The 144,179-nt window shown below is 32.3% G+C and overlaps 14 protein-coding genes, 1 long non-coding RNA gene and 3 other non-coding genes across 30 annotated transcripts; 6 read left to right on the forward strand and 12 right to left on the reverse strand.

The window, feature by feature from the left end:
• Positions 1-952: 952 nt before the first annotated feature.
• TRNAY-GUA (transfer RNA tyrosine (anticodon GUA)) lies at positions 953-1,044 on the reverse strand. Its single transcript is given in 2 exon segments — positions 953-988; positions 1,008-1,044. It is a non-coding gene; the product is annotated as a tRNA-Tyr (tRNA).
• A 4,148-nt stretch (positions 1,045-5,192) lies between these two features.
• Positions 5,193-5,283, reverse strand: TRNAY-GUA (transfer RNA tyrosine (anticodon GUA)). The gene is given in 2 exon segments: positions 5,193-5,228; positions 5,247-5,283. It is a non-coding gene; the product is annotated as a tRNA-Tyr (tRNA).
• Positions 5,284-9,803: 4,520 nt separating this feature from the next.
• LOC108329446 (chaperone protein dnaJ A6, chloroplastic) lies at positions 9,804-14,488 on the forward strand. Of its 2 annotated transcripts, none has more exons than XM_017563646.2 (8): positions 9,804-10,020; positions 10,416-10,543; positions 10,801-10,942; positions 11,095-11,152; positions 12,663-12,705; positions 13,055-13,103; positions 13,188-13,268; positions 13,353-14,488. In XM_017563646.2, exons 2-8 carry the CDS (start codon positions 10,440-10,442, stop codon positions 14,196-14,198), a joined length of 1,323 nt encoding a protein of 440 aa, XP_017419135.1. In that variant the 5' UTR covers positions 9,804-10,020; positions 10,416-10,439; the 3' UTR covers positions 14,199-14,488. The 2 variants fall into 2 exon arrangements, with proteins under 2 accessions (XP_017419135.1, XP_017419136.1); XM_017563647.2 differs by having other exon boundaries at positions 9,804-10,006.
• Positions 14,489-15,018: 530 nt separating this feature from the next.
• On the reverse strand, positions 15,019-15,102 carry TRNAM-CAU (transfer RNA methionine (anticodon CAU)). Its single transcript is given in 2 exon segments — positions 15,019-15,054; positions 15,065-15,102. It is a non-coding gene; the product is annotated as a tRNA-Met (tRNA).
• A 1,520-nt stretch (positions 15,103-16,622) lies between these two features.
• LOC108328944 (uncharacterized) lies at positions 16,623-37,420 on the reverse strand. Of its 5 annotated transcripts, none has more exons than XM_052872370.1 (31): positions 37,245-37,420; positions 36,983-37,105; positions 36,548-36,705; positions 35,687-35,710; positions 35,474-35,552; positions 35,288-35,361; positions 33,962-34,068; positions 33,594-33,773; positions 33,059-33,262; positions 32,153-32,363; positions 31,994-32,065; positions 31,555-31,904; positions 30,342-30,534; positions 29,750-29,996; positions 29,332-29,671; positions 28,745-28,925; positions 28,488-28,628; positions 28,083-28,344; positions 27,506-27,958; positions 26,444-26,907; positions 25,320-25,456; positions 25,034-25,215; positions 24,545-24,925; positions 23,926-24,051; positions 23,251-23,316; positions 21,403-23,174; positions 21,034-21,307; positions 18,889-19,122; positions 17,859-18,386; positions 17,643-17,775; positions 16,623-17,110 (listed from the first exon to the last, which is right to left on the reverse strand). In XM_052872370.1, the coding sequence occupies exons 1-31, from the start codon at positions 37,311-37,313 to the stop codon at positions 16,776-16,778; spliced, it is 8,100 nt and encodes a 2,699-aa protein (XP_052728330.1). In that variant the 5' UTR covers positions 37,314-37,420; the 3' UTR covers positions 16,623-16,775. The 5 variants fall into 5 exon arrangements, with proteins under 5 accessions (XP_052728330.1, XP_017418350.1, XP_052728331.1 ...); XM_017562861.2 differs by having other exon boundaries at positions 30,348-30,534; positions 35,687-35,731; XM_052872371.1 differs by having other exon boundaries at positions 26,444-26,547; positions 35,687-35,731.
• Positions 37,421-41,263: 3,843 nt separating this feature from the next.
• Positions 41,264-42,024, forward strand: LOC128195489 (uncharacterized). The gene is made up of 2 exons (XR_008247105.1): positions 41,264-41,445; positions 41,535-42,024. It is a non-coding gene; the product is annotated as an uncharacterized LOC128195489 (long non-coding RNA).
• A 1,275-nt stretch (positions 42,025-43,299) lies between these two features.
• LOC108329157 (EPIDERMAL PATTERNING FACTOR-like protein 1) lies at positions 43,300-43,901 on the reverse strand. The gene is made up of 2 exons (XM_017563231.2): positions 43,761-43,901; positions 43,300-43,683 (listed from the first exon to the last, which is right to left on the reverse strand). The coding sequence occupies exons 1-2, from the start codon at positions 43,899-43,901 to the stop codon at positions 43,438-43,440; spliced, it is 387 nt and encodes a 128-aa protein (XP_017418720.1). The 3' UTR covers positions 43,300-43,437.
• On the reverse strand, positions 43,775-64,787 carry LOC108329156 (uncharacterized). Of its 8 annotated transcripts, none has more exons than XM_052872383.1 (14): positions 64,515-64,779; positions 64,369-64,438; positions 51,343-51,485; positions 50,949-51,050; positions 49,947-50,018; positions 49,769-49,860; positions 49,592-49,673; positions 49,384-49,476; positions 49,116-49,180; positions 48,728-48,740; positions 48,564-48,644; positions 47,683-47,791; positions 47,464-47,590; positions 43,775-43,907 (listed from the first exon to the last, which is right to left on the reverse strand). In XM_052872383.1, the coding sequence occupies exons 1-13, from the start codon at positions 64,698-64,700 to the stop codon at positions 47,490-47,492; spliced, it is 1,209 nt and encodes a 402-aa protein (XP_052728343.1). In that variant the 5' UTR covers positions 64,701-64,779; the 3' UTR covers positions 43,775-43,907; positions 47,464-47,489. The 8 variants fall into 8 exon arrangements, with proteins under 8 accessions (XP_052728343.1, XP_017418713.1, XP_052728342.1 ...); XM_017563224.2 differs by lacking the exon at positions 43,775-43,907 and adding an exon at positions 43,914-44,194; XM_052872382.1 differs by lacking the exon at positions 43,775-43,907 and having other exon boundaries at positions 47,200-47,590.
• A 4,235-nt stretch (positions 64,788-69,022) lies between these two features.
• LOC108329411 (ras-related protein Rab11A) lies at positions 69,023-72,901 on the forward strand. The gene is made up of 2 exons (XM_017563597.2): positions 69,023-69,369; positions 72,306-72,901. The coding sequence occupies exons 1-2, from the start codon at positions 69,137-69,139 to the stop codon at positions 72,742-72,744; spliced, it is 672 nt and encodes a 223-aa protein (XP_017419086.1). The 5' UTR covers positions 69,023-69,136; the 3' UTR covers positions 72,745-72,901.
• Positions 72,902-73,827: 926 nt separating this feature from the next.
• On the reverse strand, positions 73,828-80,481 carry LOC108329541 (uncharacterized). Its single transcript, XM_017563798.2, has 15 exons — positions 80,271-80,481; positions 80,091-80,179; positions 79,780-79,846; positions 79,560-79,675; positions 79,183-79,249; positions 78,992-79,040; positions 78,779-78,864; positions 78,408-78,655; positions 78,257-78,312; positions 77,739-77,824; positions 76,894-76,986; positions 76,110-76,440; positions 75,415-75,932; positions 74,487-74,721; positions 73,828-74,413 (listed from the first exon to the last, which is right to left on the reverse strand). Exons 1-15 carry the CDS (start codon positions 80,433-80,435, stop codon positions 74,157-74,159), a joined length of 2,463 nt encoding a protein of 820 aa, XP_017419287.1. The 5' UTR covers positions 80,436-80,481; the 3' UTR covers positions 73,828-74,156.
• A 2,558-nt stretch (positions 80,482-83,039) lies between these two features.
• Positions 83,040-86,317, reverse strand: LOC108328353 (lanC-like protein GCL1). The gene is made up of 5 exons (XM_017562212.2): positions 85,989-86,317; positions 85,711-85,889; positions 84,652-84,763; positions 83,896-84,366; positions 83,040-83,465 (listed from the first exon to the last, which is right to left on the reverse strand). Exons 1-5 carry the CDS (start codon positions 86,133-86,135, stop codon positions 83,145-83,147), a joined length of 1,230 nt encoding a protein of 409 aa, XP_017417701.1. The 5' UTR covers positions 86,136-86,317; the 3' UTR covers positions 83,040-83,144.
• A 1,771-nt stretch (positions 86,318-88,088) lies between these two features.
• On the reverse strand, positions 88,089-90,097 carry LOC108327662 (WEB family protein At4g27595, chloroplastic). Its single transcript, XM_017561345.1, has 2 exons — positions 89,558-90,097; positions 88,089-89,377 (listed from the first exon to the last, which is right to left on the reverse strand). The coding sequence occupies exons 1-2, from the start codon at positions 90,054-90,056 to the stop codon at positions 88,089-88,091; spliced, it is 1,788 nt and encodes a 595-aa protein (XP_017416834.1). The 5' UTR covers positions 90,057-90,097.
• A 2,158-nt stretch (positions 90,098-92,255) lies between these two features.
• LOC108328883 (histone H3.3) lies at positions 92,256-93,921 on the reverse strand. The gene is made up of 5 exons (XM_017562767.2): positions 93,769-93,921; positions 93,384-93,455; positions 93,211-93,287; positions 93,034-93,124; positions 92,256-92,740 (listed from the first exon to the last, which is right to left on the reverse strand). The coding sequence occupies exons 2-5, from the start codon at positions 93,453-93,455 to the stop codon at positions 92,570-92,572; spliced, it is 411 nt and encodes a 136-aa protein (XP_017418256.1). The 5' UTR covers positions 93,769-93,921; the 3' UTR covers positions 92,256-92,569.
• A 795-nt stretch (positions 93,922-94,716) lies between these two features.
• Positions 94,717-96,436, reverse strand: LOC108328884 (histone H3.3). The gene is made up of 5 exons (XM_017562768.2): positions 96,281-96,436; positions 95,719-95,790; positions 95,533-95,609; positions 95,357-95,447; positions 94,717-95,176 (listed from the first exon to the last, which is right to left on the reverse strand). The coding sequence occupies exons 2-5, from the start codon at positions 95,788-95,790 to the stop codon at positions 95,006-95,008; spliced, it is 411 nt and encodes a 136-aa protein (XP_017418257.1). The 5' UTR covers positions 96,281-96,436; the 3' UTR covers positions 94,717-95,005.
• Positions 96,437-100,661: 4,225 nt separating this feature from the next.
• LOC108328770 (uncharacterized) lies at positions 100,662-101,084 on the forward strand. Its single transcript, XM_017562656.2, has one exon. The coding sequence runs from the start codon at positions 100,662-100,664 to the stop codon at positions 101,082-101,084; it is 423 nt and encodes a 140-aa protein (XP_017418145.2).
• A 7,080-nt stretch (positions 101,085-108,164) lies between these two features.
• Positions 108,165-110,477, forward strand: LOC108329188 (adenosylhomocysteinase). The gene is made up of 2 exons (XM_017563278.2): positions 108,165-109,108; positions 109,598-110,477. Exons 1-2 carry the CDS (start codon positions 108,398-108,400, stop codon positions 110,342-110,344), a joined length of 1,458 nt encoding a protein of 485 aa, XP_017418767.1. The 5' UTR covers positions 108,165-108,397; the 3' UTR covers positions 110,345-110,477.
• A 6,516-nt stretch (positions 110,478-116,993) lies between these two features.
• Positions 116,994-117,413, forward strand: LOC108328678 (uncharacterized). Its single transcript, XM_017562570.2, has one exon. It carries the CDS (start codon positions 116,994-116,996, stop codon positions 117,411-117,413), a length of 420 nt encoding a protein of 139 aa, XP_017418059.2.
• A 21,255-nt stretch (positions 117,414-138,668) lies between these two features.
• LOC108329705 (homeobox-leucine zipper protein ATHB-6) lies at positions 138,669-140,927 on the reverse strand. Its single transcript, XM_017564050.2, has 3 exons — positions 140,348-140,927; positions 139,853-140,235; positions 138,669-139,389 (listed from the first exon to the last, which is right to left on the reverse strand). Exons 1-3 carry the CDS (start codon positions 140,409-140,411, stop codon positions 138,928-138,930), a joined length of 909 nt encoding a protein of 302 aa, XP_017419539.1. The 5' UTR covers positions 140,412-140,927; the 3' UTR covers positions 138,669-138,927.
• Positions 140,928-144,179: the final 3,252 nt, after the last annotated feature.

Consider the following 144,179-nt stretch of genomic DNA (forward strand, 5'->3'; position numbering starts at 1 on the left):
TCATGTTTGTCATTTCCCTTATACTTTGTATTTAAATATTAAAGAACTGTGATTAGGTTTTTCAAAGAGAAATATGAATAAGATTTGGTATCAATATGGAAGATATCAAAACACAAGAGACAATAGATTTATGATTAATTTTATGTTAAAAATTCAATATTGAATCTGAGTAAAAATGATAAAATTAAGTTTTATATATAAAAAAGAAAATCTATAAACTCACTGGTTTAAAGATTTTGAACTGAAGTGGTGTATTATCTCTTTAATAATTTTTTTTTTCAAAAAATAAAACTCATCATTTTACTTATATGTTGTTCATCTTATTTATTCTTTACTTTTTATTTTATTTTGAATTACTAATCCTATCAAACATAACTATTTTAATCATAACCATTCTCTTATAGTTTTATAATAAGAAATGTTTGTCCAAAATAAAAGAATTATAAATATAAATTATTATACTTAAAATTTAAAATTATAATGTTTTGTGGAAGATTAATATTAATTATTTAAAATTGAAACAGTAAAAAAGCATATCAAATTAATAAAAATCTAATGCAAAAATTCTAACCACTAGTTTTAATAAGTACACATGAAAGGGTTTAAAATAAATAAAAATAAATATTTTACTATTTTGAAGTTGTGTACATCATAAGATTAATTTGATGTTTATTTATCTAAAATTTTAATTCTCTAAAATTATTTCTTTTTAAAATTCTCAATTAGGTTTTCGAGTTGAAAAAAAATAAAAAAATACATTTTGATGTGGATATTTTGAAAAATCAAATGTTTAAGGATAAGGAAAGTTAACTAAATTTTTAATTTTAAGGTATATGTGAAAGAATTTATATGAAAGTGATTATCTTTCCATGTAAGGGTGTTGTTAGATAAAAAGAGTATAAAGATGAATTTATTTAGGAATAGCAATATTAAATGATAATATAAAATAATATCCGACCTGCCGGATTCGAACCAGCGACCTAAGGATTTCAGCAAGGAACAGCCCACTACAGTCCTCCGCTCTACCAACTGAGCTAAGGTCGGTTTATAGATAAAATGTCTTCAATAAAATAAATGTTCAATATATTTGAAACAATGAAATTGATGAAAAGAAAGTTTATAGTCGAACAATACCAGTATTCTATATTATTGCAACTAGGCGATATTGTAATTTGCTGTCTTTTGAAAACAATACCTAGATATTACATAATATATATATATATTTTGCTTTAATTAGATCTATATATTAATTGATACCTATTTTTGGCTGTGAAGTGAATACAAAAATAAAATATTTTTATCAAAAAGTGAAATATATATTATCATAGAGATAAAAATATATTATTTTTAAATAAACCATTACACTGCTCTTATCGAATTTGTGTTGAGGTGGACTATGAGGCTTTTTAAGTGTCGAGTTTATATTGAGATGATAAGTGTTGAGTTTTGAAGATAAACAAAAGCAAGATTCATTCTTAAGAATATTGTCTGATATTAAGAGTTTAATGAATTTGCATAAAATGTGAATCTAATAGCAAATGAGAGAAATTGAGAGAAAATTTTCTCAATGTATGTATAGATTTATCAGGTCTATGAATATAAACATGTTAAACAGATTTTGTTACTAAGAATTCTCCAAAAATAATGATATTAGATATTATCCAAATTTGTGATTGTTAAGCTGTATCTTTTTGGTTTTTAGCTTCATGATATATTAATTTAATGGTGTTTCTCATACTTGTTATGAAGGTTTTTTCTTTTAATAATTATTTTGGGATTGTGCAACTTTATCTCACAACTTTAATACATATTTTAAAATGTTCATGACACGTTTAGATGCATGCTTTCAGAACCAGTTGTAGCTTAGATATGATGTTTTAAGTGTTGTGTTTCATTGTCCTTTCTTCCTTTGCTCATTGTAGAAATAACTTGTTGGTTAATAACATTATAAGAAAATTTGTAAATAATGATTAATTTTAGTGATAAAAATATATTTAAAGATTAATTTTTAACTAAAATCTAATTTCTCTAATGACTATAACCTTAGTAAATGTTAATGATTAATTCAAATATTAATTTATGATAAAAATTATTTCACCAATTTAGAAACTATTATAACTTTTTATTTATAATTGAAATTATTTAGTTACCAATTTTTTAAATTATAAATTATTTAAATTAATTGTTAATTGTAACATCCCAAAAATACAGTATAAAACTATATAGTAGAATAATCACATGTTAATAATACTACATATCAGTCTTATAAAAGATAGGACCTACGCTTATGGCCAAACGGCCTTACAGAATAACGAGAAAGTTAAAACTGTACAAATAAGCAATCTAGACCGAACGATTTACAAAAAGCCTATACCGAACGGTCATACAAAAGAAAAAAGTAAAAAATGATCGAACAGTCATCATACAATTAAACTGACTATTGACCGAACGGTTCTACTGTTCGGTCTTAACTTCTACCTCGACCAAACTTTCTTCTTTTAGCGCTTCTTGCAGCAGCTCTTCTCCTTCTGCTCACATCCACACGGATGATCATTGCGACAAGACAATAACCGAACATACAAAACGAACAAGACAAGAAAATAGGGTAAGCTTATGTAATTTAATTCATGTATCAGCATATATTTCACACAATCAACTAAACAAGATAAATCATTAACTCTTTCATGCAAAGCCTAATACTAGACTCTGACTGTCCAGACTGTATGAATTCTGTGTAGCTACGACGTTCGTGCACTCGGGTGATGTAGTAACTGGGATACCCTCAATAGCTGCCACCCGAGGTTAGTCATATTTGTCCAAATTAACTATAAGGACTAGGACCTCTTGCCATTCCCACACATGACTTACCCTTCTCTACGTGAGAACGAGTAATCACGGAATATCAGGATGAACCGCCAGCTTAGCTTTATCCACATTCATACTTTACCAATTTCCAATATCCATTCATGAGATATTCCTCCCCGGAATACTCTTTCATAATCAAAGTCATTTCATCCATATCATATTCCATCATCTTTCATCATTAAAACTTCAACTTAACCAATTTGAATAAAGATCCCGTAGGATACCAAATACCGAACGTTAGTTTTTAACCCAAAACGAGACTGAAAACTTGGAGTGAGACCGAGATGACTCCAACTCAAAACTAATCAAATCGAGAAAGTTACTCACTTGTTGTGAAAGAGACCGAATACATTAATACTTCTCAGATACCAATAGAATCGAACGTTATTTTCCAAGTGAGCCAATTTAATGAACTGACTCTTGAGATTTCAAACCAAACACCGTAAAGCCTAGGCCGAGTACTAAGACTCTAGGCCGAAACCAATTAAGACAGATACTGTAGGACATCAAATAATAGCACTTGACGGAATCATATGAAGGAATCGAACACCAATAAATACTTAGCTTCTTAATGAGTTAAACATCAAGGAAACCGAATGCCAGTCGAAGACCGGACACTGTAGAGAGCAAACGCTATTGAGTTTGGACGAACGCTCTTATTATAAAGATATATTACGGAAATGAGAACTAGCGCCTAGTGTAAGACCAAGCACTTACTTAGTACGAGCGCTTGGTATAAGACCGAGTACTACTTAGTACGAGCGCTTGGTGTAAGACCGAACACTACTTAAATTATAGGATAAAGGCTTGATAAATATAAGATATCATTTAACGAATGTTCAAGAGCGAACAAAATATACAAATACATATAGGTATACTAAAGTTTATAATCAAATACCAAAGAACGAATATCCTTGGTTGAATGCTTAAGTACAAATATTACAAAACGAAATGAAGACACTAGTCTTCAACTAGAATTCTCTCCAAATGAAAGAATCCGGTTACAACCGAGTCCACAAGAAAACTGAACACTATATCGAACGAGCGCTGGTCTAATACGAAACACTTATTAAGAACGAACGCTACTGAGAACGAACGCTTGTATAATTGAATGGTCAATACTGACTCTCGATCACATCCCTACCCATTTCATGTCTTTCATTAATCATCAATACTTTTAAACAACATATCATATTTCATCATCAACCAAATCATCAAACACAATCTCATTCCAGTTTCTCATACAGTCAACAATGTAGTAACAACATTTTTCATATCCATTCAGCAATCAACGAACATGCATCCATTCAAAGTAAGAAACTAAATCAAATTATATAAGTTTTCCTTACCTCTTAACGGACCGAACGCTCACAGACATGGTTACTGGTTCACCTCTACAAATCATTATACCCTTAACGCTCGACAACTTCCGAAACAGCTCAGAATCGAAAACTGATAAGTTCAAACGAACGCCTTCTACGCCGGGAATGCTCAGGTGTGGTCTGTTTGAAGAAAAGAGTAAGATTTTGTAGAGAGAAGATTAAGAAATCTTAGAGAGAAGGAGGGGAAAATGGTTTCAGAGATTTGGAGAAAAAGGTAAGTATGCAGAGAAGTGACACAACATTTGAAAAATTGACACTAACTACTGTCGTTACAAAAAACGAACGTCCACTCTCCTTCAACCACCTGTTTTCACTTTCTGATTTTCAGCCCTCCTTCCTTGAGACATGTAATCCACTAAGATGGATTTCTATGGATTTTTAATGGTTCTGACTTTAATTACTTTTAATTACCAAAATTAGTCATGAGAAAGAAAAATCTTAGATAGAAATTAAAAGACTTTAAAAAGTAATATATAAAATATAACGTTTTTTAAAATAATAATCTTTTTTATAAAAAATATTTATACTAAATTATTTTAATATTAAAATAATTGAGTTTTTTATATTTAAATCACTGTCAATTTTTAAATATAATTTTATTTAAAAAATAAATAAAGTAGCATGACACAGGAACTATAGCACGCACATGTATGTACATATATTTTATATATTTATAAATTATTTAAATTTTAAAAACAGTAATTAAAATGGTAAAGTTAAAAAAACAAAAAAATATATATAGTTATATATATATATATATATATATATATATATATATCGATAGATAAAATAAATTTTAGATATTGAAACAAAAATATTATAAGTAATATTACATAAATAATTTTTTTATTATGATTAATTATTTAAAATTTGTAATTAAGAAAACAAAACCAAAGACTTTTCCGTTTCCTTAAAACCCAAAAGTTACTAACTGATAAAACAAATTCCGACCTGCCGGATTCGAACCAGCGACCTAAGGATTTCAGCTGGAATAACCCACTACAGTCCTCCGCTCTACCAACTGAGCTAAGGTCGGTTTATGACAAAAGAATTTCATAACGGAAATTAATATTGAATAAATCCTCTCTTCTACATTTCTCCAACTATTGTGAATTTGTAATTAGCTCCTTCTTCCATTTGGAAAACAATACCTACAAATACCATAATCTAATCTAACTTTGTTTGCTACAATTAGTTCTACTGTTTAATTAATAAATAAATATTTTATTACAAATAAGATATTTATCACAGTAATTAAAACATGTTATTTTACAATAAATCATTACATTGCACATTATTATTACTAACACTAGTTATAATATCATAATATTTTTTATGTTGTGATTATGATTAACACAATGTACATCATTACACATTATTTGTGTTTATACTATTTAAAAAAAACATTTAATGCAATGATGCTTTCACACCATTAATGAGTCCATAAATATATATTTTCTGTTGCAAATTGTAAGACCCTGGAAAATAACGTACGTTGGAGTACGCGTGGCAGCTGGAGAACGAGGCACCTCAACAGCGTACGTGGCAGCAGCAGGAAGGAGCATTCCAACCGCGGACGCCAGGTGTCACGCTGCATGGAGTCTGGAGTGGGGAAACGCAGTGCAGTTTGCGTGTCACTCGGAGAGCGCGACAGTTCACTAGCGAACGCCAGGTGTCACGGCGAGAGGAGTCTGGAAAGCGTTAGTGGAATGCACGTGGCTGACGAGGAGCGGACGTTCGTTCGGCACTGGAAACAAGGCATGCATTCTCAGAAAAACTCATCTCTCGCTCTACACGCACACTCCTTTCATAATTCTGGAAAATTCTTTCTCTCCTCTTTCTCTCTACGACTTCCCCACATTCTCTCTAAGATCACCACCGTCTCATCTCCTCCGATCACGATTCCGACACCATAGAAGGACTCCTGGTGACAAGGGCTTCAAGAAGAACCGTTCGGTTTCAGAAGCTGAAGCTGATTTGATTTGGAAGAGATAAGGAACCATTGAGGGTAGAAAAACGTTAGTTGGACGAAGCCACAAATCTTAAGATTAGGAGAAGTTGCAGTACGGATCCGGGTAAGGGAAGCTTATATGTTTAATTTATACTGGCATGTGTGTGATCTGATTTTCATGTATGATCAGTATGCTGTTTGAGCTGTTATGAATGATCTCTGATATTGTGTATGATTTCTGATTTGGTTGAACTGCATGCTGGTTTGATACGTATGAAAAATGGGTGATTTCTTGTACTGTATGAGTTGTTAATGTGATGAATTTTATAAAGTCTGTAAAGGTATATTGGTTATGAAGTTATGAAGTTTATAAATTTAAAATCATATGAATCATAAAGTATAAATTGAGATGTTGAAATCTGGAAATCTGTATGGTTGGAAAATCTGAAACGTAAATCATCCCCTGTGATAAATTACGCTCGTCACCGTACGGTCTTATACCGTTCGGTTTTCCCTGGAAATAACTTAGAATGAAATTCTTTCATTTGGAAAGAATTCTGTTCGAGAACGAGCGTCCCCATTCTAAATGTCTGAGCGTTCGGTTCAGCTCAGCTGTATATAAATAACTTAACTTTAAAATACGTAACGTTCGGTCTTATACCAAACGTTCGTCCTAAATAGCGTTCGGTTTTATATCAAGCGTTCGTCCTAAATAGCGTTCGGTTTTATACCAAGCGTTCGTCCTAAATAGCGTTCGGTCTTATATCAAGCGTTCGTCCTAAATAGCGTTCGGTTTTACACCAAGCGTTCGTCCTAAATAGCGTTCGGTTTTATACCAAGCGTTCGTCCTAAATAGCGTTCGGTCTTATACCAATGCGTTCGTCATAATTGATGCTCGGTCGTCTACCCAGCGTTCGTCATAAGTGGTGCTCGTTCGTATTATTAGATACTCACATTGACAAATAAGCGTTCGTTCAAAAGACTATAATATTCATCTTCTCTCACGTTCGTTCAATTATTGGCATCGGTCTTCTGTATACGAATTACTACAAAGATAATTCTAAATATTCTTGACTTTTCTTTTTACATTGGATCTGGTCTCAGGTCTTCATAACGAAATTTTCTTCAAGTACCACGGTACGTCCAAACGAGTCAGTTCATTTAACTGGTCGAATTCGATAGTAACGTTCGTTGTATACTTCCCTGATTATTCCGTACCTTCATCTAGACGTTCGTCCTAATTCTTCCAGAGGACTGAACGTTCGTCATTTTATGCTCTTAAATCTAAAGATGAAAATGATTATGAATTATGGTAACTTAAGGTGTGAACACTATATGGAGTGATATTATGATATTGGATTTTGGACGAGCGTTCCAGGGAGGAACGTCTCATATATGTTGAATATTGAATTGGTAAAGTATGACTGTGGGCATGCTAATGCTGGCTTGGTCCATCCTGATATTCCGTGATACTCATCTTCATGTAGAGGAGAGTAATTCATGTGTGGGAATGGCAGGAGGTCCTTAGTCCATAAGTTAACATGGGCGACGTAAGAACGGTCTGACCTCGAGTGGCAGCTGTTTGGTGTATCCCAGTTACTACACCACTCGGGTGCAAGGACGCCTGTAGCTACATAGTTCATACAGTCCGGACGGTCGGTCTTATATATATATATATATATATATATATATATATATATATATATATATATATATATATATATATTTCTATGTTACATTGTGTTAACTTGTATGTTGTATGTGTGAGTTGGAATGTTGAACGTATATGTTGAATGTATGAATTAAATATTATAAGCTTATCCTTTTCGTTTTCCTTGTGTTGTCGTATCGTCTATGTACGTTCGTCCTGTCTTGCAATGATCATCCGTGTGGATGTGAGCAGAAGGAGAAGCCACTCCAGAGGACGTGATCGAGGGAGAAGAAACTTAGTTGAAGTGGAAGTGAGAGCGGAGCAGTAGGACGTTCGTCTTTCATTTTTGTCTAGAGCGCTCGTAGATGTTTAGATTGTAAATAGTAACTCATGAGGATGTTCGGTTTTCTTTTCTTTTGTAAAAACCGTTCGTCTGATTTAATTCCTGTAACTATGTTGCGCTCGTTATTTTTGTACTGGAGCCGTTCGGCTTTTAAAATTTCTTTTAGGAATATAAAGACTGTTCACTTCACTGTTAATTGTAATTAATTCTGATTTATGGTAATTACTATAATTTTGGGATGTTACACAAATGAAGTTCATCCAATTCATGGAAGAAAAGTTAGGAGTTTAACCACAACACAATCCATATTAAAGAAAATATTAATGGTACAGATTCATAAAAAAAGAAATAATTACTTTTGTGAATTTAATATTCTGTATGTTTGAAACTTTTTAGTTAAAAACTTTAAAATCATGTAATAAAATAATTTTAATGAAAATTTAAAATCATTTCATTTTGGTTTAATCAATGATTTAGTTTTATTGGTTTAGTTGATTTTGGTTTTTTTATTAGTTTTTGATTAAATTTAATTTTTTAAAAGATTCAATTTTTTTTCTTTCCATTGAATTGATATGTATATGTCATCTGTCAATTAGTTGAATTTTTATTTTTATAAATTTAGAAAAAAAGAAACTGTAACATGTGAAGTTAAGTTCGTATCATATAACAATTTTGAAAAAAAATAAAATTCGGTAACATGTCAAGTTAACACCACATAAGATGTGACAGTGATCATGTTATATATATAATTATTGTTTTTCATTTAGTCTTTATATTTAAAATTTTAATTAATTTTTTTTTTAAAATAATTAATTTTTTTTTTTCTGATTCAAAATCAAATTGTAATTAAATTTAATTACAAATTTATATATGCTTATTAAAATATTTTTTTGAATTTATATATTTAATTATTTCAGCTTAATCTTAAATTATTTTATTTTTTATATTTTTTCACTTTAATTTTTTATACTTGAAATATTTTATACGGGTCAACTTAATAAAAATATCAAATTAAACTTTTTTTTTATTTTAAAAGACTAAATTCAACAAAAACAATAATAAAAGATCCTAATAAATCAAATCAACAAATTAGAATACTAAATATTTAACTAAATCTTTCAAAATTAACTAAATTTATTATTCATTTAAATATTAGTCTAAATTTAATATTCAATTTAAAATATATATATTTCGGTAAGACTTTGATCTCAAATATTTAACGACTATAAGGAGTATTCTGAACTAATCATTTCCTTACCTGCGGATTATTGGTTAACAGATAATTATATGAATTACAAAATAAGAAAAAAACATGACTATATAAAAAATTACATGTTAATTTAAAAAAAAAATGCAATTTTATAAAATAAACTTCAATATTAATTAAACAATCACAAACCCTGGACATTTCTTTAACTAAATGGTATATCATAAAAAATTAAATTACCAAGCCATATAAAAAATAACAAAATTTTTTAAAATTAAAATTCACCATACAAAAGTAAGCAGACAATTATTTAATCTGAGTGTAAGAAATATAGTTTTACATTTAAAAAAATGAACCCAACCCAATATAATGGTATTAGGGTTCTAGAAGGAGCCGAGTAAGAGGGGCCACCTTGTTGCTAAACCAAAATAAAAGGTGAAAGAAAACTCAACCACGGAGGGAGGTTTTGTGTAATCCTCTAAAGCAGAGGAAATACGAGTGTTCCATTTCCAACACTGTATCCACATCCTCCCACTCTTTCTCATACACACTATCCTCTTCTCTCCGCTAAAACCTTCCCCAGCTTACGATAGCAGCAGCCGTTAAGGTTAACCGGCTCAGGTTCCTCTTCCTTTTCCATTATTGTTTTGTCTTAGAATTGTGACATAAACATGTTTTTATTCATCCCTTCTGAGTATTATTGTCAGTTCTGCTTCTTGTTTTTATTCCTTAAAACAAACCAACCTGTTTTTTAAGCCACTAATTTCTTCTTATCTGTTTCTGTGCGTGAAATTTCAAGTGTTGTCTACAGTGTAGGCTTTTCTTAGTTCTTTTCTTGTATGCTGTATTGATTGTTGAATTCGACTTGCTTGTAATTCGTTACTAATTACCAGGTTCACTTAAGTATCAACTAATTGCTTCTTGCAGCTTCATTTTATTATTTGTCTATTTGTTTATTTGTTTGTTTATTTTATTGCTAGCTGAATTTGATCGAGAAATTTTGTATTTGTTCTCAGATTGTTTTGCTGAAAATATACTAGATGGCCATTTCTACTTTTGCCAGTACATCAGCTACTCAATGGGGAATTCGTCCTCAGATTTTTGCGGGATCGACAGTGGGGAGGATTGCATCATTCAAGAATAAGTTAGTCATATTATTTAGTATTTTTTTACTAATCTTGTTGGCCTGTCACTCCTGCATATCTAAAGGAGTTAAATTACTTTTAATGTAGTTTTTATCTATTTCATATCTAAAGGAGCACTATTTTTCCATTCTACCCGTCACTAGATAATGAATTTTTGGAAATGGCTTTCCCAATCGGTACACACACACACACACAATATTTTCCATCTTTGTTTTGAGTTGGAGATTGTAATTAAATTAAGTCATTTTTCTTGCAGTGTTTCAAGCAAGCTAAGCTTCATGGCTGCCCCAAATTCAAGCTTCTGTTCTCGAGATTCCTCGCGTGCTCTTTTTGACAAAGTTTCTTTGCAGAAATTACATGGTCGCAGGGGATCAAGGTTGATAGTTAGAGCAGATGCAGTAAGTTTCAAGTACTCATGCATTTCTAAGCAACTATGATTTCCTTTAGTTTCTCTATAACTTTACCTTTTAAAGACATGTCTCCTTAAATTATGGAACTCTCATGAACATTCAATATATTGACTCATTATGTATTGTTTGCCAATGTGCAGGATTACTATTCTATCCTTGGGGTCTCAAAAAATTCTAGTAAATCTGAAATTAAGAGTGGTATTTTTTCTGTGGTCCTTTCCTTTTTAGATTAACGTAACTCTAATGTCATTAATTGATATGTTTAAGTATATTGTTTTACTTTACTTCATGAATGGCGAATATTTAGTGTAGCAATGTAAAGGAAAATCAAATACCCCGATAGGATCAATAGATTGACTAATTAATGATTATCTCTTTCCATATAGATGTTGCTGCATACTCAAAATGGTTTTCCTACAATACTTGTGAAGCATACAGGATTTAGTACTGAAAATGAAATCTAAACTTAGGGATCCGTGTGTGGTGGTTGAATGTTGATTTTTATATGTAAATTTCAAAACAAAACATATTTGACTGAAATGCAGTAAAATAGTTTATAACTCTTTCAAAATATTTTTACATCAAATTTTAAAACATTAAACGATTTTTTATTCCATTTTAGTTTTAAAAAGCATCTTTGATAGCCACCGTGGTCATGATAAACTATACAGCCCATAACACAAAGCCCAAATGGATTACTAAGAGACCTGATCACTTGAAGGACTTTATTTAGCTGAAATGGAATGTATGAGCTGTCCCTTGATAGATTTGGTTGTAACTGCTATTCATGTTTATGCTCTTTTGTAGATTATAGATATTCTGTTCCTTCAAATGCAGTCAGCCAAGGATTGAATGATGCAAACAGTTTAAATACTGCCATCATGAATGAAAGTAGGCAGTGGAGAATCAATCATTTATTATTAGCATTAGCTATAAGGAGCTTGCCTTGGCCTTGAATGCAAGAAATATAACTGTACCCTAACAATCTTGTACCCTCCACCACAACTATCATTGCCTGACACTCCATTTCTAATTTCTACCGATGATGATATCTACCACCTTACATGCTTCTCATATCACTTGGAGTCATTGCTTCCACCACCAACCCCAGTTTCTCTGCTGCATACATGTATAAAGCATGGACAAATATTTTAGGGCCTATTAATTTGTCAATTGTTAGAGATCTGGATTAGTTCCATCAGAATTGTAATGACAACGTCCATCTAATTTGTCATTGAGCAGAATTATATAGCCTTTGTCGTATACCCTGTCACTTCCCAATGATATTTCTCAATTATTATAATTCCTTCGTTGTCTTGGACAATGATTTAACTGATTCTCAATGCCTTCCTCTGCATTCTGCTGACAATGATTTCTTATACTGACTTTAGACGGTAACATGGTTTGTAAAACTGGGAACTACAAACAACTAAAACTGGTTTTGGTGATAAAATATTTTAAAATCGAAAACCATCCTAAAAGGTAACTAAAACTCTCAAAGAAATCTGCCATACTTAGGTTGGGAGCTAGAGTAATTACACTACTAAAATTTGTAGGATTTATTTGTGTTTTGTGTAAAAGGAATTTATGCTTGTTGCTAGGACTTGAGCGCATGTTTTTGCGGCTGGCTGTGTATTGTGCTTTTTGGGAGTTGATTGTCTGTTTTAACATAACAATATCATATTTCTCTATACTTTGGACATTTCAGCTTATCGGAAGCTTGCCCGGAGTTATCATCCTGATGTTAACAAGTGAGTTCTTTTTACTTATTTCATATTGAACACCATTGACTTTCTGATACCCTGTGCTTGCTTTGTTCCTCACTCGTTCTTTTTTCTTTTAAAATTTTAAAGGCTTTTATTTCACTGTTGATATGAACTAAGTGGTTTGGGTGTCTTTAATATAAAGTCCGTGATTTGTTCTTTTAAAAGTTTATGTTTTTTTTTTTGCATATTTCCTGATTTGCTTATTGGATAATTTCTTTTGCCTAGAACCTCTTCGCATCACAAGTCAATTTTACTAGTTGCATAGTCTTGTTGTCTTCGTGATCATTTGGTTAATGTTTCTTCAACTGTTATGGATGTTTGCTTTCTACCGCAGAGAACCTGAAGCAGAAAAGAAATTTAAAGAAATTAGTAATGCATACGAGGTATAACTACAGCTTGTTGAACACAACTTACTCTTTTTCATGTCTTCTCATAATTGATCTCATGTAATTCAATTTTTTTTGCAGGTCTTGTCAGATGATGAGAAAAGATCCATATATGATACATATGGAGAGGCTGGTCTTAAAGGTTCAGGAATGGGCATGGGGGTAAGTTGTCTCCAAAAACAATTAAGACTTTTACTTTGTTACCATATATTCTTGTTTCTTGACTGGCCATCTTTGCAATTTCAGGATTTCAGCAATCCTTTTGACCTGTTTGAGACACTGTTTGAGGGTATGGGTGGCATGGGGGGCAGTAGAAGTTCTTGGAATGGAGCAGTTGAGGGTGAAGACGAGTATTACAGTCTTGTTTTGAACTTCAAAGAAGCTGTTTTTGGGGTGGAAAAGGAGATTGAGATTCGACGATTAGAGAACTGTGGAACTTGCAATGGTTCGGGAGCTAAACCAGGGACCAAATCATCTAAGTGTAACACTTGTGGTGGTCAGGGTCGGGTTGTTCAATCGACGAGGACTCCATTAGGCATCTTTCAGCAGTCTATGACTTGCTCTTCTTGCAATGGAGCTGGTGAAATTTCAACACCTTGCAATACATGTTCTGGGGAAGGACGGGTGAGGAAGACAAAGCGGATAAGTATCAAGGTTCCTGCTGGTGTGGATTCTGGAAGCCGGTTAAGGGTCCGCAATGAAGGTAATGCTGGAAGGCGTGGGGGTCCTCCTGGTGACCTCTTTGTTGTTCTTGAAGTTATCCCAGATCCGGTGCTTAAACGGGATGACACAAACATTTTATACACCTGTAAAATATCTTACATTGATGCAATCTTGGGGACTACTGTTAAGGTTCCTACTGTAGATGGCATGGTGGATTTAAAAATCCCAGCTGGGACTCAACCAAGCTCAACACTTGTTATGAGTAAGAAAGGTGTTCCCCTGCTGAACAAGAAGAATATGAGGGGTGATCAATTGGTCAGGGTGCAAGTTGAAATCCCCAAAAAACTGAGCAAAGATGAGAGAAAACTTATTGAGGAACTTGCTGATTTAAGCAAAGGCAAGACTGCTGCCACCAGTGGTAGGAGATAACTTGTTGAGGAGCCTATATCCATTTGTATTTCTAGTCCATTTCCTATTCTTGACCTTGACTCAACTCAGGGCAGCTATTAATTTAAAACTTGGGTATGGGTGAGCTTATGTGGTAGATATAGGTTACTAGTCATTTTATTTATATAGGCAGATATGAAGAGCAGAAGAAACTAGATATCTTTCTTTTTCTTTGGAACTTATATGCCTTTTGCAATTTTGTTGTTCTTTTACTGGGTGAGGGGGGTGAAGGACTATAGCTTAGATGCAATGCCATCTTTATTTTTCATGAATGTTGCTTTTAGACAAAAGTGAAAATACATATTATATTTATATTTGTTTACAAAGCTAAAAAAACTTATTGTTAACTTAATGTATGCTATTGTCGGTTGCTGTTCTAGCACTAGCATTGTTGATACAGATATAGAATATTGTTGATGCATGGGTTTACGGTGGAGATAGTGGTGGTGTTTACGCTATGGTTCATTTCATATCAAAATTTCGTCAGGTTTAATTATTAAATAAATCAGAACTTTTTTGAAAATTTATTTATTTAAAAATATTAGGTTTTACATCCTTAAAAGAGTTTCTTAAATTGAAAAAAAAAGAAGCTAAATAATAATAATATAAGTACTTATAATTACTATTTTTTATTGTATATACATTAACGTTTTAAAATTACATCGACAGGGTTGATTTAACAAAGTCAGAACACAGCTCTTAAGTTGCTATAGTTTAGAATTTTTGTAATTTCTGCAGTATTAGGCTTAAAAACCTAAAATTTAAGTCTTTTATATAAATAAAACACGATAGAAAAAAAATATGGGGTGAGAGAGGCTCGAACTCTCGACCTCAGGATAACTCGAAGCTATGAGACCTACGCGCTAGCCAACTGCGCCACCACCCCAGTTATAGTAATATAGTCGCGCAAAAGAATATAGATTGACAACCATAGGTACCTTCTTTGTTTCTCTCTCTTTTCTTTTCGTTCTTTTAAGTCATTATGCATCACAGTATTTTAAGTTTCACCCTCTTAATACTAAAGAGTGTTAAAATCAATATATTATATTGCATTTTTTATAAGGAGTTTAATTCAACCCAATTTAAACTGATCACGTCTCTCACATGTAAAATCTTTGTTTGTGTGAAGCTGACTCAATCCATGAGTAATCCTAACAATATGCAATATATTTAATAAAATATATTATTAAAGTGAACTCTGAATATGATTATCAAACATTACTTTCTAGATATTTAATGTATCTTTTCGTATTCAGTTTGATCCTTTAGTTTTTGTTCTTTAATTTTCTAAAATTACAAATTTTAATTATTAACTAACAGAAACCTTAGGAATATCTTGTCTTTTAATTGCTGTATTCTCATTAATATTACAAAGTAAACAAATAAGGTCTGCGCTCAGTGACTTCAGGTGCATCTAGTTGCAGGTGTAGCATCAGTGACACTTGTACCTGAGTTTTTCTGTCACTGAAAATATTGCAGTTACAAAATGTGGGAACAATGATCATCCTAGGTTTTGGTATTACACATATGATAGGCTCCTCTGATATTAATTTTTTTACGAAAATGGATACAGTTTTTTTAACAAAGATATAAAATATTAAAATAAGATTATTGTTATAATATTTATATGTATTTTTTAATAAACATTTTGCAAGATAGATCTACAAAACTGACATATGACTTGTAGGGAGCCAAGTCAACCCAACTCAATTTTTACGCACCAAATACTGAACAATATCTTCTCCAGAAAAAAAATTCAATATTGAAACAACTAGTCATAAACTGTTTGTAATGCAAAACAATATCTCAATTAACAATTATTTAAATGTTTGGTAATTGCACTATTTTCAGTGACAAAAGCTTAGCTACTATTACATGTTCATTAGAAGAATAAAGCTAGCTACCACTATAATCTTATTTATTTAATTTGAGCAACAAACTATAACACAAACCCTAATTCGTGAATTCGGAATCCCTTTTAACCTAGCCAATTACAAGGATTACTTTTTTGGAACAAAATTGTCCACATAAAAATTAATTCTCATCTCATCAATATGAATGCAATTTATTCAATCCATTTACATGATCAATAATTAATAGCAACTAAAAGAAACCAATAAATAGGAACCGAGGTAAACAGAAAATTCGTCTATACGGAGCTCAAAAATTCAATAATGAAAAGTGAGCAACTTATAATTTAGAAATAGAAAACGATAATAATAAAGGAATGTGATATGTAATTAATTAATGTGATGATTTTGAATATGTATTAATAATTCAATTATTTTTCACTCGAAGTGAATGGACTGGAGAATTTGAATATGTATTAATAATTCAATTTTTTTTCACTTGAAGTCAATAGACTGGAGAACCCCAATTAATAATACTATATTTCAGTTAATTAGATTAATTTAAATTTTTTAAAGAAACTGTTCATTATAACGAAGAAAGATTGTTCTCCATATATTTCTGTTCATCCTCGATGGCTAATCTACAAAATTTTGGATATACTCTACAAACAATTTCCAAAAATGGGCACCGCTAAGCTAATAATTCATTCTATAAATTCTTTCTCTTTTTGTTAGCATGATTCTCAGCAGAAACTCTCAACTTCCGTTTGGGATTACGCATCGGTTTGATACCTGCCCTGAACGATTCTTTTAATTTCATAATCTTTCTCTTTTTGTTAGCACGATTCTTAGCAGAAATTCTCAACCTCCGTTTGGCATTACGCATCGGATTGATAACTGCCATTTGCTTTTCTTCTTGTCTCCTCTTGTTTCTTTTCAACATAAGGTTCTTCCTGATATGGTTGTAAACTTGCACAAAGTTGTGAGTTCCCAAAATATTCTCTAGTTTTCTACAGGTGTCTTCCGCCAACTTCTTGACGCTCTCTGGTAAAAAATAAACATGCACATTAATATGTCAAACAGCATCAACAAATGGGAGAACAAAATCGATAAACAGAAAACATTAGAGGGCTGGGTAAAACAGAAAAATGGTAAACAGTAACAATTAACAAAATAATAGAACATTAGGCACCCTCACCCCATCACCAAAACAAGTATGGAATGAGAAAGATATAGGGAATACATAGGTAAAAAAAAGGTCTTGAAAAAATATGGACGGGTCAAAACAGGACCCACATTTAATTATGTTAGCTCCATTGATTTTGTTATGGTGCTTTTCTGTCCATAATAACATGACTCTCACAATGATAAAGTTGGAGGGTTCTGATCCAGAGAGGACAGCATAGCCGAATTAGAAATTTAAGAAATCAATTCTACACAACACTTCAGTAAGATGACTACCTATCACAAACTAAGATTTTATCTACTATGTACTGTACAGAAAATTAGGGAAACATAGGAGAGGAAACAGGCAAATTTATACTGATTTATACTTTTAAGAGTTGGAAAAACTAACCAATTACAACTTTTCCAGCAAATCCTTCACAAACTTTGTATAGAGGTAACAAGATCACGTGTGCATAGTATAGGCGGTCATCCTGACTAATCTGTGCCATAATATTCCCAAAACTGTTGAAGACTATTCCCGACTGCGTCCAGCAAGCAAAATATAATAAAATATTAATCACAGGCACATTGAACAAAAGACTATGCAAAGAGCTTGTGTACCAACCTGAATAGCATCCATTTGAAGGGCAATCTTCCCCATTTTCTTGAGCAATAATGAGACTAATGCACGTTGAGCATTGTCAACATTCAGCTGATTGCTGTGTTCATATATAGAAGCAGTAGATGAAGACATGAACATGCTTCTTCCTTTTCTTGAATCAAGTAAGTTAAATGCTTTAAGAAATTGATCCTTTTCTTGTTGCGACAGAGTAGACCAGAAAGCAGGGGGATCTATACATGCACTTTGCCCCATCAAAGAATGGACACCACAGATAGCAAAGATAAAAATCTGGGTCATCAGGCTGCTGTCAGAATCATTTATGAGCGGCATTTTTAGTTGGCAGCAAAGAGAAGTAGCTATTAGAAATAGTCTACTTGGACTCATAATAAAATAACTCCTTAAGGAGGTGCCATGATTTTCTCTGCTAGCATCTGTTACATGCGCAAAGTAGAGGGCTATGAGGCGAACTGATATGTTTCGTACCCGTGAATGTGGGTGCAACAGCATTTCACATATTGCTTCCCATATATCCTGAAATGTCAGTATAATATATTACAGGTCAGTGTGCTTGTTATGACATGTACTAAACAAGTGTATGAAGTTAAATGGTAAAGTTATGACTACTCCGACATCAGCGCTTGTAAGGTCAGAAAAAAACTGCCTAAACTATTTAGTACGGAGTTATGAACCACAGCAGAAACCATTTAAATATAAAATTTTCAAGTTAACTGATTCCTAATATTGCCAGCTCATCATAAAACTATTATTGAGCTTTCAGCCAGCAGTGAGTTTATTTGAGAGTTATTATAAGACATTCTCCATCAGTTATAGGACACCCGCATGCAACTATTCAACTTCCATACTAAGCTTATTGCACCACTTTCATGCTTTATGACAGTCCTCCATCCAGTAATTTCAGCCAGTCCACCCCTATCTATCGCATTGCATCATAAGCATCTAAAAATATTTAATAGACTAACATGTCGTAAGCAGCACATTTATACACATCAATATCTAATAGAGACAGATTTACCTCAAGATACTCTGCAAAGCATAAATCGCCGAATTGGTTGATCATTTTCTCTAACATAACAAGAGAATAGTAAGCCTCCTTCCAAAGAGGAATGACAGATTCATCTGAAAAGCCCTCTTTCCTGTTGGTAACTGCATCTATGGCAGACCTAAAGATGTGTTTAGTCACAGGCAAGATAGAATTTGTATGTTCACGAAATCCTTTCTTTTTCACTTCAATCAGCAGTCCCAGAACCTGTGTCAACAATTTCAGAGGTCAATAAAAATGATGCAGACAAATAAAAATGTTCTACACCAATTTTTCATGTTTAATGTCAAACAAATAAGGAGAATTAAATAAAACATAATAGGTTGGTTCCTGAATTTCCAGGTGATTACTAAAGCAAGCCGTTCTCCCAGTTTCTTACTTTGTGGAGAAAGATTTCTGACAAAAATGGATAACCAAAGCTATCTAAATCCTACTATCAAGTATTTCATTTAAACAGTAATTCTTAACACATGATTACTATGCATACACTACACAAAACTTTCTTCAATAAAGAGCATTAGGTGTGATTCTGCTAGTAAAGAGCAATCATTAACGTAATGCTCAGCAGCCATTGTCATTTAGAACTGGTAACTGCTAGGTGTCTCATCCGAATTAAGAGGCATTTCTTTCCATCAAAGATGATATAATGCTTGTATTTCCAAAAGTTCTTTCTATCCACGTTTATGCTACAATAAGAATTCTTTTGTTGCTTTGTGGTAAAGTTTCGCTGAACTGCTTCTTTTGTGTTTGTGCTTCTGCAAAAGTTCTTTTAACCATCTCCACTGTATTTTTTTCTTTAATAAATTTTCTTTTTCTATTAAAGAAAAAAACTTCATTTCAAAAGGTCATGTTTTAGATTAGTTTCAAGATGTTTGCAAATTGTAACATAATCTCAAGTCCTGGTTTTATACTAAACAAAAATCCAAAAATCTCATGTATGTTATTCTGCTCAAATTTTCTAAGTGGACCAGTTGCTTGGTGCACAATATATAAAAAATAATTGATTCTAAAAGACCTTTTAGCAGACTCAAAGTTTGGTAGAGTGAATTTAATGAGAAAAAGAACAAAAATAATGTGTCACGTTCTCACTTTCCTCTTTAACTTTAAGCATTCATTTTGCATAATTGCACCATCTCTGCAGGCGAGAATAGGCCAGGCCACCTAACAGGGACCTATGGCCAGATCCATTTAAAGTCTGATTTTGGGCTTGAGCTTTAAAAAAGCCTACTTATTTAAATAGATTAGGCTGCAGCTTATGAAAAACATTATTAATCTTGCCTCTTTATTTATTTAAATTTAAAAATAACAACAATTAATATAAATATTATAATTTAGTATTATCATAAATTAAAAATGCCGTCATAAATAAAATAAATATTTAAGATACAAAAACCGGATTATAACTTGTTAGGTTTAGCATTTTTTTACTAGAAAAGACTTCTTAACTTGAATATTTAAAATTTGATCTAATGGCCTATTTTTAATTTGCTTGTTAACTATTTACAGGTTGTAACGGAAAAAAGGCCTCTAAATAGGCTAGTAAGCAAGGCCGGACTTTATAAAAAGTCATTCAAGCTCAAAAACAAGCTTCTATTTGGTGAATAAGTCACACCAACTCTTAATTTTTCATAATCGGTCAGGCCAGGCCTATTCTAATGTAAAACCCATCCTAACCTGACATTCCCACCCCTAACCATCCCACTGATTTCCCCAAAATCAAGGGTAGTTGAAAAGTAAAAACATCACTCGTTAGTAATAAATGAACTAATTAATTGTGGTTATTGATTTCTTATAATAAAATATTTATATAATTTTTACATGTCCCCATTATGTTGAGGAACACTTCCTACTTGTAACCATTCCCTTTCCGATCTCATAATACTGCTGAAATAAAACACCTTTGGCAATAATACACACCACATCTAGGGAAGCAAGTATTGCCAAAAACCCTTGGACAAATAATAACATAAAAATTGAACTACAAAGGATGTCGCATAAGCATGATACATTAAGACCAAGTAAACCCAAAATAGATATCCATATACAGAGACAACATAACAGTTAAGTTTATGCTTTCTAATAAACTTACGATTCACGAGACATTTTAGAGAACATTACCTGGGCACCGCATAGTTGTTGCTTGCCTTCCAAATACCAAGAAAGACCACAATCAAGAATAGATTTAAATGAATTAGGACTGACAGAACTAACAAGCTTCTTTATAGCAGTTTCAGCCATAGAACGAACAATATTATCATCATCATTGGCTAAGCAAACTACCAAATGGAGAAATAATATATTAGATTGTTCATCCAAAGCACTTTTTGGAAATTTGACAATAATAGCATGAATCATTTCAAGAAGAGATTCCCGTCCAGTTGAATGCTCATAACTGCAAAGGATTAACATATCCCCAAGGTTAAAATCAATATTTAAAAGAAAAGGAAAATATAATTAATAACTAAAAATACTAGCTGAAACACTTGCCCCAAATTTAAGAGCAGGAAATCCAAATGTTGTTGCAAGCGTTTCTCTGAAAGTCTATAATCCAGCAGAAATTGCAAGAAAATTTTACTGCATTTTTTGCGAATTGCTTCAATTTGACTTGTCACCATCAATTCAGCAACCCTAGTAACAAGATCATATATTTCAGGTACCACAAGCTTGCGGCTGACAATACCCTTTAGAAGTGATAGGGCATCCAATGATGGATTTTTTTCAATATCAAGAAATATAGGAAGGTGAATTAATGAATTTATTTGATCTGAGGTGAGAGAAATTTTAGTGTTCCTCAAAAGCACAGACTGCAATTTTAAACATGACTGCATTAAAGGACTGCTAGAGCTGACTGAACCCTGGGCAATATCCAACAGAGAAGCCTTTAATCTCTCAGCATGTTGTTGAAGGGATGGTAAAGGCAACCTTACCAGTATAGCAAGGCATAGAAGGGAAATTGACAGGATATCTTCATACTTCGAGGACAAGCCATCACATAAAAGCTTGACAAAAGGGTCTAATAAGGATAAAGTATTTTCATCTTTTGCATCCTGTTTCAAACTCTTCATACGTTTATGAAATATTCTGAGACCAAACACTGTAATAAGGTGTGAACACAACAAACCCTTAGCAACAACAGGGCCTTTAGAAATTCTCTTTGTTTTAACATGGCTAACTTTATCTTCCAATTGCAACAACTTATTGTCATGCCAACTGATTTCGTCTTTTAATCCATCTTCAACAATGCCATAAATGAAGATAAATAGATCAGTCTGATCTACAGAGGGATTGCTTTCAATACCAGTAGCCATATGATGTAACATACTTTCCAATTTTCCTTTTACATTTGGTGTTATGTGCTTCTGCAAATGAGAAGTCACTGGTGCAAGGAGCTTCAGGGCATAGCTTTTGAATGTTATATTTTGGGCCACAAATTTCAAGCTTTCCAATGACTTTTTCTTCCGTGTTTCTTTCATTTTTGAAGCTATCTTTTCCACCTCTTTTTGATCGCCAACATCTCCAAGAATGTCATTCTCTATCACAGAAAGGAGATCCTCCAAACAGTAATCTATCTTTCCAACAACTGGAGTTGAAAGACACTTGGACAAAATAAAATTAAGTGTGTATCCTAAGACATGAAGTTCATATCCTCGCTTCAAGGTAGATTGCAAAACCTTGACAATGAACTGCAAGTATTCCAATCCAAGTTCTTTCAAACAACTGGCCAATGCAGACCTAGCTTCATCACGGATGCTTTCTAGATGGCTCTTCAAGAAGTTCGATATTCGGTGAACAATTGTTGGAAGATACAAGTCCATCACATCTCCAGGAAGTAATTTAAGAAGCTTCAGTGCAGCAAGACTGATATTTACGTTGACCTTTTCAGATTCAGAATCCAGTAACTTTTGTATCTTTGGAAGCACATTTTTACATAGGCATGTCTGTATCTCTTTGTTCACATCCGTATCCCTCATCTCTATGCCAGAAACCCCATCCAGAGGTTCCTTAGGTTCTTTATCATAAAAGTGAAATTTATCCAAAATACAGCAAATTAGGCGTATAAAGAGTTTCTGTTTATCTGAACTACTGGATGCACCTCGAAGACATCTGATCAATAATGTATTGTATGATTTCCATCCCATCTGACCAGCTACAGAAGCAATGGTCTCTATGCATGCATTTTTCATATGTTCTGCCTTTTCTTCTTTCTCATCAAACAACATGTTGAAGAAGAGTCGCAGGAACACTTTCTCAGTGATGAACTGCAAGTAAACAATAATGCAACTAAATTTCTATATTTAGAAAGAATGCTTCCATTTGAAAGGATAAAGCTACTACCTCTGAAAGCTTGTTCACACTGACAACATTTCGAAACCATGACAATGCCTTAACTCTCTTACGTATCTGCAACATAAAATGTACTCACTTGAGGCATTCTGCAAGCATCTAAATTACTACAGGAGAACTAGGAAACTATCAAATGAATAACAAGAATTCTTAGAGGTCTAACTAGAGAAACACAATGAGATGTTAAATTTAGAGAGAATGAAAAACCCACTTACAATGATGAGACTCATCTATATATAATCCTACAAAAGAGAACTAAGAGACTAACAATTGAAAGAGTATATATGAGAAAAAGAGCTTGAGAGATCTTAAGATCTCTCTACCAATTCAGATTCATATATAGGGATATAAGGATAAGTGGCTAACAACAGAAGCTTAAGAAAAAGAAATTTCCTTTTCCTCTACGACTCCAGGATATAGATAAATAATATAAATCTCATTGTATTACGAAGTGAACAAACAGACTAGCAAACGTCTAACTTTGAGACAGCTACAGATTACAACCATCTTACTAACAGAACCCAGAGCTCAGATTAAAACTCAACTCTTAAGAATTAAAGTTGATACTGTTTCTGATTACAATAAGCAAAGGCAGAAGAAAGTTGTTTAATTAGAAAATAATAATGGTAAAGATATAACCATAAAATGTTCAGAATAAAAACATACCACTGAGTCACTTATATTGTCAAAAAAAACTGCTTCACCATCTTCGTTGCACAAAACCATAAGTGATTTAAGGTTTGACACTTCTGGAAGCTTCAACACCATTTGATGTAACAATTTTATCCATCCCTGCAACAATATAAACCAGTGTGTTAACATAAAAGACTATACAACTACTTATTTAAAATTTAGGTCGTGTCACATCTAAAAGTTTACTATTCCCATTATCCTTCCTGAGATAAAAATTTGGAATGGCAACAAATTGCCTAGTAATGTGAGACAGACTACTGCCATAAAGGACATTGGAGAATCTGCAATACATCTACAGGCACATATATGCCTGAACTTCATATAACTATGATACCGCAGCTAACACTTAAAATTGATTTATGACGCCATGCTTAAAATTAGGAATGGCGACAAATTGCTCGCTTATATGAGAGATGGACTAGTGCCACAAAGGGAGACAGGGGATATACAATACAACTATATACACAGACTGGTTCCACAAAGGTAGACACAAAAGAAAGTGTGGTACAACTATATGAACGGGTATGCCTGAACTTCAAATAACTATGATATGGTAACTAAAAGGGATTTATGACAGAAGTTCAAGAAACACCTTTATAACTGAAAGTGATCCATCCATCGCATCTGCCATATGCTTCAAGAGAAATTTCTTGGCTACACGCTGGATGCAAGATTTTGTCCAACAATTATCAGTGTTTTTTGTCACAGACATATGTTCTTCACTGTTTTCTTCTTGGTGAAGGATGAGAGCAGAAAAATCAACAAAAGACAGCAATGAACTATGCGCACTACACATAAAAGTTGTTTCTTCTGATGACATGTCATGCACACAATGTGATAAAATAAGTAATGCTTGCTCCACTTGAACATTTCCAAAGAAATCAATATTAATGATTCCGTAAGCATCCAAAATGGCATCATGATCTAGCCAACCCAAAGTAGACGTTGTATTCAGCTGACGGAGAAGCTTTGCCTGCATCCCAATGAAATATCATAGAAAAGTTAACAAAAGACGGGATATTGTATGCATTGAGCAAAAGCATCATGCATGGATCAAGGGAGACAAAAGAACAGGGATTACCATTGGGAGTATAGATGCATTGGAAGCTACAAGAGCATCAAGAAGATCACAGATTCTCAAACGCATATCCAACTCAGCCGAAATATATAATGGAGAAACAGCCCTTAGAATTTTAGTGGTACTTTCATGTCCTAGTGTTGGTAAAATATTCTGAATGACTTGCAAAACTTCAACCCAGACATCTACAATATAACCATATATAAGTTTCAATAGTAGTGCAGATATTAAGTTGGAGAAAATGCAATGGATGAAAACAGAAAAGTGTGGATATACAATATTCTCTCACCAGAATTTTGAGTATTCTTTTCCATAAACAATAGCAAGATGTCCACAAATTGCTTTGCCAACTCTGCATCTCTGATGTACTTGGGTAAAAATTTGAAAATTCTTATCACTGTCTCCCCAGGAGATTTGATCAGCTTTCTGCCAAAGAATAAAAGAGACAAAAATATTAAGTATTGGAGTCCTCATTCTCCGATATGTGTTTTTCATAAATAAAAACATGTTTCCTTCATATGATAAAATTATCATTTTCACACATTTCCTAGATATGTTGTACTTAATCTTGTTATTAATCAATAATCTGATTGAGTTCACTAACTCTGCTGCTTTGACTTGTGCACTAAAAACTGCCAAATGTATTATGCAAAAGTATTCGTTCCACTTGGAATCCTAATCGTATTGATAAAGGATTATTTAGAAGAATTGACAAAGCATGTGTTCTTTATAAATAAAAACATGTTTCCCTTATATGATAAAATTATCATGCTCACATTTCCTAAATATTTCAGTACTTAATCTTATTATTTATCATATAATTTGATCGAGTTCATTCACTCTTCTGCTTTGCATCATGCAATAGAAATGCCAAATGCATTATGCAAAAAGTGTTTTTTCCATTCGGAATCTATATGTCAAGGATCAATTCTCCTAGCAGGCTTAAGTTGTTGGGTGAAGACACGTGATTGGTCTATATCTAACATAATATAAAGCCCTCTGCAAAAAAAAAAAAACAGCAAGCTTTGATAACAAAAAATTTAAAAACCTGCTTAACAAAACTAATGACTGGTTATTCAGTTCCACTAGTCCATATTTTCAAAATTGGTCTATATGGGAAAATAAATCGGACAAAGGCTCTTGACTATGTTGATCTTAGATACTTGGTCACATGTGACAACTATTTTTGTGGCTGTGCCCTTTGCGGTTTGTATTCATCATTGTCATGATCCCCTTCTCAACCAAACTAAAATTCTATTTTGCAGTGAGAACCACAGTATATCATTGTTAATACGATTACCATACCCAGTCCAGAAGTTGAGAATGAGTTAGCAGCAACAAGACCACTTACAAGGTTAAAATAATTAATACCGAAACAAATAGTGCGAGCTAAAGTAAATAGAACTAGTATACCTCTTGACTGCATTATCTCTTCCAAATAAACAGCACATGCTGTCCATCAGTACTTCTATGTTTGAAAGTAAAACTGTTTGAGCAGCGTTGTCTTCACCATTAAACTGATTGTCAAGGTTTAATAAGTTTTCAACAAACTTTAAAACACAATATACAACAGTTTCAGAAGCTGAATTGACAGAGATAATGGAAAATATATCCGGTACAAGACTTTCTTTCCAGGATAATAGTGCTACAAGTTTATTGTTTGCACTCATTGCCGTAAAGCAAGATAACAGTGAACTTGGTTTCTCACTACTAGCAGTCTCCTGTTTAAATTTCTCAATAAGAGGTTTTACTGCAGAAAAGAATTTGTCCCACCAATCAGAACAAAATTCATGATCTTCGTACTTATTGAGCACAAGAGAAATAATTTTCAGGCATAGAGATCTCATATCCTTCAGCTGATTCAAATTACCACTCATCTGCACAAACAAATTGAAAACAATAATATTGAATAAAACAGACCATTAAGATCATAAAACACACAATTATGATTCCATCCAGTAGCAATATGTGGCTTTCCATCAAGCAACAAGAAGGAAAACAAGTAACATGGGAAAGCAACAATAACTGGTACTGAAACATACACAAAGGTTGATAAACAAAGACATTTTTACAAAGTCGATTTAAGCATATAACTCAACCATACCAACTTAAAAGATGAGATTTACACTCACTTATATACTATAATTTAATCACATCTTTAGTTAATGTGAGATTTATAATAGACATTATAAAGTATAAAGTAAATATAAAAAAATAATTTTATTAAAACAAACCAATTGTCAGTGCTAATCATTATTTATGCCATCAGCCCTTAACATTAATTTCATTCACAAGTCAGACGTAGGATCTCCAACAAACATTAAAAAAACTATATATGTATGAAAAATATATTTTTAAAATGTGATAAATTGCCTGTGCTAATCATTACTTATGACAGCATCAGCCCTGAATCATTCATTTCATTGTCAAGTTCATTTAGATAGATCACTATACAAAACTGAATCAGCATATTACCTTGATTTGGTCTGTTGGAACACTGTCCTCCCCAATAGAGTTTTTAGGGCTACAATTATTCTGCTCTGAAGGAAGCCTGTTCAAATTTGCACTAAGACTTAAAGTGCAGCTCTCTAATAACCGGACAACACAGCCCACTAGAAGATCAAGAAATGGCCTAATATGCAATTCATCAAAAACTGCAACTATGTCTTCAATGACATGCAAAAAACCATATTTCTTTTTCCAGGATAGATTTGCTATATTGTCGAAAGTGAAATATTCCAACAAAGCAGCATCTTGAAATTCATTAATAGAACCTGTAGGTAAAGTCCAAAACAAATTAGCAGGCCCATCTGTTTTCTTCACTATTTGCAAGGGCTTTATCAGTAGCGCAAAGAAAAGAGGCAACTCAATGACATCAACTCCAGCTACAAAACTCAGAATAGCTTTCCGGTGACAAATGCTCGCTTTCTGAAAATAAGATGACAAAACATTACTCTACAAAGTTAAAGGCAAATGAAAAAATGTGAGGTGGACCAAAGAAATAGGATGACATAAATATAAAACAACCTCAAGATACTCAAATTAAGTATACCTTTCGAGATGCAAGTCCTTTCAACTTTCTTACTCTTGGCATCAAAAGACGGATAACTAATGGCACAAGATAAGCTCGGTGGCATTCTTCAATATATTCAGATTCTCTCGATAAACTCCATGTTGTCAGTTCCTCCCTTAAATTTTTGGAATTAATCAAGTTTCTTAAATGCTCAATATATGGTAAAACGTAATCATCCTTCCAGATTAACAAGCAATCCAAAACTCGCATCTGTATTTCAGGATCATTTTCTTCTAAAAGCCTGCCAAATGCCAAAAAAATAAAAATAAGTATACAAAAAAATAAGTATGTTAAAAATAAGACCCTCTAGATAAGTTTATCTAAGTAACTGATGAACAAAGCACTGCAGAATCTGAAAGATACATAATTGAATTGCTCATCAACCTATTCTGCAGAACCCCCTTAAGAAACTGGCCGCAGTAAAATGACTTGGGATTTTTCATTAGCTTCAACAAGTTTAACCATTCTTTCAAGACAGTCTTCCACTCTTTGCCTTCACAAGAAACAGAATCAAACAATCCCACGCTGCAATTTCATTTGCAAAGGAAAAAATAGTCAAGTACAGCAATTTAGGTTAAATTTGAGGTTCACAAAATTCAGTGCATTTTTCATGAAGGGGATAAAATACAGCAATTGCTTACCTTGCAAGATCAAGAGTGTTGTAGCCCAAAAATTTCAAAAATAAAGGAATGAATTGCCGAGAGTGAGGTTCGATAACAGCTGGAATTTTTTGCAAAGCTTGCAGTAATAGCACTAATATTGTTCCAGTCGGTGTGCTATCAGATGCATGGCAGACAAAAAATTTGAAACAATCAAGTAGACCTGAGAAGAAAAACCAACTTGATTACAAAGCCTGCAATATGACATATCATTAACATAATCTCAAAAAACTAGATTAAATGGTAACCTTTTTTTACATAACACCCACCCCAAAACAGAAACAACTAAAATTTTATTTTGATTTATATTGGTATTATTAAAGGTTATGAATTTAAACACAAATTACAAAGTTTAACATATATCCTTTCTTTATAAAGTATTACCAACTCAACTAAATGCAAACATATAATTTCACAGAATAGATTAAGCTCAAGTCAAATTCACCAACCAACTACCAATTATATATAAAATAGTGTCCAAGTTTCACACCTAGAACATCCTGTACACAAAAATAAATGGGAGAGCAATGAGAAACATTATGTACATTGTCAACAAAGTTCAAACATACCAGCTGGATGACCAAACAAAGCACCATTGTCACTAGCGTGCAAGTTACAAGGGGTAAGAAATATTGCTTGACACTTTTCTATATAATCCACAAGACTATCCCATACATGTGAAAGATGTACACTAATCAAGACAGCAATGCATTCTAATACAGGATTCCATAGGTGGCTAAATCGATTATTCAAGACGCCCAGCAATCCATTCAAAACCAGAGGCACATGAACATTAGGAATCCTTCCAGCAGATAGTTTCATCTGAATCTTGGAAATCAATAGCTGAATGCTTCTGCTTGTAGAAATTGAAATAGGAGTTGTTTCTAGGGATAGGAGCAACAGCAGAGCCTGCCATTTCATAGAAAAACACACTAACATACCAAAGCTTAAGTTAAAAAATTGCAACATTCTTTAAAAAGTACGTACATTATTTTCTGTGAAATCAGCATTGGAAGTTGGAGAAACTTCAGTTTTCTTTTTCATATCAGCTGCCTCGCCCACTGAAGAACTTTCCCAAACTAAAGGTTTACAGTGGCTTAGTATTTTTAGAGTTGAAATGCGAATCTCCTTGTCTGAGTGATTCAAATTATCAGAAAAAATTGCCACTGCATCTGCTGTCTTTTCTTCGAGCTCTGGATTATAAATTCTACACCCATTGTTTTCCAATGAAGAACTGTGATATGAAAATGAGAGAGTTACATATGTAAAGAACTATCACTAATAAACATACAGACAAAATTTGACCACTAAAGAATGGAAGAGAGCATAACACCAAATTATTTATCTATATTATGTGAAGTACTCATATTAGTCCCTGATGTTGCAAAAATATCATTTTAGAAACTGAAATTATCAAACAGCGTACATATAGTCCCTGAAAAAACTATAAACTAAAATGACTGATATTTGGTGATTTGAGGACTAAAGTGTCCCATGTTTTACTACGAAGATCAAATTTGGTCTATACTTGAGTGGAAAACAAGAAATGTATAAAAGCAATTAACACGTGTTCACCTACCCATACTTGAATTCCAAATAATCAGCAACAGCCAACAACACTGGTGGAGACAATTTATATCGTTTTGCAAGACTTAAAAACTTCTCAGTTTCATCAGCTCCACAGAAACTGTGATTGCACAATCTGTTGTAAGAACTTAATGCCGCACCTATAATGCTTTCCAAGGCCCTTTTAGACATATCTCCAATGTAACCTGTAGGCAAAACAGAGAAAGATTAATATATATGCAACATAACATATGCAAAATAGAAAATTAATATATATCATATTAACAAATACAATAATCCCAAGTGTAAACTTAACCAGATATTTTCATTCTTAATGCGTCCATTCCAGTTGTATCAGAAAATACACCCACACAACAGGCCCAAGAGAATTCTACTCTTCCAAAATAGTCCTCATTATGTTACAACAGCTGACTCCCTATGTGCTGTTTTATCAATTCTGTTATGCAGCCTGGGAATGTTGCAATACTCTGATAATGTTATTGCTCATAACTTCCCACTCTCCATCCATCTTTGAAAGCATCATATACTTTGATAAAGCTCATGATATTTGAAATGATCTGAAAGAGTGGATTTCTCAAGGAGATTTGCTCCGCATAGCAGAACTTCAGGAAGAGGTGTATAGCATGAAACAGGGAACTTTCACCGTGACAGACTACTATACAAATGTTACATCTATTTGGTAAGAATTAAACAACCATCACCCTATGACTTTGTGTACCCGCTCAGCAAAGATTCATCACAACCAGAATTTCATCATCCACTTCCTCAAAGTGCAGTGAGAAATTACAGTCATTCAATCTCAAGTGCTTCTAATGGATTCTTTGCCTCCAGTAAAGAGGGTTTTCATGATGATCCAACACAAATGACAGCAAGGATTGAATCAAGTCCCCATGAAAGACCCAACCAATTTCGGCACCGAGAAATAAACAACACTTCAGCAAAGGAAAAACAGCACACTGAAATCAGAGGAGCCAGTTTTTTTGTTAGAACAGGGACTATTTTGGGATAGTAGAATCCTCGTCTTGGGCCTGAGGTGTGGGCTTATATATTCATTCTTAATAAGGCCTGTTCCAGTTTAAAATATGAAAGAAAACTCAATCCCGTTGAAACACACGAATACCAGCTCTCATATATCCTAGACATGAGTTTTACACAATTATTCATCAGAAAATCATATTATAAACAATATAAGAATGAGGGAATACCAGCTTTAGCAGTCAGAAGATGATCTAGAGCATCCATGAGCTCCACCATCAAGGAAGGATTGCCACCTACAATACACATATGAGAATAGCAGTTCACAGCTCCCCACAAATGTGCCAACATTCCTTCATCAATTTCACATAATACATCAGCACGTGCAATATCAATTATTTTTTCCTTCCAACAGCTGATTATCTTTTGCAAACGACTGCAAACTCTAGCCAACGGTGCTTCTTCACTTGTTCCATCGACTAAGTCTGAGTTAAGTATGTCTAATTGCATTTTCTCACAGAAAGACTGTAACAAATGTATGACCTCTTCCTCTGAAATCTCCATCAAATCATTCATTGCACTAAAACCAAGTCACATAAGTCAAATATGTATGTATGTTGAGTGTGATACAATTTGATCATGCAAAGTCACGCTAAATTATGAGGTTACCTTATAACATTACTTCTGAAATGAAATAAACAAAGATCCTCGTGTAGCAGTTTTCTAATGAAAGACAGCAAACTGGAACCCAAGATCAAACATGTCAAGATGTATAGAAACAATCTAAAGAAAATGCCAATATTGCAATTCCACTGTTGCAGTAATTACCTCGACCTTCCTGATTTAAAAATTGGAGCCCACTGGAGGGCACACTCTGGTATCATTGAGGTATTGCAATTACAGAGTCCTTTGAGAATGGCCAACATTAATTTCAAAATTCTATCAACAACTAGATCCATATCTTCTGAATCAATAACTCCAGAAGCTTTGGTAAATGTCTGCACAAGCCGCAAAGCTAGTTTCAACACAGGCTTATAATCTGCCAAATGTAAATGCAATTACAATCAATGAAAAAAATATCAAACAACTCAAGCAACTTTCTAAAGTAAAGAAAATGTGCACTATCCCTATGACAAAAACATTACATTAAGGTAAAAAATTACTGGTAACACAATCCACTCTCCGATAAAAAAAAAATATCAAAGATTATCTAAAGCCACCTTAGAGCATAAGTGAACTCAACTCAACCAATTCCCCAACTCCCATTTATTACCAATTAATATAAGTACTCTTAAAAAGTGATAGAGATAAGCCAAAAAGCACACAAGCAGAAGCAATACATATAACCATATAGAAACAAAACAAGAAATTAAAATTGAAATGATACCAATAAGGAGTTGGACACTAATGGGAAAAACTGTAGTCTTTAAGGAAGAAAAGGTTCAGTCCAGATCCAGTAAGCCTACCATGTGGAAAGGGATTAACCATACATTTCCAGGACCTAAGAGATAGGCACATCTCCATCCCAACAGCACGAATAAATTAAATAAGAAAAAAAAAGTAAAAAATTATGGCAGATTCCCAGAACAAACTTAAAGTTTAATGTATTGATCAATCCAAGTTTATCATTAGCTTCCTATAAAACTACCATAGTTCATTATCACAGTCAAGTAGCTCCACTTAGCTGAACAGATAAAAAAGAAACGTTTGGTAGCATGAAGTATTTCAACTTACCAGACACTTTTTGCCCATTTTGCACCTTTATAGCTGACACAAGTACTGATAAAGTATATTGTAAGTGCCTGATATTTCCAGTATTAAGACATTCATCTGTTTCCTTATATAAACAATTCCATACCAAATTCAGCTCCTTAGACTCCATCTTCTCACATAGTTTCTTGAAGACAGATTTAACAATTTTCACAATGGCCATTGAATCTGAAAAAGCATGTAGGTATAAGAAACAATATAGTACAATGGACGACAAATCATTCACAAATTTATATCTACACATAGTCAAATGTCAATAGACCACTGTAAAGAAAACATCACTATCCTATACGAGAGAACAATCTGTCACAAGAATCCCACAAGTTGTAATAAAGATTATAGAGAAACTAGTGAGATATAACAATAAAATGCTTATTATCCCACTAGGTGATGACAAGGGATGTACAATGAGAAAAAGAAAAATGCATGCAACAGTCAATTACTGATTACCTTGACAAAGTTAAAAATGCAAGAGTATCTAACAAGAGAACAAGCTTACCTTGGCTAGCTTTATCACCAATAGGATAAATTGCTTCACTGGTCAATAATTGTAACACTCGCTCTGCTTTTGAATGGAACCTGGATGTGGAACCTTTCATAATATTAAAGAGCAATGCCTCAACACCTTCTCTACACAGAGATGGCTTCTTCACAGCATCGTCAATCAATCTCCTGATTCCTGACCCATGAAACATAATTGGAGTTTTGCAATCACAAAACATATCAACAGAAGTTTAATTACATAGAGAAAGATTTAACAAGAAAGCAATTTAATTAACAAGACCGAGAAAATCATGGGAATTAGTTAAAAATACAGAAGACAAGACAGAAAATAGAGAAATTGAAAGTAGTCAATGGCATGAATACCTCTTTCTAGCTGCTCGTCTGGGGCATTTCTCAAAACAAATGACATAGCTTCTGCCATGAACTGTCGGACATATTTGTTAGGATAATACCTTAGTTTTGACGTGACCCTTGAAGAATCCAAGCCAAGAAAAACAACTCCAGAGTTAGAAAAATCATATTTTTAATTCAGTTGTTGGTTTTAGGTTAAATGAACAATAAAAAAACATATATAATATTAAGTCATTTGTCCTACAAATCTATCTCACTAGTTAGGATAACTCTTTTCTAGTTCCAATAAATGATTTGAAAACCATAGATGGAACATCCATTTTCCCATTCCTATGCCATCGCAATGTTGCCCTAGTAACCTTAGAAATAACATGATCAAGTATCCTAAGTGCATCAAATTGAAAAATAAAAAGGTGATAAACAAGTTTCCCAACAATGGATGTAAGCAAGGTGGCCATAATTTCATGATTAAGGTAAAATGGCTGTCTTTCTTATTTGCACACATTTCCAGTCAATGGGAATGGGAATAATTGAGCCAATTAAAGTTATATGACCCAAAAAAAAAAAATGACACAACCAGTTGTGCTGCTTTTGTGCAAGAGGATCTATTGCCCAGTTTACAGAGGTTTAACATAAGTTTTATGCTTTAGCTGCTTGAAATGCTTTCGCTTCTTTTCAAACTGCATAACCCCTCTTCTAGAACCAAAACACACCATCAGCCCAGAAATAGTACTTTAAACTTCGACCAACACTTAATAATCTTAGTTAACAGTCCTATATGGATAATATACATGCACATCTTCTTCGAAGGTCAGCATCATGATAAAATCAATACTAGACCCAGCCTATTTTGTTTTACATTCAATATTCAGATTCTGTTGTAACTTTATGGCTACTGTAGTCTGTAGCTTAAATTAGGGGTCCTCCCATGTTTACACACCAGATCTCTTTGAACTACATTAAGAGTTTACTACTTTAGTCATACAAAAGCTTATATTGAAGTCTCACTTATTTAAATTATAGTTTCTAGGATTTATGTTACAACATGCTTTCTGCTTCAAAACAAAATTGCTCAATCAGAAATCTAAAAATTATATTACAATAATAAATTATAAAAATGCCCAACAAAGGAGAGGGAAGGTTATTCTCAAAACTCTCTGATCAATGAGATAAAATTAGTGTAAGTAGTCCATGTTCAAACTAGTGCAAATTAAATTAATCTTTCAGAGTTAACAAAGTGATGCAGGTCATCTTACACATTCCAGAGAATTTCAGAGTTACATAATAGTTAAGTTCAAAAACAACTAAAAAACTACATGAACAAACTCAATCACTTACCTGAGCACCTCTGATGGGTTCCGTACTAAATATTTTTGCAGATACATCATGATGTAAGACCATGACATGAATATCTGTATAAAAATAAACATTTTAAAAATTCACACTGAACTAAAGAAACTACCAAAAAAGAAAGAAAAAGCAAGATAACTCCATAACAATATTTTCTAAAATCAAAAAATATACCTGCTCAATGATATCTGGCTCCCTTTCACCACCATTCTCAAGAAGTGATACTAAAGATTCAACAATTCTTGGCAATAGCCTAGCAAATTCCATACCCATAATCAATAAAAAACCATGAGAGAATTATCATTAAAATATAATTGTGCAAGTGCTATGCAAAATTTGGCAATTGATACAGAAAACCCTAGAGAGTCAAAATGTTAAGCAACTTACGGAACAAATTCCTCAAGGAGATCCCTGGATAGAACAGCAATTAAACTGTAAAAACAAAATGATTGAAATTCATTGACAGCAGCTGTCAAACAATACAACACCAGAAAAAAGAACTGAAAAAAGAAACAACCAGCCATTTATTAAGCAAGTTCAAGGCTACCTGGTTGTTATCAGTCAGCTGTACGAATAAGTGTTAACAAAATCAACTAAAACTAGCCAATTGAACCAATTTGAACAGGAATCACAGATATAATAGTTTTGAGTTGGTTATTAGATTGGAGATGCCATAGAGAAACCATTGATATAAATTTTTCAAGTTGGTTGTAGGATAAGATATGTTATACAACTAGTGTGAACTGACTGGCTAGACGTGTCAGGGTAGAAAAAATTTTAAGTTAGCCAATATGTTGTGAATTTTCCCAGATTTTTAAGCTATGGGATTAGTATGAAATTTTATTTTATAATTTTAGAAGTATGAAATTTAAAAGTTAGGAAATTTTAATATATATTGGTTCATATATTTTGACCAATGATACATTAACCCATTGCTCTGACCAATCTATAATACTGGTATATAAATCAGAATACATAAAAAATAATATTATTTAATATTACTCCAGTATATTGTAATTATAACAGAAAAATTATAACTAGATTCTATTACTAAGAAAATCAACAATTTGCGCAACCAAATTTAACCACTCAAAAAGAATACCAAATAAACCAATAAATGGTGCTCAAACTAATAACAGGTTAATTCACATTAAAGTTCACTGACTTCAACATTTTCCAAAACAGTGATATGATTCATTCATAGTTGAAAAATGAAGTAATCCTTGAAAAAGACTGCCATTCACATACCTGAGAATTGCATCAACGGATAGCCTTGCTTTAATGTGCAACCTAGAAAGAAGCTTTAAAATTAAAGATTCCTTATGCAACAGCACAAGGGGCAATGTTTGTGTATAAGGCATAATTTCTTCATAAAATGAGATAAAATCCTCAGCAGTGTTCAACTCCTGTATTTTGACAAATTAAAGTAAATGATATATGTGAAGATTGAGCTAAGGGACTAGACAATCAAGTTAAAAACAAAAATCAACAAATTTTTCTCTTCATATTATTTTTATTCTACAAGAATCAATTCAGGCTAGCATACAACTACTTATCATCTGTCATTGCCTAAAGTCATTGGCTGCTCATAACAGCAGAGTAAAGTTCAGCAAAATCCAAATAAACAAAAGAAATGTTTGATGAGGAAAGAAAATCACATAGAATTCCATATCAAAAACATACCCTCCATTCTATAAGGCAGTCTCTAAAAAACGAAGAACCCTCAGATGGTTCGGCTTTGACCTTCTCGAGACTTCGATATACATTGATATCAATCTCATTTACTCTCTCCGAGAATGACTTGAACTGTGACATTCAGGACCATTGAGACACAAAGTTATATGAATATGAAAACAAAGTAAATTCTAACAACGGCGAGGTTTAGGGTTTTAGCAAAATAATAAACAGACTCATAAACGAACATAGAACGAGAGATGAAGCTTACGACAAAACGGCCTCGACCGGATGACTTGTTGAGAGACTTCACAGCTCGAGCATGTGAAGCCGTCGTCATGAGAGTTACACTTTACAGTTGCAGATATGCAGAGGAAGGGAGAGTAGGGTTTTTCCCTTCTTTTCTCTTATGAAAGAAACAATTGATGGAGGGAACCAAATATTTTTTTGTTTTAGTTTATTTCTACTTGCTGTTATACTAACTTACTTTTTAAAAACTATTTTATTTTCTTATATTATTTATAACTATATGTAAAGATTATTTTTGGTAATAGTTTTTTATGCAAAGATTTCATCATCAATTTTATTTTTATTAATTTAATTTTTTTATCAACTTTTTTATATTTTTTTATAAATTTAATAACATTTTTACTTTAACAATAGTTTCTTTTTTATTTTTTTAGAAACATAAACCATATGTTTTCACTACTTTCTTATTGTTTAAGTATCTCTTTTAATTAAATATGTATTCAAGTGATTAAACAATAATTTTGGTTAGGAAAAATAAATAAAAATAAATAACTTCTTTTTTAAATCATTTTAGTGAAATCAGTAATTGGAAATCAAAAAGTAATATTTTTTAAAATATAATTTTATTTAACTAAATATATATAGTATTTCCTATATATTTGAATCGATTCTTGTACTCCCAGGATTATATATTTCTTTTAGAATTTTTTTTAACTGAAATATTAAAACTGTTTTCTAATATGTTTTATTCTTTTCTTTTAAATAATAACAACAATTAAAACTAACTAAAAAGGCAGAGTTAAAAAATATTCCTGGGAATTTAGTTTTATTACTGCACTGTGATAATTATTTTTTGTTGACATATTATATTACTACCATATGATATGAGAAATTATAACAAAAGTGTATGAAAGAATAAATTTATTTATTTATTTATTATATCTCACTTATATTAAATATTTATTCATTTTTATTTAAGAAAAAAAATAGTCAGTAGAATTTCTCTTTTAAATGTATTTGAATTAAACCAATTTGCACATAATTAAATTGCACAAGAATTTGCACATAATTAAACCAATTTGCACAAAAAAAAAAAACTGATTTTTTTTAGCTTAGGTTACCTTTTAAAAATTATAACCAGATTGTTTTAAAATAAACATAACAAATAATTTTTAAACTTGAAAAATATGTTTTAAAATAAGATATTTTATTATTAGTCGAAATAGTCTATCGGATATGGCTAAAATTAGTTAATCACATTATTAGCCTAAATAGAACGAGAATAAAAGAAATTGAACAGTAATTAAGTTGTGCATGACAAAAAGTCTATGGAAAGTTACAAGTACAGCTTAAGTGTATGGTTTTTGGTACATTTAATATGTGTTTATTACAACATTACTGACATTGAATCTTGAACTAATTTTAACATGGTAATATTTTTAGCAAGTACCTACTGATTAGTTGATGAACATATTATCAGAACAAATTTTGGCACCTACTATGAAATCAAAAGATTGTTTTCTAAAATTCACATGGTGATCACAGGATATATGTCAAACAACTTTGTGTTGGAAGAAGTTCTGGATGATGGATGGAGATGATGTGGGGGATGCAAAGCCAAATGGATGATATGCAAAAGAAATATAAAGAGGAATTAAAGGCGTTGGGAGTTGAGAACGTCCCATCAAGTAGGAGAGGGATGGAAAGACCTAATGTCATCCACCCTAACCCTTTTAGGGCTTGTAAAGCAACTCAAGAAGATAGCAGCTTTGGGGATAGCAAGGAGGATGCCTTGTCCGCCATGACCATACACACAACAGGGCATTCCTATGTTGCAGGGATCATGGAAACTCTATTGCCCAATCATTGGAGGATGCCAGTATCTGAAAAATACAATGGATCCACTGATCCCAACGAACATACAAAGATGTACGAGAATCAGGTGTTTTTATGCACAACGAGCAACATTATTTGGTGTAGTACTTTCCCCACTTCGCTGAAAGGAGAATATTCGACCTGGTTTTTGTTATTGTCGGCCAACTCTATTGATTGCTTCACAACCCTCAAACAATATTCAAGGCCCAGTTCACAACCAACCAATATGTCACCTAATGTCGCTTGCCCCAATCAACATTAGACAAGAGAAAGACGAACTGTTAAGAGCCTTAATGGATTGGTTTAGGAAAACAACCCTTGCAATAATATGTCTAAGCCTATGAGTGGCCATGCACCATTTGATTACCGCATTGTGATCCAATTTGTTCGTAGATAACCTTTGCATGTAACCATCGAATAACATGAACGTGCTTCAACAGAGAGAAACTCAATTCATACAGGTAAAATAGACGAGGGACTTTTTGCAAGCAGATGCATGCAAAGTCCTTAAGAGACGAGAAAGGGACGAAGAATAAATTGTTTGGGAAATCAAATAAGCCTCGGGGTAAGGAATATCCCAAGGAGCCCTATTTCAGTAACTACACCCCCTCGATGTACCATAGGACAAGATCTTGTAAGAGGTCTTCAGTGTCGATATGTTTACTGCACAAAGGAAGAAGTCGACCCCTCTTAACGTAGATGGAAATAGACATTGTTTTTACCATGGTAACATCGACCACACCATCGAGGAATGCTCATCCTTGAAGGACAAGATTGAAGAACTCATCAAAGTTGACCACCTAAAGCAGTTTGTCAAGAAAGACTGAATAGATAAGAGTCCACCTCATCGGAGGAGTCTTGTACGTAAATTTAAGTGAGTGAAACAAGAGACTGGGTAGAGGAGAGGGTCAAAAAAGTAAAAACAAGTAGGAGTCAATATCACATCAACACCATACATGGATGATTCACCAAAGGTGGTTCCTCTTCCTTAACACGAAAGAGGTATATAAAGGCGCTTAAAATAGTGCACCCCAATCGAAAGAACAATGAGAAGTATGTCCTCAATCACCTTCACCGACGAAGTCTTCCAAACACTAGAGACGACCCATGGTCATCTTGATCGAGCTGACTGACTATGGGATCAAACACCTTATTTGTTGATTAGGGAAGTTCGGTCAACATTTTGTATTGGAAAGACCTTCGGGAAGAAGGACATCTCTGAAAACCTAATTATCCCCTACAACAAACAAATTGTAGGATTCTCAGGCGAACAAGTTGATGCAACTACTTGGACCTGAGGACGTGGATTGGCTTGGGAGAGAGAGTTTGGAGATTCGAGTGTGATGCGTGCTAGTGGAGGCCAACACCTTATACAACATGTTGGGTCGACCTTGATTCAAAACTACATAAATAGATGCATATATATATATATATATATCGATATTAATAAATTGTCCGTATGGTGGTTCAGTAATGGGTAAACAATACACCTAATAAGAGGTGACATAATAGATCGAACAAACAAAAAATCTCATTATAATGAACCTTAACAAATAACTCTAATATAATGTTATAAAGTGTATTTAAACCTAACTCAACATTACAAAATTAATTTCTAAGATATTTTGAGTGTCAAATTAATCAATAAATGTATAATGTTTATAGTAAATTAACGATACTATGGTGAAATATTTGATTTATCAAATCGTAAAAGAATTAGAACTGGATATATGGATATAAATGCAAAGATTATGGATGGATAAATTGGTTCTTACCTATCTACATCCCTCTTGAAAAGATCAATGATAAATAGTTTAAAAGTTTAATTTTTTTTAAAAGAAAATATTATTGTACAAAAATTGGTTCACAGGTTACGAATTTTATTTTTCAGTTCTTATAATTATACAAAACTCATATTCAAAAAACTGTGTAAGAATTGTTTGCATCTAAGACTTAAGAAATTTGACCCCTCTAAGTTGATGTGAAGGAATTCAATTTCCTAAATTTGCTGTGATTTATTCCTTATTTAACTACTGCGATTTATTTGTTTCTTATAAAAAAAATATAATCTGTTTGTTTCTTTTATTTATCTTAGTTTCATTCTTTTCTAACCAGGTTCTTCACCATAGATGAAAAATAATTTCCAATATATTTCTTTACGAGACAATGTTTTAAGGTGCATTTAAGTTACTTTTATTTTCAAAAATTAAAAGCCGGAACCCTACACCCCAAAACCCATTCCAATTCCCCCCACTGCACTCCCTCTCTTGCTCTCTGACGCCGACTCTGTCTCTCTTCTTCTCTCATCGCTGCATCTCTTTTATGTTTCAGTCGCGCTCTGCACTGAGGTTAGTGTTTTCTTTCTCTCTTCATTATTTCTATGTGCTTTTCCATTGATAATAAAAGAACAATCTCATTCTGACAAAATCATAACCAGCGTTGAAAATGCGATGCACCCTTAACCGGTGTTTGAACTGTGGTTAAGGTTCGTCGACGTTCGAACTGCGGTTAAAGCTGCTCGGCACTCGAATTTCGGTTAGACGTACTTCAAACTGCGGTTCGAATTTCAGTTAGCCGTACAGATGTTTCACTGTTCTAATCTGAAATATACTCTTAAACTTTGCTCGCTGTGATGAATAATCGATCCGACCACCCACAAGAACACACCAACACACACCAGGAGATCACAATTCTCCCAACACCAAACCACGGAAAAAAAATAAGAAACAGAATGAACGTGGTGGGGTGCAGCCAGAATCATTTAATGTAAAGGGCATGAGAAATTTGGAGGTGCAGCCAGACCTCAGGGAGAATTAGTCTTCATATGTGAATTTGTTTCAAAATACGTCTATAGATCATAGTTTATTGTGTATTGTGTATCAAATATAGTGTGAATTTATTATTAATGAAGTTTATTTTTTTAACAACTTTATTTATTTAAAATTTAGTTTTTGTTGTTATTTTTGTTTTATATATTTATTATAATTTTTTTAATAGACTTATACTAAACAATTAAAATTTATAAAATTATTAATTTTATTTATTTTAAAAAAGATATATTTATAAAAATTATTATTTTTATTAATTAAATTAAATAAAAATAAAATTATTAAAATTAAGATATTTTTATGTATTATAACTGAGGTAGAATTCTACATAACAGATATTTTTTATGCAAAAATATCATGCAATAAATTATCTCGTATTTTATATATGAAACTGTTTGATGTGATCCACTTTTTATACATCAAATAAGGAAGTAGCCAAGCCAACTCGTGTGATGGGTGCTTTAAGATATTGGTTGATAATTGAAAAAAGTTATTTTATTGTTATTTAATTGAATATTTTCTTTAAAATAGTCTGAATGTCTCATGATATTAATCAAGCATTATTTATCATTGTTGTATACAGTAATGCTATTTCAATTTTTTGTCTTCTGCGGAATTGAATACTTGTGGTAAATACAAGTGAATAAAATATATAATAAAAAAAGCTCAATGGACTGTAATATTTTAATAATGCATTTTAAACAAGGGTATTTTTCTGAGTTTTCAATAGAAGAATTTTTAGTTAGAACATTGACATTACACCTCTAACCTTTATAATACACACCTCTTATTTTTTATGAAATTATATTTGGGACCTATAAAACTTGAAAAATCAATTTCTGGTATAGAGTCAACCAATATTCCATTTTACAAATAAAGGTGGCAGGAGTCATATGCTTTACAGGGGATTAAAACTGCAATTCATTCTTCTTTGTTACAATTACAGGTTCCATTCAGTACAGGGGATTAAAACTGCTTCTATGGCATCTTACAAATACAAAGAGTATTCAATCACTAATCTAATAATATATTTGGATTTCAGTACCTACTTAGATATTTCTCCAACAACCTGTTAGATCATTATTATTATTATTATAGATACCAAAATTATAAAAAAATAGATTCAAAACACAATCATAAAGTCAGATTGCAGTTTTTAACAAATTCTGTCCAATTTCAAACTTCAATAAAAAATCTATAAATACTGCGCTCTGTGCAAAACTAAGCAATCTCATTGACCCTTCAACAAAAATATATAAGAAAAAAAAAATCTAAGATACAAATTTTGAAGTAAAATCGATCTTTCATGTTGATATTGTATATCATTATTTATTATAAAATAATTTCACCTGGCAGTGAGATGAACTTTCCTAATTAAAAAAGAACAACATAAACAGCTACAGAGGTTTACAGAAATTTTGTCGGTGGCTTATCAAATTGAAAACAAGAGGAACAATTTTTCATTCTACAGCTGTGAGAGTAATCTATCTCCATGAGAACATAATACAATTTTTAAGGGTTGAAAAAGTGGTCACCACAACTACATTTCCAACTCATTGGCTTGTAATTGGAATAGCTGTTACCTTGGAGAAGGAAACCTTGCATTTGAGAACTCGGAGAAATACCTGCTGGGTGGACTCGGTTGTGAGTAGGTAAGGATGGAACTTGCACTGCCATGCATGGATGACACTGGTTGCACTTGTTGTGGCAAGAAGGAGGCATTGAGCCTAATCTGTTTTTCTCCTCATACGAAGGGTCCTGCATAAAACAAAAACCCAACTGAGTATTTTTAAACAACAACAAACACAAAATTTATGACTTCTATTAAAGCCTACCTTTGGAGGAATTGCATGATGTGGGAGCATGAAACAAGAAACTGGACACAGCAGATGGTGCAGTAGAAATGTAATAATAATTGCAACAGGCAAGATGGTGGTTGTGGAGTTCTGAATTGGATTGAATGAAGCCATGATCATGAATGCCTATCATGTCATTTCTTGATGTCATTCCCAATCTATACCCAAACACTTATAATAAATTGAAATGTTAACTGAGCTGTGAGAGATGGTGATAATACTCTACAAGTTGGAGAGGGAAAAAATAAAATGGTTTTGGAACTTATTTTTAGGTTTGTGAGTGATGAGTGTTTTTTATTCCTGTGGCCTATGGAGGGAAGAAAGAGGATGTGCATCGATCAGAGGGTGCGCGTTGTGTTGGCAGAGTAGAGAGAGAGGGACAGCAGACAATGGACAGCGAGAGAGGGAGCAGACTGTGACAGAAAAAGTGAAAGGAACAGTTCAATAGAGATAAACAAAATGGGAGAATCCAAATCAGTATCAAGGACCCATTGCCCAGTGATCTATTAGTAGTTGTGACTGATTCTAAGTGGCAGGGTGGAAAGAGAAATTTTTCTTGTGTGTATAAGTGGGTAAAATTTAAAAACACACATTGGCAGGTGGCAGTTAAAATTGTCATTTATTAAGCTATCTAATTTTTGTAACAGTTCTTGGAGTGTCATGGTATTGAGCATTGAGTATCTTTGACTTGATTAACGTTTTACAATTGCGAGTTTTCAATCAGATTATGGCTACTCATGCAAGTAAAGGGGTGCTCTATGCTATGGAAACAAGAAAGTATCATTAACACGGAGAAGAAAATGAATCTATTTGACCTAAAAGACAAAAAGAACTCAACTCTGTACTGAACAAAGTTGTGTGAAAGAAGAAACTTATAATCTCTAATTAAGAAGTTACAATGATTTAGTGGTTTGGCATAATGATTTAGTTGTTTGACACCATAAATGGTACCAGTACATATTGAGGTTTCGTGTACCATGTTTAATACTTTATGAAAGGTGAATAACGGTGTGGAACTTCATGAAATTTTGGATCATAATAAAGAATAATCAAGTTCAGCTTCTCTACAATCTAAACATGTGCTAAAAATGCAAAATGTAATTTAATACAATAAATAGAAAAGTTGGTTATGAATTTTTATATTATCTATCAGCATGAATTTTAAAAAATCATTACTTTGTTTATGTAGTGATTAGTGACCTTAACCCTGTTTTCAAGAGTTAATTGAATAGTTACAACTAGGTAGATTTATTGTTCAAATTTGTACAGTCATATATCCCACAAGTCAGTGGTGACACTCTTAGGGTGTTATTAGACAACAGCATTGAAATTCTTTATCTGTTTTACTGTCTTTAGTGTAAAAGAGAAATAATAAAAGAAAAAAATGTCCACTTTTTCCTTTTATTTTTTTTTATAGATCATTTAATCCCATGTGTTCTGGCACATTTTGAGTGAAAAAATATAACATCAAATTTATTATACTAACCCTTAATTTTACACTAAGTATAAGTTAATTGTCATTATTATAAAATTTATAACATTTATATCTATGAAAATAAAAAATATATTTTTTAAAAATAAAAAATATATTTTTTAAAAATAAAAAATATATTTTTTAAAAATAAAAAACTAAAGTGATTAATGCTTATAATTTGAAAAATGTTTAGAGTTTACTCAAATGTAAAAGAATAGATAGACAGTTTATTTCACACAAATTAAAACAAAAATAAAGTTAAAGAGTACATGAGTATTTTGTTTTATCAGTTTTCTTTTTCAGGTTTGAAGATTCTTCACAGCTTGCAATTAGCCAAATCTGTCACCGAGAAACAGATAGGGAAAACGACAGCGAAGAATTAGACGTTGTAGATATCATTTTACATTGAGAAGATTAAAAAATATTTATTTACTAAAACAGTAAACTATTTTTGCTTTATTTTTCTGAATAGGATTTTTCTTAGTTTTTATAACCACTACAAAGAAAGTACAATAATATATTGTTTTCTATATTTTTTCTGAGATTTCCAATTTGGAATTCAATTAATTTCTCAGACAAAAATGTGATGCAAAAGACAAGGACAGTGAATTGTCTCTCTAATATGCACATGTACCTTCCTAAAAAAAAGTACAATAATATATTATTGTTTTCTATAATATTTCTGAGATTTCCAATTTGGAATTCAATTAATCTCTCAGACAAAAATGTAATGCAAAAAACAAGGACAGTGAATTGTCTCTCTAATATGTACATGTACCTCCGAGGAACCATGTTAGTTTTGTATTTTTATAGTATAAAAGTTATGCCATTTAGGAAATGTAATAAATAAAAATAAAGTATAAACAAAGTAACAATAATTATAACTATTTAATTAATATATACCAACAAAAAAATCATTGGCATAAATGCATGAATGGATTTGTTTTTCTAAAAATTGGGTACTGACTTTTAATAAAATTCAAATGTAAGTGCTATGTGCAATCATTGGAATTTAATTTTATAAATATTTATATATATGATTTTAGATTGATAAATCAATCATGAGTCTGAATTAATTTAGACTTAAAACTATTAAATTTTTTTTTTCATGAATTAAAAACTTTACAATAAGTTTTATCGTTAATTTATATAAATTAGTATTATTTTTTTTTTATAAATTAATGTTATTCTAAAATATTATGTTACTTCCGAATCAATTTTACACAGTCCATTTAATAGAATCAATTTCATTTAATATCATGTACTAGGTGGAAACATTATTTGATAAAAGATCTGATAGCATACATTTTAATTTTTTTTTTGTTATAACTTTAAATAATCTCTCCAGTCACTGAGTAACTTGATTAAATTATATGCATGGTCATGGTCATAAAGTGATAAGAAGTTCTTATAAACTTTGAAGAACTAAACTATAAGAAAAATTAAGTTTGCATTAAATCATCATCTATAAAAAATGAAACCTACTTCAATCTTTTTTCAAGTTAACCACATATATTTTATACAATCCATCATGTAACATTTTTTTTATATGTCATATAATCTTATTTTACACTTCTTCGTATCTTTCTTTAACAAAAAAAAAATACAATTTTATTGAACAATACATGTTTTTCTCTTTCCATTTGATTAAAACCAAAAGAATCCTTATATAGTTCACATTATCGATAAATGATAAAATCAGAATGGTTACACATGTATTTGGTTAGTCTTATTAGAACAATCGATGTTATGCCAAAGTTACATTTTTTTTAAATAAATTTTATCTTGAAAGAAAACTCTAGGTCAAACTTGCATTAATATTAGCTACAATGTTGTTGAACTAATTCTTCATATAAAAGCATTAATGATCAGTAAAATTACTTTTGATTTCTTTCCCCTTTATACATCAGAAGACAGAAGCATCTACCTTAAAAACCAGGAGAATAAAAATAAAAACAATATTTACTTTCCTTATGCGTCACCTTGAAATACCACTATCAATAACTCCAGCTAGAGAAAACACAGTTTGAAAAATAAACAGATAATCACCAACATAACTTTTTTAAGTTTATCTTTTTGCAAGTCCCATATTTCATGTGTCTCTTTTCTCTTTTAATTTCAACATATCAACTTGAACTCATCACTTGTGCTGGATCCTGGTTTCATTGGAAAGACATGAACGTGAAAGCATTATATTTGAAGGATTACCTGAAGGACACAGTTCAAGTTCATACTCATGAGATATCTGACTTCAACTTTAATCTATACAATTCTTCGTCCTGAATCAAGGTTGGAAAAGTCCAAGTGCCAAGCGGATGCTCTGATACCTTTCCACCTAAAAGAATTCAATTGCTAGTGAATAATGGGCGGGCATGGTTTTGTTATCTTATACCTATACTGCTAGAATGACTGACTCCAGCAAATTACCTTCTTTCGTGGCTTCTGCACATCTTTTCTGGTAGTTCAAAGAGAGATGTGGATCAAGTGATTTCAATAAACATTCATACTTGTCTTCAGCCTCACTAATGTGTTTTGCCTGGAATTCAGGATTTGACGTTATATCACAAAGGCATTAAGTATATGTTACATAGCTACTATGATTATGCCAATTTTAATTATCAGGCAGGAATAAAACAAACTCATTAATATAGGCAAATAACCAATACAGACCCTGTAAAGAAATATGACAGAATTATCAAAATTAGATTGATAGAGCTTCTCTTCTCTCAATATACGTGAGAAATGACAATGCTCTCTAAGGCTCTATCAAGAATATTATATTATTTCACTACACAATCAGCAAATGCTTTCTTGACAAGGTTTGACTCCAAACTCTAATTGCACCTCCTCTCCCTGTAAAAGTGGGCGGTAGAGTGGTCATAAATTCATTACTCCCTCATTCCATGTTTGCCACTTGAGGTTACGCATGACAACAAGAAATAACATGTCACATTAGTTTAGGTATTTAGTTCAACAATCCTGAAAGAAAACAAAACATAAGAATGCGAAATGCTTGACCACACTGTATCTATTTGACTGTAGATCAGCAAATTTTAAGAGAAATGCGAGAACATAAACGACACTCTATTTTCAGCACAGGTCTAAGGCTAGTCCTGCTAAATAACAAGGGCCTAGTAGTGTTTTGCTCAAGTATTTCTGATTTTAATAATAGGTGGATATTAATCTTGCTGCTGCATACATTATGAAGATGGTTCAGCCAACCAATAAACTTCAACAGATCATATGGACTTCCATTAGCAAATTATATAAACTAACAGCACTATTTGTAAATAGTTTGACATTCTCACCAGCATAGCAGGAGCAGCTAAAGGTCCATATATTCGGATAAACATGCGCAAAATATTGAAACTGTTCTCTAACACGTCATCCTGAACGACGGTTTTCAATCAAATCAGGACTCAGAAAACATTACAACAAATGGTGGTTAAAAGATTAGGAGAATTGAACACACCTCATAATCATACCTGCAACATCAGGACAGAAAAATTATGTATAATAAGATTATAAGTAGAAAAGTAACTAGAATAAGGCTGAAATCTACATATGCCAGTAATTACAGAAAGAAACAACAAAAAAATTAAGGATAAGTTTGGTATTATCTGAAAATGGAGATGGGAGTACATTTTTTGTCTTAGACTCTTTTTTGGGTAAAGAACTTTGCTACTTCTATTGTACAGACTGTGAATCCTTAAAATAATATAAAGAAGTTTGCTGATGAATTTACTTAATACCTACAAGTTGTGAATCCTTAAAATAATATAAATAATAACAACAAAATCCTGCTCAAGTATGGGATATTATGGTATGCAGCACCAACTGAAACAAAAGATAGTACTTACAGATCATCAGAAACTTCCACTAGGAACTCCGAAATTGAGAGAAACTCCATGTGCAATTCCTCTACCTTCCAAAAAGATTCAGAAGAACACAATTATCCTGAATTCATACATTTAGCTAAAAATATTTTGTTTTTTTATGTAGAAATTCATGCTGCTGACAATATTTTTGAAGAAAATTAATGACTACCTCAGAAAATGTGCGTGCACAGGTCAAAGGTGAGATGAATAATGCAATATCTACTAAATATCTTTTGCTAATCAGTTGTACCTTAGTCCCTTGCAGTTCGTAGAGAAGAAGATTTAGCACTCGATAATCAAAAGACTTTAAATGAACAGCCTTCATCACATCCTCAACAAGAATCTGAGTAGCAATAATTAATAATTGAATATATTACAAACAAGAAACTTTAAAAAGGATTTGAATCAACATATATACACTCTGAAGAAAACGAAAAGTGCATAGGAATTATGTATACCTCCGCCTTGTTTATTAGCGCAGAACAAAGTTTTCTTTCGAGAGCCCAGTACTCTTCTCCATGTCTAAGTTCTTCTCTTATCCTTGTCTCATCAAGGAAAAAGAACATTGAACCAAATTAAGCTAAACCTTAATTATTCCCTGGGAAATGTAAGGAAAAAGAGTGCAGAATAAAAACCTTTCTGTCAAAAGGCCTTTGTGTTCAAGAATAGTCACAAGTGGTCTAAGTGGGTCGTTTGAAAAGCAAGAAACAAATAATTCGGTTTCCCTCTACATTTAAAATTAAATTACATGAGAAAACTGAAAGTTAGTACCTAATCATCAACATTCAAATTGCCACTGAATAAATCAATCACCTTATCTTTTGCTCCAAATACATGCTTTTCATTGTTGGGTGTTTGTAGCAATTTCTCATTCATTTTATCAAGCTGCATGATAACAGGGACGGGTTCTTAGTAAAAATAATAGCTTTTTCAGATTTCGTACTTACTATTGGAATATATAACTAAGTCCCAAAGTAACACTTACAAATATGAAAAAAAAATGTCAAAACATATGCTTCCTAATAGGAAAAAAACGGTCCACTTCATCCTCATGCATTAGTTGAATGCAATATTGCATAAAAATTACACCTTCACAAACTCAAAGGCCAAGTAACCCACCGAAACATTTAGGTATGAGAATAGGAATTTGAGCATCTTAATGCAAGAAACGGCCATTGAAAGGCTGCACAGGGTAGTGAAATTTAAGCAACCAAATCTTGCTTTTGCTGAAATTTGAGGAGTGCGTAGTTTCTTAATAATAGTATTCATGTGTTAGAGTGCATTACTTCACCTTTGACTTTGCTGAGATGAGACACTTGAACAAAAATAAAATGCAAATAAAAGCGCTTGTGAACCTAGGTTAGACATCAAACCCAATAGAACACATGTTGGAAATGGGAAGTATCACATGTGCATTAGGACTGTTAATAGGAAGATAACTGATATCCTTTTGACAGATGAAATGATGATCCTTATATAGGCCAAGCCCAAAACAATAGAGTCATACAGGTCAATGTCAGTTATCACCATCGTTACTTCACACTCAAGAGATACGCCTTAACCAGTCACTCCATGATAGCACAAAATATCTGTCATTTCAATTGCTATAACGACATTAATCCTGAAACATGTGGAATGGCTCTGCGTTGCCTTTCATCTGGCTTGAGGAGATCTATCTATTTTCCCCTTTTGGGACCATTGATCAGCTCCACAGATGCAGTGGAACCACATTTATGAACCCTACAACTTCAAAACAATAATTGACTTGAATAATAAAAGAGTGACCGAATTTAATAACATCAATCAATCATGTACCTGATAAATATAGCTCTCTGTGAATGAAAGAATAGGTAAGTGTTTGAAGATATATTGTGGCTTGCTTACATCCAATCCATGAAACATTAAATAAGACCTGCACTGAAAAAGAAAAGTTCACATTAAGATACGAATCTCAAAGCAAGTTTTAAAAGCATGGAGTGTTAATTAAATGGTATCAAGCCTTCCACAAAATTACTCTCGTAAATTGTTTGTAGTGAAAAAAGCTTCAGTGCAGACCCGATGTATGCCACTTTATTCATCTAATAACGAATGTGGTAACTGATTGCATAAACATGATATTATAGGGATACCAATAAAGTTTTTCTGTTAAGAATACTCACATTTTCTACCTAATCAAGCATTATAACAAAATATCAAAATATACACTTACAAAATCCTCAAGGGTAGAATTTGCCATTTCCATGGAGTCCAACCCAACCACGGGCATGTTATCATTACAACTTTGCAATAAACTGTATTCTTCGTTCTGATTGCAACTAAGCAAAGCATCTCCTACAAGACTTTGTTGAAAACCTAAGGTAGAACTCAAAAATATCACAAAAGTAGAATTAAAGAATGAAAAAAAAAATATGATCAACAAGTTTAAAAAGTATTGTATCAAATGAACATCAGCACAAGTCATGGTAATGCAGCAGTGGAAGGCATTTAATGCACCACCCCCCGCAACCATTGATAGTTAATATCGCTATCCAAGAGGGTATGAGTATCAAAAGACGCGTAGGATAATTATGTGTGAAGCAAATGAAAGACTAGTGCTTCATAGTTAGTTGCAAACTTTGTAGTATAAAACCAATTTCAGCTAGTGTCCTTTCCATCTCAAAGAAATCACGAAACGAGATAGAAAAATCGTACTACTACTATCTCTAAGCAAAATAAATGATAATGCCACCTGTAAGGTAGAATATCTGAAGTCGAGCGGTTGTCAACAATAAACCAAACGACCGACTGAACGATCGTCAACCTCCTAGACGAAACGATCGCGATATCGTAAAAGATAATGCCAGCGAGACAATCGTCATGCCATACGCTCGTCAATACCGCCCCTAGTATCGATCGTCTTAATAGCGATCGTCCATTACTTAAACCATCGATCGTCTTAATAGCGATCGTCCGTTACTTAAACCAAACAACCAGCATGGGTCAAATTAACCCAGTCAAGCTAAGAGTCAAGAGACGCTCGGTCAGCTTTATTCAGACTGGGTCAATTGACCCAGATAAACTAAGGAAGAAGCGGTTACAAATGTATAACCATGAAAGCGCAAGTTACGGAACTAACCAACCAAATATCAAACACGAGGATCACGATCAGGTGACTGGATTATCCAACTAATCGGATTTCTAGGTAAACGGTTCATCTTACTTCTAGGTTAAATACGAAAAACCTAAAGGAAACAGGTACGTTTTGATTAAGGAGAGAAAAGATTAATTTTAATTATTGAACCAAAAGGTTCGGTGATTCCCTTTTTCTGACTTGAGCGTCGGAGTGCCTTTGCAGGTACCCACTCCATTCTCCCCGAAGAACCCTGTGCCACTAGAAGATATAAGGATAACTGCATTGTAAGAAGATGAAGACGTCGTTGATCAGGTTCGCGTCTCGGTCCCAACAACTATACTGAAACATTTTGGCGCCCACCGTGGGGCCCGAGATTTAGCGTACCCAAGGAAGACCACAGGAGCCATGGAAGAGAATAACACTCGAGACTTGATCAAGCAGCTTCAGGCACAGATAGAAGCCCAGGCGAAGACTATACGAGAGTGTTAGATGTTAAGTTGTGTGTTTCTGTTAATTGGGCTTAGCCCATTCTGTATTTAGGGTTTAACCCTTATCTTACATTATAAATAAACTACCCTATGTGTATGCTAAACACATAAGGGAGATTTCTCCTAATCTTCTTCACTATATTTAACATGGTATCTAGAGCACAGGAATAGTTCCCGTCAACTCCACGGTCTCCGGCACCCATCACTGCCGCTGTTGTCGCAGTCGCCACCGCCGTCGCCGCCGTCGCCGGAGTTCCAGAATCGACTAGTGACCACACCATCGGAAGCGTCTCGGCCGGGCGACCACCGTCGTACGAAGATCGCGGCGAACGGACCTCTCACGCGCCTCCACGCACCGCCGCAAGAGTCGTCGCTGCCGCCGCGCATGCCGGCGCGTCGCCGATCAGCACCGCCGTGATCGCCTCCTCGCCCTTTTTTTGGATCTGTGGTCGTTGCGTCAATTGGAGCATTTTGAATTTTTAGGGTTTCTCCCTCTCCATGGCTGCCCAACTTGATGATCGGAGTCGGTCTCGCCAACCCGGTAACGGACGTCCAAAATGTGACCACTGTGGCAAGCTAGGCCACAAAATTGATAGATGTTATGCACTTCATGGACGTCCTCTTCGACCTATAGCAATGGCTAATTCTGATCCACCTCCCCGATCACCGTCAGCAGACCATCCTACTTTATCAAATACCATAAATAACCCTTTACTCTTTCAGGAATTTCTCAGATGGTATGAGGACCGTCAGCACTCTAGTTCCACTACATCTGCTTCTGTTACACGCACAGGTACTCCTTTTGTCGGTCTGACTCACTCTCTCGGATCTTGGGTCCTTGACTCAGGTGCCACCGATCATATCACTGGTAACAAGTCCTTGTTTTCTTCCTTGTCATGTCCGGTTAATTTACCCTCGGTAACGATGGCTGATGGGTCTCGAGTCTCATCTCATGGTATTGGTACTGTTCATATTTTTCCGTCCATATCCATTTATAATGTACTTTATGTCCCTGGATCTCCTTTTAACTTATTGTCCGTAAGTCGTCTAACTCGTTCCCTTAATTGTGTTATTTCATTTACCAAAGATTCTGTTTGGTTGCAGGACCGGAGTTCGAAACACATGATTGGCACAGGATGTGAGTCTCATGGCCTATATCATCTCAGCCCTTCTCCACATGCTGGCGTAATCATGGAGTCACCATCCCTTCTTCATGCTCAGTTAGGTCATCCCAGTCTTGCCAAACTGCAGCAACTTGTTCCGAGTCTGTCCAAATTATCAAGTTTGTCGTGTGAGTCTTGTTAGTTAGGTAAACATACTCGTAGTTCCTTTCCTCGTAGTGTTTCACAACGAGCGTCATCCCCCTTTTCATTGGTTCATTCTGATATTTGGGGACCTAGTCGTGTTAAGTCAACTTTAGGATTTCAGTATTTTGTTACCTTTATTGATGACTATTCCAGATGTACTTGGTTGTTTCTCATGAAGAATCGTTCTGAGTTGTTTTCTATTTTTCAAACTTTTTTCAATGAAATAAAAACTCAGTTTGGGGTTTCTATTCGCACTTTACGTAGTGATAATGGCCGTGAATACCTTTCTCAACAGTTTAAACATTTTATGGCTTCTCATGGCATTCTTCACCAAACCTCATGTGCTTATACCCCTCAACAAAATGGGGTGGCTGAGCGCAAGAATAGACACCTTATTGAAACAACTCGTACCCTTCTCATTCATGGTCAAGTACCCTCACGTTTTTGGGGTGATGCTGTTCTCACGGCATGTTATCTTATCAACCGCATGCCATCTTCCGTCCTAGCAAACAAAATCCCTCATTCTATATTATTTCCTCAAGACCCTCTACATCCATTACCTCTTAGAGTTTTTGGGTCTACATGTTTTGTTCATGATTTTAGTCCTGGTCTTGATAAGTTATCTCCTAGGTCTCACAAATGTGTCTTCTTAGGATTTCCACGGTCACAAAAGGGCTATAAGTGTTTTTCCCCTTCCCTCAATCGTCATTTTATCTCTGCTGATGTCACTTTTGATGAATCTTCTTTTTACTTTACACATTTATCTTCTAGTTCTGTACCTCTCCCTGTTACTGTTGATATTCCTCTTATCTGTGATCCTCCTGGTGATGCTCCACCCATTTTGTCTCCTTCTTTAGACTCTCATTCACCACAGGATCGTCCTTCACCACCACCCCTTCAGGTTTATAGTCGCCGCAATTGTCTCCCTCATGACTCACTTCCAGTGCCGCCTCTTGTGTCTCCTCCGGCTCCAGCAACTGAGTCTGACTTGCCTATTGCCCTCCGTAAAGGTATACGCTCTACCCGTAACCCTTCCCCCCATTATACTGTTCTTAGTTACCACAGATTATCTCCATCTTTTTACACTTGTCTCTCATCCATTTCTTCTGTGTCAATTCCTAAATCTGTGGGTGATGCCTTAAGTCATCCTGGCTGGCGTCAAGCTATGCTGGATGAATTAAGTGCTTTACAGAAAAGTGGAACTTGGGAGCTTGTCCAATTACCATCTGGAAAGTCTGTTGTTGGTTGCAGGTGGGTGTATGCTATCAAGGTTGGCCCTGATGGCACAATTGATCGTCTGAAAGCTCGACTGGTTGCCAAAGGCTACACACAGATTTTTGGTTTGGATTATGGTGATACTTTTTCTCCAGTGGCAAAAATGACCTCTGTTCGCCTATTCATTGCCATGGCCGCTCTTCGACAATGGCCTCTTTACCAACTTGATGTCAAAAATGCTTTCCTAAATGGTGATTTGCATGAAGAAATTTATATGGAGCAACCGCCTGGCTTTGTTGCTCAGGGGGAGTCATCTGGATTGGTATGTCGTCTTCGCAAATCCTTATATGGCCTAAAACAATCTCCTCGAGCCTGGTTTGGTAAATTCAGCTGTGTTGTTCAACAATTTGGTATGTCTCGCAGTGAAGCGGATCATTCAGTGTTCTATCGCCACTCAAGTGCTGGATGTATTTACTTAATAGTGTATGTTGATGATATTGTTCTCACAGGAAGTGACTATCTCGGCATCTCTCAGATGAAACAACACCTTTGTCATCATTTTCAAACCAAAGATCTTGGCAAACTCCGGTACTTTTTGGGTATTGAAGTAGCACAATCCAATGATGGTATTGTCATATCTCAGAGGAAGTATGCGTTAGACATCTTGGAGGAAACAGGGTTAATGAACTGTAAATCTGTTGAGACACCTATGGACCCTAACATCAAACTCTTACCAAATCAGGGGGAGCCTTTCTCAGATCCTGAACGGTACAGAAGATTAGTTGGTAAATTAAACTATCTTACTGTTACGCGTCCTGACATTTCCTTCGCAGTTAGTGTGGTGAGTCAATTTCTAAACTCCCCATGTGAAGACCATTGGGATGCAGTTGTTCGCATACTGAAGTATATTAAAAGATCACCTGGAAAAGGTTTGCTATATGGCCCTAACAACGATACAAAAATCGTTTGCTATTCAGATGCTGATTGGGCTGGTTCCCCTTCTGATAGGAGGTCTACTTCTGGATATTGTGTCTCTATTGGTGGCAACCTGATATCTTGGAAAAGTAAGAAGCAAAGTGTTGTGGCAAGGTCCAGCGCAGAAGCAGAATATAGAGCTATGGCATCTGCTACTTGCGAGCTTGTGTGGCTTAAACAATTACTTAATGAATTGAAATTTGGAGATGCCACTCACATGACACTTATATGTGATAATCAAGCTGCTCTTCATATTAGCTCTAACCCTGTCTTCCATGAGAGAACCAAGCACATTGAAGTTGATTGTCATTTTATTAGAGAAAAAATCATATCCGGAGATATCAAGACTGAGTTCGTTAACTCAAGCAACCAGTTGGCAGACATATTCACCAAGTCCTTACGAGGACCTAGAATTGATTATCTTTGTAACAAGCTTGGAACATATGATTTATATGCTCCAGCTTGAGGGGGAGTGTTAGATGTTAAGTTGTGTGTTTCTGTTAATTGGGCTTAGCCCATTCTGTATTTAGGGTTTAACCCTTATCTTACATTATAAATAAACTACCCTATGTGTATGCTAAACGCATAAGGGAGATTTCTCCTAATCTTCTTCACTATATTTAACAGAGAGCAACAGGAAATTCAGCGTAAACAAACAGAAGAACTTGCGGCGCTGAGAGCGCAACACCCTCCGCCGGAGATATCGGCCTCCAACAGACAGGACGATAATGAAGGAAGCCACCATGGAGGACCATCCGAACCTGTCGGAGGAGGAAGGAAGGGGCCCACTTCTCTGCAGCTTACCAACCTACTTCCATTTACGGAAGCCATCATGCAAGCTAATATGCCAGAAAAACCCCCTCCAACGTTAGAAAGATACGATGGCTCAGCAGACCCAGACAACCATCTTCGCAACTTTATAGATGCCATGGCGTTTTACACAGATAATGATTCAGTCATTTGCTGAGCTTTTTCGTTATCCCTGAAAGATGAGGCACTAGAGTGGTATCACACCCTCCCTCAAAATTCAGTGGATTGCTTCGCTACCGTAGAAACTCTCTTTCGAAAACAATATGCTACAAGCAGAAGACCGGAGATGACTCCGGCTGAGCTCGTAAACACTAAACAGGAGAAAGATGAAACCCTGAAAGCTTTCATGCAGAGATACAATGAGACGGCCAGACGCGTAAAAGACGTGAACCACACGTTTATAATAAACAATCTACCTTCGTGTTTAAGGCCAGAGTATTTCGCTGAACAGTTGTATGCAGATCCTCCAAAGTATATGGAAGAACTCCAGGCAACGATCGCGAAATTCATACGCATTGAGGACCTCAGAAACTCTAGAAAAAGGCAACAACAAGAAAATCCTAACAGTGGTTCCAAGAAAGACACGAAGCGGTCGTCCAACGACTATAAAGCTGATAGACCTCCTCGAAAAGAATCGGGGTGGACACCCAAATACGATCGTTATACTTCCTTAAACGCACCCAGAGCAAAGGTGCTCAAAGAGGCGCTGCACGCAGAACTCCTCACCGTTCGGCGGAAGGCCACTCCAAAGAATGCTGATGGCAGTAAGGCATGTCGTCTTCATCTAAACCTTGGCCATGATACTGAAGAGTGTAACATAGTAAAAGATGAGATAGAAAGACTCATCCGTGCGAGATATCTCCAAAAATACATAAAGGAGAGAACATCCACCAGAGCAGCAACTCCCAGCAGGAAGGAAACCTCCCGGCGAAGTCCCGAACGATCGCCTCACAGGGACGACCAACGAAGACGACGATCCCGAAGCCAACCCCAACACCCAGAAAGAGAGAGGTCGGTCCGAAGACGAATCGACACCATATCCGGAGGCTTCGCAGGAGGAGGAGCATCAGCCTCCGCCCGGAAACGACACTTGAGAAAAATAAAAGCGGTGCACATGATAGATCGACAACCTCGATCCATGCCCAACATCACTTTTACGGATGCAGACTTCCACGCTCCTGACTTTGATCACGATGATCCCATGGTCATCCCTGCCGAGATAGCCCGTTAAGATGTCAGGAAAGTGCTCATCGATCAAGGCAGCTCAGTAAATATCTTGTACTGGACCACATTCCAGAAAATGGACTTATCCGAAGACCTGATAACCCCTTTCAACAAGCAGATTGTAGGCTTCGCAGGGGAAAGAGTCGACACTCGGGATACCTCGACCTAAGAACTCGACTCGGAACAGGCAGGGAGGCAAGAGAGCTCAGAGTCAGGTTCTTACTGGTAGAGGCAAATACTTCATATAACGCCTTACTAGGACGACCCTGCTTGAACGCTTTCGGAGCCATCGTATCCACCCCTCATCTAGCTATGAAGTTCCCAACAGAAAGAGGCACCGTGTGTACAGTAAGGGCCGATCAGCGAACGACTCGACAGTGTTACGTTGCCGGTTTAAAGGTCACCCCTTTCATGCCGCCAAGAAGAGCCAGAGGAGCCGAAACAGCTGCGATTGACTTGGATCCCAAAACCAATATGGACGAACGTCTCCATCCACAAGGTGACATCAAAACATTCCAACTGGGAGCAGACGCACCGAAAACCACGACCATCGGTGGAAGCTTGTAGCCGCACGATGAACATGATCTGACGAAGATACTAAAAACCAACGCCGACCTATTTGCGTGGGTGGCCGCAGATATGCCGGGGATCCATCCGGGAGTAATGACACATAAGCTGTCAATCTTCAAGGAAGCATGTCCGGTTGCACAAAAGAAACGGCGATTCGGAGAAGAAAAACGAGAGGCCATACAAACAGAAGTAAACAAATTGATGAACGCCCGGTTTATCAGAGAAGTAACTTAAACGACGTGGTTATCGAACGTGGTCATGGTCAAAAAGCCGAACGGCCAATGGAGAATGTGCGTGGACTTCACCGACCTTAACAAAGCATGCCCTAAAGATTCATATCCCCTTCCGAGCATTGATCGGTTGGTAGATGGGGCTTCAGGACATACTGTACTAAGCTTCCTTGATGCGTATTCGGGATACAACCAAATCCCCATGTACGAACCCGATCAGAATAAAACAACCTTCATTACCGAACGCGCAAATTACTGTTATGAAGTAATGTCGTTCGGTCTGAAGAATGCAGGAGCCACCTACCAACGCCTTATGGACAAAGTCTTCTACCATCAAATCGGCAAATGCATGGACGTCTATGTAGATGTCATGGTCATCAGAAGTCAATCTGTGGAACAACATCTCAAAGATTTGGCGGAAGTTTTCCTCCAGATACGACGATATAACATGAGACTTAACCCATCTAAATGTACCTTTGGTGTCCCGGCTGGGAAGTTTTTGGGTTTTATGCTAACATGCAGGGGAATCGAGGCCAACCCGGACAAATGTAGGGCCATACTGGAAATGCAGAGCCCACAAAACCTGAAAGAGGTACAACGTCTAGTTGGCCGAATGACAGCGTTATCACGCTTCATTCCGAAGTTGGCCGAACACATCAGACCTATTCTGAAGAACATGAAGAAGGGCATCACCCGGCATTGGGATGAGGAGTGCGAAAAAGCCTTCGGTGCTGTTAAACACATTCTCACCAGCCCTCCGATCATGGCACGACCGGTAGCAGGATCCGACTTGCAGCTGTACATCGCAGCATCCCATCATACTGTAAGTGCCGCTTTGATACAGGAGACCCCATCCTTAAGCTGATATATTTTGTCAGCAGAACGTTACAGGGGGCGGAGGAGCGGTACTCCCAAATCGAAAAGGTAGCCTTGGCCCTGCTCACGGCATCACGTTGACTTCGACCATATTTCCAGAGTCATCAAGTGATCGTCCGAACTAATCACCCAGTCACCAAGATCCTCAGAAAACCTGACCTGGCAGGAAGGATGGTGTCATGGTCAGTGGAACTTTCTGAATTCGGACTACGTTTTGAACCTCGGGGATCCATCAAAGGACAGCACCTGACAGACTTTGCAGTCGAACTAACACTCATACCCGACAGCTCAAAGCCAATATGGCTCCTTAACGTGGACGGATCCTCGGACAAAAGAGGGGGGGAGTTGGTATTGTGCTAGAAGGACCAAATGGCCTAATCATAGAGCAGGCCATCACATTCCGATTTCAAGCCAGCAACAATCAAGCAGAATATGAAGCCTTGATTGCTGGTTTAATCCTAGCCAAAGAATTGACAGTCGCTTGATTAGAATGCAGGATGGATTCGCAATTGGTGGTCGGGCATATGAACGGAACCTACCAGATTAAAGACAATCAATTACTGCGCTACTTTCACAAAGCAAACACCCTCCTCAAAGATTTTGTCGATGTTAGCATCATTCATGTGCCTAGGGAACAAAATGCAAGAGCAGATCTCCTGTCCAAGTTAACTCACTCAAGAGAGAAAACACAATTATCTTCCGTCATCAAGATGACACTTGACCACCCAGTCGTGGAAACTTTCGCCACTGATGTCTCAACACACGAAGCTGATTAGAGACAAAGTATACAGGACTTGATGATGAAGCAGGAGCGAGGAGAAAAAATCACTGCAAGTGACTCAAAACGCATCGCGCGTTTTCTACACATAGGTGACGACCTATACAGGCGTGGCCACACCACACCCTTGTTGAAGTGTATATCGACAGACGAAATAGATTACGTTCTGCGTGAACTCCATACCGGGATCTGCGGTTTCCACTCAGGAAAACGCATGCTCAGATCACACGTACTACGCGCATGATATTACTGGCCAACGATCGACCAAGATTGTGAGACATTCGTCAAGAAATGTCTCTCATGTCAAGCGCATGGTCATGACTTCCGCGTCCCTCCTGAAGAATTGCACGGCATCATATCCCCATGGCCGTTCGCCCAATGGGGAATAGACATAGTTGGACCGTTACCGATCGCAAAAGCTCAGAACAAATTCCTCCTGGTGGCGGTCGACTACTTCACTAAATGGATAGAAGCCGAACCACTGTCCATAATCAGCGTCCAACGAGTACAGAAATTCATCTGGCACCTGATATGCCGGTTCGGTCTGCCACAAAAAATCATCACATACAACGACAGGCAATTCATTGAGAAAAGGTTAGAAGATTTCCTCAAAAACCTGGGGATTAAGCATGTGACCAGCTTAGTCGAACATCCACAAACTAATGGACAAGCAGAAGCCGCAAACAAAGCTCTGCTCACAGAATTGAAAAAACGACTTGGCGAAGCTAAAGGTTTATGGGTGGAAGAACTACCAGAAGTCCTATGGGCGTACAGATGCACCCCACATGGATCCACAGGGGACACTCCATTTAATTTGACATACGGCACGGACGCCATGCTTCCAGTCGAGGTCGGGGAGCCATCACTTAGACGAAGCATCACCGACATGACCCTTAACGATGAGCAACTGCAGATGAACCTCGACACGCTACCTGAGCGACGAGAAGTCGCCACAGTTCGTGCAGCAGCTCAAAAAAGAATGCTTTCCCGCAGATACAACACTAAAGTCAAGCCTAGAGCTTTCAAAAATGGCGATCTTGTATGGCGGAAACGAGGAGAAGCAAGAAAGAATCGAGCGCATGGAAAACTCGCAGTCAACTGGGAAGGACCGTTCCGCATAGCAGAGGACTTGATGAATGGGGCATATCGCCTCGAACTTCTCAATGGGCAAACCATCCCCAACACTTGGAACGCCACTCACCTTAAACATTATTTCAGTTGAAATTTATCATCTCCATGTTTATCAAACATTTTTCTCTGCCTACAATAATAAATGTTTGTTCATTCCTCATCTACTTTATTCTCAACAAACAGACCAACAGGTCCCTCCTACGACACCACATAATCACACACAAGTTTCAAATCCCAGGGACAACCGCTACGAAACCGATCGACCTGGTAGATGTTCCCCCTAGAACACCCAGATCATGGCGCATAGGGATACACGATGTTCTTCCTTGAACACCCATGTGCATTAATCAAAAGGACACACTCCCACTGGTAGATGTTCGCCCTAGAACACCCAGAATATTCAATCTGCAAGATCATCCACAGGTCTAGGTTAAATTCACTCAGAACGTCTACCATTTACGAAAAATAACAAACAACAGCGAATACTCAAGTCATGCGCGACAAAGGTGTTTGCCACAAGCGTCAAAATTAACCAAATCCTACGCATATAAAGTTTGTTCCTAACAAATAAATAAATACAAGGAGTTCATGGCCACGCCAACACATTACAGCCTAATCTATTACAACATCTGGTGACCCAACAGGCCCTCCGGTAGCTTCGGCATTAGGTCCCTCAGCAGCAGCTACTCCAGCATCAACACCTTCTTCAGGTTCCATGAATGCGTCATCCGGGATCTCATCTAAAGGCACCAATTGACCTTCGTATACATCCTTCCTCAGATCAAATTCCACTCCCTCAATGGACACTTGAAGGAGATGCGCGACCCTTCTTGAACCCTCTAGTATGTTCCACAACTATTGCTTCGCTCATCTCCTCTCTTATTTCTTGCTCCTCGGCAGCAGCAAGAAGTAGACCATCCCTTTCTTTAGTTAAAGCAGCCACGGTTTTCGTTGACTGTTCTAACTCAGTTGCCAACTGGTCCCGTTCTCTCTGCAACTGATCCCGTTCTCTTTTCATCGCAAATCCGGCTGTCTGAACATTATTCAACAGCGCTTGAGCCTCACTCAACAACTGCTCAGATTGCTTTTGCCTCTGTTCGCAGTTAGAGTGGACGTCCGCCAGTTCCTTTAGCTGGGTCTGCGCCTTCTGCAACTCGACCCTCAGAACGCCCCTATCGGATGCGTACGCCATGTGCCAAGCGGCCATAGCTGCTCGACTCGCTAGTTCCAGCATCGCATCGGCCATTTGTTGTTCAGTCATGCTTTCCACAACCTTCTTCTCAGAGTCGTCCAGGTTAAAATCAATCTTATGGCTAAGATTGAAAGATGGATCCCACATGCCATTAGGAAGAGGACGATTCGTCCCCTCGTCGACTTCCTTCATTCTCTTTGGACCAGCGCCCGTTTTGTCAACAGCCTTACCCCTCCGTTTCCTTATGAGCGGCTGTTCCTCGACGATTGCCACTTCATCGGGGGAGGACGACCGCACATTTGGAGGAGGTAGGGGAGGTTGAGTGGTCCCTGAAGATTGGCCTGGACGCCCGATGCCCGCTTTACCATTGTCAATGGCTTTGAACCAATTACGGACTGGTCCCTTTTTCCCCATGATCTCTGCAAATATAGGTTCATCCCACACGGTCAGCAATAATCAAGTAGTATACAAAAACACCAATAAGAGAAACATACCGAACACCCTTGAGTTGAAGTCATCGTGTTCAAGCCAATTTATGATTTGATGGGAAGAAAAGGGGCGAGACAGTGTCGTCAACACACTCAAAGCTTCCAGTTCTCCAACAGTCATCTTATCCTCTGGCCACGAGGTAAATTTTAGTGGATTTTGTGTCCAATACAGGGGAAATTTCGGGATCCTATCTTCATGAAAAAAGAACGTCCGCCCTGAATCGAGAATCGACACTCTAAAGAATTTATCTTTAAAACCCCTGTACGACTACGAATATAGCTCCAGTAGGGCGTTACCAGGCTCAGATATTAGGCTCAGATATTAACGACACCCAACTCCTTTTGGCGACAGGACGACATCTAAATAAATGCAGAAACAATGGCGTAGTAGGCCTAATGGCCAAGGCCTGACACATAACAGCAAATGCCTGAATATACCCCAGCTATTGGGATGTAGTTGGGTGGGAGCAACATTTAGGGTTCTTAATACTTCCATCTGAAAAACACTCAGAGGCAACCTAATGTACATATTATAGAATAGCGAAGAATAGAAGTAGAAAAAGTCTTGGGTGGCACTCTCTCTTCCATGAAAAACTCTTTCATTTTCACGGCAAGCTACCAACTTTATACAGGATTTGTAACCTAGGGTTTTCATAATACAGCTATTAACCACCCAATCTTCCAGCACTACTCTATTCTTATAAGTTTTTAACAGGAGCCAGATAAAGAACGATCCTGGATACAGAACATTCTATCCGATACATGTAGAAAAAAAAACAGTAAAACTAATAAAAAAACACACACATGAACACGATAAAATAGGCATGGCAGTGCATTACCAGAACTTTGTTCACTGGTGGTGGTGAAATGATGGTGTTGATACGCGTCCTCGAGGAACGAAGATGAGAGCTCCAAGAGGGAAACGAAGCAGTTTCAAATTTCACTTCGAATCATGGAAATGAAAAAAGCAAAGAGTGGAACTTACAGTGGGAATAAAAAGGGAAAGTACGGAGCACTTGTCGTTGATGGCAAGATCTCCGCAGGGTTGGATCATGAAGATAATGAAATTAGCGAGGAAGCGATTAGAGTGATGATTGGAGTTTGAAACTCCTCGTGATTCCATGAACTCCAGCATCCTCTGTACCTTTTCTAGTTTTCGTAATTCTTCCATTTCCCCTCCCCGCCCAGAGCAAAGTTTTGTCACTCAAGGAAATCAATCTCCAACGTTTTCTGTGAATGAGAAAATTAGGTAAAATTAATCTTTTCATTCCCAGACATTTTTATAAATGGTATACCTATTTTTCTGGAGATTTTATTTTTTCTACAGAAAATAATTTTTCTTTTACCAAACATATTATTTTATGAGAATATTTTTACTTTCCAGTAAAAAATATTTTTTTAAAATATAAATTATAGTATTTCTAAGTTATTTAAACTTTCCATTTGTTATTTTTTGTATTCTTGTTTGCGGTGGTGTCTCATTCTTTCCCTGCTTCTGTCCTCTAAAATTAGTTATTGAAAATGTTTTGACATAATAAATTTTAGAAATAAAAATACAAAATGAAGCAGCGTTCCCAAGAAATAACATGGAAATGTTTGACATATTATCAAAATATAATGTGGAAGTTTATTGAATAATTAAACTATCGACACAATTTTTAAATTATTTATTTTTTAAATAGACTAATGAAATTTTATGGAGAATGCTGCATAAATCTAGTTAAGAATTTACAAATTTTTTGAATGTAGGGTCTTCTTGCAGTTGTATTGATATTTTTAAAAATGTGTAAATCTTATAATATTCAATAAAAATCTTTTAAATGGTATATAATATAGTGTAAAATTAAACTAAAATAAAATAAAGAACTGAAATTTTATTGAATTCGATTAATTTTTTATAATTTATATAAAAATGTTAGTATTCGAGTTTAGATATATTATATTTATAAATAATATGTGACCTTTTAATAAAAAGTTACTAAAATTCTTTAAGAGATTTTAAACCTTTTATCTCGTTAGTTATTGAACTTTTGTTTCTCTCATCTCATATAATTTTTCTTTCTTTTTATTGAAAGGAATGTCAACATCTAATATAAAACTAAAATAACAAACTGCTAGGAAATATACCAAAATACTCGTATTTAAATTATTTACACTTGTCTCAAACGTTGGTCATTTCGTCTTTTCAAAATTTCAGTTTTCTTTTAATCTTTGAGTTTGAGATTTTATTTGGTTAATTTATTTTATGGTTTTAATTATTATTATCCAGTTTAATTGACATATTATTGACAAATATAAAATAGTTGGTGTTATTTTTCTATATTCTTTTATGTGTGAGAAGACACTAAGATCATACATTACTTTATTATTGGTAAGATCCTACTCTTTCAATAATTTTATTTTGTTTATAGAAAGCAGATGTTTAAAATAATCAAGTGTAAGATCATAACACTTAACCATGTCAAGGTTTTCTTTTGTTTTATTTGTTTGCACTAGAGAGAAACTCTTATCCTAACAAGTGTAACTTGTCATGGTTTTTTACATTTTGTAACATCTTTTGTTCATTCATATTATTTAGGTGATGCTTAAAATTGTGATGTGAGAAACTTATTATTCGAACATAAAGGCAAGCGAATCGTGTTCTTTAATGATAAATATGAATATATATCTTTCAATATTGTACAAAATGATTACTATTATTTAAGGATATAATAAAATGGTTATTATTTATATGTATTTGTTTCCAAGACGACACTCTTGAGACATATAATCATGAGTTAGAATTGCGAGTTAACTCACAATTCTATTTTTCTTATACGCTTCAGTAGTATTGTCTATATAAACGAACACACTTTTAAATTTATTTTTTTAAATCTTTAAAATATTTTTGTTTCTTGGACTCTTTTGTACCCACATAATGTAATTAAAATTGGGAAAAAGAGTTTTAATCACTTTCTCTAAAGTATTTGCATTTGAAATCTTTTCACAACTTTTCATAAGATGTGTAAGGTTGATCATCCTTTTAAAATAATGTTACCTTCTCATTATCTTTTTTACGTTGAACTCGTGTAGTGAAATCTTCATTTTCTTCACCTTTAATGCACTTTCATTACACTTTTCTAATATTTTCTCATTCCTCCTCTGTAATGGTTGCAAGTGCTATTATGTCAAAGTAGATTATGTCCACACGCGAAATAAAAACAAAATTTAACCGTTCTTTTCTCTATGTAAGTAAGAAGCCTCCAAACTCGTGTTAACAATCAAACTTCATAATATCTAACACGCTTTGAAATATAAACAACACCCTAATCTGCACACACTACCCATCTTAATTATTTATGTAACAATTTCACAAAAAAAAATCTGTTTGACCCAATTATCATTAAAATATGCAAAACATTGAATAATCACTAATATATGTATGATTAATCATATACAATTAATTATAATTGGAGATTTACCTTAACTAAAAATAAAATAAATTTATAATATATAACTGAATGTAAATATGTTATAAGATTATTAATAAAATTAATTTAAACTTGAAATTTATATTTTAAAATAATACTAAAATAATTTGAAATTTATCATAATAAAATTTATTATTTATTAAATCTATATCATGATTCATTAATATTCAATTTCATGTTCAAAATATAAATATTTAAACATAAATAATATTTTAAAGATTACACGTTAACTACAAATATATAAACATATTTATATTATATAAATAAATATAATTCTTAGCTTACAAAGCCATTAACTTAACAAGTCTATCGATTTAAATTACTTTGGTAAACATATTAATCCCACTTAATTTATTGTACCAAAAATATTCCCAAATAGACTCCTTGTCCTTGTGAAAATCGTAGAAAAGTTTCGTATATATACCGTATCTATACACATAAAAAGATGACTTGCCATGTGGATGTGTGCATATAATAGAGAAAAAGCATAGTAATCATAAAACATTGAATCTACGTCATTACGTGAGAATGATTGGGAGTTTTTTTTTTTATTTATTTATTTAAAAAAGATAAATAATAGTATAATTTGATACCGAAGAGGAATTTGAGAACCGAGTAAAAGAGTAAAAACAGACTAAAGAAAAGGAAGAACACATAAATATAAAGAATTAGAGAAATCGAAACCATAATCTTTTACAATGATAATTAAACTAGTTACTTAATTATAAAAAATAATGCATTTAAAAATAATTTTTTAGAATTAAAAAACTAATTTTAATTGAATTGAACATGTTTTTTTAGTAATTTTATCCTCATTAATTTTTATTATAGTTCATATATATTTTAGCTATGGTTATATAATTTACTTATCTGTTCAATCATCACTTAATTATTTAAGAGTTACAAACATGTGATCAATAAGACCACAAAAATAAATAAAGAAATTGTATACAAAATAAAACATAAAAAGATCCATATAAAAAATAAACTAGCAAACTATAACTTAAATAGTAAAATTTAATAAAGAGGTTTTCAAAAGTGCAATTTCTCATTTATTTTATTTTAAACTTTATTTTTTTTATTACTTAAATAATAAATCAACATTTTTCACAAACTAAAGTAATAATAAAATTTATATTTACATGTATCAACGTGAGGTTGTTATTCATTATTTATATTTACCCATAACATAATTATACTGAATTTTCTAAAATTAACAAGATAATGTTAAGAAAACACTTACTGAAACATCATTACCGTTGTATTTCACTTTGTATTCTTATTATTATTAGGATAAATATAATAAAATTAATATTAATATATTTAATTTTTAATATAACAAGGAAAAAGATATTTTTAATATAATTTTTTTTAGTTTTATTAATATTAGTTGAATTGAGTTAACACTCAAGCCTTTCGTGTTCATTAAAAATAAATTTAATATTAATATACATGCCTCAATCATTTGTTTTTCTATTTTTGTAAATTTAAAATAGTTACACACTAATTTAATTTAACAAATATATATGTGTATATATTCAAAACTAAACGCATACTTAATTATTAAAAATAAAACACAGTTAAACAAATTAAAATTATTATATTACAGCTATAGTTGTTTTTCTAATTATATTAACAATAAAATATGTGAAATACTTTTTTATTTAAATAATTATTCAGGCTTATTATTATTATATATATATTTTTTAAAAGATTAGAGAATACCTTTCCCATGTGTGTACGTTGAAAAAATAATATAAAAAAGGAATTGCCGTCAAGACGATCAACGAGATAACTCCACCCAATGCAAAGACATTCGCTGGCCACACTTTTTGACAACTGTTATCACTGTAATAAAGCTGTTTTCAACCATTCTTCCCTCCCTTTCACTACACAAATTTATTTTATTTTATTCTCAATAAAATCAATGAAGCTTATAGGGACCAGCGCCCAATACCATACCGCCACGTGTCATATGAATCCCACTACACTACTCTGTTCCACACTTAATAATCCTCCAAATTAATCCAAGCATTAAACAGTTGCTTAATCAATCGCCGACCAAGCTCAATTTGAAATAGAAAGAGCCACAAATTTGGGAGTGAGAAAGAAGGAGAAAGTGCATTTTACCTGAATAATGGCTAGTGCAGGAGGCTACGGAGACGCGAACCAAAAGGTAGATTACGTGTTCAAGGTGGTGCTTATAGGCGATTCGGCGGTGGGGAAGTCGCAGATACTTGCGCGATTCGCGAGAAATGAGTTCAGCTTGGATTCGAAGGCCACAATCGGTGTCGAGTTCCAAACCCGCACTTTGGTGATTCAGCACAAGAGCGTCAAGGCTCAGATCTGGGACACTGCGGGACAAGAACGGTTCTCTATCTCTCCGTCTTCTACTTCTCTTCAACTATACTATACTCTGTTATTTTCTACTTGTTTCGTTTCGTTGTTTTTGTTCGAAGTAAAACCTAGAGGATTTTAGTGGAAGATTTTGTAGATCTTTTTTGTCTTGTTAGGTTTTCGCTACGTATTGTATCTGTTGATTGATATGCCTTTGAAACAATAGCTACTGATCAGTGCTTACCTTCTGTATGCTCTGATCGCGGCGAATTATTACGCAGTTTAACTCTGAGTTAGATACTTAGATGTTAGATTTGTTTGCTGAGTTGATCTACTCGTCTGGTCGTGGCCGGCGGAAGACTTGATCCTCGGTTCAGTTTTTTTAGTGGTTCAGCTTCGTGTTTTCCGCCAACTTAGTCTGTAGTAGTGAGTCAAACCGAGTTTGACTTTGAATGTTTTGCGTGTCGCGGAAGGATATTGAACTTTGGAGTTTAATTTTTTGTGCTATCATTGATTGCATGTTGACGTATCCTTGAAATAGTTTGACGAATGACCACAACAGAGGTCAGAAATTAAAACCTAACTTCATCTTGTCACCAACCTTTTGCACTTGTTTGGGACAAACTCATGGGTAGGGATCGTGTACCTCGATGTCTTGTTGGACGTGGCAAGAACTCTACGATTGTAGTCGGTGGATGTTTGAGTACGGACTTGAGGGACATATAGATAGCCTATCTCATATGAGTTTATATGAGGTATTAGTCTGTTTGAAATTATTTTTTAGTGATAAGTGAATTATCTCCACCTTATCTTTAAAGGATTAGAAGATTATCTATTGATTATCCATCCTTACATATAAGAGAATTACTGTTGTTATCGATTGGACATGTGTGGTGAGAGGGGTGACCTAATTGGGCCATTTGGAACCGGACTGGGGAGAAATTATTAGGACTCGAACTATTTAGATTTCCATGTCTTTGGTTCCCGTCAATGTTTATGCAATACATTCAAATTTTATAATTACAAAAACGAATTAATAATGCTTAACCATGTCTCATATATAAAGACTAATAGCGATCACAATTGTCTCAGATCACCTGCCAATTTCGTTTGGACGAAGGTCAGAACAACATCCCTTTTCTCAAGTTGTTTTGGGTTTTGTCAAGGTTTTCTTGCGACAATTTGAGTATTGATGTTGACTGTGTTGAACTCAAAGCTTGTTGGAAGATCCATATCAACTAGAGATAAGACAATTTCATAGTATATAAGTGAGTGAAAACCTCATCTTATAAACCGATTTTGTGGGATTGAGTAAGACTTAAAGTTCACTTCAGTCATTATTAAAGCCTATCTTAGCGAGATTCATTGTTTGTTGGATATATTGTTCAACCACCTATCGGATCACCTATTAATGTTTACTACCATGCACGAGATATATATATCTATATAAGTAGGTGCAAATATCATTTACAAGACGGGTTTTGTGGGTTTGACTTAAATTTAAAATCCACTTCTTAACAAAGCCAAGTAAAATTATGAAATTTACTTGAGAAAGAAGTAAATTCTATAGAATAATTTTCACAAGTAAAGATGTATGTGTCACCTGACTGCCCTCTCAGAGTTTATACACCCTTTCATGGGACATATTAGAACCTCACTTGGAAGTGACATATCTGTTAGAATATTCCTAGTTCATATGTAGTGTGCTATTAGGACTTCGAGACTATAGTAATCAGATTGAATTGTCTACATATCCCAATAAAATCCTTAGAAATAATTTCTACAAATTTCTGTTCGGTGTTTGAATCTGTGTTGCACTGTTAATGCAAGTGTATTTGGAAGGAGAATACCTGTGTAATGGACCTGAAGGTTAAGAGTTACCTATACAAACTTGTGTTAAACCTACCCTTTGAAGGAATTCTGGTTGTACACGGAGTGAGAATAAACTCGTTGCTAGTAGGTAGGCCTATGATTATATTTTGTACTATTCTAAAAACCGTTTCTTCAATTTCTGGTATCTTTTGTGAAGTAATTGTTGTTAATGCCTATAGATGCAAAATTTCATGTGCTAATTTGTTTAGTAGTATAAACTTATTTCATTCTGTACAAGAGAGAGGAATGAAATTTGGAATGAAATTTATAAAGCAATTAGGAGTACATTGAATTTTTTTCTACGTTTATAAAGAGAAATGAAATTTATAAAGCAATTAGGAGTACGTTGAATTTTTTCTACGTTTATAATTAGCTGTCATCATTGCTCAATTTCCATGGGATTGTTCTTTTAAAATAATTATTTCCCAGCTTTGTAGTATAACAGAATCGTTGGGTGTAAAACTCACGTACGTTGAGATCTCAACACAAACAGAAGCATCTGTGACCGAATTGACCATCCACATAAGTAGTATGTATAGATTATGAATATATGCAAAAAATTTGCGCTTGAAGGGGGCTTGTGCGTGTTGCTAAAAGTTTAACCCACAAATTTAAATTAAAAAATTATCAATTTCTTACTTCTTTGGCCCACTCTATAATATCCTCTTTAGTATACAATTTTACTAGAGCATGTTGGATGCGATCTTATTTGTAGAGTACTTTAGTTTTTTTTTTTTACTAAATCGGAAACGTGAGAGCTTATCACTCAATGAGTTTAACTCTTTAGAGGAGGGTTATGAATAAAATATTTGGCAATTATGGTTGAGTATATTTCTGTATGGGTAATCATTGGAATTCATCGGTATATTGTGAAGTTTAAAAAGTTAAAGCAGTATGTATATTTTCAGCCTAGTTATTTTAATTTGCTGGATGTTGTGATCTTTTTGTACGGTGTATATTTTTAGGTTGTATGTGCTTTTTCAAACTTTACACTGTTGTCAAGTTTATCTCTGATCATTTCATGGTATCCAATACCCATGGTTAACTTACCATTACTCCGAATACTGATTGCAGTTATAAATGATTTTATTCTACAGATATAGAGCAGTCACAAGTGCATACTACAGGGGTGCTGTCGGGGCAATGCTGGTTTATGACATCACAAAACGTCAAAGCTTCGATCACATACCTCGCTGGTTAGAAGAACTGCGTAACCATGCTGATAAGAATATAGTCATTATTCTTATAGGAAACAAAAGTGATCTGGAGAACCAGCGTCAAGTACCCACAGACGATGCAAAAGAATTTGCCGAGAAAGAAGGCTTATTTTTCTTGGAGACTTCAGCGCTGGAATCGACTAACGTTGAAACAGCCTTCATGACGGTTTTGACAGAAATATTCAACATTGTTAACAAGAAGAACCTAGCGGCTGGTGATAGTCAGGGAAATGGCAACTCAGCATCTCTGTCTGGTAAGAAGATTATTGTTCCTGGTCCTGCTCAAGAAATCCCCAAGGGGAACATGTGTTGTCAGTAATCCTGACTTTATTTATAATTTGTTTAAATTTTCTAGATTTTCATGGTTGTGTTCCTATCACCAATTTTTATTAGTCTGGTGCATTTTATTTTGTATATTATTACATTATTTAAAATTTATTTTGCATGAGTTGCTCATTAAGATCAAGAAAGGGAAGTAATTAAATGTTTTTATCTGTTAGTAGGAATAGAATACATGTAGGGCGGACTGAAAATCATCATCCTGACAGTGCTGGTCTTCCTTGACTTTAAGCGTGCTGTTTTAGATATGTTTATTGTTATTTTTCAATTAAATTAAAGTTTCATCTCATTAATCAGTGCTGACCTTTGTTGTGCTGGATTTAAAAAAAATATTTTATTCAGAAAATAAAACAAAATAGTGGTAATAATTTAAGCTTAAATCTTTGGTAGGTAACTTTGTTAGACTCGAAATGGAGTTGATTGTAAAATGCCATGCTCGAAGCCTGATATAGCTTGATGCCTTGTGAGTCTATTGCAAGTCCGAGTTTGCACAAATAGTTCTTTAAAGTTCAAGAATCAATTTAATCAACATTGTTGAAAGGCTTGTAAGTTTGTATAACAAAGGTTCCGGGTCTTGATAAATCTGAAATAATAAATCTTGTGGGATTGATACCAAAGTCCTTGGTCTTGGATGACATTTCCAGATAAAGTTTTAATACCGCATTACAATAATAAAATTATAATATTTTAAACACAGTAAAATTTGCTAAACTTCAAAATAAAACAAGAACATAATAATACATAAAATTTAATTTAAACTTAAAAAGTAGTAATTATTATAATCTAAAGCAAAAATAGCTTCTCTTTTAAATTGAAAGCCGATAATGCATTTGTACTAATAGTACTTTAACTATTACAAATTTGCAAGATTTTAAATAAATTAATTTCAATTTTGTACGCTATGCGTGAACAGACATTGACAGAACGAGAAAAATGAAAGTTTAACTGCAAAATACCCAATTTGTTAACAGACATTGGTTAACCTTTTTTCACAAAAACCAGTGATCTTGCGGTTCCCTAACATCCAACTAGAGCAACTTTCCAATACTCAAAGTCGTGCTGGTTAAGTAAAATGGACGCTTCTGTCAAGTAAAATTCTGGTAAAGTCACTAAAAGCTATTGATACAAATTTGAGCAAAGTCTGTGTGCTAACTTGGCTATAAATAACACGACGAAAAAAAAAAACGGATAGAAAATAAATTCATAACATACATGGGTGGACCACGGCCCTAATTTCTGCAAAATGCTTTTTTGTAAGAGGGATGAGACTTAAGTTAGGTGGGAAACATGACTAAAAGGATAGGAGCTGTGAATAAATTAGTAAAAACCTAGATTGACTACTCCAAGTAATCAGTGAAAAATATTAAATATCCGTAAATTATTCACCTTTTTCTAACACCCAGTAACTCCCGCTTCTTCATTTTTACCGTTTGCCACTTGTGCTTCATCTCCCTTGGTACCAGACGGTTGGTCCTCATGCATGGAGGAGTCCTTTTCTGTTTGTGTATCTAGACGCATTAAAAGCCGTTGGAGCAGTTCTTGGCATTCCAATGCACCAACCATGACAGTCAAACTTGCTCTACCCTTCCAGCATCCAATGGCTACAGTTGACTCATCCACTTGGAGGGTCCCTGCAGCAGCTCTGCTACCTGCGAAGAAAGGAGAAGGTCAAAATAGAGTCAGGCTAATTGGCATTTACTCTTTGATCATGCCGGTGCATACCTTCACCCAGAACTATCACGCAACAGCCGGGCATTAGGTTTGCAGCACTTTCTCCGAACTTGGCATCCACAAAATCTGCAAATTTTACAGCTCTATACTGCAGAAGATGCTTGAAATCTATTACAGATGCACTTAGAATCTGTTTGGAGATGTGAGGGAGAATAAGGGGCAATCCTTCAGAAGTGATCCGGAAAGAACATTGTGCAGACCTTCCTTCACATGAAGTTTGTCTTTCCTGTACGATGATGACATCGGCAAGCATTTTCACTTATTCACAAGTACAAGAGTTAATCAAATAACTCATTTGTCACTGACAGTTAAGGGCAGGCCACTGATTGTTTACAAGTAATTAGGTTTTTATAAAAATTCAAACAAACTATCAAGGCTTTTATATCACAGCAGTCCAATATCAATTATCACGACAAAAAGAAATCTCACACCCCAGTTGTTTACCATGATTCATATCCCACAAAATATTCTAAACTGAGTCAGGAAAAACAGTAATAGGAATCGTTAACACTAACTAGTCATGCTACTACTTTAATATCTGTGTTTTCATACACTATAATTTTGTCAATATAACTCAGTTTGACTTAATTTATTTATATAAATAGATGGTAACCTTTACCCACACAAGTTTAAACCTGATCTGTGTCCTCAAATGTCACTGTTTTCACTACTGCATAGAGAATTATTTAAAAGGATTTTGCTTCTCTGAAAAGAGAAAGTAAAGGTGTATCCATCTTTTATTTGAAATAAATTATCTACACTTTATATCAACGGCAAATAAATTACTACTTTCCCACTTTATACATGTTCTCACTTTGAGTAAAATTTTATTGAAAATAAGGAGCATATGTTATAAATAAATCAACAATAAAAATTACAATAACAAAAACACTTGTAATTGAGAAGATAATATACTTACAAAAACCTTCAGACCAACAGAAGTTATTTTAAGTTGCTGCCCCACTGAGAAGTTCAACTCCAGAACATCTTTGACTGACTTGGATATATAGTAAATTCTTTTCACGTGACTTGTATCACTGTTTCTTGTTACAAGGTGACCATTAAATGGAAATTGATCATCAATGCCATAAAATGCCTTTATGCTGTTAATAATTCCTTCATCTTTGAAGAAGACAACAGGGTCAATGCCTCTCCATTTTCCTTGAAACTGCAGTTTCCTTTTGCCTGGAGTATTCTTTGTTATGATTTCTATACTGCAGGGTTCTTGGGCTTCCTTGAAATCCGTTTCTTCACATGCAACAGAATTAACCTTCAAATCTGTTTCATTAGGTTCATTTTCATTTACATTAGCCTCTGAATTTCCTTCAGATATATTTTCCAATAATGGATTAGCATGCAGTTCGTGTGCATCCTCATTGCCTTGGTTTGCTGTGTCAACCTGTTTCCCAACTGCTTTTCTAGGTTTTACCTGGATTGCTGCAAAGGGACAACAATCACAAACCTATTATGGCAAGAAAAGGCATGGGCACATAAAATATGTTTGTATTTAAAAGCGGCTGCTGAAGGAGTTATTCCCAATATCCACTAGAATTCCCTGACTCTGTTAGTCAGGATTTGAGAGAGAAAAACAACTGAAATCATAAAAGAAATTACCAGGAAGAGCAGAAACTTTCTGCAGAACAGCAATAAAGAAGGCTCCAGTATTCTGATCATGAGGCACAAACCTCATGCACCGCTCTAGTGGGAAATCAGAATCTTCCTCAGTAAATTCGAGCATAGCAGGATTCTCCATTGCTTGGGTATTATCTTCGATATGTCCCTTAGCATCATCAGTATTAATATCACCTTCCATGATGATATTACAATTACTATCACCAACATCCTGATAGCTTCTGCCATTTGGAAACATGCTGGGAAGAACTACATTTCTACGAAACTTGGGAACATCTTTGCTGGAGATGAACCACTTGCCTTTGTCACATACCTGCACATCCAAACTATCTTCAGATACATTTCAATGCACACTGCATAACCTTAGATCCTTCTATTCTAGAGTACTGCATTCAATTAACTACACAATAATCAAACATCTTCTGCTAGAAATTCAAGTTCATTTGGGTAAACATAATATTTTTCTATTCAAGTTTGAAATTCAATGTTTTACCAGGAATGTGAACATGGGTACAAGTTGAAGGACATCCCAGTAATCAATTACAAAGAATTAACAACTAAAACACAACTAAAAAATAAGCCAACCAAAAGAATAACAGGCCATGACACAATAAAATTGAAATAGTTAATTCATTATCACAAACAATGAAGACATTTTCTCCTTCTAAGCCCCAGAAAGAAGAGTTATGCATGCTTTTGTAGACATTACACGTTTTATCTTCAAACTCTAAGGCACAAGGCAATAAATAGTCACAGAAAAACAAACCTTCCATCTCTTAAGACCTGGTCGACGAGTGAGTTGGGGAAGTTCACTAGAGACATCTACAAGTTCGATGGATCCTCCACACCTTCGCAAAACCTGCAATTGGTAGGTAAGGGAAAATACTTTAAGTGCTACAAACAATGTTAGTGTATTCTAGTAGATGCCAATACCAAAGCATTGAACATAATTTTTTTTTAATAAGGAAAAACTCCAACTATTTTTTCAAATAAAAAGAAAAACTATTAATGTTTGAATAAATAAAAGCAAATTTTTATGTTATGGACGAATTATTATAAAGTGGGGACATCTCAGATTGAGTTTTTCCGTCATAACCGCAAGCTATAATAGCAACCACAGAAAGATTTGTAGCAATACCAAAGAGTAGACATCAATTAGAAAACAAGAGGAATGAAGCACGTGCCAACAGAAGATAAGTGAGATGCGATTGAACTATTGATAGTTAGCTCTAGTTAGCTTCCATTGATTAAATTACACGTTGCTATCAAATACTTTTTCGAAATCAAGGGTATATTTGTATTTAAAAAAATATCCATTGAATATATAAGAAAACAACCAATTGATCCATTGATTAAATTACACGTTGCTATCAAATACTTTTTCGAAATCAAGGGTATGTTTATATTTTTAAAAAAATATCCATTAAATATCTAAGAAAACAACCAATTGATCCATGATAGAGGGGTAAGGGCCGCATCAATGAAGGAACAAATTATACATATAAAAACATGAAATGAAAATAGAACACTTCAATAGAAAGCCCATAACTGGACAAGCTAGATAGCATAGCTGGCAAGAAATATAATTTCAGAGTTTTCAGGGCTGATTACCTCTGCAACAACCGCTTCATTCTCAATAGGATTCATTGAGCATGTTGAATAAATCATCCTTCCACCAACTTTAAGTAAAGATGCACCTAAGAACGTCAATAGAATGATTGAGTTTGCCAACATTGTCTTGGTAGCGAAGTCTAGTTCACCCTATACTCATCTATGTCTATATCTATAATAATAATAGCAGTAGCTTGATCCAAGTACCATACGGGGAAAAAATTTGAACCAGAGGAAGAAGAGACCGTCAGTTTAAATTAAAACTAAAAAAGTACAAAAATAAATTGTTTGGGGAAAGAAAAAGAGTGCTTGTCATCTACAATAGTCAATACAACTTCTCTACTAAATCAACCTTGAATGTAACTTCAATTTAACTATAGAGATTGTGATTGAGAAAACAAATATATTTTTATTTAAGTAATATTATCTGGAACGTTCCCAGCCGAATAAACTAAAACAGGGTTATAATTTACCCACCTCATTTTCCCTTAAAAAGGTAGAAATAATAAAAAATGTACCTCGCATTGCAATTAGAACTTGTAGGTTATGAAGGCCATTTCCAGTCCCTGTGTTCCTTTATACAAAAAAATCAGTCTTAAGCCAAGAAATAGCATATGGTGGTTAAAGATAAAGGGAGAAGAATGCATCCAGGAAAGGAACGAAAATTACCATTTCCTCCACAGATCAGGGGCCTTACGAAGGGTGCCATCTCCACTGCATGGGACATCACACAGAACACGATCAAATAATAACTGGGCTTCTTGATCTAGCTCCATTTTATCATAATGTTTTTCTAAGAGACATCCTGGGAAGTGTTGAGCTTCATGATTGGTGACAATCAGGTTGGCTGTGCACATCCGTTTGGTTTGGTGAATGAGAAGATTGCATCTTTGGATATCTAGATCATTTGCTATAACCTGATTAATTAAGCATAGAGTAATTAATAAAGTTTGCACATGAAGCCTGATGAGGACAGACCTTATTTGCTAGAATGTTTTGTCTAGGAAACAAATAGAATAAAATTATGCACAGACACAAACCATTCCATCGGGCAGAGATCCTACTTTAGTTGAATGATGTAAAATCTCAAGCAATTGAAATGTTTTTGAACCTGGCGCTGCACACACTGAATAAAAGCAATCAAATAGAAAAAATAGTTAAAAGTACTAAAATATGCATGGCAAACAAACAAAATAGCACAAAAAATTGGTAAAAGTGACAAAATCCACTTCAGTACAGCACAAGTTACTTACTATCAAGTACAAAATGATTTGAATGTACATCCAAAAACAGGGGAGGTACCTGTGTAGCAAAGAAACATTTGTAGTTAAATTTTTGAATCATAAAGTAAAATACATGCACTCAGTCATCCAGCTATCTAGAACAAGAGCTAGTCCTTTTTTACGATCATGAATAATGATAGACAAAATGTAAACTGGCCCACCATGCTGACAGCTTCCTGTCTTGTAATATTTCCAATTTCATTTTCTATCTTTAAGAATTCATGAAACCTGAGAGATTCACATAATAGGGAGCAGGAATTGACATATTAGTCATAAGCACCAACTTACGCATAATTTATTTTAATTAACTAAACAATACATTCTGATACAATAAATCACAACTAAATGCAACCAACCAGCATGTGAAAGTCATAAATAAGAATGGTCGTCATAGTTAGGTAATTAACTAAACATCAAGTCATAATCATAATATATCAATATGAACTTTTGGCTGTTGCGCTGTTAATTAGAACTACATATCTAGTTCCAAACTAACATCGGTTCAATCCACACCACTCATGTACCAAACCTTACTAACCTCCCGAGTGTTTGGTTCTTCCTGAGCTGCTTTCGCGAAAAATTCGAATGCCAAGCAAGATTATCAGGATACCATGGCAAAGGTAAAATAGCCTCTGTATCATCCCCTTCCACAACCTATATATAACAATTCAAGACCACAAGAAAAAGATCCAAAGACTTTAAACATGAAAAATCAACAGTACCAGCATAATTAAACAAAATTGCTGCCGGTGACTTACCTCAGCCTGAAGAGAGTGCACAAAATCATTCTCTAGTTGAGACCGAATATCCTCACAGAACCGGCTACTGGAATCACCGAATAAAAAGACACAATAAACTTAAGCAAGCATCAAGTAACTCGGAACTAAAATGAACGAGTCTAGATTCAAACTGAAATGGATTTGACTATCTTTACTACGCACGTGCAATTATTCTATACTTTGAAATTCTGTTACAGATAGATGATTATTTTCAAAATCAGCTGAGTTCAGTCACTCGACAGAAGGTGAAAATCCAAAAGAAGTTTAAATACAAATAAATAAATGAATACGTGGAATTGATCCTGAAAGCTGCGGGCAAAGGAGTTCGGAGAAGTTGCACGAATGCATCCCATTCTTGCGATGACACGATTCCTTGATCCTGCAAAAGAACGAACAGAATCAAAGAAATGAGATAATGAGAGAGGAGTTACGGTATGTGACTTAGCGAAGCTTTGGTTAGGTTGGTTTACCTTGTAATAGTGATCGAAAGCGAGGTTCTGAGTAGCGAAGGGGTTGGAGAAAGGAATAGGATCTGAATCTGATCTAGGACGTTTGGAGTTCCATACATTTTCTCTGCTCTCTTGGAAATGCTTTCTTTGAGTGCGACTCTTCTTCCCTCCTTTTTCTCTCCCCATAGCGTTGCACTTGCAGTTTCAGTTTGGAGGCACACGGTAGTCCAATATTCATCCGGGTCAATTAGCGGTTAAACGCATTGGGCTTGGGCCTTTGTACTTCAAACTCTTCGCAAATTCTTCCGTATTTTCATCAAACATTTACATGAATATTAAATTTTTCATTTTATCCTTTATGAATTATGTAATTTAGATCTATGAATTACATATTCTAGAACATAATGTTTAAAAAATTATTCATAGATTTCACAATTCAAAAATAAAAAATGGTTTTCGATTTATATAATTCAGAAATAAAAAATAAAAAATATTTTTACTTTCAAATTTTATAATCTAAAATATATTTTTTACTTAAATATAAAAAGCTTAATATTCGAGAGTGCATGACTAAAAAAATGGGGTTGCGGGAAGAATTTGCCCAATTTTTTTAGCTTTGGAAAACCACTTCCATAATTATTATTTGAGTGTTTCATCCTACACCTCCAAGATCTCATCCTGCATCTCCAAAAATTTCATTTTTAACCTTCTGACATCTCATCCTATACCTTCAACTTTTTCAAAACTTTATTTTTAATTTTAATAAATATTTTTCTATTCTCTTTTCTTTTTTATTAAAAACAATCTTCATTATCTTAATAATAATTTAATTTAATTTAATTTAAAATTTAAATATTATTTAAAATAATTTTGTATTTTAATAATTATTAAAATATAATTTATATTATAATAATAGTTATATTAAAAACATAAAAATAAAATAAAAATAAAAATAATAATAATAATAATAAATAATAATAAAAAATAATAATAAATTTGATTTAATATATTCAAATATATTAAATTATAATAAAATATTAAAATAAATTAAATAATTATTAAATTTTAAATAAAAATGAAAATTTTAAAAAACTTATTTATATATTAAAATCTATAAAATATGTTAATACTTTTGCTTTTTATTTAAAATTTAATAAATATTAAACTTAAATAAAAATTTATAATATTACTTATTATATTTTATATTTTAATAATTAATAAAATATAATTTATATTTTTAAAATAATTCGAAAATTGAAAAATAATAACTAAAATAAAATAAAAATGAAAATAAAAATAATACTTAAAATTATATTTAAATATATTAAATTATATTAAAATATTAAATTAAATTTAATAATTATTAAAATTTAAAAAAAAAAAATTGAAAAATTTGTTAATCGGATATAGATATCCGATGAGTTATGAATCGGATATCCATATCCGATAAAGAATGATTTTTAAAATTTTATTTTATATATAAATTTTATTAATTATTTAATTTAATTTAATATAATTTAATATATTTGAATATATTAAATATTTTATTTAATATAATTTTACTTTTTTTTTATTATTTTTATTTTAATTATTTTATTTTTATATTTTTAATATAACTATTATTATAATATAAATTATATTTTAATAATTATTAAAATATAAAATTATATTAAATAATATTAGAATTTTAAATTTAATTATTATTAAGATGGTGTAGAGTCATTTTAACAAGAAAAAGAAAATAAAATAAAAATATATTTATTAAAATTAAAAATAAATTTTTTTATAAAGTTAAAGGTGTAGGATAATGATGAGATGTCAGAAGGTTAAAAGTGGAATTTTTGGAGGTGTAGGATGAGATCTTGGAGGTGTAGGATGAAACACTCTTATTATTTAGAACCTTTAGAGCTTTCTTGCTATAAAACTTGAAATAAAAAGGGTACATGATAATCTAAACTAGTTTTTCAATATTTTTATATTGGTAGAGATATTATTATGTATCATATTATCTTTTTAATTTTTATAAATATTTTTCATCAATATGAATGAAAAATGATTATATAAAATCATCTTTTTAAGATTATGAGTGTGTAACTGGTGTAGTGTTTATTATTTCTTATTAACGGCTATTTAACCCTTGTTTGAGTGAAATGATGGAAATGAAAGAGTAGAAAATAAATTAGAAGGTTAAATTATTATGATTAAATAAAATAAATGAGAAATGGATGTAAAATTTGTAATTGTACAGATTGATTTAGAAAAGAAAAAAAAACAATGTCAGTTGGTTTTAATGCTTTTTGAAAAATGTTCTTTCATGATCTTTATGTTAAAGTCTTCCTTCCTTATGCATGAAGTCTAATTCTCTTTGTATAAAGTAACGAAAATTTATATAATTTTATTGTATTTTTAATTAAACGAGTAAACTGTCACAAATTTACAACAAAAATAACTATTCATATTTATATAATAAGAAATCAGGATGTTACAATAAAAAAATAGTAAGAAACAGTGATATTTATAATAAAAATTCTTAAAATTGAAAATCACTCGTGGATGAAAATTAAAAACAATCCTAATGAAAATTGATCAGGACTAGACATTGAAACTACTTAAACGAAACAAATTCAAAATTCAGTGGACATTATATCTCTAGTGTCACATATTTCACAAATGAACTTATAATAATTACAAATAGCCTTTTCTAGAACTTCAGAACAATCTGGTTTCAGTTTTCGTAGATAAAGAGAGAGGGTTAAAGTATGTTTATTCATTAGTTAAATCGCATAATTCTGAGTCGACAAACACTGTATTATTATTGTTATTGTTATTTTAATTCTGTCTTCTACTATCATATCAGTCATATTTTTACATGAAACTTGTTCTATCTGCATCAATCTACAATTCATAACCTGGGAAGCTAGAGTTTTGTGGTTGAAGCAGATCAAACCAGAGGCATGCTGTCCCAGCAAGACCTTGGAAGAGTGAATAGCCATTGGCAGGAGCAAGAGATTTTGCATTGTCATACAAGAAGGAAGCGAATGATTTTGCTCTCTCTTCGTAAATACTCTCTTTAGTGAGTCGGTACAGGGAAAGGAAGGCATAGGCATTTCCAGATATCCCATCTGCTAGTCCCACCTTCTTCACCAGTCCACTTTTCCACACAACTTCCCCTGCTTCTATTGCTGCATCTCGAAGTTCTCTGTCACTAGGAAACACCTGCAAATACATATTGTAAAATAAGAATTTATTGAAAAAAAAGTTAGTTTTTTTGCCAAAATATAACCGGTCCTTAAGAACAGTGAAGAACAGTGATCTACGTTCGCAGATAAGTCCTTAAGAAGAACAGTGATCTACGTTCGCAGATAAGTCCTTAAAAAGAACAGTGATCTTAAGAAGAGTGATCTACATTGGCAGATAAGTCCTTGAGAACATGTAAGTTAAGTTCTTAAGAAGAGATAAATTCACATATAAGAGTCCTTAAGAACATATAAGTCAAGTTCTTAAGAGTGATCTATATTCGCACAGTGATCTATATTCATTATATTCGCAGATAAATTCGCCAGTGATCTACAACATTGATCTACATGTTTCAGAATCAGATATGTAAATCTCTAATGAAATTTGAAAAGGAAGGTTTCCGTCTTACTTGTGCTGCTTTGCACAAAGTGATGGCCATGCCAGTTGCACCATGACTCCATTGCACTAACTTATCTCTTGGATTTCCTTCACTGGAGGGGTAGTTTCCACTGCGAGGGAACCGCTTACTCATGAGGTACCTCAAAGTTCCCTTGACATCTTCAGCATCCTCACTGGAAAGTGGAAAATGAAGCAGCACATGAAGGATACCAGCAAGGCCATTTGCTGCACCAAGGTACCTTGTTCCGTGCCATCTATACATCAATGGACAGTCTTTAATGTCAGACGCTCCTGCTCTACCACCAGCCAACACTGCATCAATGATCGGTACAAGAATGTCCTTTGGCACTGCTTCTTCTCCTAAGTTCTTGTTTAGGAATAGTGCACCCCATAAGAATCCAGCACGTCCGTACATAAGATCATATGACATTCCAAAACCACCTTCCTCTGGTCCTACTGGTAGGGCTTTCTCTTTTGCCACCTATTCATTAATCCCATCAAAATATAAAAAAATATATATAAAATCATAGTAGATCTTCTTCAACATATATTTGTCCGATACAAAGATTCCAACAGATATGAAAGCACTTATTTTAACAATGTAGCTTTTATAAATGAAGAATATGAACCACGAATCACTTCATGAAGTGTACAAACAAATTCGTCAAACAAAAAAATATTACGTGGTTTGGCAACGTTGTCCTTAAAAAACAGAGACAAAATAATGCAGACAGACATAAATGAATTTCATTTTCATGATTTCTACCTCAATGAACAGAGCCAAAAACAAGTCACGCTTTCTGAGGTCCCCCATGTAATTGGCAACGACAGCACCAAGCGCGTAAACACCTCCACTACCGCATAAAAAAGTCACGTGTCTGTAACAAACAAGTAGTATCTCTTACTTTAGAAAAGTATACCGAAAATGTCACATAAGACTACTGTACCGAAAATGTCTCTTTTAAGAAAATTAAGAAAAAAAAAATTAGAACCGACTGAAATTTGACAAGAAATCCCATTATCAATTTGATATATTTTGATTTCAAAATTTCTAGTACGTTAGCATTTGAGTTGCATTTTAATTAAATTACTGGAGAGGGTGTTCATGTACTTAAAACATATTAAAAAGGGTAGTTGTAATCTCCAGTGTGGCATTCGGCCATCCATGTATATTCTCATATCTTATTAAATTACCATAATCGAATCTCCCCAAATTGCCTGAAACTAACGCCAAACTCGACGTCTTTATAATATCAAATCAAAAGATGAAACAACAACCATCCATGGCCTACCCACGTCGAAAAAAGAATCAAACTTTCCACCCAACCAAAATTCCATGCATTATTTCACATCTTCATTTTTGCTATAAATTAACTACATATTCATACTTTATTTTGCCAACTTGTATTCTAATTCTAAAATCTAAGATTTGTTATTTTGATTAAAAGTTACACGCCCTAAGCATTATTTTCCAAGCATATAATGCTTAATTTGTTGGAAATATTCCTAAAAAATGACGAGGGAAATGCTAATGCTTTTTTTTTATTGATTAGTCATATTATCATAAAAGAAAACAGTACGGGTAACCATAAAAAGAATTCAACAAAATTTTAAATGAATTAGTATTAAAAATAGTGGAGTTACAATTAATTAGTCAGTCATGAATTAGTTTTTTCAATTAATGCCATTAAAAAAACACATTTTAAAATACTTCTTAAAAAAAATACATATTGAAAAATTAAGGAAAATTTGCATAACGTATATATTTTTTTAGAATACCAGTATACATAAACATCTACTTCTTTGGTAGACGTATGGAAGATACCTGAGCGAGGCACGTGCAGCGGTGACACACGTGTCAACGATATCTCTGCATAACAGCAAGTCGTTCCGGCAACCGGTAACCTGGTACGACCGCAAACAAGTGAAGGCAGTGCCCAACAGTCCCGAATACACCGTCGGATCAACCACCTGGTCTCTCCGGTTCCAAGTTTCCTCCACAACCTGTTCGTACCCATATTTTCACTTCTTTTAAAGCTCAGCTCCACTCTAACAAGTTCTAGATCATTCTATATAAGCACAAAGAGAAAAATATAAAAGAACCTTGTCCTTGAGGGAAGATGCTGCTCTCAAGAACGTTTCACAGGGAAGTAGAAGGTTTTCAGCCGTCAGATTCATGCTTTCGGTACTCAAATCAGAGGGCTCGCGTTTGGCCTTTTCGCTTCCACCTTCGACTACGGATGACGTCATTGTCTAAAAACTGAACTCAAAAATGAAAGAGTGGTGCTAAGTGTTAGCAAGTTACACAGTGGACGCAGAAAAACACGATCCTATTTATTATCGCTTGTTGCTTCTGTTCAAACATATTCCTCAGCTAAAGGAAGGTGCATAACGTGTCCAGCAGAAGTTCAATGCGGTGGCGGTGTATGGAGATACGGTACACCCGCTGGCCACGTTTGCAACTTTTGTCGTTATGGATTTAGCTAGAAATGTAAAGAACATGCGAATCACATGCTGTTCTGGATAAGATATTTTTCCTCCAAAATATTGTTGTGGGCCTCAAAATGTTCAAAAACCATGTCCGTGTCCCGTTGATATGTTTAATTTGTAATTGAATATTACAATTTGAAACCCTAATTCGTAAGAAAACCAATTTGGTCCGTTTTCCCATGGTATATTGTATTCTATGTCCGTTTATAAATGCGGTGGAAGATGAAAGTCTCAACGTGATTAATACCGGTTTAATGTCTAATCAAGGTATAAATCATCACAAGTTTGAATAAACACGAGGAATTAGACATGATGAAAAGCTGACTAATATAACTTATACCGTGTTTCAAAATGTTTTAATTAAAATATTCCCGCCGTTTAATCTTACAATAATAATATTCTCTCAACACAATTTTCCTGCCTAATCTTATTAATGCCGGATTAAATATAAGAAAACTATATTTTTTTCTTAATTTCACTTTACTTTTATTTGAAACGAGTCTCATACAAGATGATGAAAATTTTGCGAGAATAATCAAGTATATGCCTATAATCTATTTTCAGTCCGTTTTTTTCTCATGTTTATGTAGTGATAACATTCTTATATGAGTTGTTATATTTTTATAAGATATATCTTCATTATTTATTATATTCGTGATAATTTTATGGCTGATTTTTATAGTTTGCGAATGTTATCTAAATAATTGTAGTTATAAATATAACAGCAGCGGGATTGAGGATACAGTATTTAACATGTTTCTATTAATTTTATAATTTCAAAAGAAAATATTAAAAAGTATGTTGCTAGTTTCTATCAATTTTATATTGTATATCATTTATAATAATTTTGTCAAACTTTATGAAATCTAGTGGTACAACTTAAAAAAAAATTAATTGATGATTTAAGTTCCATAAGCTAATTATATATAAAAAAAATGAATTCTTAAAAAACAAACTTTTTTAATTTCAACAAATAAATAAAGCAGTGTTTAATTCAGTAAATCAGGTGAATTTAATAAAAAAAACATGAAGTTTGTTTTACTATTTGTAATGCTTAAAATTTTAAAATATGATTGAGCCCATCAAAATATTTTTTTTTTCACCAAAGCAAACATCGAAGGTTTTCATTCAACTGCAGAGAAAATGCGAAGAACTTATTATAATAAATTTAATAAAGTTCGTTTCTGTAAGGTAACATTTCATATAGAATTTTTTATTTAATTAAAAAATATATTTTGAAAAACATTTCTCTTGAATATTATTTTACAAGATTTATAAAATATATAATATACTTTATTCATTACTATTTTGAATGACTTCTTTTAGAGTAGTGAAATAACTTTAAACAACTCTAAGAATCTTTTATTGTTTTTCTAAACTACTTTAAAAAGTAAATTCCTGCCTGCTAGAATCACACATTTATCCTTTCTTCAAACATCAAGAAAGAACCACGAAACATAAATTTTTATATTAACCCTTGTATCTAAACTATATGAAACTTTTATATTTTACATTATGTAACATTTCATATACAATCATTCTTTACATAAAAAGAAAAAAAAAAAGAAACATCTTCACACAAAAGATTAAACAAAAATTTTATCTAAAAATACTTGAACTTACAGAAATCATCTAGAAAAAAAATTCAAATGAAAACATTGTTAACATTACAATCTAATTAATACATGAATTAATACTTACAAAGAATGAATGTTACGTCTGTAAATGTTCTTCATTGGATGAATCCTTCCGATGATTATGATAACTTCTTCTTCGTATAAGGTCACCGAATCTCTTTATCAAAGCTCTTCGTTTTCTCGAGTTCCTATCACCCTCGGTATCATCAAAATGAGATTCATCAAGATGATCAAAATCATCAGGAATGTCCATATCTTGTCGCGATTCTGAATCTGACGAATCCACTTCATCAAATATCGAACCCTTTAATGTGTCGTCATCAGCATCCTTAGTATCTTTAATGTCCTTATTGACCTCTTCGTTTCCGGATTTGTTCTGTTGTTGCTTATGGCTATGATGTGGTATTATCATTTCCTTCAAATTAAGGCTAAATGTTTTATTCAAAGTCTTAGGTTCTTTATGTTCCCTTTGATCCATTGAGAAATTGCCATGTGTCCTTGCTCTTCTTCCTGTCTCCTTAACATTACTATTGTCTTCTTTGCCACTTTCTTTTACCGGTGGTTTCTCACTGTCCTCGTTTTTTAACTCCTTTATCGATGATTCTGATAGCATGCGTTTCAACTCTTTGATATTCTCAAACGACGCCACTTCATGGATTTTCAACATCTCATTCTCATGGACAAGTAGGTTAATACTGTCTTGCAATCTAGCATTTTCAGCCTTTGCAATCTCTGCACATTCTTTTGCAACATTAGCTTCATTCAAGGCTTGTTTAAGTATATCACGTAACTTTTGATTTTCTTCCTTTGAAACTTTTACCTTACTCTCTGCCTCTTTCAAACCCTCAATGGCATCATTGCACTCTTGCTTTGCATGTAATCTTTCCTCTTCAGCTCTTCTAATGCAATTCACAAGCTCAATTTCTTTCTCATTCCATGCCAAAAGGGACTCTTCAGCTTCTGATCTTAACCTTTCAACTGTGTTTTTGTTCTTATCAGCTTCTTTCTTTGTTGCTTCAAGAATCTCCTTGTACCTTTCTTCTGAGGTTCTTAACATTGCTTTCCAACGCTCAACTTCCTCTTTTGCATGCTCTAGTTCTAGTTGGCTTAAGGTTAGTTTTGCTTTCACCTGGTTGGCTTCTGTTGCCACTTCTTTCAATGCAAATGCCAAATCATCCATGGCCTTCTTACTGTTCTCTTCTGCTTCAGTTGCTAACTTCAGTTCAGATTTAAGTATGCTTAGTTCTTCAAGCATGGTTTTAACCTTCTCAGAAAGTTCTTCACCATTGCACATCTCGTCTTTTGGTTTGATCTCAATTTCCTTGCCCTCTTCACTTTTCTTTGATGGAATATAATTTTCTATGTCTACAAAACAAAACCAAAAAGATTCAATAACAAAAATAATCAATACAAAAAGATGAAGTTTCTTGAATATTTTTGGTACCAATCTTCACCAAAATTAAAAACTTTATCTCGTAAGTTACGATGAATGTTCATCAAAATCTTCATTCAATTTTAAAATTTTCTTTTATCACAATTCATTACCATGATTTTTAAAGGGTTGATCTGACAACCATTTTTCTTCAAGAGAAGCTATCTCAAGCTTTGACTCTTCAAGGAGAATCTTGTTCTGTTCCAATTGTTTTGTTTGCATTACTAATGTGTCAAACAAATTGGCTTCTGACTCCTTTGTCTTGTCTAGTTCAATCTCCAGCTCCTGAATTCTCCTTTTATAATTAGATAGTAAGGTCGTGGCATTATTCTCAGATGATCTAAGATTATCCATCTCATTCCTCATGTTGTCCAATAACACATCTTTCTCTGACAATTTCTTGTTTGATGATTCTTTAACACTTAATTGGTCTGAATTTGATGTCTTGTTGGCTAATGTTTCATCAACCATCACCTTAGTTTCCTCGGCAATCCTTTTCATTTGTCTTTGCTCATTGAATGCTTGAGCTCTCTCTTGTTCAATTGTTCTCATTTGCTCCCCTATTTGCTTCATTTTCTTATCATATTCCTTCATGTAATCTTGTTCTATCATCTTCCCTTGTCAATTTATTGATCACCAACTATCCTTTTCAAAAACAATTAACATATTTAGAACAATCATCAACTTGAATAAAATAACAAACAAGAAAAAAGAAACAAGTATAAATAGTTATAGACATAATTATAATTTGAAGACTGACTTTCATTGATGTTGTTCCCAACTCCAAAATGAATTTAGTGCATGAAACAAAGTTTGAGAGGCTTGGAAAAGATCTTTTATCAACAATGCACGGAAAATGGTGAATGTAAATAGGAAGTGTAGGATTTCACAAGTGAATGTTTGATTTTAGATAATTGTGCATTAAGAAAGGTTCTATTATTAGATAGTGAAAAAATAATACGGAAAGATAGTAAGAAAAGAACGTAAAAAGGGGCTTGCCATGAACCTTAAAATTGATAAATAATAATGTGTTTCTTGTTGTATGGTACAAATGAAAATGAGATGGAGCATTGGAATTGAATAAGGTCTTAACGTAATTTTCGTTTAACTAGTCAATCTCTTCGTAGTTAAGAATGGTAAGAACTCAAAATTAAGTAACTTTGTTATTTTTTTCAATTAACTGAAATATTTAACTGGATGACATAATTTAAACTATTTAAATAATAATATTGTATTGTGTGTAAACAAATTATATATATTTATATATATTTTTTAATTTGTTTCTTACAAAACATATACTTTTGTAGTTACTCCAACATTAGTCATCATATATAAAAGAGTACTTTTGGTAATATGATGTAGTTTTGAACTTATTATAAGAACTTAAAAAAAATGATTGCATGTAATAAATTGAGTGATATATAAAATAATAAAAAATAAATAAAAGTTGACAACTAAAATTATGTTTTAAAAACTGAATATGTACATGTAATGTCTTATGAGAGAATGAAGTCGAGGGTGTGAAAATGAGTGGATTTGAGAAGAAAGGTAAAAATATTGTAATGCTATTTTTGGGTAGGGCCAAGATAGCATCATTTTGTAATGTTTTAGGCCATGAAAATAATGAATTATTTGGATGTTTATAACCCAGGTTGTCTCAAGTTCGGTATGAATAACGTGTACAATTTATGAAGTTGGCTCGAGGGATTGGACTTAAAACATGTTAAATATAGGATGCTACTATACCTCATTGTTTAAATATGAAAAGAGAGATTCATAAATACAATAAAAATTGTTTAGAATATGGATTTGGAAAAGTTGATGTTGAGATTGTTACGCCACTAATGTGGATTTCCATGAAAAATATGATTTTTCCATCAACCATAAAAAAGTTGACAAACAATTGTGTGTGGCCTTTTTGGGATGAAATTTTTGTAAAGCCAGTGCAGTGAAATCAAATTTAAACTATATATTAGATTGTTTCTGATTTAAATGTTCTCTTATTCTCAATCTACCTTACCCCCGCCTTGAATCAAATTATATTCAAATTCAATTACTTGTTTTGAAATACTTTTATGAAACCAACCTTTAATCAAATTTTAATTAGACTCAATAATTTAGAAGTACTTCCATAAAAGTTGTAATTTCCATTTTGTTTTTATTTTTTAAAAATATACTATCTTAAATAATATTGAAATACTTTAAAATTATACATCGGCGAGTTATAATGAAATAGTTTAAATTAAACCTAATTTCATAGGAAAAACAATATTTCAATTAAATTGTTTTAAATTTGATATAATTTTAAAACTCATCCCATTATAACGCAATTTGATGAAAACCCTAGTAAAAGTACATTTCAGCAAATACAATCAGGAAGCAGTAAAACTAATCATAGAGGGCTATTGAATATTTCTACTGAGAGCGTGGCGAAGACAAATAAGGCAAGCTTTTGAGAGACTTCAGGGCGTTCATTGATCATTGCACGAAAACATGTAGCTTTTACCAAATATTCCCTTGATTACTTATGCTATATAATACTCACAGTGAATAAATTCATTTATCAGTATGACAACGTAAAACATCACTTATTTTCTGAAGCAAGGATCAGGCCTCACTAGCCTCGTAAGATTGACTTATGTTTATTTATGACTTCATTCATCATCCTACGAACAAATATATAAGAAACTGACTTTGTTGCTAGAAAATCAATCCATTCTAACAGTTTTTAAGTCTCAATTTGCATCTGCGACATTCCCAAGGTGATTAAGGATGATAATAAGCAGAAGACATGGATAAACATACCAAACAGAATCCAACAAACACAGAACACTAAATTTAAACCAGATTAGAAGGCAACTGAAGGTTGTCCAATACAATTACCACATGGCTGCACAATCCCGTGAATACAAAACATTGACACCAATATGTCCAAAATTCAATTACAAGCCAATTCCATAAAGACAGCAGTCACCACCTTTAGATGTATTTGCCTATTTCACAATTAATGCCACTACGAGTAAACACCTACCCCTAACAACCTACCCTCAGGAAAAAAAAAACGAAATTTGAATAACAAGACACCATCCGCAGCCACTCCTTTTCACAACTACAAACCCACCACATCAGGCACGCTCGCCACGAATTCTTCTTGCGAGCTGAATGTCTTTGGGCATAATAGTTACACGCTTAGCATGAATGGCACAAAGATTAGTGTCCTCGAAGAGTCCAACAAGGTATGCCTCAGCCGCTTCTTGCAATGCAAGCACCGCGTGGCTCTGGAAACGCAGATCCGTCTGCAAACACAGCGCAGTTCTTTGTAAAACGACAACATTTAGACTCAAATTAAGGACTTGTAAAGATGATAAAAGTATTCAAAAACTCAATTCCGGAAAATAAAAGAACTAAAAATCCCATGTGTGTGTGTGACAGAGAAAAGAGAGAAAGAATAAATACTTCCCATACAAGAAGGCTACTCAAGGTAAATTACGAATATTCTTTCCATTGTTGCACATTTCTTCTAATGAAAGTACTCTCAGAAAAATTTCATCTACACAGAACATAAATAACCAGTACAACACATCAATACCTTGAAGTCCTGAGCAATTTCACGAACCAACCTCTGGAAGGGGAGTTTCCTGATCAGAAGCTCGGTACTCTTCTGGTATTTCCTAATCTCACTGTTTCGAGAAGCAATCATTATCAGAGATCGAGGTCAGACATAAAGAAGTAACAAGAAAACGAATTAAAGCCCCTAAACACTCACCGAAGAGCGACAGTACCAGGACGATAACGATGAGGTTTCTTCACACCACCGGTGGTTGGTGCAGACTTACGTGCAGCCTAGGGATAAAATTTGGGACCAAACATCTATGCTATCAGATAAAGTTCAAACCATAAGATCAAATCAAGAACAGTTATTGAGATTTTCCAACGAACCTTAGTTGCAAGCTGCTTCCGAGGAGCCTTCCCTCCCGTTGACTTACGAGCAGTTTGCTTCGTACGGGCCATCTGTGTATACAAATCCAAACAAAGTTTCAGAAAAGAACACAATTGGACCTTTCTTGTCCCTCGTTAAGGGTAAGATAACATTCAAAACATTGTCCGAGTTTAATTAAGTAACAAAGAAGTAAAAGAATTAAAATTAACAGTCTAAATATGTCTCCAGAGATGAACGAAACCCTAGGAAAGAATGAAACCAGAAAAATAACCAAATTGAATCCACGGACAAAAGCGATTTCAAACGAAACCAGGCGTGCTCAAATGAAAGAGGTTGACAAGGAAAGATAAATATTCAAGCCCCAAATTGAAGAAGAAAACTAACCTCGACGGACTCTGTTGTTCTCCAAAAGAGAGGATAAATCAGGGGAAGAAGAATCTAAAATTCTCCCTAAGAAGGAGGTGGAGGTCTATATATAGCATACTACTGGAGGGGTTTGTCAGTGATCGAACGGATACGATTCATTATCCGTGTGTTTTTTGTTTCGAATCGTACGGTTTATCAGGTGTCAAACTGTGTTTTCTCAAATTAAATAAACGGCTACGATGCCCTTCGAACACCAAATACGGATCGTCAAGTCTAATTGTCCAATTCCCATTGGTTAGCTGTTGTTGTTGCCTTTCCCACCTCTTCCTGCTTTATAAAACAAAAAACTTTAAAGAGAGATTACATTTATGCGAGATATAGAACTGATCTCCTTCTCACGCGCATCCCATGACGAACTAAATATCTATTTGTCTATATTTTGTGTTACTTCTTTCCACAGTACAATTACCAATTTGCAATCCTCCTAACAAGGGTTTGTCGTCAGAATTCATCTCTTTAAAAATACTCTGACTACAGCGTAAAAACTTCATTCACTCATTTATTTAATAATTAATTTAAGTTACCGGTAATAAATTATTACAGAAAATATACTCATCATTAAATTTTACCTTCAATTAGAGACTATGAATTTCAGTTAATTACATTATAACGTGATCAAAAACAGCATTTTAACTTAAATGTAAACATCCTTCAATACACAAGTGAAATATCAAAATAACAATTTAAAACATGACAGCGGTGCCATCTTTAACTTTGATTTCGGTCTAAGTATAAAAATGCGAACACAAGAAAAAACCAACAACCACGTTCGCACTACTAATCAAATTAACGAGTTCCACCATTCGTAGCCAAATCCACCACTACAATTTTAAGACATCCGTTCATACACATCACCTACACCAATAGGCAAGCATGAACATAAAATAAACAGATATTCGAAACAAGTAATATAAATATAACTAGATTTTAGAATGCGTTAAATAGCATCAGAATGTTGTCCAATACAATTCCAAAGTATGGAACCAAACGGTAAAATAAATAACAAAGAAAAATCAATTACATGCCCAACTTCCAACAATTAGCCTTTGACAAACCATAGAACTAATTTTTCCTATCACAATTAACACAATAAGCCAGAAAAAGCTATTCTCCCTAACAAACTACATGTTTCAATCAATCTGAGTAACAACTTTATCTGCACCTACGAATCCTTCCTTTCACCAAACATATAATCTCAAGCACGTTCACCACGAATCCTTCTTGCCAGCTGGATATCCTTGGGCATGATAGTCACACGCTTAGCATGAATGGCACACAAATTAGTGTCTTCAAAGAGCCCAACAAGATATGCCTCAGCAGCCTCTTGCAAAGCTAGAACAGCATGGCTCTGGAAACGAAGATCCGTCTGAAAACATACCAAAATTATAAATTAGATATTGTTAACCCCAAATAAATTAATCAATCAAACAGTGACTATAACAACAAATACAACAAGATCGGTCTGAGTACTTAGCAACATTATAAATTACATACTGTTAGCCCCAAATTAATTAATCAAACAGTGACTATAACAACAAAATAATACCTTGAAATCCTGAGCAATTTCACGAACCAACCTCTGGAAGGGGAGTTTCCTAATCAGAAGCTCGGTACTCTTCTGGTATTTCCTGATCTCACTGTTTCAAAAGAAAATTATTATTGGAAATCAGCACACACGAAAAAAATGGCATGAAGAAATCAATTAATATCCTATACACTCACCGAAGAGCAACAGTACCGGGACGATAACGATGTGGCTTCTTTACACCACCAGTGGTGGGCGCAGACTTACGAGCAGCCTAGACAAACGGCGAAAGCATCAAAATTTTAGACAATCAATCAAAAACAAAAGGACGAAGTTGAAGAGCAACTAATAGATGTTTTAGAAAAAGACGATTCGAATAATACCTTGGTAGCAAGCTGCTTCCTGGGTGCTTTTCCTCCAGTTGATTTACGAGCAGTTTGCTTTGTACGGGCCATCTGCACCAATGCCAACGATGACGTCAGAAAACTGCTAAATGTGTCTTAAAGAGGAATATAAATGTCGGATGATTGAAGATCAGTATATGACACGGAATACTCTGAAAATAATATTTATCAGATATTTAAAGGGTTTCAGTACCCTTTTGAAACAGCACCATCTATATAACTAACTCGTTATGAGAACAAATCAAAAGACACACACATCACATATCCGAATTAAAAGCTAAATTATTCAAACGAGGGCTACAGAGTTTGAATAGCGGAAGACTAGGCCACTGACTACATTAACAATCCATCACAACAGACGGACGGAGTGGATGATCAGATCGATACAACCATTCTACAAACCCTAAAACTGACTCAAATTCCGAATCAATTTGATACGATAAACCTAAGTAATGTTCGAAATAATATGAGAAATAAGAAACATTACCAAATTCCAGAACCAAAACAAACTAATCGTAGTTTACATAGGGGAAAGGCTAACCTGGAAGAACTTCGAATTTCTGTTCAAAAAGCTCTTGCCGAAACCTGGATAGAAGAATGCAAAGGTTCTACAAGCAGCGCATGATCGGACTATATATAGCGTAAAGATGTGGAAGTTGCAAAATAATCGGACGGGTAGAAATCACCTTCCTTGTGTTTTTTGCCGTTAATGATCCGACGGCTGGTGATGCTTGGAACTGTGTTTTCTTAATTTGAATTAGCATATGAGATGTGATTTGGGAGGGAAGACACGGATCGTGAAGTCTAATTGCTAGCTTTTTATTGGTTGCCTCCTCTGACTAGCTCCAGTGATAGCCACGTTGACTAAGTTTAATTTGGAAGCCTATTCATTACATTTTTCCAGCATCCTTTATTTGGGTCTAGGCCCATACCGTTCTGGAACACAATTTTACTCTTTGTACCTTTTCGTAGCTTTCAGATTCTCAGATTTTTCAAAACATTCACAATGATAATCAAATTATTGAAATTGTCACTTTAAACATTAATTGAGTTAGCTATGATACAAATATGTATCATAATTTTAATTTAAAAATATCAAGCCATCCTGTTACACACACAAATATATATATATATATATATATATATATATATATATATATATATATATATATATATATATATATATATATATATATATATATATATATATGGGTTTCTTACACCTCGTTTTCAGTTGGTACATTTTAGTAATGTGTATCGGGTTTTAGTAGACAAAAATATCATTATATATCATAGATTCTAAGTTTTAAGGTTAATGATATTTTAATAATTTTGATTCTCAAAACTAAGAAAAAAGAACTAGTAAAAAAACACCTTTTTAACTCGTGATATATGTCGCGGTTTTGTAAAAACCGAAGCATTTAAAGACGCAGTGGCAGTTTAGAAATTAAGATGAAGTTATATGCTTCGGGTATACAAAGAACTGAGGCATAAAATGTTTACGACACCGGTTGATGAAGAACTGAGGCATAAGGATCTGATACTGCTTCGGTTGATGCAGGACCGAGGCACAAGAACCTGCATGTTTTCCAGTAAAGCAGTGTTAATAACAGAAAGAGCTACGGCCTCGGTTAATAACAGAACCGAGGCGTAACGTGTTGCACCTTTTCAGTGAGCCAAGCTTTCCATTCAAACCCTTCCATTATTCTTACTTCTACTCTAAATGTTTCATTTCCCATTTCCCATTTCACGTTTCACTTTCCCTCATCCCCTCCATCCTCTCCTGCAACCCCTCCCATTCTCCAGTCCCCTCTCCCTCAACTCCATCATTCTCTCACCATATGACTTCTCCCTCTACATCCCCAGGACGGTGCGGCGACGAGGACAGATCTCGCGACGGTGCGACGAGGCGAGACAGTGCGAGACAGTGCGGCCAGGCGAGACGGCTCGCGATGGTGCGGTGAGGCGAGAGAGCTCTGACGACGCGGCGAGGCGAGAGAGATCTCGACGGCACGGCGAGGGAGCTCGCGACGGTGCGGCGAGAGCCCGCGACGGTGCGGCGAGACAGCCCGCGACGGCGGCTGCAATGGCGGAAACCCTTTTCTGCGTTTTTTGGTTTTTGGTTTTTGGTTTTTGGTTTTTGGTTCTGTTTCTTTGCAGGTGGATGACAAAATGGATCTCTGATTATAAAATTTATTAAAAATTTATTAAAAATAATTATAAAATAAGATCATTTATATAATCTTTTATTATAAATAAATAATTTGAATTTTTTAAAAATAATACTAAAACAATAAAAAGCATAAATAATTTAATTTATATTAACGATAATTTAAAAGGTAAAAACAAAAAGATAGTTAGTTTGGTTTAAAATAATGATTATTTAAAAATTTATATTGAAAAAAAAAGTTCATCATAAAACACAAATCCTCTTTATATATAAGTAAAATAAAAATAGTTAAATTTAAAAAAAATCATTTAAATGAAAATTTTGATAAAATAATTATTTTAATTTAAAAATAGTTATTTAAAGAGTAAAAATGAATAATAATGTACACATAGTATAAAATCATTTCATATAATAATATAGATTATATATATATATATATATATATATATATATATATATATATATATATATATATATATATATATATATCACAAATATTATAAATAAATGTTTAAGTGATGGTAATTCAAGTAATTATTTGTTTTGACTGAGTATTCTCAATTCCTGAATAATTTATCTTTGTGTTTATATCACTTGTTTGTTTAGTTTTTAAAGTTTTTTCCCTTAATCTAAAATGATATTTATTGAATGTATCATGATATTTAAGTTATATAATCTATGAGTGATGCATGCGTCTACACAACCATATTTAAAACATTTATTTATAATAATTGTTATGGATTTTTACTTTTTTTTTTATCTAATCATAATCCAGTTATATCTTAATCAATATTAATTTGTTAATTCATTATTATTATTAACTAAATTTTAATTTGACTTTTTATTCTACAAAAGTGATCAATATGCTTGTTAGTCTTTGTGATCGACTCAATGATACTAATGGTCTATGAGTTGATTGAAGTAATCTATTCAAGGTGATCGATTAAGATGATCAATCAAAGAATTATAGATCAAAATGATTGACCAAGTGATCAACCTAAAAAAGTATGTACAATATTTATTTAATATTATGCAAAATACATATGTTTTTATACGGAATAAGTTGTCACATTTCACAATTTATGCTCCTAATACATTAAAATACATTGGTGATCAAGTCAAGGATACTAATGGTATATCAATTGGTCGAAGTAATCCGTTCAAGGTGATCGATTAAGATGATCAATCAAAGAATTATAGATCAAAATGATTGGCCAAGTGATTAATAAAAAAATATGTACAATATATTATTAAATATTATGGAAAATACATGTGTTTTTATACAGAATAAGTTCTCACGTTTCACAACTCCTAATACATTAAAATAAAATATATAAAAATCTCAAATACAATATGAATTTTGTTAGCACTACTCTTTGACCAGAATTGCAATTTTGTTTAAATGAACTTTATCAGTTAATACTACTTAATAAAAATCTATTGGAACAAATATATTTATTATTCTTCACTTTTCCCTTCGATCAATTATGTTATCACCAAGATATATATTATCATCACCAATTCATCGTAACCATGTAATTACTAGGAACAAGGTCAGTTCGTGATGGTTTTGAAAAAATATTTGTTTATGCAATCGTCTGCGGACATTCGATATACCAACTGATTGTAAACAGGTTTATAAGAACCTGTGTGGGGGTAAGTATGTGACATATGCCACATTTCAGGAAGTTTGAATAATGACCTCGTCAAAAAAGGAGAAAAAAAATTATTTTGTTTATTTCGTAACGGTACGTAGTACGTGAAATTTGGTCAATTTCTTCAAGCGATTAATTTTAAGAATTTATGGTTTGAATTAATAATCAGATAATAATCGGTATACTTTACTTACTCAAGACTAGAGTAAAAAAAAAACTCAAATAAAAAATAATTAACAAAAGTTAATTTGAACGATATTATTCGAATTTATCCCGATGAACTGAATATATATTATTATATTCGAGAAGATTAATCAGTGTTGTTATCGTTCAACTTACACAGTTGAAAACTTATAGAAGTTTATTTTGTTATATACATACTATCATTTTCCACTCTCTAAGAATTTTATGGTTTCATGGATATATATCACACATCTGAGATTGAGAAAATAACAAGTTTAACTCTAAAATTTTGCAGTTGAAAATAAACAAGTGACAGTAACCAAAATAATTGTGATAATAAGATTTGAAAAATGAATTACTTGTCAGTTCTATAAACATTTAACATTTTGTCTTTTATAATAATATTTCAAAGTGCTAAATATTGTATAATTGAAAAGATAAACTTTTATAATAATATCTTATTTCAGTAATAGAAATCAAATTATATTTTCTGTTTGCACGTCCTTTTCAGTTACCCATTTGACCAATATATTAGCTCTTAATAGACACGTCGAGAAGATGGATTACATTGAACACAGTCAAACACAGCAATCTCATCCTCACACATACAATTTTTAATATCAACAGCTTAATTTTTTCAATAGGGACGACAATAATTTTCGTTTGACCTTATTGGTTTACAAAAACAAAAATGTTAACATATTTTCTTGCTAAGAATAATATTTAAGAAAACCAACCTTAGAAAACAGGAACTTTCGTCGTCGTACACGACTACGAATTCGTGCACGTGTTGTGTATTAGGTATACATTGCATCTTTGACCACCGAATTCCCTTATAAATAATGCCACGCAGATGCACGTAAGGCAGGATTCCACAAATTGGAAGGGAGAGGAAAATGATGAATCGTTGCGAAATGGTGTTTGAAACAAGAAGAGGAGGGTGCAAGGAGCACCCACACGATATGCAATCACCTGGTGTCTGTTCCTCTTGTTTGAGGGAAAAACTCTCGCAGTTGTACAGCACCAACCCTATTATTGACCCTCTTTGTTTTTCTCCACAATCGCCTGCTTCTCCTCATAAATCTTTTTCTTCGATCAGTCGGGGTGGCGGCCACCGTAAGCCACGGTTCCGGCGAAACGCTTCGCTGGTGGCGGCGGAATCTGGTTCGAGCGTGCAGGGTTTGAACTTGAAGAAGAGCAAGTCGCTTGCGTTTGCGTCGAAGAGTAGAGGGAGAGAGAGGGATGTGGGTGGAAGGAAGAAAGATGGGTTTTGGTCAAAGGTGCTCAAACTCAAGAAAAGAGACACACGAGACTCCATCGTCCCTTCTACGACCTGAAGATAAAGGAAACAGATCGAAACTATATCGGTGGTGACGATCATCGTGGTTCTTGCTATTATTGATTATTTTTTGTAAATTTAAGAGTTTGAATATATGTCTTGTAAGATTTGGTTTAGTATCAGTAATGATGCATCATCTTATTGTTTGCTCAATATATATATATATATATATATATATATATATATATATATATATATATATATATATATATATATATATATATATATATATATATATATATATATATATATATATATATATAATTTAAATTAAAAATATTATCTATAGAGTGTGACTATTACTGTAGGACCAAAATTAGGATACTAATAATGAAATTCAACTAATTGAAGAAGCTCAGATATACTTTTAGAGACAACTCAAACGAGGAGAAAATAACATTAAAAAATCTAACAAAAGAAATTGAAAAGGTAATAAAAGTTAACTGTAATAATATATATTAAGTTATATATTTATAGTAAATTTAATTTTAGATTTGTTTTATGGAGGACAAAATCACGAGGTCACTGAAGCTTTTTATTTATAAGCTTAAAAACCATAGCTTGCATAGGAAAGTAATGTCCTAGGTAAATCTATTGTACTCAGTCTATATAAAAGTGAGTAATATGGAAAATATAAACATACTCATGATTATTCTTTTGACATTTGAACATTTTCATGGTTTTTTTGGTCATTTCCATTGATCTGTGATGTATACACTTTTTTTTTTATAGTTTATTCCCGTTAACCTTTCGTTTTCCTTGTCCATTACATAAGTTTATTTCTAATTTTAATTGTAATATGGTATATGTTTTCATAAAAAAAATAAAAAAATGTAAGAATATTTTTCATTTTGTAGTTTTGGCCGTATAATATTTTGTATACAATTATTATTTTGTACGCAAAATTGCTATGTAGAGTAAGAAGAGGATACATCAAAACAATACATATTTAGTTACTAAATTCAATAATTATATCAAATCTTAATGAGAAATAACTAATCATGTCAATAATCTATAGCGGTGGAAGAATAGGGAGAGCCAAATAGGATTGGTTTGAAAAAAAAGATTGTATCTAAATTAGACAAAAATATTAACTGAAAAAATTGCATATAAACCAGACAAAATATTAAATAAAAAAATTGCACATAAAGTAGGAAAATCTTTAAAATTGGAGGATATTTCGTCAACTTGTTGTATCGCTAATAATGAAACGCAACTAATTGAGGAAGCTCATATAGACAATTTAAACTATAGGAGGAAATAACGTGAAGAAGTCCAACAAAAGGTAATAGAAGTTAATTGTAATGATAACGAAGCTTTTTACTTGTCAACTTTAAAATCATACTTTGTAAAGGAAAAGAATGTCCTACATAAATTTATTCTACCTAGTTTACTATAAAAGTTAGTATTACGGAAAATAGAAGCATACTCATGTTATTTTTTTTACACTTAGACATTTTGATGTTATTTTCGTCATTTTCATTGATCTATGATATATAATTTTTTTTTATGGTTTATATGTGTTTATTATCATTGATTTCTTGCCTTCATCATTAATTACATAAGTTTATTTCTAATTTTAATTAATATGGTGTTTGTTTTCATACATAAAACAAATAAATGTAATAAATATTATATTTTGTAATTTTGGCCCTATAATATTTTGTATAAAATTATTATTTTGTTTACGAAACTGTATTCTATTAAACTAGCTTTTGAAGATGATAACTTTCCCGGTTCAAAATTCAAAAGCGCAAAATATTTTTTATGTAAAATAAGAGATGATATAACAAAACAATACATATTTAGTTATAAAATTAAACAATTATATCAAATCTTACCTAACATTATTTCTTGTATACCTACTACTATCAGATTTTGCTTTGAAGTTTATATTCACGTAAATTATTTGAGAGGGAGAATATATCATATTAAATGCTCTAGGAATTTATATCTATTCATTAGCACTGTTGTTTCATACTTTTAATGTGATCCTGGCAGAACACATTAATGCATTTACTTTTTTCTTTCCTAATCTCCTTTGAGTATCTATGGTAGGATATTTTGATATGATACAATTTATTTATGCCGCAAGACAACATATGAAAAACTTAAACTTGTGAATTTGATTTTCCATTTTTGTAATCCTTGTCATATTTAGACGATTTATTAAATTTGTTGGATTTTTCCAAATGATATATATTTGAGCGACATTGTTGATTATGCAAAGTCTGTGAGGTTTGCCATGTCCTCGTTTTTCTCTGAGCACACTTTGTAATAAAAGGATTCTAATTTGCTCACAATTTTGGGTAGTCAGAAATCTGGGCCCAACGTAGGTCCAATGGGCTGGAGCCCATTAAGTTATGACCACATAACAGAACAAGAGGACAAATGCCTACAGAGGCCCGAATCGTGTACTTTGGCGACACTTTCATTTCAAGTGGAGAGAATAAGAGAATAATACAGGTTTTATTACACTCTACTCTTCTTCAGTCCCTAAATATAAGATATTGTTTTAATTTTTTTTTATAATTTTTTTTTAATTATTTTTGTTATCAAAATAAAGTTAATTATTTTGATACTATGAATTAACTCTTTTCTCTCTACTGTGAATAGTGAAGAAAAGAGTATAGTTTTAAAAAAATTAAACCTTCGCTACCTCTCTACTTATACATTAAGGACAATTTCTAAACGTATTAAAATTATAAAAGATGAAATATTTATAAATAAATTAATTTTTTTTCTTAATAAATATGAATTCATTTTTAATATACTGTATTAAGAGACAGATTAAATTATCAATAAAAAATAGGACTTATATGGGATGCAAAGTTGGAAGTCTAGCACCAACTTACAAATTAGCAATGTTTTTCTTGATTCAACGTCTACACAAAACATTCTTTTTCGATTGTCTGTCGTGAATCAAATCAGTCAATAAATTATTTCTTATAAAAAAATTACTATACATTTTTAAAATAAAGACTCAGACATTTATGTAAAAATAAATAAATGATTTAGTTTTCAACACGTAGTACAACTTTAATAATAAAAAAATAAGAAGCAAATCCCAGAGCATTGAAAATTGATATAAAATAAAAAAAAAGCAATAACTTGAGAATTGACATCTACCATATACTTGAGAATTGAGAATTGACAAACTTTAATTTTAAAATATGTAGTCTACCTTTTATTATGTGTGATTGACTTGCGTGAACTAATCCAACCAAACAAATTATCTACCAACTTTAAATATTGAACAAGAGACAAAAAAGAAAATAACGTTCTCTTACTCTTCCGAGAAAGTAACTTATAACTAAACATTTTTTTTTCTTTCTATATGTTTTTTCCAATGAGAAAAGAATAAAAATGAAAGAAAAGTAAAAATTAAGATTATTAAAATAAATAATTTATAATTAATAATAAATTTAAAAAGACTTTTATATTAAAAAATGAATGTAACTTATCGTTACAAAATTAACTTACGAAATAATATTTATTTCCTTGAAATACTATACATTTTTTTCCGTTAATAAATTTATTTATATTTTAGTACATCCTGAAAAATATCCACTTTTTATGTGTATGAAATGAAATTTCAATTTATCGAAAAGCTTTGAAAACATTATCAGGTTAAAGAATTGATAAAAATTATAATAATTTATTTAGTATTTATATATATATATATATATATATATATATATATATATATATATATATATATATATATATATATATATATATATATAATATTATAGAGTTAAATATATTTTTAGTTTTTTAATTTAAAATAAAAGTTAAAATTAGTTTTTTTAAATATTTAACTAATTTATTTTTTAAAATTATATGAATTTAACTTTTTAAGTATATTTTGTTAACTTTATTTAATATAAATTAATATAAAAATAGATTTATGTTCAATATTTTTTTTATATTAATTAATGTTAAAGGAAAAATGTGTTGAATGTTATAAACAATTTAAATGTTATTATTATTCAAATATCATTTATTTAAAATGTTAGATAAATTTAAAAAAAAAAAATTTAAAAAAGTAAATTTATATATTTTTAAAATTGAAAGATTAAATTGGTAAAAGAAAAAATATTTATAATTTTTAATAAAAGACATGGTAAAAAAACATATTCATCTCTAATATTATATTATGAAAAGTGAAATAATTATTGGGAGACAGAGGATTTAGGTTACAGAAAGGGTGGCGAAGAAAAATGGAGATGGTGGGTTCAATTGGTGAAGATAATGGCGGGTCTGAATATTTGAGATATATTGTTTGTGTTTGATGGTGGTCGTCTCTCTCTGCGATGGGTGAGTGGAGAAGAGGAAGAGAGAATTGGAGAAAAAAAACATGGCTGTCCTCTGTACCCCTGTATATGAAGTGGAGAAGATGGTTGAAGGAAGATGAAGGTGATAGAGAAGGTTGAAGGTAGGTTAGAGTGTCATGGAAGAAAAGAGGCACGTGTAGCCAGAGACGTGGAGGGTGTTGGCCAACTCTTTAAGGTTATTGTTGGGTGTCGGTGGAGATCACTGGGCTGAGGATTGGAAGAATTTTAAGAAAATGAAAATGGAGTTCTGTTGTAGTAGAAATGGGATTTTAGGGCGGAGGTGTCAAAAGGAGTGTAGAGATGTGTTAATAGCCGTGGAATAAAAATAGGTTGGATGTAAAAATTAAAAATCATGTGTATGGCCATTGTTGGAAGACACGACGTGTGAAAGATCAAATGAAAGGTGTTAAAAACGATTTTTTTTTTCTTTCCTTCGGATGAATGTAGACAAAATTCAATGTGGTGGAGAAAGATAGTTTAGAGAAATAAAATAAAAATTATTTTATTTTATTACATTTTAATTCTTTTGTGTATTTAGAAATTAAAACATTTCATATTATTTATTAATATTAGAGCATCCTGGTTTAAAGTTTATTTTAAATAAAAAATTATTTTTCTTTTTTTTAATCTAATATATTTTGAAAATAATTTTCTACTTTTTCTCACTTAATTTTTTCTTCATTTTAAGACTTAAATATTAATTTAGTCCCTTTTTTAAAAGTACTTTAAATAGTTAATAACAAATTGTCTTCTCAAAAAAATTCAATCAGTATTAAGAGAAAAAGAGTTAACTCAAATATATAATATAACAAACATAAGCTCTAAACAATTAAGATGAAGTCTTAAAGTTATCATTATCAATGAAAATGTTTTACAGAAAAATAAATATAGTGAAAAACATGTCTAATATTATACTTCAATATTGTTTTCATCAACTATTATTTAACATTCTACATCGTCCATCAATATTTGAATGGTGTATTAGATAGTAATTACTTTTTCATATTTTCATTTCGTTTAATGTTGTGTTAAACCTCAAAACATACCAAAGCGTTTATACATATTAGTTTAATATGGAAAAACACTTAAAAGGGAGGTTTAATAATGTTTTTATAATTCTTTTTCGCGACAATAGTGCTAATCGCGATGAAAGTTCATATGAGATGACTTCTAGTGTATTTCATTTTATTATAATGTGTGCATTTTTTTCATTTTCATAAAACACACACTCCACCTTCTTAAATGATCCAACTTTACACTCAAATTTATTCCTTTAGGCACAAAATCTATCTCCATACATTCATCATTTTTCAACATCGAACCTCTAATTGTCAACGATTTTTTTTTCTTTACATTATCTCCCCTTTCACAAAACTAACACACCTAACGCTAATTTCAACCACAATCAACTTTCTCTTATTCTCCAATCAGTTCTCAATCAAGAACTCATCAACACATGATCACACATAAACAACTTTCTAATTATAGTTTTAGAGAACCCCATTCACTTTAGTCACAAAACAAATATATTGAACTTCATCTGTCTATCTCTCGTCATCCATACAGCATAGGCAGAAAGCATACAACTACACATTCACCATTTTCTCATTAACTTCATGTCCAATCAAACATATAATCATAAAAAAATTAGGGAGCAAAGTGTGGTCATGGTAACAATTCAAAACGGTGCGTTGTGTTTAATCGTCGGAGGTGTAGAAGGGACAAACTTTGGTTTCAGGAGTGTGAAGAAGCTTGTATGTGGAAAAAAACGAGAAGTTGCGTGCAAATGATTGTCACTGACGACAACTTCAATAATCGGCGGTGATGGCGGTTGTGAATTCAGGAAACAATGTCTGTCTCTGAAAAGAGATAAAATTGTGGGTTGTCATTGGTTGGCTACACTTCTAACAATAACAATTGGGCCACGACAAATTTGAGCAGCAAAGAGAAAGAGATTAGGTGGAAGCTGTTTGAGGTCCTTGGTTGGTGATTAATGTTTTGTGATTGAAGTTTCTTGAATTTGAAATAAAGGTATGTGATTGGAGTTTCTTGAATTTGAGAGGAAGAAAATGATATGTGATAATTTTTTGTTTCTGGATGAATGTGTATGGAGATATGTGATTAAAGATGAGTGTAGATCATGAAAAACATAAGTAAAATTAAACATCTTTGATCACCTTTAGACACGTGAAACAAATTATTTCACCTTAGTATGATGTTGAGAAGTATTTAAACAACACTACAAAAATAACAAATTAATGAAAATTATAACTTGAATGAATAAAAAAAGAAATAGATAAAACAAAAAAAATAGGAACCAAACTAATATTTAAGTATTTTTAAGACCAAATTTTAAAAATCTAAAAAATTAATTATTTGGACGAAATTAAATGTTAATTGTAATAAAATTATTTATATTTTAGTACATTTAAAAAAAATGTACACTTTAAAAGAATACGTGTTTTCAACTGAATCAATTTATTTATGTACGAAATAAGTTTTCAATTTGTCGTAAAGCTTTGAAAACATTATCTAACTGAATCATGAAAGAATTAATAAAAATCAGTATCTTTACGTGTGTGTGTAATATTATATCACGAAAAGTGAATTAGTTTACTATAGATATAATTAAAGTTCTAATATAATACGATTAGGGAGATGCGATGCGACAAATATATCTGTAGTAAATTAATTCAGTTTCCATAATGTATATAAAATAAAATGCAAACGCTGAAAGAAAAGGAAAATGAGGTGAAAGAAAAGGAAAGGTAGAAGGTAAGGTTGAAAAATTAACCTAAAATTAGGATAGGAGGAAGTAAGAAGGAAGAAAAAAAAAGCAGATCTGGTAGTCCACTCACCAACTCCCTCTCTCGGCCCTTATTTATACCCACACTCCTGCGTCTCCCATTCGTCACTCACTGCCTCGTTCTCTCTAAACCCCACTCACTCTTCTTTCTCTTGCTGCTGCGCAACCATGTCTCTGTTGGTCGAGAAAACCACAAGCGGCCGCGAGTACAAGGTCAAGGACCTTTCCCAGGCGGACTTCGGCCGCCTGGAGATCGAGCTCGCGGAGGTGGAGATGCCGGGCCTCATATCCTGCCGGACTGAGTTCGGCCCATCACAGCCCTTCAAAGGGGCCCGCATCACCGGCTCCCTCCACATGACCATCCAGACCGCCGTGCTGATTGAGACCCTCACCGCCCTTGGCGCCGAGGTTCGCTGGTGCTCCTGCAACATCTTCTCCACGCAGGACCACGCCGCTGCTGCTATCGCTCGCGACAGCGCTGCTGTGTTCGCCTGGAAGGGAGAGACCCTCCAGGAGTACTGGTGGTGCACCGAGCGCGCCCTTGACTGGGGCCCCGGCGGCGGTCCTGACCTCATCATCGACGACGGTGGTGACGCCACCCTCCTCATCCACGAGGGTGTCAAGGCCGAGGAGCTCTATGAGAAAACCGGCGCGCTCCCCGACCCCGCTTCCACTGACAACGCTGAGTTCCAGATCGTGCTTACCATCATTAGAGATGGGTTGAAGACCGACCCCACCAGGTACCGCAAGATGAAGGAGCGTATTGTTGGTGTTTCTGAGGAGACTACCACTGGTGTGAAGAGGCTGTATCAGATGCAGGCCAGTGGGACTCTTCTGTTCCCTGCTATTAATGTCAATGACTCTGTCACCAAGAGCAAGGTATTGTTTGTTTTCTTTCAGATCTGTTACTTTTCGAGTGTTTAGACGTTGAGCTCGATTCAGATCTGTCTGTTTTAATGGATTTGTGGCATTGGTGTAGTGGATTCTTGAATCTGTTAACTGATTAACTAATGTTGAGCTCGATTCAGATCTGTCGGTTTTAATGGCATTTGTGGCATTGGTGAAATGAAATTTTTTAATCTGTTAACCGATTGATTAATGTTCTGAAAGAAGTTTGGATTGGTATCTAGGAATTGATTTGAAACAGCTCTAGGTGGAATTTCACTGTTAACTAGCTTTTGAGTCCAATTATATGCCATATCATTCAAAATCCGAATCAAATTTTGAACTCTTCACCCAAACTAACTGCTTTTTTTATCAGTTGTATGATTTTTGAAAGCAAGAGGTTGGTCATTGGCTTTCTAGCTGATAGTAATTGGCTTTTGTTGTTATTTTTTGTTTAACCTTTTGATCTGTGGGTTGTGACAGTTTGACAACTTGTATGGGTGCCGTCATTCTCTGCCCGACGGTCTGATGAGGGCTACTGATGTTATGATTGCGGGGAAGGTGGCTGTCGTGGCTGGATATGGTGATGTTGGCAAGGGTTGTGCTGCTGCGTTGAAGCAGGCTGGTGCTCGTGTCATCGTGACTGAGATTGATCCCATCTGTGCCCTCCAGGCTCTCATGGAAGGCCTTCAGGTTTTGACCTTGGAGGATGTTGTATCCGAGGCTGATATCTTTGTTACCACAACAGGTAACAAGGACATCATTATGGTTGACCACATGAGGAAAATGAAGAACAATGCCATTGTTTGCAACATTGGTCACTTTGACAATGAGATCGACATGCTGGGGCTGGAGACCTACCCAGGTGTGAAGCGCATCACAATCAAGCCCCAGACTGACAGGTGGGTCTTCCCTGAGACCAACATCGGCATCATTGTCTTGGCCGAGGGACGTTTGATGAACTTAGGATGTGCTACAGGACACCCCAGTTTTGTGATGTCTTGCTCCTTCACCAACCAGGTCATTGCCCAGCTTGAGTTGTGGAAGGAGAAGAGCACTGGGAAGTATAAGAAGGAGGTTTATGTTTTGCCCAAGCACCTTGATGAGAAGGTGGCTGCACTTCACCTTGGCAAACTTGGAGCTAAGCTCACCAAGCTCACGAAGTCTCAGGCTGATTACATCAGTGTGCCTGTTGAGGGTCCATACAAGCCTGCTCTCTACAGGTACTAAGTTTGTTGTTGTGATGATCCAAGGAGAACGTGGGAAAGGTGAAACTGTTTTATGAAGCGGCTTGTTTTTTTTTTTTTTTGGATTTTTTGTGCTAGGTTTACATCTATATGTAGAAGAAGAGTTGTTTTCTTCATTTTGTAGAACTTCTTCTGTTTGGTTGGGTGGGACGTGTAGGAGCGCTATACGGCCTCTTGGATTCTGTGATATGAATCCAATTTGGTTTGAAATAAGGCTTGTTTTGATTGGGGGCGGTGGCGTTCTGGTTTAACTAAAGTTTGTGTTTTTTTTCCACCTTTTTAATATATCAAAGAAAATAAGAAACATGAAAAAAAAACCCTACTTGCATTGCACCCATGATTTCTACAGTTCGCAGACTTATAGCTCTATTTAAGTGATAAGGCAAACCAATTTCTGTGATAATAATTGATTTACAGTTTATCGCTTAAAGTGAAGGGTGTTAAACTTGAACATTTAATGCAAAAGTGCAACAAAATGATATTTTTGTGTCGGTAAATGAAATTTCTTTTTTTGAAAAATAAAGGTGTTTATATATATATATATATATATTATTATAATATTCAATAAAAAAAATGGAAATTAAAATATATAAAATATATGTCTAATTAGAGAGAAACTTAATTGGAATTTACCACAAAAAATGCCTTTCACATCAAATTCTATAACAATAAAAAACTATACTAATTCTTATATATATATATATATATATAAACGAAAAATAATAAAACGAAATTAGAAAAGTGAAAAATGTAATAACTAATGAAATAAGATTATAAAAGAAAAAGAAAGAGAAAAAGAGAGAAAATCATAAAGGTTTAATAAAAAAACGAGTTTGTTTCTTTTATAAACTACTAAGTTTTTATTAAATGCCCTACTCTTTTCATTTTATATTTTTTTAGGATACTAAGTGTAACATCCCAAAAATACAGCAATAAATCATATAATCGACTAATTACATTTAATAATATAACAAATCAGTCTTATACTATACAAGAACGTACGGTCTCGACCGAACGGCCTTGCAAAAAGAGTTACTATAATTAAACAATACAGAAGTACGAGTCTGACCGAACGGTTTACAAAAGCCAAATACCGAACGGTCATACATACAAAAAGGGGAAAGTGGCGACAGACCACCTTATTATAAAAACTACTCTACTGACCGAACGTCCTAAGGTTCGGTCTTAACTTCAACTTCTACCAAATTTTCTTCTTCCAGCGTATCTTTCAACAGCGCGTCCCCTTCTGCTCACATCCACACGGATGATCATTGCAACGACAAGACAAACGTACAAAACGAGACATGACAGAAAAACACAGGGTAAGCTTATGTAATTTAATTCATGCATAAACATACATTTCACAAAATCATTCAACAAGATAATTCATAGTTCGTTCACACAAATCCTAATACTAGACTGACTGTCCGGACTCTATGAAATCTGCGTAGCTACAGGCGTTCGTGCACCCGGGTGATGTAGTAACTGGGATGCCCTCAACAGTTGCCACCCGAGGTTAGCCCTATCTGTCCAAAGTAACCCTAAGGACTAGGACCTCCTGCCGTTCCCACACACGACCTACCCTTCTCTACGTGAAGACGAGTACTCACGGAACATCAGGATGAACAGCCAGCTTAGCTTACCCACAGTCATACTTTACAAATTCCAATATTCACACATGAGTCTTTCCTCCTCGGAACGCTCGTCCATAATCCACAACATTTCCATATCATATTTTCTTCATCTTTCATTAATAATCATCTCATTTAGCCAAGTCGTACAAAGATTCATGAGATTTATAAACAGCGAACGTTCAACCCGAACTCAGAACTAGACCGAACAAGTAGAGCGAGACCGAGAGATCTCAAAGTTAAGAGTGGATTTAGTGTCAAGGGGTTGATATCGGGTTGAGAAAGATAACGAGTACAATCATAAATCACCAGAAACTAATGGAACGAACGTCAATTACAACATTGAGCCAATTAGGTGAACTGACTCTTGAGAATTTCAATTAAACATCAAAAAGACCAGACCGAGAACGAAGACTCCAGAATGAAACCAATGAATAAGGATATTTCAAGACATTCGAAACTAATGCTTATAATGATTCACATGAAGAAACCGAACACTTGTGAATACTTAGATTAATTGAATTTAGTATTAAGAAATCCCAATGCGAGTCAAAGACTGAACACTATAGTGAGCGAGCCCTAGAGGGCTTGAACGAACGCTCGTATTAGGAAGTTTAACTTAAGGAGATAAAACGGGTGCCTGGTGTAAGACCAAACACTTGTTTAGGACGAACACTTGGTATAAGACCAAATGCTACTAAACTGAAAGATAAGAGGCTTGATAATTATACCTGAATACTATTGGGATAGTGTTTACGAATAACTACAATATACAATTACATATATATATATATATATATATATATATATATATATATATATATATATATATATATATATATATATATAGATACAGATATATATTTATAACAAGACACCAAGACACAACTATACTTGGCCGAACGCTCAAGCATAGTGACTCGAAATGCAGACGCTCATCCTCAAATAGGATTCTTTCCAAATAAAAGAATCCACCACTAACCAAATTCACTAGAAAACCGAACGGTCAAGGACCGTTCAGTAACGAACGTACACTTTCTTAGGGAAATTCATATGAGGATCATTTATATTCCAACTTATTTCTTAACACATAGTTTCGTAACTTCATACTTTCATATAAAATCAAGTTGCATACTTCATAAATCCATAACATAGTAAATAATCATATTCATACTTTATATACATTCAACCACTCAGCACATGCATTCATTATCAACGAACGTACAACTAACATACAATTAAATTAAATAAGCTTCCCTTACCTCTAGCGTGAGCGATCGTCCTAGAGGACGAAATATGGTTCGTTGTCTACAAATATTTCTACTCTCAACGCTCAACAACTCTTCGAACTAAATCAAACCATAGAAAACCAAAAATGGTTCAGACAAGATGACAACATGCAATCAGAACTTGATTTGCATGTACCAGAGAACGAACGGCTAAGGACTAGGAAACTTACCAGTTCAGAACTCAAAACTGATCGGTTCAAACTGAAGCTTGGGACGCCGAAAGTGCTTCTACGGTGCCTGAACGGAGATTGGAGTAGAGAAATGGTGAGTTTCGGTAGAGAGAAGGGAAAGCTTTTTAGAGAGAAGGAGGAGAAATGAAATATCAGAGTTTTGGAGAAGAATGGTGCATGCAGAGAGAGTGGGACGAAAGTTTCAGAAAAATTAGTTTTGCTTCCCACGTCAAACGAACGTCCGCTCATCTGCTGACACCTGTCTTCCACTATCTGATTTCCAAATCCTCGTTGTTTGACACCTGGCGTCCGTTCAGAGGGGTTTTGGGTGCGTTTTTAATGAGGTCTGACACTAAGCCATGCCCTTTTTCTTTCAAACCATTGTTTTTTTTTTGTATCCCACCCCACCTAAAAAATCTTCTCCAACATTTTTTTTTCGCACATCACTTAAAAAATTCTCTCCAATCATTTCTTTCGTAACAGAGCAATTGATAGATCAATATTTTTTTGAATTGAAGAGGAGCAAGAACATAAGAAAGAAGGAGAAACAATCAATTACGCGCTTCATAAATATGTTATAAAGAATCATATGATCTTCTTTGCCATGCTATAAAGTTGATCTTCTATGTGGTTGAATGCATTTTGCTATTAGTTTATTGCTCTATTCTTCTCATGCTCCTATGAGTCTTTTATTTCTTCTCGTACTAAATTACTGATTCGGTTTTACGACGACATTCCTGTGCCACTTCACATCTGCATAATAAATTCAGAAATTATGGGTGTTTCAATGTGATTGTTTGGGATCGATATATGAATCTGGTTGATGATGCTTTATTACTCCTATACGTCGGGGACCATTGTCTTTCTTTCAATGAGAGTGAGGAGTACTTGTGAAGATACTCCGATGCTAAAGTCAGATATGAGTATTGGAACTTTAATTCTCTCAATTAGTGATTTTCTCACAAAGTAAACTATTTTCTCTTAGAATGAAACGTAAATTTTTTCCTTAGGTTCTCCTGTATTCGGTTACCTATCCGTAGTCCACGTTAGTCAGATATTCGGTTAGTTGGCTCCGTAATATGCGTTACTACGGTTAGATATTTTTGACTACTTCTTCTTTAACTGGATTGTTGACCTAATTACTTAAGTGTTGAGGGTCCGTCACCTCGTTTAATGTAATTGAGCGTACTGATCTTGGCCTGATTTGGCTGACTGAGTATCATAATGTTGCTTGACTTTTGACGAACGTTTTGTCCTGCTTATAGAGTTTTGACGAGCGCTTTCAACTATAGGATAGTTGACGAGCGTTTGAAAGATGTCGCATTGTTGAAAGATATTGGATTGTCTCTATAGTGGATAGAGCGATCGATCGATCGGTTGTGACGAACAACCCTTCGATTTAAATATCATAAAATACAATAAGATTTGAAAGAAAAATAAGACAGGAACATATCAATAAATAGGATATATAACGTGAAAATAGTATTACAAAATCACAAAGGATACAAATCCAGTTGGAACTGAACATAATTATTGCTACTGTGGTTTTAGAGTTTCAATTCAATTGAAGAAAAAAAAATAAAAACCTTATGTGGTGAGAATGATATCCTTCTCAATTCGTCACAAACCAAAATTCATAATTTTCCTTTTTCTGTTTCATAACATTTTTTCTCAACACATAGCATAATCTCATAAAATAGCAGATCAACACAATTGAAATAGAAACATTAAACTAAAAAGAGGAGAAAACATAATAGGGATGGTGTCGCGGTGAGAGAAATGGCGAATTGAAGGCTTCTAGCGAGCAGCGTTGGTAGCCACGGTGACGAGATGCCGACGATGACGGTGAGGGCTCCGGTAGCGCCGTAGTAACATCAGCAGTGAGTTAGTGGCAGCAGGAGCAGTTAAAAGAGGAATAGAAGTAATGCTTTCCGCGGTGGCTTGTGCCACTCTCCAGTCTCCCACGGCGGCGTGGCCTGAACCATTCTCCATTCTTCAATGGAGGCGCTCCGATTCGCAGTGACGTCTTGAGATGGTGAACGTGCGACAGAGGAGGAGAAAGGGCGATGCTGTCACCGGTGGCACACTAAGAGGTTGCCATTAAAAGCGACGGGGACATAGCCTGCGGTGGTTTGATCAGAAAGTGGATATGCGTCGCGAGAAGACCTGGGGTTAGATTTTCGCGGCTTGAAAAGAGGGGAAACAGGATGTCGCTGCCGGCGTGGTTACCGGTGACGAACGGTGACGCCGACGGTGGCTCTGGATTGGGCCGACGCAGCATGGCAGGGGTTTGGGCGAGACCAGGCCTGGCATGGTGATGTTCACGAAGGCGAAGAGGTTTCTGGTTTTTTTTTTTTTAAAAAAAAAATCATGTTTTAGAAATAGAGAATAAAATAGGAAATAATAAGTAACAAAAAATATATAATAAAAATAACCAGATTTTGACTATGGGCCTAGGCCATTCCAGTTCCTTTCCTTTTTAAAAAAAAAACCCTATATTCCCTATATACACCCCTTTTGTGTTTTAGTTTGATTGTATGAAATTACTGTTTGTACTCCTCATTTGTTGCTGCACTGTTTTTCTAGTTTTGGACCAGGCTGTTTGTTTTTTTCTCATTACATTATTTTATAACATTTTCATACTCTTAACAATTTTAATATTTGGCAACATCTATTTTCACAAATATACATTAATTTCTTTATATTTAAAATGAAAACTTCTATTTTAATGTTTTTATACATTGATTCGGTAGCAAGTGATACACAATAACTGAAAATCACTACTAAGACAAAATAAAAGAAAGCTCCCCTGACTTTAGATTCCACATTCAGCTCTGCATGTAAGTGAAGATGAATACGTGACAAAATAAATCAGCATCCCAGTTGAAACATAAATCACAAAATCTAACCAAACAGAACATATTGTACATATCAAGAAGTAAATAGCCATATTCAGCCGACCCATTTGCGTTAAGTTCAGATCTAACAATTACATCTCTGGGCAATTCATTATGAACAGAAAATTTACGACTAAAACAAACAACCATGATACATTTTCAAGCTACATTGAGCAGCTACAATAGTAAGAAAACAACAAACATTGACAGAACCGAATGAACTACTCACAGTTGCACGTCATTTTCAGTGACCCATTGGACCAATATATTAGCTCTTAATAGACACATCGAGAAGATGGATTACATTCAACACGGTCGAACACAACAATCTCGTTCTCGCATATACAATTCTTAATACCAACGACCTAAGTTTTTTAATACAGACAACAATAATTTTCGTTTGACTACCAAAAACAAAAATGTTGACATATTTTCTTGCTAAGAATAATATTTAAGAAAACCAACGTGAGAGGAACTTTCGTCGTACACGACTACAAATCCGTGCACGTGTTGTGTATTAGGTATGGAATACTATACATTGCATCTTTGACCACTGAATTTCCCTTATAAATAATGCAACGCAGATGCAGGTAATGTAGGATTCCACAAATTGGAAGGGAGAGGAAAGTGATGAAACGTTGCGAAATGGTGTTTGAAACAAGAAGAGGAGGGTGCAAGGAGCACCCACACGATAAGCAATCACCTGGTGTTTGTCCCTCTTGTTTGAGGGAAAAACTCTCGCAGTTGTACAGCACCAACCCTATTATTGATCCTCTTTGTTTTTCTCCACAATCACCTGCTTCTCCTCATCAATCTTTTTCTTCGAGTCGGGGTGGTGGCCACCGTAAACCACGGTTCCGGCGAAACGCTTCGCTGGTGGCGGCGGAATCTGGTTCGAGCGTGCAGGGTTTGAACTTGAAGAAGAGCAAGTCGCTTGCGTTTGCTTCGAAGAGTAGAGGGAGAGAGAGGGATGTGAGTGGAAGGAAGAAAGATGGGTTTTGGTCAAAGGTGCTCAAACTCAATAAAAGAGACACACGAAACTCCATCGTCACTTCTAAGACCTGAAGATAAAGGAAGCAGATCGAAACTATATTGGTGGTGACGATCATCGTGGTTCTTGCTAATTTTTACACCATATATAGTTCGATGTTATTGATTCTTTTTTTCGTAAATTTAAAAGTTTGAACAAATGTGATGTAAAAATTGGTTTAGTATTTATCAATAATGATGCCTCGTGTTATTTTTTAATCTAATGATTTGTATGAACCCATGTTTCTTGTAGGTCCAGAGAAGGAGTTGACCTTTTTGCACCTACACCGCAATCCTTTGATGAATAAGCTGTACGAGTTACATTCATCTAATATTGTTCACATCGGATTTTAAAAAAAAAATTTAGAAAGTTGCAATTTATATAGATTTATTATGAAAATTATAATGATGAATTGAAAAAAAAAAAAACTCTGTATTCGCTGGAAAATTAAAATATTTATTTACTTAAAGGGTGCCAAGCGGAAAACAAAAATAAAGTAACCTAACTTTTTCACACAATTGTTTTTTTAATTTTAAAAATTGCAAATCAATTTAACAGATTTAAAAATGGCATTTCAACTCCAGGAAGAAAAATTTTGAGCTCAAAATAAAACTGTAAGATTAATTGCTCTGGTATGACATCAATTGCTTGGTTAACCACAGTTCTGTTAATGCAATGCCAAAGGAAGGGTAGTCAGAATTCTGGGTCCAAATTAGGCCCAATGGGCTGTCATAACTTCTATCCCATTAAGTTAGAGGATTACTCCCTACACCACCACACATTGCTAGTGCACTACCACATCTTTTAAAAATATTAAAACTATTCTTTATATTTTAAAAAATCTCACACTTTCACTTCTTTTCTTCAACGGACGTCAACATCTTTTGAAGAAATTTTTTTTTAACGGATGTTGGTCAAATCCGTTCCAAGTTTATGTTTTTTTTTTTAGTTTTTAGTTTATTAATTTATTGTATTTTAAATGAATATATAAATATCTTTTTAAAATTTGTTATGTAATTATATATAAATTAATTTTATTTTATTTAATAAAATTATTATTATTAATTAAAATAAATTATATTATTTTTAATTAATATAATTTAATTTAATTAATAATAATTATTTCATTAAATAAAATAAAATTAATTTATATATAATTATGTAATATATTATAAAAAAATAAAAAAATTTAAATACTCTATAAATTAATTTAAAATATAATATTTTAATAAATTAAAAACTAAAAGAAAAACTTGAACGAATGTGACGGATGTCGCATTTAACATAATTAATTAAAAAAATAATATAATTTAATTAAATTAATAATAATTATTTCATTAAATAAAATAAAATTAATTTATATATAATTACGTAATAAATTTAAAAAATAATTTAAATAATATTTATATGTTAATTTAAAATATAATTAAATTAATAAATTAAAAACTGAAAAAAAAACATAAACCTGGAACGAATGTGACATATTTATTATTCTTTAACGGATATCGACATCCGTTAAAGAAAAAAAAGTGAGGATGTAAGATTTCTTAAAATATAAAAGATAGTTTTAAAATTTTATAAAAATGTGGTGGTACATGAAGCAATATGGGATAGAGTAGGGAGTAACTCTCGTTTAAGTTATGACCCAACAAAAGTATTTTGGGGTTTCACCCTCCAACCCCTTCATCCTGCATCTCCAAATTTTTAGACAATTCCTAAATTACCCTTATTTGAAACTATTTAATATTTTAAAAAATTAAAAAAGAAATGGTCAAAAATTCTTCTCAAAACAAAATTTTCAACGTACAAGTACAAATTTCTGAATATACATATTTCTTTAAATAAATTAAAAAAGTTATACAATTTATTTTATAAAAAATTAAAAATTAATAGAATAAATTAAAATTTGTAATTAAATTATTAAATCAAAAAAATAATCTAATAAACTTAAAAATAAAAACACCAAAAAATAATAATACTTAAAACTACATAATAATTTTTATAATTTTTTATATGAATTTTAAATAAATTTATATTTTAATAAATTTTAAATATTCATAAAAATTATCTATTTAAACATTTATAAATAATATAATTAAATATTTTAAATTAACCTGATAAACTTTTATCTTTAAAATAAATAAACTTTTAAATTTTAAAATAATATAATAAAATATTTTAAAAAAAAACTTTTACCGAATCAGAAATTTGAAAATAATATAATAAAAAAATTTAAACATTTTAAACAAAGAGAGATTTAATATGGAAACATAATTTTTAAATTCATATAATGGAATCTAATGAAACATTAAATAATACAATGTAACAAACAGTAAATAATATATTAAAAAAATACTTAACATGCAAACATCTGATGCGAAACACAAATTGTTAAAGATATTGAACTCTAAAATTTTTTTTTTTTGCCATCGACTATCACATTCGAAACAGACAACATGCATATTGAGATTCGAAATTCTCTCTATCGAATTTTCATATCGATGTATATATTTTTATACCTCTATTTTTATTTTTTATCCATTTTATTCATTAAATTTAATAAAATCATACAAATTATTTTTTAACATTATAAATTATTTAATTAAACATTTATAAATTAATAAAAATTCATAAAAAAAATATAAACTAATACAATTATTAAAATATGAAAATATATTAAATAATATTATATTTTTAAATTAAATTATAAATAAAAAACAAAATTTGAAATTTTTTAGTTAAAATGGTGGATGGTTAAAAGGATGCAGGTTTACTTTAATAAAAAAGAAAAAAATTACTAAAATTAAAATAGAAATTTTTGAAAAATTTGGAAGTGTAGATGAAGTATTGAAGATACAGGATAAAACATGCAAATATTTTAAATCATAAAAGAACAAGAGGGTAGAAACCTGGACCTAGAAAGGCTTGTTGAGACCCGTATCGAGTGGTTCGGCTACACTATTCTTCTGCCTCTAAATACAAGATATTGTTTTAATTTTTTTTCACAAAACTATTTCTAATTTTTTTAATCAATATAAAGTTAATTATTTTAGACAACAAATAACAAATCCTATCAATTAATTATTTTCTCTCTCTTGTGAATAGTGAAAAAAGAGTCTAGTTTTAAAAAAATTAAACCTTGGCTACCTCTCTATTCATATATTAAAAACAATTTCTAAACGTATTAAATATAAAAAATGAAATATTTATAAATAAATTAACTATTTTCTTAATAAGTATGAATTCATTTTAAATATCTTGTATTAAGGGACAGATTAAGTAATTAAATGCACTTTCAATCTCATATTTTTACTAGTAAATATTATGTAAACCTACTAGTCCAATTTCTTTACGTTATTAGCGTTACTTTTTCAACTAGTTTGTTAGAATCCTTATTGATATGCATTTTAAAATAACTATTATGGAAGTTAACAAGCATATCATATGCGATGCTTTGTAATTTAATGACAGTGTGTAAGTTGTTTTCAATTGCTAATGTAAATATTATTTACTATTTTATTATACGTGGCATGTTTTTAAAAATATTATGATATATTTGAAAGAGTTTCAACGTAAATATTTTTTCATGAATTATAATTATCCTTGTATAAATCGATGTATAGGAATTTTAAAACTTACGTATATGTTTACACGAGAAAGGCCCTTATTACCTTAACACATGCATGAAAAAATATGTAAAATTGATGAATATATAAATGTGTTGATAGATAAACGTACAGTAATATTTGTCTTGATTTCAGGATGTCTCTTTTGGTGGATTGGGATTGATGGAGTGGACAAAGGGCAAAGGAGAAACGAGAATCTTTTCGGTGCGTGGAGGATAAGTTTAAGTTTGAAGAAAAAGGACATGCTCTCACCCAGAAAAACAAAAAGAAAGTCGAAGAATTTAGAAAAATAAAATATATTAGTCATGTGACAATTCATAAATTATTACATGAAAGTCCCACACATTAAATAAATATACCAATTTATAATATATAAGTGGATGTAAATTTCATTTTACAAGTTAATTTTGTTTAATTGAATTAAACTTAAAGTCCATTTCTTAATACATATAATAAAAAATATTCAGAATCGAGTTTAATGGTTCAACTTAACAATTCACGTATTTAAGATCTAGTAAATATAAAATCATTCCAAACTTATATTTATAAATTTTGAAATATAATTTTGATGGGTAATGATCTAATTACAATTTAATTGATTACAATTTAATTGTTGGTAACCAACTTTTACCTTTTAAGCTATTCATTATTAAAATAATTGACCAATTGATCTAATTCTCTTATCGTTTGGTTTTGATAGTGGCTTAACGCTCGTCTTAATTAAATATTGATTGTTCAGTTGTTCATTATCGATCAGTCATTCCGATCAAGTAACATAGTAGATTGTTTGTGCATACTAATAAAGGTTGTCCTCTTAATCGTATGAGTTGACCAATAAGTCGTATAATACAGTTAGTAAATAAGTTAGTAAATAATAACATGAGGTAAGTTTGATTCATATATGTTGTATTTTATTTTTTATTTTTTCAGTGGAAAAGTGATTCAAAAGTTTATGTGAAAACATGGATTGGTAGAAAATTTGGAAAGGTATTTTGTTTTATTACACTTCGCTTCAGGTGTGTGTGGTGTAATTTGTGGGCATGAGCTTTTGGCAACCCTGTTTTAAGACATGAGTCTACCTCCCACCAACCATTTCCATCAACAACCTCCAATACTTTTTTCCCTCTGTTAACTCCCCAAACTTCCAACTTAAACCTTCTCTTAATTATACAAATATATCTCATATATTACTTTCTTGCCTAAACTTTATTAAAACTAGTAACTTATCATACAATAGAATATTCTATTATGAAAAAAAAGTATTGTGAAGTAAAATAGAAATTTAATGGTTTATGGTAAGATAGATTTTAACATATGAATAAGGGCAATTTTAAATTTAATTCAATCTAGCAAAATCAATCTCAAAAGCTTTTTAAATTAAAATAGAGACATGTTTGTAGTCATTACTGTGTATTTTCTTCTTGACGTCACCTTTCATTCTTATGGACAAATTTGGCAACTTAATGGCGCCTTACTGTCTTTGCACGGTCCTTTTTTAACCCACGTTACGTACCGTTAGGCCCACGTTCTGGCCCACATTTGGGCCCTACTACCAAGTGCTGCTTTTTTGTGGGCTCCACTTAAGGGGTATCTTGTCTTTTTTTAATTTCACGGTGAGCACTTATTATTTCTTAGGATCCTGTTTCAGAGGTGGTGGTAGATCCAAATGTCACATTTAGTTTTTATTTAGATTATATTAATATAAAAAAAAAAGCTTAATATCTCTTTTGCTCTTCGAAAATGCAATTGTGTTCAAAATGGTCCTATCTTTTTTAAAAGTAATAAATGATCCCAACTTAACTTTTGAAAAAACGGGTGTAAGTTAATCATTTTTGCTAACTACGTCAAAAATTAAACGGTACAGTTGCCCCTGGATAAAAGTTAATGACGTGTCCAGTATTCTTATCGACAGTGAGGTTAAAATTGTGACAAAAAATATATATTGGATGTTGTTAAGGTTTCCATTCAAAGGAGTTTTGAGATTGTTCCGATTCAGGAGTAAACAACTCTCCACTCAATCTGCTTCTTTGTCTTCTAAAGTTAGATTCTCTGTTCTCCACTCCAAATAAAAATTAATTTCATTTCTTTAGAAGATTATTAATTATTAATCTATGTGTGGAGTTACTTTTCACAAGATCTTCAATCATTCTCCAAATTTTGAAATACCACAAATCTGTCAAAAAATTTCATTTATTTAAGAAGTGGAGAAGTTCAATTTTCATGTCAGAAAAACAAGAAACAACCTGCATCTGCCGTGACCACTGCGCCGCGAAAAGGTTGTGTCTACGCTTCCCTGCGAAACAACCTAAAACAGAGAAGAAGAAGAAGAAGAAGAAGAGGGTTTTCCTTGCGCCACGAAGGGCCTCGCGATTCCGCCACAGTACTCGCCAAATAATTCCACCGCGAGCCACCACGACCTTCTTCGACATGATCTCCTCACGCTGTCCCTCGCGAACATACCGCCAACCACCATCGAAGACAAAAACGTCGTTTGCGTCGCGCTCCCGCATCTATGTCGTCTTTGCCGCCACAAGACTTCTGCCTTTGCTCGAGACAAGGATAACTCTTACAGTAGAGTTGTCCACAAGAAAGAAGAACTCAGGGTTGGGTTGTTAGCGTGAAAGAAACAAAAGAAAACTGGGAAGAAGAAGACAAATTCTTGATTAGGTTTCTGATGGTGAATCAACTTTTAGAAATTTAATTAGAGTTAAAGTGATTTTAATTAAATTATCTATTAAGATTAAAAGTAATTAAAAATTGCTATTTATAGTGGTTAATGAAACCCTAACTCTTCATAAATTTTTTAATTAAAAATTAAAAATAATCTTCGTCCAATTCAACATTTTTTAGTAATTATTTAATTTTTAAATAATTATTTATTTCCCTTTAAAGGATTATCCAATTTTTTTATTTTACACCTCATTCGTCTTGACATTACCACGCAATCATTAAAACTGGACACCTCATCCATGTTTTGTGAAAGGGTACCTGCACCATTAAAATGTTGATGTGATTAGAAAAAAAATTAACTTGATCCGTGTTTTCAAAAGTTAGATTCATTTATTATTTTTAATAAAGAAAAAGAGTAAAATAGTATAAACTATATCATCCTGTTTTCTGTCAATATTATGTGACTTTTTTCGGTGAAAAATATGATCCTTGAAAAATATGATCCTTCCCGCTTTTCTGAAAATAAAACTTTTAAACAAATACCTTTTGAGCTTGTGGTTGTGAAGACTCAACAAGTCCTGTTAATAAATATTAAATTTCGAAATGTAGACAGATAAAAAAAAAATCCCTTTGATTTAAAAAGCATATGCTTGACTCCCTAATATTACAGTTAGACATGACAACCATTCAAATTATATTTTTTTTAAACAATGAAAGTTTAAGTTTATGAAAAATTTATTAAGAATTAAAATCACGGTTATATTTATTTTTAAATTTTAAACTTTAAATTAAAATGATTATTTTATTAATTTTATCTTTAAGTAATTATTCTTTTTTAAATTTAATTATTTTTTCGATTTGACTTTTTTAAATTTATCCATTTTTTAATTATAAAATTTCCTACAAAATAAACAAAAAATATTTACAATAAATTTCTAAAAATTATTTATATTTAATTTTATAATTATAACAATACTAATTTTACTACTTTTTATTATTTTAAAAAATAACACACATGCTTTCAGGTGTTTTTTCTAGTTTATTACATAAAGGATTCTCCATTTTATGTATACATTTTTTTTAAAATAATTATTTTTTAAAATTAAAATAATTACTTTACTAATTTTATTTTTTAAGTAACCATTTTTAAAATTTTATATTTTTATTTTATTTTTAAAAAAATTAACTATTTTAAATTAAAATAATTATCTATAATAAAATTATAAATATTATTTATATTTTACTTTTATAATTATAATAATAAGTTTATTATTTCTGTTATTGTTAAAAAGTGAATACATTTGTTTAACATATATATTATAACTTAGTTTTAGTTACTAAATAACTTTTAATTCGAGAATAGTGGACTTGGTAGTTATGCATATGGAATAGTTAGATTTTTTTTTTTATGTTATGAAATCCTATATCAATTGTAATAAAACTATAGTGGATGTTAATAAATTCAAAATAGTAATGTCATTAATAAAAAAAAAACCATAAACTTTACCTAATTTATGTCTAAAATGTGAAAATAATCACGTAAAAAAAAAGTTCATGAAAGCGATTTATGTTGGATTTTTTTATTTATTTTCAACGTAAAATAAATCATTTACTTAAACTTTGTAGTGTGAACATATATAATGTGTTATATGTAAAAAAAAAAAAAGAGTTTTAAGGTTTTTTTTATATCTTAGTTTCAGGATTTTTCTGTTTATTTTTTATTGTACAAAAACACGTTGAAAATGTTATTAGAAGTTTGGGTTCATTTTATAGGATTCTTTTTTTGATAATGAAATAGTGTTGGTTTAGTGATTCATTTATGTGTCGTAGTTGGATTTGTTTCATCTTTGAAATTTCTTCGCTAACCTTTAAATTATTGGGAACTCAACCATGAATTTGTACTAATTTTTCCCTGTTTTATTTGTCGTTATAGAATATATTTTAGCGATAAAAGTTTTTATGTTTTTTTAACATTTAAAATCAAATTAAACTTTCCTTTTCACAATAATTTATTTCTACAACTGATAAAATAAATTACAAAAAAATTAGTATTTATGACTTTGTTTCAGTTTTAAGTATTACCTATCAAATGAATAATTTTTTTATAAAACTAAAAAGGATTTAGTAAATAAAGAAATCAAGAACAAATGTAGTATCATTAAAACATATCTGAGTCATGCACTTTGTCATAGATTTAATTTTTCTATTTCCTAACTATTTTTTATATTATCAAATTTATTCATTTTATATATAACTCTTAAACTAAATGAAACTTATGTATATTTATTTCTTTACAACTTCTTTATTCGTAAAAAAAACTTTTTGACGTTAGACTTTAAAGTAGTTCTTCTTCCATTTTCACTCTTTCGTCCTGTATCTTTAAAATTCTTATATTACTCTTTTAATAATTACTGATTTTCAAACGCTAATTAACACTTCAACAGTTTTAAAATATTGATTAATATTTAACAGACTTTCAAAAGACTGTTTAAGATTTTTTATCTTTAATCTTTTTAATTTTTAACTTTTAATTTAGCAATAATAATAATAATAAAATATATTAAGGAATTAAAAAATAATATTTTAAATTAAAAAACAAAATTAAAAAAATTATTTATTTAAGTTTAATAATCAAAAAATTATTTTCTTAAATTTAATAAATATTGAATTTATTTTTAATATTTTGTATATAATTTAGTATACAATAATACTTTTATTTATATTATATTTTTCTTTAAAATAAATAAATAAAACATATTAAAATAGTTAAAAACAAAAAAAAAAAATTTAAAAATATGTATTTGGAAATATTGTTAACATATCCAACTTATATATTAATATATCAAATTAAATATAATATTCGTATATCTAAATACGGTTAACAATTTTTTTTAAGTTTTTTTGTTTTTAATTTTTTAATATATTTTATTTATTTTTGATTAATAAATAATATTTTATACATTAAAATATTAATATATAATAAATTATATGTAAATATTAAATTAATTAAATAAAAAATATCTTTTTATTATTAAATTAATTAATAATTTTTTAATTTAATATTTTTTAATTTTATTTTTTACTTTTAAATATTAAATAAAAAATAAAACAAGTAAATAAAAATAATAATAAGTGTTCAAAAGTTGATAATTATTAATGAAAAAGTACAATATAAAAATTTTGTAACAAGAGGATGAAAATATAAAAAGAATTGCTCTAGACTCACTAATATTCTATATAAATGGACGCATATACGTCATACTCGTAAAGTTTAACATAAGTTTACATTGTCATACTATAAACACATTTGCTTGGGTTGGTGTATATTAACACAAGCAAAGAAACTCAAATGAAAAATTTATAAATATAACACATATAATTATATATTAATAGATAATTATCATTCACAAAATAAGAAGGATCAAGATTATTTAATTATACAAATGTACAATTTGTTATCAATAAAAAAACACTTAAACAAAGTTTATATCTAAATTATAAAATATAATAAATATGTAGATGTTGACTCTTTAGTACTCAGAAGTACCAAATGTTCACAATTATATATATATATATATATATATATATATATATATATATATATATATATATATATATATATATATATATAAACTGTATTCCTAAATTTTAGTTCAATATAATTTTTGTTTGGAGACAACAAAACTCAAATGGTAGAATAAATGTGTTTTTTCAAACCCAACTTAAAATTTGGCTGATAGAGAAAGTATTTTAAAATTCATGTGTAATTTATTTGTTCCAATCTATGTTAAAATACATCAATTACAAGAAATATATTTATATTACATCAATTACAAGAAATATATTTATATAGATACTTAACAAATTCTCAAAAAACATTAACTTAACTTTCAATCTAATTTAGATGTTAATTAAAAAAATTAGTTTACAACGAGTAGTGAAGTGAGCCATGAGTGAAGGTGGTTTTAGCCGAGTGAGTTGGCATAAACGGCTCACATGACCTTGCAGTGCATGCAGCAGTGCCAGGGACTTCAGATGTGGACGTGACTAACATTTTAGAATTGTTTAATTAATTAATTAATTAGAAATAGAGCATGATTATTATACAAATTATAAAAATTAAAATAAGTATTTACTTTTCAACCTCATGTCCCTACCCTCGATACACGACACATACCAAACCCAATATTTTAATATATAAAAATGGAGGAATGGCCATCTCTGTCATCTTTTCTTTTTTCGGTTCTATTTAATCTAAAAGACATAAAGAAAAACAAAAAACTTTTAAGAAGAAATATTAAAATGGAAAAGATCAAGAAAAACTCAGAATATTGATGTCAATGTTTTTGTTTTATTTTTTTTTTCTAAAATAGCAGTTAACAAGATGTAGTTTCCGTTTGGGTTATTTTTATTTCTACAAACTATAATTAGTTTTTAATTTTTCAGTTGCAATCATATTTTTTATTTTGAATTTTAAAAGTTTATTATGCAGATTACATGACAATGTGAAATTCCTAAATGAAATCGGAACATTAAGAAATTACAGTTTGAAGAAATATGGTTGATTATGCTAAAATTAGTAATTATCAAATTGGTCCAAATATGAGTGGAACTAACTTTCGTGAGTTATTAATTTGAATTATTATTAGTGTTTCAATTTGGTTGATTTAAATTTGTAATATTTTTTAATGTTTAAATAATATTTTTTGGAAAAAAAATTGTTCATGTCTTTTTGGTGTATTTGTATAAAAGAATTTACATATTATATTGACAAAGTCAGAAAATAATTATGATTATTTTTTGTAAAATAATAATTTAGTTATAAAATCAATTAAATAAGTCAAATGTTGCCAAAATCTCATACAAATATAAAAAATGTAAATATAAAAAAAAATTATCAAGAAAGAGAGATAGAGCCAGAATATAAAAGTTTTTAAAAAAATCACATAATGCTTTATAAATAATTTTTTTTATTAAAAATAGATGTTTCATTTTTAAATGCTAAGACATTATAACTTTATAAAGAGTTAGTTTTTTAAAAGAAGAAAATTAAGTATTATAAAATAACTCCGATTAGCAGTAGTTATAATTGGTTTATGCAGTTAACTATGCTATTATTACATGACACATCAAACTTTATAACTTTTTTACATTCCTTACACTTATGTAATCTTTTTCAGTCTATATTCATAATCATTTATTAATTTTTTTCTCTTGTTATTTCTAAAACACTTATTTTATCTTATAAATAGAAATCAGTATTTTGACATAAATACATTAACTAATTTTGGTATATATATATATAATTTTAAATAAGACCCCATATTTCATGAAGCCAATGGATGGGAGTAGTGAGGAATTTGATTCCATTCATAGAATACAACAAGTTAAACATATGAAGGTTTGAATTCAAGGAAGTGTGGCATCTAATTGTGTTAAGAAAATGATTGTTGTTTGATTTGTGTTGTGTACTTTTGAATCAAACATCAAATTTTAAAGTCTACGGGCGACCTTTCATTATATCTGGTTGACTTGGATAAACTAGTCCAAATAATTTTACGATCTATATATTTGATCAAGATGCAAAGAAAAACAAGTAATGTTCTAAAAAGTAACTTTCAATCATATATTTTTTCTTATTTTAAAGTTTTTTTTAACCCAAGAGAGAATAAAAATGAAATAGAAAAAACAGAAACTCAAATTATTTGAATTGAAAAAAATATAAATTTATCTTATTTACATATTATATTTCCTTTTGTCAACCTAAAATTTTCAATATAAAACATAAATATAAGAAAACTTAATAATTTAAACCAACTATTAACTACATTACATTTCGAACTAGATGTATAAAAAAAGCATACGAGTTAACAGATAATACTATCTCAATTTAAAACAAGAAAACATCAATTAATTTAAGTAATAGTTTTATGAGATACTTTTACATTTATTTAACATATCATATAATATAATAAAATAGTTATAAAAAAGTAAATTTTATATTTCTTTAAAAAAAGTAAAAAATAAAGAAAAATAATATGTAAAAAATTTATACGTGTTAAAATATCATTTTCATATTAATAAAATACGGAGTAGCTCAAAATCTAAAAGTAGTAATTTTTTCCTTATATATTTTTCACAATTTTTACCTGAAACTTTAGGCATGTGCTTGTATATTCCATGACCAAAGTATTTAATTAAAGGGTTGATATTTGAGTGAATAAAAGAAAAGCAAAAAGCATTATCCAGCAAAGTTTTGTGATAAACCATGAAGCATATATAGGAAGCTTTCTGTGTTGTTATAAAGGAGCCATTAAATTACAGAGAAGCTTATTCTCCTTGGTTTTGAGATGCAACATCAGTGATGACCCACCAGAAAAAAAGAGTTGAAGTGGTCCAAGTTACGTGGCACCATAGCCATGACCGACGAGCAAGATGAAAGAAAGGTAATAAAAGGGTGAAGAATAGAAACAGTGACGGTGGTCAAGAAGTATGAACGAATGAATGAACGTGTGTTGGTCGCTTTCATCATTCATAATCAACACTGGCGTCTGCTTCCTTCCGTCTTTCCTAATCCATTCCCCGCCTTTCGTACTATCCTTGTCTCCGACCCACTTGCATGCTTCATAACATCCATTGCTTCTTTTCTTATTTTTTTCCCACTAAAATTTCAAGGGATATTCACTCACTTATGCATACTGTTATAACTTCTATTTTCAGTGTACTCTCAAACAGGGAAATCAAACATGTTAAAAGCTCTTTTCGATAAATTACCAAGTTGTTAAACACAGACAAAATTGTCTAATGTTGGCATGATCAACAAAAACGAAGTTGTTCTAAAAAATTACTCTTTATATGCCATGCTTTCTTTTTCTCTATCTAGTATTATTTACAGATTCCTAAATAAGTTTCTTGACAAGATTGGTCCTTCTTTATATTTATATACACTTATACGTTAGTTTGGTAAATTTTCTTAGTTTTTAATGAATAGACAATGTTGTCATTTTATATGTGGCTGCAGTGGGAAGATTATGCATGACCAGTGCATGTCAGCATTTAATCTAGAAGCATCTCACATAATGAGCATTAAAGTGAACATCACAACCACTCCCGACCCCACAAAAAAATAATAATCATATTTAGTCATACTGGTTACATATAATCGTCACAACAACACTTAGCCAGCTAAGATATATATAATCTCTCACAATATAATTACATACCCATATTTTTAAATTAATGATAAAAATAGATAAAAGATTTTTTATTGACACCATGCTAAAAGAGAAAGAGAATTTCAGAATTAATATACTCAATATAACAGTGGCATAATCAAAGTGCGCATGCACTCCTTTCTTGGTCGCTCATGATCTTATTCATGATTGAACATTAACTCTTGTTGTGTATAAAAAAACTGAAAGAGTATCTTACGCATATAGTGGATATATAGTGGACATGAAAAAAAAGTTTTCACAATCATTTTCTTATTTCTTAGAGCCTAAACTCCCTACGACCTAGTTCCCCATCATGACCTATTTCAATAATACATTCATCAACTATATATAATCCATTTCACGTCCCTCATAGTTGATGAATCCTACTACTGGAAAAAAAAGCATATGCAATAAATTAATTAAAACCAACTTATGATATTCTCAAACCGTACCCCCACATGCATGCATCTATTTTTATTCAATTGTTTCTCACACCAACGAAAAAAACCAAATCATTAATCAAAGTGGGGTGTTTTGAAACACAACTTGTTGGATACATAATTTTTTTTAAATATATGAATTAATTAAAAATATTAGGAGGAAACGAGGTAAAAATATATTCTTAAGTATGAAATTAAAAAAAATGATAAAAAGATGACCTATTTACAAACTTTCAACAAAAAAAAAATGATTTTTTAATTATTTACTTAAACGGATGTGTAACTATCAAATACTCTTCTAAATGGAAATAAAAATTGAGTAGAAGGTTGTGGTATTATTACTTGTTTGCGAGAAGAAAGTGGAGCATGCTACCTTAGGTGTAACCTGCCCCAAAATAAAGAGGAAAAGTGCTATGAGCAGTGGTGATAAATTAATGGTTAATGGAGAGGGTTTGCAGAAGTGGTGGGATAATACAAAACATCCACCAATTGGACATTTTAAAAGTGAATGAAGAAGCAAACAAGGTGAAGCACCTGAAAAGAGGGAAAAGAGAAACAATTATGCCTATACTATGTTTCTTTAGTTTGTGTTAAGAATATTCTCTCATCACATAAAAATGATGATCAAACATGTGTGATAAGCTCATGTATCTACCAATTTTATTTATGATACAATTTGCAACGAAGGCAGATAGAAAAATGGAATGTGAACATATTATTATTAGATCTATCGAAAGAGAAATTTATTAAAGAGATACAATATCAATAAAACTTAAACTTAACTACTAAATTCAATCACATGAAAAATTTGTTAAAAATAAAAAATTTGTTAAGAAATAAGTTTTAATCACATGAAAAATTTGTTAAGAAATAAATTTTAAGTCTAACTCAACTTCAAAAAATCAATTTATAAAATCAAATTTACAACTATTTGTGCAGTTTAAATTGGTCTTATTTCTAGTTAATATGTAATTTTTAACACATCTCTTCACGTCGAGGTATATAGTTTCAAACCAACAAATATTACTAAAATATACTCTATCTAATTCTGATACTTTTAAACCTAATTCAATTTTATAAAATTAATTTATAAAGGAAAATTTATAATTATTTATATACTTTAAATTATTTTTATTTAATTGATGTGAGAGTTTCACCATTATTACTTTAATTCTTTAGCTTATTTGAAAGGTTGAATTGAAACGAAGAAATTTTGTGGGTGAATAGATATTTGTGTGTGTGTGTGGGTATATAGAAGTGGCGAAGAAGTTCATTCGGTGTGTGGGTCCAAACAGAGTTGTGGGGTTTGTCCCAATTTCTACGTGACGCTGACCGCTTTGAATGTGACATATTGAATCTACTCAAGGGGATGGGATCCGATCCATATCACATGCCTCTACCAATACGCCATCCAAGACAGGGCCCACACAGACCTATGGTGGGGACCATGTTGTTTCCTTCTTCTAAGAAACATGTTCGGTTACAAAAGTAAAATGTAATTTTCATACTAATTTCAAAATCTAAAAGTGATTCATTTAATTACTATCAATTTGTTTTTTTTAAGCGGTGTGTCAGTGAGTTTGTGATGGTTTGAGTGGGAGGGACCACGGGTGAATATTTGGACACTGTGGAGCGGTCCCATGACCGTACACGTGTATGATGAGTGGGAGTGTACTTGGTTTATCCTACGCACGATCACGAAAGTTAGCACCGCGGCATGTGCGTGTCTGCAAGGGATATCAGGAAAGCCAGCGGGCTTTCCGAGTGAGCACACGTCATGGCAGAGCCAACCACAATAAAATCCTTTTTTCGTTTTTTCTATTTCATCTTTCCAGAAAAGAAGAAGAAAAAGCAAGATCAAATGCTTTTGCAGAGAGCAGATGCACAGCTGCGAATTTTAATTCAATGTTAGGTTTTCTGTGTTGTTTCTTTGTCATGGTTTCAATTGCCTACAAAAATCAGATCCACTTTTTATATTTATAGTCTTCTTAATTATTTTGAACACATCTTGAAAATTAAACAATTCAAAGTGTATTAGAAGTTTTATATTGAAAGTAAATGAAATAGTTAATATATAAATAGAAAAGGTTCATTTCGAAAAACTTCACAATGATTAACAAAGTATAATCTTATTTTCAATCGTCATAAAAGTTAAAATATGTCATTAAATGTTTTTGTTAATAATTTAGGTAAAATAAATAACTCAACATTAAGTATCTAAGGAATAATAATTTTTCATTGTAAAAAATGCATGCAAGAACCTCCATATAATTTTTAATGCTTTTCATTTTTTTTTCCTAAGCTTTTTTATGGAAACATTTGTCCAAAGAACATCTTAGTATTTCAAGTATCTTTGTATAACTAACTACATTACCCTGAATTGAGACTTGGAATATTTATTCCAATTAAGGACAACAATATAGAGTGATAGCAAGATTTAAATTTCATTCTAGTTATTATTGTTTTTGTGATGTTATTAGTTCTTTGTAGTCTTGTTTAGGAATCTAGATCAAGTTTATGAAGATATTAATATTAATATATGTATATAAAAGATACTCCACCACTCAAATAAGTTGTTTTTTTAATAAATATTAATAACTATATTTCAACTATCTTATTTAAAATATCTATATTTGTAATATTTTTAATGAAGTTTTATATTTCAAGAAGTTCGATTTGGTCTAATTACTCAATAATCTTCATTATGTGAATAATTTAAGATTACCACTTTAATAATGATATTTAATTGACTCATTGATGTCGATTATCATTCAACTAACTGGAATACTTCTATACAGTGTTCGGTCCCCAAAACTCATGGTTCTTGGTATCAAAATATCAAATCAATAAACAAATAACTACAATTATGAATTTATTTGGTATTCCAATTCAACTTCTATTTATTTTCACTTTAGGGATCGTTAACTATTAATACACATCAATAAACACCTCGTGTGTGAAACTGAATGAGCGTTCTCCTGGTTGATGCGCCGCTCAAATAGGTTCTGTATTTCATACTGATTTTTTAAAACAAAATTTAGACTAAATCACCATTATTCAAATAGATGAGTACACATTAAATATATAGCAAAATCACGGATGGAGATTCTTGGTTTCTTAATTACTAAACTTTATTGTGACATGTACACTTTATATATAATTAGAAAATAAATTAAAAATTAAGATTTATATTAAATGATTGTCTAATCAATATCAGACGGGACGATTTTAATAATTAATTATTTATCAAATATAATTGTAGAATGTTATTGTGATTATGTAGTTATGATCAATAGAATGATTAGTTTATAAAGTAGTAAACAAAGTAAAATATGATTATCATCTTATTGATGAAAAACTATTTTAAAATCTATAAACATAAATTTAAAATAGAAAAATAAGTGAATGTATTTAATATCATTTGATATATAAATAATTAAACTCAAACATGACTTTGACGTCGAAACATTATAAAATGTCCTTCGAACAATATTAAACAAACTATTATAGAAAAGTGGAAGTAAAAGAAAATGTTTAAAAACATTAATAACATAATTTGGGAATTAACCTCAATCCTACATTATTATGTGAGAAAAATTGAGAATGTAATAAGATGTAGGTTGCGAAACAGTAAAAAGCTGCGGCTCCCGTGAGACACGATTATTCGGGATCCAAACATCTGGCACTTCTTTTAAGGCATCTTCTCTTTAATCATCTTTTGTCTTTTTCCGTTTTACCATTGGATTTGGTGAAGGATCTTATAACGTGAACAAATCAGAGAATGTTTTTCGTTTTTAACCAACCTTTTTAGTAATAATAATTACTGTTTTTTTCTTTAATTTCTGTCCAGTTTTTGTGAGGTAGTGTTCAGATCCCATGACACTTCTCTTTCATACGAAACATGAGATAATTTGGGGAAGAGTGAAAAAGGAAAGGTGAAAACCACCATGCATTTGTATTTCTTTCCAAAATTCAAAAGAAACGAACAAAACAAGTTCAAGAGCCAAGCAAGAAGATAATAAATACTATATATGGTCTAAAAATTATTAATAATTTTAATTTACGTATAATAATATAATTTATAAAAAATAATGACATTAATTAACTGATAAAGTGATATGTAAGTGCATTTTTAAAGTTGAAAATTAATGAAATAACTAAATTAGGCCAAATAAATTAATAATGAAAAAAATAAACAGTTCACCATTATGTAGCATGGCATAGTACCAAGTCATAGTAAACATATATTGATAATTGATTATATAATTACATCAAATTACTATTTATAGAAATAATTTGTTACAAATTTTTACTTTCACTCTATTTTACTTGTATTCCCTCTTAATCAAACGTATATATTTTTTCTCTTATCAACTTTTTATCCTTTATTTATTTTACAAATGGTATGTTTGATTTAAAGAAAGAAAAAAAAACAAAATTAAAAAATGATTAAATATGTTTTTTATTGTTAAATTATAATAAAAATTCATGTGTTATCTATAAACTAAATTATAAATTATTTTGTCTTTAAATTATGAAAAATATATAAAAGCATCTTTTCAACTAACTGCATATGAAATATTAATAAACAAAATTCTAAATAAACTCCAATATAATCTTAATGTATTATTGGTTGGAAATAATATTTAATGTTCTTATAAAATTTAAGAATGAAATAGTTTATAATTTAGTTTAAAAAATATATTTTTTTATAATAATTTAAAAAATAAAATGTTTAATTAATTGGTAGAGTAAAATAAATAAAATGAATGACCTATCTCTTCCCTACTTTACTTCTCTCTACCAAAGTGGGTAAAACAGACAAAATTATGGGTGGAAATGCAGTAGTTGTTGTAAACAAAAACAGACAATTTGAGTTGCTGCTTTGTTAATAGGTTCAGGTGAGTCACGGACCAAATATACTCTCTCCTCGTACAAATAAAGACAGAGTTTACTAAGTACTTTAAGTCCCAACAACACAATATAACCCTCTTCAAATAAATAAATACCCTTTCTTTTTCATGACGCTGCCCAAATATATTTATTTCTTCATTAATTACGTGTTTAATGAAAGGAGAAAAAGAGACAATTATGTAACAATAAAGTAAAAATTAAAATTAGCATTTCATACTAAACCTAGCAAAGTCATGTTCTATCTTTTACACAAGTTTTATCCTATTCAGGCATCATCAAGAGAATTGCCCCAAACGTGTCATGAATTACTTAGTCAAATTAACTGGAATTTTATCATCCAAATACAAGATGGTAGATAGTTGGAAGTCCAACAACAACTAAAGATAAGACCAATTTATAATATATAAGTGAGGTGCAAACCTTACTTTACAAGTCGGTTTTGTGGGGTTGAGTTAGGTTTAAAACCCATTTTCTAATATGGTGTCAGAGCGACAGAGCCTATCTTAGTGAGTTCTATGTGGACATTTATGTTTTCACCCGCCGATTTTGTATGGTTGAATTAGGCTTAAAATCCATTTTCTAATAATAAACAGTATGAAAAAATAAAAAATAAACACATATACCTAATTTGACTAAAGCATTGACCAACTTTAATATATGTTTTATAAAAAATTCAATAAATTACTTGTCACAGTTTTGTTCAGTTTCACTCTCACTCTCGTTAAAAAACATAACTTATAAGGTAATTTGTGAAACTTGTTTGGACTAATGAAAAAGATATATGAAGAATCTTTCTCATTAAACAATAATAGTCCTTAGATGATTTCACAATATGACTTTATAAATGTTAAGAGACTGTTTATAAATACTATAAAAAATTTTGTTATTCCTAATATTTTTATTGATGAAAATATATTTATTAATAAATCAAAATTATTATCAGATTTTTTCAACAATTTTAGAATTTAAATTATTGATAAATATTTTTAATATGATTTTGAAAAGTCATCTATGAGTTTTTGTTTATAATTTTTAATTTTTAATTAAATATAAAAAATAATTATTCATATAATAGGATGAAAAATTATGGAAATTGTTTTGATATTCATTTTAGAAAAGGATATTCACATCATATTTAAATTTAAAAAAGAAGAGAATGATAAGTCATAGAGTTGATGGTCACAAATTGTCCTAAATTAGATTGATTTCTTATAATTCAAAGCTACAAAAAGCTTGTTACAAAGAGATAAATATCCTTTTTTTTTTTCAAATTCATATATGTGTAGATTAATATAAAAAAACGATAATTTTTTAAAAAAAATGTATGCCCTTCTTTTGAAAAAACAATAAATATTTTTTTTAAAATGTGTGTCTTTTTTTGTCGAATTCATATATGTGTGTTTCAAAACTCAATAAACATGTTCCAAAGAGATAAATCTCCTACTTTGCAAAATGTATGTATTATATGAATTATTATCTTCTATACTTAAATAAAAGATAAGAATTATAAAGAACACTCAAAATATCTTTCAAGATTATATTAATTGTTGTCGGTAACTTATGTAATGTTCAATTTTGTTGATAAATTCTGTCGATAATTTGTAATTTTTATTATCGACAAATTATTTAGTTAGTAAATCCTTCAAAAAAAAATTGAGTGGTAATTTTTTTGTTAAGTCTGATGACATTTTTATATATTAACGAAAGATAGATAAAAAGAAGAAGAGAAGAAGAAAAAGAAAAAAATGAAGAAGTGGATGGGAGGAGAAATTGAAGTTGGTGGTAATGGTGACAACGGAGACACATTAAAAATGACTGCAATTGGAGAAAGAAGAGAAAAAGGAAGATATCGAATTGTAAAATTCATCAATGATCATTTTCCTGACAAATTATTTATTTTTGAAAAATTCGAATTATTTTTTTATCTTTAATCAATACACATTTTAACTTTTTAGTAACTTTTTATTGAAGATTTTGCTGAATTATTTTCACAAAAGGGATAGATGTAATTGTAATATAAACATATGTAGCCAACACGGTTAGGTTTAGGCATTAAAGAAGTGAAAATAAGATAGGAATAAGAGTGTTTGTTTGAGTTGGATAGAAATGAGAATGAGAAGAAAAAAAAACCTCACATTATCTTATTCTATTTTTCTTAAATAATTTTTCCACAACCCTTTTTAGTAATAAAGTATTTTAATTAAATAGTAATGATAATAGAATAGTAAAATCATAACTTTTATATGATTATTTTCCGAGAGTTGTACTTATTTAATATCTTTCATCATTTCGGCTTTTAAGTATTTTCTAGCAAAAACACCCTAACTAACAATACCCGGAATGTATTTTAATCTTGGGACATTTTGGAACACAAAATTGAAAATTCATAAACATAATCTACACTTGTGTAGTAGTTCTTGTTTCGGTTTTGTCTTTGGTAAAAAGGTTCTGCACCGTTATTGTATACTTGAATTGAAAGCTTTTTACAGCATGGTTTTGTCTGGGATTGAATTATTCATGTTACCTCCCACCCCACTCCATGCAGCAGCCATTCTCGCTTCTCTTTCTCAACTTCACACGACGCCATTCCATTTTCTACCCTTCAACCACCCAACCCTTTTACTACTTCAACCAAATGTACAATATCAAACAAAATTTTTCATTCTCTCCTTTCTTTTCTTTTCCTCAGCTCCACCACTGCAACGTCGGAGCTTGTTCATCAGAAAAGAAATTGCAGGCCTCATCGGCGCTGAAGAAGTTGTGCTCCTCCATCTTCACCACGTACTGCGCCTGATACGCTTTCTGAAACTGCAAACAGTTCATCGAGGAAGATTCCGGTGACAGCAAGAGATGTTCGGTTATGGGGCTGCAGTGGTTCTCTTCGTTCAAGATCGCGCTCGAATCGCTGTCGGAAGAACCGTCTTTGAAGTCCACTGGGAAGAGCGAAGCGCCTCCGAAACAAGCACTGTTCTTGTTGTTGTTTAAACACTCGTAGTTCAACTGATCCTCGGATTCCGAACTAGGCTCGCTCTTACTTTGTTGTTCCATCGTTGTTTTGTCGTCCGAGTCAGGCATCATTATCTCCTCCTTCACGGAAACACCGCTTCCAGTGTTCTCTTCCTCCAGCCTCGATTTCAGTTCCTTTATCTGCAAACACCATCCAATTTCAAAACACACTCTACAACACTCAAACAAAAACATTCCCAAGTAAATTCTAGGAAAATTAGATAGGTTTTTGTTCAAGAAAAAATTAAGACAACTTTTAAAACCAGATTTAAAAATAATCTGACTGAGATTAATTTTTACTTAAGGAAAGAAATTGACTTTCGTTTCCAACCTTCTGATGAAAAAGTATATGCTTAAAAGAAACTATCGTTCTTGTCAACGAATATTAATTACCAGTGAGGATTTATAACAAAATTAACAGAAATTGAAAATTGGACGAGGAGCTTTGTGAGTAAATCTTGACGAAATGGGTCAACTTGCTTTTATTCTGAGAGCAAAGATGGTTAAAAAAAGTAAAATTTAACATGCACTTTTGTTTTATCGTTAAAAAGTAATTACCCAGAGTTGTTTTAGTTAAATCCAAAATAAAGTATTATTATTGTACCTGCTTCCGTAAAGCTTCGTTGTCGTGATTGAGGGTGTCATAGTTAAGCTTGAGGGCATCAAAATTGGCTTTGAGGACACCGTAATCTCTCTCCAATTGTTTGGTTTTCCACCTTGCTCGACGGTTTTGGAACCAGACAGCTACTTGTCTAGGTTGCAGCCCAAGTTCTTGGGCAAGTTTGACCTTCCTCTCAGGTTCAAGCTTGTTTTCAACCTCGAAGTTCTTCTCCAAAGCCTTCACTTGATCTACACTCAGTCGCCGTTTTTTCTCAGATTGATGTCCCACTTCTTCAACACACCCTTCCTCGTCAAGCCCCTCAAGCATCATCGATTGGAACTCCCTACCATACACGTGCTGTTGGCAGTTTCTCGTACTGTGTTCCTCTAAATCATTACAAATCACAGATAAATATAATAATGATTAGTACTAGTATATCTATACAAAACCGACATGATTAAAACAAGGATCTTGGATCTATGAGCTAATTATTATCACCTGTTGATGGACAAACTGTGATCAGGGGAGTGGAAGAAGAATCTGAACTGCTAAGTCTCTTCATAGGAACGAAAGATGGGATCTTATTAAAAGAAGAAAGTGTTTTGATCCACTTTATTGTTGGTGGTCAATGTCTTTAAGATCTCAAAACAAAGCTGAGAAGACAAGGTTTAATTTTCATTCAAAAGGAACCATGGAAAAAGAACTAACTTGTATTAAACAGCACCTATATTTACAATCTTGTAAGCAGCTATACAAGTACCACTTATCTCCACCAACACCCTTTTTTCCTTGCTTTCTTACCACCTCCTCAACTTCTTTACCCATCAAAATTTTCATACAGGAAAAGCAAAACCACACAGACAAGCCAATTTTTTCTCAAAACAAAACAAAAACACACGCAAAGATGCTATAAAATTCTTCTCCACTGTATCATTTAGCATGGTTAAATATAAAAAGTGGGAGAAAGAAAAAGTTCGTTCATCAATTATGAACAAAAACAAAGAAACAAACTAGAGAATGATGAATATAGCATGAGACTAGAAAATGGTGAAGTATTTTCACAACCCGGTAGAGTTTCCTAATTGCACTCGCTTTATATAAACCCAACCGGAGATAGAATCTGACTGGGGTTAGGTGGATTGCTACTGCGGTTAGCTTTCAAATGAAAATGAACCCAAATTCAATCCAAATGCAACTTTTCGTCACCGGTTGTAGCCCGTTGCACTTCCGGTTTCTTTCGACCGTTTAGTGACAGTGATATTTCTTCGGCTTAGATCCTAACAACAGCAATTAATTGATTAATAATTAATTAGTTGTGTATACGGCTCGGCTCCCTCGGTTTAGCTGACTCAAGATTTGGGTTGGTCAGCGTATCACGCTCCTGCAACGGACACTTTTAAATAATTCTGAGGGTGATATTTACTTATTAAAAAATTATCAAAACAATATTTTGTATTTAGCTAAAAAGACATATATCAGAAATCTGTCTGGTTGATAACAGATTTGAAACCCTAAAAAATCTAGTCTGAAATGTGTATATTTCAAATGTAACAAAATTCCAATTCAATGAACTAAAGTATGCATGAATTACTATAAACTAAATCACACTCAAAATCTACTCCTTATGAATTAAAAGAACATTACACGTGTTATTCTATTTGATTTAAATGTTAATTTTCATTTTAAAGTAAAAATTATTATTTAGTTATATATTTATATTAATTTTATCCCAAAACATAATTTTTTTTTTAAATTCTAAGGTAACTAATAGTTTTTTAATACTAATTAATATATTTAACTTCTTACAAAACCAAAAATATGTTATGTTCAAGTTTGTGCCTAAAAAAAACTATATAAAATAAATTTCCATATTTTAAATTAGAAATAAAAAAAGTCTTGCTTTGAAAGATTATGTAAAGAATTAATCTTACTTATATAACTAGGGCATTATTGTAAGAACATTTATTTTTTGTAACTCTTAGTTAATTTAATGCTTCCTCATTTGTTTTGATAAAAAGTAGTTTGATTTAGAATAGATAATGATTTATTCATTAGCCATAAAATATTATATATATATATATATATATATATATATATATATATATATATATATATAAATAAGATTATTATCATTGTCAAATTATTTAATGTGTTGCAATTTAAAAAAATTTACATGAGTTTGTTGTATTAAAAAGTGGTTTAATCTGAATCTAGTAATGAACAATCTTTTAGTGCCTGGATTTGAAGTCTACTATATGCATAAAGGAGTTACCTTAGGCAGATAAAAGAGAATTATCTGGGACCAATACATGGGTTTGGGATGCAAAAGATACTATAATCTAGAGTTTTAGGTGTTTTCAATATTTGAAATATATAATTTGATGGTTCAACTACTGATGTTCATATTACAAGAACTAGGAACCACTCATGTATATCTGAACATATATCTTATACTGAACATCAAACTGTTTATTTTCGAATTTGTGGCATTGCTGCTTTAAATAATTAACATCATATAGAGACTCATCCTCATTGCACACTATTTAGGTTTAGGTTTAATAGTTATTCACGTCATATCTTTTAAGCCACACGGAAGAAGTTTCCATACATTGTTGGAAAAAATTTGATAACTTTTAGCATATATTAATGTCTATTTTTTTGTGATTTAATTTGTTCTTTTCATTTCAGTTTATAAAAAAAATTACCATTTCATCATGTAAGTTAAATTATAATTTTTCTTAAACATTCTATATTAACTCGAAATAAGATAAATTTATGCTACATAAATGAATATAAATTTTACAAATTTTATTTTATAAGTAAATTTTGTATAATTTAGTTATTTTTAAAATTTATTTTTAAAATGATATCAGAATTACATAATCATTATTTTAAAGATAAATATCATATTAATTCAATATGATATCATAATCATCTAAAATGTATCTATCATATTTCAATTATCGGACAATTATCTTACTATTCATTAATATTTACAATTAAGTTTAAAATTATATATATTGATGTGAGAAATGATTTGAATATCCCAGCCTATTATAAATAAAGCAAACAAAATTATTTATGATATATAAACAAATATAAATCTTATCCTATAAAAAGTTAATCCCAAAAATATCTAATAAAATTGTATTATCTACTATAATATTTAAAATTACTAAAATGTGTTAAAAATGGTGTCTATTTCATATACAAAATTCATTTATGTGCTAAGTTTTTAGTATTGGTGAAATTGTGGCTGTGAAATATAGTTGGAATTACAAGGTGTGCCAAATAATTATTTGATTGAAAAAACTGAAATCACCAAAATGCCAACAAAGAAAATGCACGACTTCTTATAAATATTCTGCTGGCATATGTGTATGTATGTATTACAATGATGTTATATCAGACGTTGACGTTTATTGAGATATACACTAAGTAGGTTGAAGATTTTTTTAATAAGAAAATGTTAATGATAAATATGATGTTAGAACTTTCATATTGAAACAGAAAATGTGAATTTAAAATATTTAAGTAAGTACAAATTCAGTTTTGTAAAATTAATTTATATTTAAAATTTATTTCTTAACATATATAATTATATTATTCTATAAAAAAACGAATATATTTATTAGTAATTTATCTAGAAACTCAAAACTATTGTTATCAATAAACAATTTTGTAAAAAGCCTCGGTAATAAGCTACCAATTTTTTAGATAAAAAATAAAAATCATTAAAAGCAAAAAAATTGCAATAAAAAGTTTTATTTTACTTAGGGAAAACCAACAGGAAATAAAATAGATATAGCAAGTATTTATTAATAGAATAAATTTTATATACCAAAGATTTACAATAGAATGTTGATAGATGTTCACCGTTAAAATTAAAGACACCAATTTAACATTAGTTATTTAGACTCTAACTTATACTTGTACTAATTTAATTAGAATTTTACATTAATTTAAATTAATTTAACTAAAGTATTGTGACATTAAGAAAATAAAGGAGATGTTGTGTGTCTTCATCATAACCAAATGATAGTTAATTCTTTTCATGTTATCACAAGGTTGATAATGATTATAGGAATTTCATAAAATCTTTTAGTGATTATGTAATATTTTCATATTGGTCCAGATAAAAAACTAACCATCAATTATATTAATTTAACTAAAATATTGTACTAACCTAATAACACATGAAATTGTAGAATAGGTATACTCCACATAAAAGTTTGTGTTTATGATTTTTCTTTACGGTCAAACACTATCCTAAAAAATCATGGAGTTTTTCTTGTAGCTAACTCCCATAAATATTCAAAATTTTGTTCAA

This window comes from Vigna angularis, chromosome 2 (genome assembly GCF_016808095.1).
Source record: "Vigna angularis cultivar LongXiaoDou No.4 chromosome 2, ASM1680809v1, whole genome shotgun sequence".
Lineage (NCBI taxonomy): Eukaryota > Viridiplantae > Streptophyta > Magnoliopsida > Fabales > Fabaceae > Vigna > Vigna angularis.

Excerpts from the sequence above, each read along its gene's own strand:
- LOC108328944 (XM_017562860.2), bottom strand. The coding sequence starts at position 37,313 with ATGACGACGGCTTCACATGCTCGAGCTGTGAAGTCTCTCAACAAGTCA. Across the intron at positions 32,364-33,058 it reads AAATGGGCAAAAAGTGTCTG|ATTATAAGCCTGTGTTGAAA; the intron begins GTAAGTTGAAAT and ends TACATTTGGCAG. Across the intron at positions 32,066-32,152 it reads TTTAAATCAGGAAGGTCGAG|TTTGCTGTCTTTCATTAGAA; the intron begins GTAATTACTGCA and ends CTTGGGTTCCAG.
- LOC108328353 (XM_017562212.2), bottom strand. The coding sequence starts at position 86,135 with ATGACGTCATCCGTAGTCGAAGGTGGAAGCGAAAAGGCCAAACGCGAG. Across the intron at positions 85,890-85,988 it reads CATCTTCCCTCAAGGACAAG|GTTGTGGAGGAAACTTGGAA; the intron begins GTTCTTTTATAT and ends GGGTACGAACAG. Across the intron at positions 84,367-84,651 it reads TTTTGGCTCTGTTCATTGAG|GTGGCAAAAGAGAAAGCCCT; the intron begins GTAGAAATCATG and ends ATTAATGAATAG.
- LOC108329188 (XM_017563278.2), top strand. The coding sequence starts at position 108,398 with ATGTCTCTGTTGGTCGAGAAAACCACAAGCGGCCGCGAGTACAAGGTC. Across the intron at positions 109,109-109,597 it reads ACTCTGTCACCAAGAGCAAG|TTTGACAACTTGTATGGGTG; the intron begins GTATTGTTTGTT and ends GGGTTGTGACAG.
- LOC108328678 (XM_017562570.2), top strand. The coding sequence starts at position 116,994 with ATGGTGTTTGAAACAAGAAGAGGAGGGTGCAAGGAGCACCCACACGAT.
- LOC108329411 (XM_017563597.2), top strand. The coding sequence starts at position 69,137 with ATGGCTAGTGCAGGAGGCTACGGAGACGCGAACCAAAAGGTAGATTAC. Across the intron at positions 69,370-72,305 it reads GACACTGCGGGACAAGAACG|ATATAGAGCAGTCACAAGTG; the intron begins GTTCTCTATCTC and ends TTTATTCTACAG.
- LOC108328770 (XM_017562656.2), top strand. The coding sequence starts at position 100,662 with ATGGTGTTTGAAACAAGAAGAGGAGGGTGCAAGGAGCACCCACACGAT.
- LOC108328884 (XM_017562768.2), bottom strand. The coding sequence starts at position 95,790 with ATGGCCCGTACAAAGCAAACTGCTCGTAAATCAACTGGAGGAAAAGCA. Across the intron at positions 95,448-95,532 it reads CCCGGTACTGTTGCTCTTCG|TGAGATCAGGAAATACCAGA; the intron begins GTGAGTGTATAG and ends CTTTTGAAACAG. Across the intron at positions 95,177-95,356 it reads AAATTGCTCAGGATTTCAAG|ACGGATCTTCGTTTCCAGAG; the intron begins GTATTATTTTGT and ends GTATGTTTTCAG.
- LOC108329156 (XM_052872381.1), bottom strand. The coding sequence starts at position 64,700 with ATGGAAGAATTACGAAAACTAGAAAAGGTACAGAGGATGCTGGAGTTC. Across the intron at positions 64,439-64,514 it reads TTTCCCTTTTTATTCCCACT|CTCTCATCTTCGTTCCTCGA; the intron begins GTAAGTTCCACT and ends TCCCTCTTGGAG. Across the intron at positions 63,461-63,535 it reads CTTCAACTCAAGGGTGTTCG|AGATCATGGGGAAAAAGGGA; the intron begins GTATGTTTCTCT and ends CTATATTTGCAG.
- LOC108329541 (XM_017563798.2), bottom strand. The coding sequence starts at position 80,435 with ATGGGGAGAGAAAAAGGAGGGAAGAAGAGTCGCACTCAAAGAAAGCAT. Across the intron at positions 79,847-80,090 it reads GCTTTCAGGATCAATTCCAC|TAGCCGGTTCTGTGAGGATA; the intron begins GTATTCATTTAT and ends CGGTGATTCCAG. Across the intron at positions 76,987-77,738 it reads ATGAAGCGGTTGTTGCAGAG|GTTTTGCGAAGGTGTGGAGG; the intron begins GTAATCAGCCCT and ends TACCAATTGCAG.
- LOC108327662 (XM_017561345.1), bottom strand. The coding sequence starts at position 90,056 with ATGATAGAACAAGATTACATGAAGGAATATGATAAGAAAATGAAGCAA. Across the intron at positions 89,378-89,557 it reads TCAACCCTTTAAAAATCATG|ACATAGAAAATTATATTCCA; the intron begins GTAATGAATTGT and ends TTTGTTTTGTAG.
- LOC108329157 (XM_017563231.2), bottom strand. The coding sequence starts at position 43,901 with ATGATCATGGCTTCATTCAATCCAATTCAGAACTCCACAACCACCATC. Across the intron at positions 43,684-43,760 it reads ATCATGCAATTCCTCCAAAG|GACCCTTCGTATGAGGAGAA; the intron begins GTAGGCTTTAAT and ends TGTTTTATGCAG.
- LOC108329446 (XM_017563646.2), top strand. The coding sequence starts at position 10,440 with ATGGCCATTTCTACTTTTGCCAGTACATCAGCTACTCAATGGGGAATT. Across the intron at positions 11,153-12,662 it reads TAAATCTGAAATTAAGAGTG|CTTATCGGAAGCTTGCCCGG; the intron begins GTATTTTTTCTG and ends TGGACATTTCAG. Across the intron at positions 12,706-13,054 it reads TATCATCCTGATGTTAACAA|AGAACCTGAAGCAGAAAAGA; the intron begins GTGAGTTCTTTT and ends TTTCTACCGCAG.
- LOC108329705 (XM_017564050.2), bottom strand. The coding sequence starts at position 140,411 with ATGAAGAGACTTAGCAGTTCAGATTCTTCTTCCACTCCCCTGATCACA. Across the intron at positions 140,236-140,347 it reads CACAGTTTGTCCATCAACAG|AGGAACACAGTACGAGAAAC; the intron begins GTGATAATAATT and ends GTAATGATTTAG. Across the intron at positions 139,390-139,852 it reads ACGAAGCTTTACGGAAGCAG|ATAAAGGAACTGAAATCGAG; the intron begins GTACAATAATAA and ends TGGTGTTTGCAG.
- LOC108328883 (XM_017562767.2), bottom strand. The coding sequence starts at position 93,455 with ATGGCCCGTACGAAGCAAACTGCTCGTAAGTCAACGGGAGGGAAGGCT. Across the intron at positions 93,125-93,210 it reads CCTGGTACTGTCGCTCTTCG|TGAGATTAGGAAATACCAGA; the intron begins GTGAGTGTTTAG and ends TTCTCGAAACAG. Across the intron at positions 92,741-93,033 it reads AAATTGCTCAGGACTTCAAG|ACGGATCTGCGTTTCCAGAG; the intron begins GTATTGATGTGT and ends CTGTGTTTGCAG.